The following is a 144,179-nucleotide window of genomic DNA, read 5'->3' as shown; positions in this document are numbered from 1 at the left end:
CTTGGCTGAGTATTAAAATAAAAAGCCTTTGTTCAATACCTCAAGGTTTGACATGCAGAGATGCTTTTCTGCTCATCACAATTGCAAACAGTGGTTATAGGCGTTACCATAGTAACCTTCCTGTCAATCAGAAGGCATCCTGGAGCAGTTTGGACACTCTCCTCCTGACCTCTTTCATCAGAAACAACGCCATTTCTTTTTTGCTCAGTGTTGTCTTTTTGTTTGGTTTGGTTTTGTTTTCCACACTATTCTGTGAAAAACCCTAGGCTGAAGAAGGCTGTAGAATAAAAATCCCAGGAGATCAGCAGTTTCTGGAATACTCAAACCCGCCTGGCGTCAACAACCGTGCAGCAATCCAAGTTACTGAAATAACATTTTGCGCTGTTATGATGTCGGCTGTAAACATTAAAGGTGCAATAAGTCAGTAGTTGTTTCCCCAGATATATATGGGAAATATGTAGAACAACTACAACTAGCGAAAGTTGCTGAGAATACATACGGTCCGAAATGCTTGTTTGTGTTTGGATGCGCCTCCTGTCAATCATTTTCTAGATAATGTACTTCAGATGATTCTGGGGGCGGAGCTTTCTGAAAACAAAGAATTTTTTTTTAAAGGCCAAGCTTGCTAGTATGCCACAATTCTTATGTCGTTGTCCAATGTCATTCATTAGTAAATTAAAATGACTATAATTTGTGTGTGTGTGTGTGTGTGTGTTGGCCTAACTCAGTTCCCAGCACACACACACACACACACACACACACACAGCACCATGGCTTGGATAATTGCTGTATTAATATTAATGGCAGGTGACACACTGCTTCTTGGGACCTGATTATTGTTTAACGGTAAAGCCGAGAATCTTGCCTGAGTATGTGGCAGCCCAGTTCATTCTTATAGATTTTCTCTGTGTGTGTGTCTGTGCCTTAAGACGGACACACGCTGTTTTGACCTACTTCCATGTAATGTACACAGCTCACCAAATCCCACCAGAGCGACTGTCTGATTGATTTTATATTTTTGCGTTTGCAACTGGCCAACAAATTTCCTGAGTAAAAGAGCAAAACAGAAATAGAAAGTGGCCTCCAGCTTCTCCTGGAAAAACATCCACCTCTTGCTCAGTGTAATGATCGTAGAAACAATCCACAATTAATTCTACCCTTGTTGCATTCCTGTGTTTTTACAGGCTTATGGCTTGACGTTATCCGCAGCGCCTCCACTTCGCCGAGGAAGCACACCTCTACCGATCAAGCACCTGTTAAAGCGAGAGGAAGCCGTCTCCGAGGATTATGACTGGATACCCGGGCTCGAAGAGCCTTCCGCTCCGGCCATCAGCGGCTGTAGCGATGCTCAAGACGCACCTCTTCTTCTTAAAGTCCCGGAACAGAAGTACCGTGGGCCACTGCGGATTGTCCTGCTAGGGCAGAACGGAGTGGGCAAATCATCTCTGGCCCTCATTCTCGCTGGTCTGTCTGACAGATCACTTTCAGTAGACTCTGAAACACTAGCAAGCGGTAAAGATCTTTTCCTTGTTTTGCTCCATTGCCTTCACCTCAGTCAATTGAGGGCTGTGTTTAGAAGACAAGTAAACAACATGACAAGAAAATCGTATGATTGTCCTGAATAGCGCTTTTTCAAATTGATCTCTGATTCCAGTTCAAAACCATGGCCTGAAATATCTATCATAGGCCACACCCTTAATCCTGCCAGTTCTCCATTCTGATTGGTCAGGCAGTGTTGTTTTTTTTTTGTTTTGTTTTTTTTACAGAATGAGCGTCCACTTTGCAACAGTCCAGACTGTTGATAGCTGCTTTAATGTGAAAGATAACAAGAAGTAACTAGAGAAAATGTGGGATATTCAAGTTTTACTGTAACAGCATTCCATGTTGTGTTTTATGGATTTTTTTTTTTTTTTAGGTTGTTTTTGTTTCCTTAACTTTGTATTACGGAAGAACGAAAGGGCTTCCGATTGCTCTAAACGATGCGTTCACAACTCCACACGTTTTTTTCAAGCAGTGACCTCAAAGATTGCCTTCTTTTAGGCTGTTCCAGGAGTATAACTGAATTCAGAAGAAAGGATTCTGGAGATACAAATGTCTGTAAAATGCGAACATTCCTACTAACACTCTTTAACGTGTTTCGTTTTTAGCTACAGTATGTTAAAGCAGGTCACATTTTTTCCTCAGCTTTTTAAATATTTTCACTACACTTTAATATGATGTAACAGTTTAGGCATTAGCTTCGTCCCTCTAGTACTAAACAAAAAACAAACATATCTTTGCTCTACAGTTCCCTAAACAGCTGTAGGTCTGAATTCTACATTAAATTAATTCCCATCTCCGAACGACTGCTCTATTCACTTTACGTTATATTCATTTGCGTCAAAGGAATTCTTGAGTCAAAAACCCTAACCCGCAGCTGTCCTGTGTGTTAGCGTACTCTGGCCCTCATCTGACACACACAGGCACTGAGAAAAGCAAAATTAGCAGTGAAAGGGCTCTCAGAGCTTCCAGAAGCCAGTGGCATTCATCTAATCGGCGAGTCTTTTATCTGCCTCAGGCGGTTAACTGATGAGAGATAACCACTGGGTGAGAATTTTTTATTTATTTCATTTTTTTTTTTTTGAAATGGCAGAAGGACTTTTTTTTATCCTTTTAAGTCTTTTTATACTCTTTTTCAATCTGATCAGCCTGAAGGTGTTAAGGAAAATCGCAGGATAAGGTTTTAATACCTTATCGTTTCTATAGTAACCGCTAATTCACTGGGACATGCTGTGATGGAGTGTTTTCTTTTTTTATTGGATGTTTTCTGCCATGTGTAGAAAGTCTTGCTTTTTAAGGAATAGCAGCATAGAATAAATAAATAAAACATATTTAACAGATCTGTCTGCTGCACCTCCCCCAAGCACGGGGCAGCATGAGTCCTACCCCAGTGGGCCTCTGTTATTGGTTGTTGCACTGTATTTCCCATTTTTGACTACTAAGTGGATAAATATCTCTGTGCAGCTTAACCACACGAAAAGGCTGGTGAAGGAACAGCTTCCAACTGCTAGAACCTTTGTATAGAAAAAAACGAACACTCAGATATGAAGCTAGTGATCGTGTTCATTAATATGAAAGTGTGTGATGCATTTACAGCACTCATTCATCTGTTCATCCTTAGCATCTGCCCAGGCTTTTATATTTATATCACACCAACCTGACTCCTCATCGGATCACGGATTTATTTCTACAGTATTAGGTGTAGCCTAATGGTAGCGAGGTCCTTACAACAGGCTAATTACTTACTCCCCTTGCTTTTTCTTCTGCCTTCCAACCTTCCAAGATGAAACGGAGATATAACGACAGGAGGTCACACAGGATCAGTTTCCTCTCCACAGTTCAGCCCCGTCATGTTTTTATTCTCACGTAATCGCTGCGAGAAGAATTGCAGACGTCCACGCAGATGATCAATCTGTTGTTTGTTTTGTAGATGAAGGATATCAGCGAAGGGTGACTGTAGATGATGAGGATAGCTCAATCTTGGTGTATGACAACTGGAAACAGGTGAGTCATACAGTATACACACGTACACAAATAAGTCTACACACACACACAAAGTAATCCTGATCAACGCACTGTTTTCGTGTAATTCACTGACACTGCCTGCATTAACACTGACACTCATTGACACATGTTTATTTAACACCAGTGCTCCAATATTCATGTGGAGCCCAGCGCCAGAAACGGACACTTGCGCTAGATCGAGATAGAACACTCGCAAATGTCTGCGATTCAAAGACTCAAACCAGCACAAGCAGACTGTATTAAATGCTGCTTTGAGCACCGTATTGAAGCGACACAATTCTTTTTTAAACCTGTCATGCGGTTCGTCATAAAACAAGGGACCTGAGCTTACGTTCTACTGCACCCTGAGGAGTTTTTAATGTGCCTTGTTAGAGAGAAACTGTTTACTCTGTTTCCGTGCAGCCCATCCATACACCACCACCCCCTCCCAAAGGCTGCAGCAGGCCCTTTTCTTTTAGAAAAAAAAACGTTTCTTTTTTTCATTTCATTCTCACGTAATTTGTTCCACTTATGTTACACAGAAAGCCGGGAGCCATTACTGCCTTTTTATCTCGGCAAAATCAGGAAGGGTCGGACTCGAGCCAAACACAACTAATTACATCCTGGCAGACTTGTAAAGCAAGCTTTCTGCCTTCAGAATTTCTCCAGAAAGTTTGAGGAGCAATGCGAACATGCCAGGTTAATCAAAATGCCGCTAGACTTCAAGCGCACTTTTATAATCAAGGCTTGTTTTGCCAAACACAAATGCTTGCTTATGTAGCCGATGCGCCGTAACTCTGGTTAGCATGTTTAATCGAACCATTGTAGGTTTTGGGGGCGGGGTTTTGTGTATGTGGATGGAAATATTGTGGATACTCAATATAATATTGAACCGTTCGTTACGGCCTCCACGGTTCAATATGCGTATGTGAACCGCGGTTTTTTTTTTCTTCGTTTTTTCCTTAAAATAATAGTAGCCATGCGTTTTATTACTCTCTGAACTGCCTGTTTGTGTTTGCCTGTACTGTTTGTCTATGTGCTGAGACAGACACGCCTCCCCGCGAGTAGATATCCAATCAGTGAGCGCTAAAGTTAGGGGCGGTAACCATGCTTGCGATGCTGGTGTCAGATTTCACAATCTAACCCTGGGGAGTGGTGAAGTGAGACAAATACGAGGAAGCAACTCCGTCTCTCAGATCTGTGGTGTGGGGACATTTGTTGTTGACTATGATGCAGATTAAACAAAAATGCTAAACAAAAAAAATGACTGTGTTTAAGCAGTGTTCCACATTAGTTACCTACTGACATGGAAATACTTCCAACATGACCACACATCTGCAGCTCCATCACCCAGAGATATCACTGTGTGGAAGCAGGATGGCAGAGCAGGTAACACAGGCATCTAAAAAGCTACAGTCCCCTATCTGATTCCTTCCAGCATTCAGACACAACTGGTTCAGAGAGACACAAAAATAATTATAATATAATAATTGCTAAAGATTCGCAGTCGTTTTCTGTGATTGGTGATGTGGGCTTTCGGCAACTTATAAAAGTGTTCGCACCGTGTTACACACTGCCGACACGGCCTTTTTTCCCGATCTCTATGAAAAGACGCTAATAACAGAGAGTTGGACCTCGGGGGTAACAGAAAGTTATCTCACCCTTACTGTTCATTACATACTGGATTGGGAAAAAAGAGCGCTGTACTCCAAACCCGTCCTCTGTAATAAAGTCATTCAAGTGCTAATCTGACTATTTTCAGTACATTATGAATGTGTACATTTTTGCATTTAAGTAAAATAAAGAGAATTGCAACTAAAAGCATTTTTTTTCTTCCTAACATACTTACTGTTCCTGTCACCAAAGCAAAGAGTAATGGGAAAAAAAAACTTTAATTTGCCAAGCCAACCGAACCGAACCGAAAACCGTGGTTAAAGACCGCGGTACGTATTGAACCGTGGGTTAACTGTATTGTTGCATCCCTAGTGGGCGGACCAAATGAGTAAAAAAAAAAAAGATTCAGATATTATTTAGCTATCAGAGATTGAGATTTAAAAAGTATTCATTTTAAGCACTGATTTGTCTTTTATGTTGTAGCAAATGAATGAATTCTTTCTGACCAACCAGAGTTGAGAATTCAGCAGCGCCGTGTTATAAGTGTAAATAAAGCTTCAGTTATAATATAGTGGATCAGGAAAGGATGAGTTACAACAACACCTGATCAGGCTTATTCCCTTCGGGGTAAAAAATCAGATTGCCTAGGGGTCAGAAAAGGCTTTGTGTGTGTGGCCTCTAGAGGAGATGAGGCCACGTTTTAAACAGATTACCCAGGAACTGATGGATGAGGCCATAAATAATTGCTGTCTTAGCAAAGCATTAAGGAATAACCCCATTACCTGAACCTGTGTGTTTATGCTGAAATCACCACATTGCCACATTTGACAAATTAGCCAGCCATTATTCATTGATAATTTGCCAAGAATTAACAAAATCTCGCCACTTACATTTTGGCAGCGGTTGCCGAAAGAGATTAGATTTAAGTCAGAAGTTTGGCCAAGTATGTGTAAACTTAGTTCTTCAATATTCCTGCCAATGAATTTGTGTCTTTTATTACAGTCCCAGTAGTTCAGAAGCTTACAACCAGGTTTGTTTTTGGTAGCATGTTGTAGGTAGCCTTCCACAAGCATCTCCAAAAAATTGGCTGGAATTTTGGCTCATTCTTCCAGACAGAGCTGATGTAACTAGGCCAAATTTGTAGGTCTCCTTTTTTCAGTTCTGCCCAGTGATGGCCTCTAGAAAACCTTGACTTTGTTGTTCTTAAGCCATTTTGCCACAGCTTTGCTTGGGGGATGTATGTTTGGGGTCATTGTGCCTTTGGGAGAGTGGTTCATTTCCTGACTGATGCTTTGAGATGTTGCTTAAATACATCCACCTTATTTTCCTTCTTTTTGATTGTGAATGCCTCATCAGTCCGCAAAACTTCTCCACAACATACCAGCGCCATGCTTCAGGGTTGGGATATTAGTTTGGAAGCTTCAGACTTTTACTTCCAAATGTAACAGCCACTGGACAAACAGTTAAATTTTTGTTTCTTCAGACCAAAGGAAGTAAGATCTTTGTCCCAATCTGAACATGCAAAATGTACCTTGCTTTATTTTTTTATAACCATCCATCTTCACAAGGCCTTTTGCTGTTGTTCTAGGATCCGCACATTTCGTCTCTAGACTGAATCCGCCTTGTTCCTGGTGTTAATACTCACATGCTATCATTTATACAGATGGTCGTGGTACCTTTCAGGTGCTTGAACATTGCCTCCAAGGATAGACCTATAGAGGTTCACATTTTTCCTGAGGTCTTGGCTGATTTCCTTCGGTATTCCCATGATCTCAAGCAACAAGGCACTCAGTGTGATTGTAGGTCTTAAAATACATATACAGGTAAACTTCCAGTTGACTCCAATTAGCAAATTAGCCAGAAGCCAGAATTATCAGAAGCGAATTGGCTAAGGTTTCTTAAAGGCTTGAGAGAATTTTTGAAGCTGTTTAAAGGCACAGTGAACAATGGAACAGTGATGACTTACGACTTCAACTATAATTCAGATGGTTTGATATTAAACAAAATCTGCTGCTCCTCCCAAGAGTGTGGGGTAGCGTGATTCCTACCCCAATAGGCCTTTTTTAGCACTTGTTGTAGTTCCCATTTTTCTCCATTAAGGACAATAAAAGCTATATGGAGATAAATGAGGATGCTGAGCACAACGGCAAGTGATTGTACATCTAGATAGTTGAGCAAATCAATGAAAAATAAGCTTTTATCTATTAAATAGTAGCCTTTTTTATATTTTTGATCTTCAAAGAAGTAATTAGTAGTTTAGTTAAAATACAGACAAGAAAAAAACTAAATTTTTGATAGCCTTGAAACCGTATAATTGGTAAGGAGTTGCTGCAATTTTTTTTAAATGATGCTTACATTGCTGATTAAGTACAAATTGCTTAGTTATTTCGATTTCAATCAAGAATTTAAAAAAATATTTTGTTCATTTCATATTAATGACTTTTTATGTTGATAAACATTTATCCAAGATACATCCATAAATTGGGACAAATTACTTTGAAGTTCCATAAATCCATAAATTGGGACAAATTACTTTGAAGTTCCATAAATCCATAAACCGGGACAAATTACTTTGCATTACTAGAAGACCCAAAATCCGCCAGGAACATTTTAGTTCAGGTTTTTTAGAGAAAGAGCTAGTAAGATTGAATGACTCCAGGTTTTTGGATTTACTCCAGGGCTGGGGGTGAGCAATGACTGGATCTGCTCTCTGTGTCTCATCATTCTCTTCTCATCCACCCCTTCCCTATCCACCCCTCCATCCATCTAACAGCATGCCAATGCCTTTCCACCCACTCGAGGGGAGCATTTGCCAATAAAGTGTAATGAACAGTAAATTCAAGGGAAAAGAAAATGGACACACTTACATTTCTTATCATTTAGATAAAATATTCAGAAGTCAATGACTTTCTGAATCATGTCACTAGATTCATCTTGCATTGATGCTTCAGCAGGGCTCGGATATCACTATAATAAACATTTAAAAATGACGGATCAAATTGTACATACTCTGTTAGACACCCTCATCTAGAGCAACTTATATTTTTAGCTCATTTTATATAATTGAGGGTTAAGGGCCAAGGACCAAGAACTGGTATTTTGGTGGACCTGGGATTTGAACTCAACATTCTGATCAGTTGTTTCAACACCTTAACCACTAAACTACCACATCAATTGCTTTACTTGAATCAAAAGCTATGTATAATATATTTTGCTGTAACGTTTGCACATTCTTCTAGACAAAACTGTTGGAACTAAGGGTTGTAGGCTTTTTCAATTCAGCTGGCAATTTTTTTTTTTTTTTTAGAATTCAGGTCAGGCTTTGTGATGGCCACTCCACTTTCACTTTGTTACCTTTTAAGCCATTTTATTACACTCTTGAAAGTAAGATTAGGATCATTGGCCTGCTGGAGTTCTTCATAGTTCATAGTAAATCTTGAGCATTATGTCCAAAGTGCTAAATTTCTGTCCTGCAAAAGCTAGATCCTTGTTCTGGTAATCCACTTAGAGTCTTTCTTGCATGACAGCCTTTCAGGCCATGGCTGTGTGCAATGGTGGATGTACATGTTTGGTACCTGATGCTTCTCCTTTTGTTCCTTTGTGCTGGGGTTCATTTGAATTTTTCAGACCAAAGCTCATTAATTTCTGGGAGTTAATTTGTGCCTCCTTCCTAAATTATCCATGTGGTATAAGAGTTTGTAGAGATATTTCTAGTGTATTCAAAAAACACAACAACAACAACAAAAAAAACAGTAGCCATAAGTACTTCTAAAAATAGAGGTAGACGTAGCATATTTCATGGGGTTTGGCAAAATGGAAATGTCTTTCAATTCAGGAAATCTGTAGTATGATGTATGGTTAAAAATGTCAATGTTTCACCGTATGAAGGGCCCACACATTTATTCCAGCACTTATTCTAATAGTTTGGTATCCAATCAGTTGACTATGTCAAAGAATTACTGTGCAGTTTCTGACAGGCTGAACTGTACATACATTATGCAAATCCCGATAGCCTGAAGCCGCATAAATTAGTGTGCACCCAGTACCTAGCAATTCCTGTCATCAGTTGCATGAATTTAATTTTGTTTCCAGAGGCTTGCGATGCTAACTGATTGGAAGGCTCTAAACTGTAGGACGTTTTGTTGTTGTTGTTGTTGTTGCTGTTCTGTCCAATCAGGCTAATAATCTAAATTTCTAGTAAGAGAATATTATGTATTGCCTCCTTTACTGAAAGGTTTGGATAACATACAGCTACCCAGTCCACTATAAACATCTGAGCCTGTGCAGGAAAACATTTTCAAATCAACCCAAATAGTCACAGTATGCTTCATACATGAGCACTCATACATATGCAGATATATACTCTGCACTCTACTCTCTCACCCAGACTCTCATGCATACTCAGCATGATTGTGCCTCTACACATTGCCTGGAGTAGACTGCTTCAGGTCTCCTGGAGGCTTGAAATGCACTTGACAGCAGGTAGAAAGAAGTCATCCAGTTTCCAAAAATAGACCTTGCCTGTCCTTACACATGTTCGAGAGCGTCCTGTTAATGCTGTCAGCCAGTGGTACTGGTTTGCATTTTTGTATGCTTTAGATTGGTGTACGAATTTGAAACATGTCTGACCTGTGGTAGGGCTACACTCTATCCTTGTCCACTCTATAATTCAGTGGCAGCCTGGATAATGAAATTTAAGTCTGACGCTGCACGGAGTCAAACGATAAACATGACACCTTAGCCAAGAATGCCGTTAAAATTGCAGTAGTTTGTTAACTGTGTTACGGTTTACAGTTTTCAGCTTGGTAACCCAGTCTAAAAATATCACAGTCTCACTGTCTTAATTAACCATACACACAACACCCCACATAAGGCCATTAGTTACATAATTCCAAGTCAATTAGGGTATCTACTTTATTTCCATAAGGAGTCATTTCAACATATTAGCTAAGAAACAGATCAATTTCAGTGTTTATTTACTATATCAGATCATCACCGGGTATTTGGAACATTGACTTTTAATTGATTAACTCAAATCAAAAGCTTGGGGTAAACTTCCACAAATGGCTAACAATATTTTTGCAGAATCTTTGCTAGTTTTTCCTGACAGAACTTCGTAACTCATGGTTGTGGACCTCCTTGTCCTAATTTGTCTTTGGGATTCAGGTCAGGGTTTGTGACAGCCAATTCAACACTTTCACTTTGTTGCCTTTAAGCCTTTTTGTTACACCTTTGAACCATTGTTCTGCTATAAGAAGCCATGCTTCATAGTCAGAATGGTGTCCTTTGAATTAAATCCTCACCCATCTTACTCCACACATAGTGCTATTCATTATGGCCAGAGAGTTTAATCTTTGTCCACATTTTTATGCTGGCCTTGGAGTAGGGGCTTCTTTCCTGCACAGCAGCCTTTCAAGCCACACCAGTCTGAGAATCTCTTCATCTTGGATGTACATATTTAGTACCTGATACCTCAAACTCCTTCACCAGGTCCTTTGCTGTTGTCTTGGGGTTCAATTGAAACTTTTCAGATCAAAGCTTATTTATGTCCAGGAGTTAGTTTGTGCCTCCTTATTGATTGATCCATGTGGTTAAGATGCTTGTACAGTGGAACCTCTGCATTCAAATGCCCCCCGTTATGAATTTTCACCTTAAGAATTGAAATTTAGCAAGCAATTTGCATCGGCATACAAAGCATTTTCGGCACACGAACGGACCGAACCGAATGTCGGCTAAGTTTCACGTATGTCCTTTTTTGCGTCAGCGAAAAGCCAAGCGGAGCCAACTGAAGTAAGTTTACGGATTTTTTTTAAGTCATCAAAAGCTGTTTCGAAAGAGTCAACCCACGATACCAGTTCTGCTTTTGGCGTGCGTTCAAAAGCTATGTAATTTTTCACGTTTTTTTGTAGACAGATTGGTGGCGTAGGTGGTTTGTTCTATTTTTAGCCCAAGCTTGGTGGCACGACTTCCTGTGAGGACCCTTGACATGGAATACTTGGTTTGGGTCAGTTCTTTGTAAGCAGCCATACATTTTATATACGCCTTGTACTGGTAATATTGGTCATATTTTTGGGTGGCTGGAATGGATTATCTGCATTTAGTTTATCTCTTCAAGTCCACATTCATTGTGCAACTTCTGGAGGTCGACATTTTGGTGAACATCTGGACTTGGTTGCTTGGATATTCCAATGGTGTGAATGGCATTCCACTTCCAGTTAACTCCTTCTGATGACAGTTGACCAATCAGAAGCTTTGACATCAATTTCTGGAATCTTCACGAATGTTTCAAGAGAGACACTGGAATACTGATCAACTCATAGCCAACTGGTAGCCAATAATTTTCTGGCTTTTTGTTGAGGTTGCAAATGCGATGTGATATCGAAGATAAAAACAAAAAAAAAGCCATTCCTTGATTTGGGAATGTGCGGATTTGTTTTCATCTGTATAAATGCCTATAACTAGCTACTAGGTGGTCCAGCAGCATGATTCCTCACCATGGCTTGGGTTCAATTATTGGGCAGGGAACCGACCTAGCCACTGGTCCCAAGCCTGGATAAAATGGGTGGGTTGCTTCAGGAAGGGCATCCAACATAAAACCTGTGCCACATCACAACATGCGGATCACATGATCCGCTCTGGCAACGCTGAACAGTGAGCAGCCGAAGAACTACAACACCATTGTCTACTCTTCCTTCTGGCAAAACTAGACTACGGAAGAATTTTCAAAAGTAGTGGAAATTAGTGGCCAGAAAAATTGTGACATCATTGAAATGAAAATGCAAATAGATTATTACTCGAGGTCTTAACGAGCCACATTAAAATAACAATAGCAAAACAGCAGTTTACTTCACAAATGGAGCCTGCCAAAATTCAAACGAAAAGATTTGCCAAAATTCAATTGGATTTCCCTTTGCATATCCTATGGGAGTATAGTACACACTGTGTTTGAAACTGGTTTCAAAGCCAGCACCTTATGGGTGAGAACAGTTGCTTTAGCATTTAAGGTAGATGGTTTGAGGAGCATTTAGATTGCTGCAGATGCCTCAGACCTACACTTTTTACAATTCTGAATTCATTCCAGACAAAAAGATGACTTTGTAGTAATAGGACAGGTGTGTGAGACAATTTATGCATCTACAAATAGAAAACATTTAAAAAATAGTCTGGAAAACGTTTGCATACCAGACGTAATTGTACACAGAAAGTGATACGCAGGTTGTTTTTCATTCAGGAATGTTTCGATTTCAGCAGATGCCACAACTCCCCGCTTTGTTTACAATTCTGAACTTGTTCCAGACCAAACGATGACTGCGCAGTAAGAGGACAGGTGTATGTGTGTGTGTGTGTGTGTGTGTGTGTGTGTGCACAGCTTTAAAAATCATTCACACCAGGTTGCTGACATTGCATAGCATTTAAGCAGCAGCGTGAGGAAACGCCAAGGCTTTAGATCATTTAATTAAACAGTTTGCATTGAAATGAATGGAGAGATGGGGCGGGATGGAACAGCAACAGAGCGGAACATGACGGAGTAGATCTGTGTTGGAGCGAATATTTACAGATGAGACCAATTAGCGAGACAGAGTGCTAATGTGATTCTTGTTAATGTATTCATATAACCGTGGTAAACACTGAGCTCCTCCAGACTGCTTAGCATTTGTTAATTGTATGAGACTCTTGTATAAGTCGTTACATTGCTTATGTATTTGACAGTTACCAATCCAAAGCGTCCCATGGCGGCACATCCTGAACTATTTTATTCCTCTTTCCTCTTACAGCTTTATCCCCTGACTGCTACAAAGCACTGAAACTGGAGACTCCTTCAATAAATCTTAATGTTTCCTCACAGAAATCTTTTCCATTTCAACTCTTTTTTTTTTCTTCCTCCAAGCTCAAGCACTTTAATATAAACCTCTACAGTCAAAAATAAATCCTTACCAATCAGAATGAAGCTTTCAGCCTGGGTACGATATAAATGCTTGTGAAAAGATATTTCTCTTCCTTTCCCTGAGTTTCCATATTAGCTATTAGAAGCAATATGTTGGTACATTAGGTTTGATGTCCAGGCAAAAAAATCAATCGAGTTAGCGTTTCGTTCCATAATGTGATAATGGTGCTGTAATTCGCTGCTTGTACTTTCTTGATACACACACACATTATAGTGTGGTTAGCATTTTCACCGGCTTCTCCTTATATGTGTTATTTGCTGTTTGGTGCTTTCAAGTTGACTGGAAATAGTTTTACAGCTAATTTTGTGCTTAGGTGCCAATATACATTCTTACCAGCAACCATGGGCTTAGTTGTTCTCAAAAACATTTTAAAATATTTGAAAGCGTAAGCTTTTAGTCATTGTCAATCTTTTAGTCTGTGAGAGAGATTGGGATTTGTTCTCTGAAATAATCATTTTGGGGAAATAATTGGATAAAAAAAAATGTAAAAGCAGGGACCGAAGCTACCAAAATTAAGTCATAGTCTGTTGGTATCTCATTTGCCTCTTGAACAATTGAGACCTTTCTTGCACCCACTGTGTCATAATGTAGTGTTAATAGTTAGAAGGCTATTACCGATATATTTCATACCATAAACAACTAGCTAGCTACTGTATTTCTCACACTTGGCTGGCTAGCTAGAGCTTTTTAAGTTGTAGTTGCTAAAAAACACAACTCCAGTAAACTATTAGCTAGCAGAAGGACATTGTTAGTTTCAGTACTCTGTGTCTGTTGTTAAAGATGAATATTGTAAACATCTGTGAGTTTGTATCCATCAAAAATTTGGTGATGGGGAAATTCCTGGTTAATACACCCCCTGCTTAAAGCATACCATAGTTGAATTCCTGATTCAGATTGTTGATACTCGGGCAGTAGCTCCAGCTACATGGAGTTTATATTATGTCAATTTCTGTAGTGGCAACTTACACACATGTATGCAGACTTGTATGCATGATGCAATGCTTCCTGTGAGGCAAAGTGGGAAGGAATTTGTACATACTATGCAAGTCTGAGGATTAGACATCATGATGCCAACCGCATAGTGGGAGACGACAATTACTGGAAATCTGCGTGTACGCTCCTGTTTACTGCTCAACGATTATGAAATGAGAGTGGGTTGCAGCGTTTCTAACGATTTAACACCCGGTCAGGGCGTGAAAATGGAGGTGCTCTTAAAACGTAAGTGGAGAGCAAGAATCCGTGGCTGTAAAGCTGTCTTCTGTTTCTTCTGTCATTTGGCAAGAAGGTAAGTGTTGTGTATCTGCAGAGGTGTGTGTCTGTGTTTCATATTCATGTTCAAGGACTTGGATCGGGTGTTTTGTGGGTGAGTGTGTGTGTGTGCGTTCGAGTTTGACCAGTACAAGTAAAAGTGTGTGTTAAAGATCACTTTTTTGACATGAGGGTTTTTTTTGTCCAACCCATAAGAAATTCTCATAAGACAAAACAAACAAAAAAATCAATAAAAAAGACTCTATACAGGCTCAGCAAGATGCTGTCAGTGGCCTTTCTAAAAAAAAGGCGATACACTAAAAAAAACACCAGTTCTTTCTTTCTTTCTGCAAAGTGCATAGGACAGATATATTTATATTAGCTAGTTAATCCCACTCTGGTGCAGCCACTCACTTGTTACCTGCTTGTTCTCCAAGACTCCTGCCTCATCTCACATCCAGTACTTGACCACAGCCCCTGCTGCCCCAGAGTGCTGTTGTATAAAGGCAAGTGCACTTGTTTGGTGAACTCTAAGGGTGTTTTCAGACTTGGCGATCTGTGCTTTGTTCCAAAACAGGGGACTTGTAGTGTTGGTGCATTTCATTTTCTCTTTGGGTGTGTTCACTTGCATGTAAACTGTCTTCTTATTGGCCAGAGGGTGTCTGTTTGTGTTCTGGTCATAGTCGGATACTCAGCAGTTATTTTAGCGCAGATCCAAGCCTAATTGCGGCCTTCGTATGTGAACCACAAGAGAAAATGCATCAAGGTCCGAATCATACACTCCGAACAAGTTCCTGAAAGCCTGGTTTTATTCCCATCACTTGCTCAATGTTCCAGGGATAGGCTCCTGATCCAGGGATAGGCTCCTGATTGAGAGGGAATTGACAACATTGTTTCAGTTCACCTATTTCAGTGAAAAGCCATTCTATGTCATATTAAAATGGTTGATTTGTTGGTCTGTTGGGTCAGGTTGCTTTCTCACCAGTTTGTTTGTAGTCAGACCCAGACTGCCTCATTCAGGTGATTAAGGACAGTTTATTTTGGCACAGATCTACGCGTGATTTGATTTGCAGTGTTTGTATATGTCTAAACAAACCATGAGAGAAAATGAACCAGTGTCCGAAAAAGCAATCCAAACAAGTCCCTGTAAGCCTGGATTTATTCCTACCTCTTGCTCAGTGTTCCAGGAATAGACTCCTGATCCAGGAATAGGCTCCTGATCCAGGGCTAGGCTCCTCATTGAGCAGGGATCGACAACAGGGTTTCAGTTGACCTAATTCAGAGAAAAGCCATTTACAAATAAAAATCCGAAAAGTGTAACATGAAATTTGTATTCATCCCCCTTTACACTGATGCCCCTAACTAAAACCTGGTAGAACCAATTTCCTTCAGAAGTTACCTAATTAGTAAATAGAGTCATTACTGAACAAACAGCAACATGAAGCCCAAGGAACACACCAGACAGGTCAGGGATAAAGTTGTGGAGAAGTTTAAAGCAGGGTTAGGTTATAAAAAAATATCCCAAGCTCACATCTCACAGAGCACTGTTCAACCATCATCTGACAATGGAAAGAGTATGGCACAACTGCAAACCTACCAAGACATGGCTGTCCACCTAAACTGACAGGCTGGGCAAGGAGAGCATTAATCAGAGAAGCAGCCAAGAGGCCCATGATAACTCAGAAGCTGCAGAAATCCACAGCTCAGGTGGGAGAATCTGTCAACAGGACTATTAGTCCTGTTGACAGATCTATTAGTCGTGCACTCCACAAATCTGGCCTTTATGGAAGAGTTGCAAGAAGAAAGCCATTGTTGAAGAAAAGCCATAATAAGTCCCGTTTGCAGTTTGCGATAAGCCATATGGGGGACACAGCAAACATGTGGAAGAAGGTGCTCTGGTCAGATGAGACAAAAAAACTTTTTGGCCTAAATGGAAAATGCAGTGTGTGGTGGAAAACTAACACTGCACATCACCCTGAACACACAATCCCCACCGTGAGACATGGTGGTGGTAGCATCATGTTGTGGGGATGCTTTTCTACAATAGGGACAGGGAAGCTGGTCAGAGTTGATGGGAAGATGGATGAAGCCAAATACAGGGCAATCTTAGAAGAAAACCTGTTAGTCTGCAAAAGACTGGGGCAAAGGTTCACCTTCCAGCAGGAAAACAACCCTAAACATACAGCCAGCGCTACAGTAAAATGGTTTAAATCAAAGCATATTCATGTGTGAATGGCCCAGTTAAAATCAAGACCTAAATCCAATTGAGAATATGTAGCAAGAATTGAAAATTGTTGTTCACAGACACTGTATATCCAATCTGTCTGAGCTTGAGCTATTTTGCAAATAAGAATGGGCAAAAATTTCACTCTCTAGATGTGCAAAGCTGGTAGAGACATACCCTAAAAGATTTGCAGCTGTAATTGCAGCAAAAGGGTGGTTCTAAAGTATTGACTCAGGGGAGCTGAATACAAATGCATGCCACAATTTTCAGATATTTATTTGTAAAACTTTTAGAAATTTTCATTTATCGTTTTCCTTGCACTTAACAATTATGTGCCACTTTGGGTTCACGTAAAATCCCAATAAAAGTTATGTTTGTGGTTGTAACGTGACAAAATGTGGAAAAGTTCAAGGGGTGTGAATACTGTATGTAATACTGTACTGTGATATGTCTGTATGAACCACAGGAGAAAATGCACCAGGGCCCGAAACAAACACTTTAAACAAATCCCTGTAAGCCTCTTGCACAGTGTTCTAGATATAGGTTCCTGATTCCTCACAACCATTGCTCTGAATTCACTGATGGCAATTTGGAAGTTCATTACTGCAATATAGATCATGCAGGATTGGTAAACACATTCCATCTCCAGCAAGCTTCAGGACTTTCACAACACAGTTTACCACAGAAAGTATGTGTATCAGACACACCCCCTTGTGAGTCAAGATTCAAGATTCAAGAAGCTTTTATTGTCATTTCAACCACATATAGCTGGCGCAGTACATAGTGAAATGAAACAACGTTTCTCCAGGACCTGGTGCTACATAAACATACAACTACAAGTTCAATACAAAAACAACAAACAACACCACAGAGCTAGGACAGAAGTTTGTCTTAGCCACGTAAAGTGCACAGTGTGCAGCTAGATGCAAACAGAGCATAGACAAGACAGTGCAAAAAAGACAATAAATACAATAAAGACAACACACAAGAACACAGGACACTTAGCGCTGAAAAGAAATAAAAGAACGTGTACTGGAATGTAAGTGAAATAAAATAGATAAAGTGAAATGATGTAAAAAAAATGTATTGTGCAAAAATATTGTGCAAAAATACACAGCAGCGGTTGAGGTAGTGCAAATAGAAATAAACATAAATATAACTATAGCAGCGGATGACAGGTAGAGGTAGTGCAGTAAGTAATGAACAGTATAAATTATGTGTGTGTGTCCACACAGTCAAGAGAGAGTGTGTGTATCTGTGTGTGAGAGAGACAGAGAGTTAATATACAGTTCAGTCCTGAGTGAGAGTGTGTGTGTGTGTGTGAGAGTGTAGAACAGTTCAGTCCCGGGTGTTGAGGAGCCTAATGGCTTGAGGAAAGAAACTGTTACACAGTCTGGTTGTGAGGCACGAATGCTCCGGTACCTCTTTCCAGATGGCAGGAGGGTGAAGAGTGTGTGTGAGGGGTGTGTGGGGTCATCCACAATGCTGTTAGCTTTGCGGATGCAGCGTGCGGTGTAAATGTCTGTGATAGAGGGGAGAGAGACTCCGATGATCTTCTCAGCTGTCCTCACTATCCGCTGAAGGGTCTTGCAATCCGAGACTGTGCAGTTCCCAAACCAGGCAGTGATGCAGCTGCTCAGGACGCTCTCGATGGTCCCTCTGTAGAACACAGTCAGGATGGGGGAAGGGAGATGGGCTTTACTCAGCCTCCTCAGGAAGTAGAGGCGCTGCTGGGCTTTCTTGGTGATGGAGCTGGTGTTGAGTGACCAGGTGAAGTTCTCCGCCAGATGGACACCAAGGAATTTGATGCTCTTGACGATCTCCACAGAGGAGCCATCGATGGACAGCGGAGAATGGTCACTCTGTGCTCTCCTGAAGTCAACAACCATCTCTTTGGTCTTGTCGATGTTCAGGGAGAGGTTGTTGGCTCTGCACCAGGCTGTTAGATGTTGCACCTCCTCTCTGTATGCTGACTCATCATTCTTGCTGATGAGACCCACCACGGTCGTGTCATCAGCGAACTTGACGATGTGGTTGGAGCTGTGCATTGCTGCACAGTCGTGAGTCAGCAGAGTGAACAGCAGTGGACTGAGCACACAGCCCTGAGGTGCTCCAGTGCTCAGTGTGGTGGTGCTGGAGATACTGCTCCCGATCCGGACTGACTGAGGTCTCCCAGTCAGGAAATCCAGGATCCAGTTGCAGAGAGAGGTGTTCAGGCCCAGGAGACTCAGCTTCTTAATCAGCTGCTGAGGGATGATTGTGTTGAATGCTGAACTGAAGTCTATGAACAGCATTCGAACGTAGGAGTCTTTGCAGTCCAGGTGTGTAAGGGCCAGATGCAGGGTTGTTGTGATGGCGTCTTCCGTGGAACGGTTAGGACGATACGCAAACTGCAAGGGGTCCAGCAAGGGTGGTAGCTGTGATTTGATGTGCCTCATGACGAGCCTCTCGAAGCATTTCATCACGATTGGTGTGAGTGCAACGGGACGGTAGTCACTGAGGCAGGAAACCGTGGACTTCTTTGGCACAGGGACGATGGTCGTTGTCTTGAGGCACGTAGGGATGATGGAGCTGCTCAGCGAGATGTTGAAGATGTCAGTGAAGACATCTGCTAGCTGCTCTGCACACTCCCTGAGAACTCTGCCAGGAATGTTGTCTGGTCCAGCGGACTTCCCTGGGTTAACTCTGCATAGAGTTCTCTTCACGTCAGCCGTGGTGAGACAGAGCACTGGGTCATTAGGAGGAGGGATGGTCTTCCTCGCTGTTGTGTTGTTCTGTGCCTCAAACCGAGCGTAGAAGTCGTTCAGCGCATCTGGAAGGGAGGCATCACTGTCACAGGAAGGTGAAGTTGTCCTGTAGTTGTCACCCGGCAGGAAATGCGTGTGTACCACAGTAAAATAACACAAAACAAAAGAAAAAAAATGATTCTCCCTTTTCCAAATCCTGATTTTTTTATTTGGCATAGTTTCTGGGCCATCATTTACATCGTCATTGGAAGAGCAAATTGTGCCGAGACCTGGCAACCCTGCACGCCAGCGCACATTAGCCCTCTTGGCCGTAGAGCATTCATTAAACCCGTAGTCTATCACGTACGTAATCAGTGTTCCGCGTGCGTAATTGCTTTAAAAGGTTTCAGACGTACAAGATTAACATGAACTTAGTGTCACAAATAATTGATTTTTCAGCTTTTATTCACGGCGTCTAATGCACTCTCTTTACACAAGGCAAGGCTGGAGAAAGGTCCTCGGATGTGGCCGTTTGAGGGAAGAGTAATGCGTTCGCTTGATGCGATTGGATGGCAATTACAGAACCAGTACATCCTTAATTTCTTAACTTTTAAACTGATTATAAGTGCATGTCCTATTGGATATACAGAATCCACTGTTTCTTAGTGGAAAAAATCGTATAAATTTAAGTGCTATTGTGAGTCTGGTTTCTGTCAAGGTTTCTTCCTCAGGGAGATTTTCCTGGCCGCAGTCTCTCTTTGGCTTGCTCGTTAGCGATCCTAAATCGACGTCCAGATTTATATAAAGCTGCCTTGTGTCAGTCTCGAATACAAAAAACAAATGAATCAGTTATACATAAATTAGCTTAAATGTTTTCCGTTTTTGCATTATTTTGATTGGTGTGTATAAGAAAGCAGGACACAGGGGTTGATTTTCCAAAGCTGACTGTATTTATGACTTTTAAAGCTATGACTGTGTGTGTGTGTGTGTGTGTGTGTAAATGAGTACACGAGCAGGCGGACACTGACAGATGGCGAGAGCAGCCATAAACAGCGCACAGCCCTTAGCGGTTGCACAAATGTGTGGTGTGTCAATCCATCTCTTGATGAAAAGACCTTTTTACTTTTGTCAGGATTTCCCCGGAGAAGGCCCGTCTTTCCTCACACCATCGACCTCCTGTTTGCCTTCGCGTGCTACAAAAACTTACTGTCCATCTCTGAGAAAAAAAGGAAGAACCGTCCATATCCATCCTCGTTTAGGTGTAGTGGCAGGTGGCTTTACTGTGGTGTTTTTTTTCCCCCTCAGATTTATAATTCCAGCTCCCCCCTCCCCCACCCTAGAATGGATCCGGGGCTGTAAATCGTCTCCTCAAGGACATGATGCGAGAGGATGCGAATTTCTCAGGCGCCAGAGGATTTTTGGACTTCACCTGAGACAAAATAGGGCAGACTAAATGAGACAGCGGCCTTGCCTGTCGCTCTTTTCTCCATCTCTCTCTCTCTATGTTGTGTCGTCTGTCTGTCTCTAGGATTACTGAGAGAGAGAGAGAGAGAGAGAGGGAAGAAAAATAAACGTGCAGTCTGTATTTCTATCTGACACTTTAAAGAAAGGACCGAGGGATCTGAGATGATGCCAGGATGATGGCAGAACACACCTGAGCTCAGCATCTATCTGCTGGGACACTGGAAAGAGCGTGTAGCAGCGAATTTCTGCAGAGTTTAATCCACTTTTTTTCCCAGAGCATTACATAAATCTGGTGGACTGAAAATCACAATACACTGGCTTTGCTTTTGTTCCTGCAATGATGCAGTCTGTATCTCTGTTTGGATTTAAACCAGAAGTGGGCGTGGCTGAAACCCAGAAAATTAGTTGTTTAGCAGCTCCAAGTATTAGTATACATCAGACTTCCACGCGATAGGATTTCAATCCGTAACGCAACAATCCTGTGGTATATTTGGTGACGCCGCAGAATCATCAATGACCTCATGATACTGGAAACCATTTCGACGATGCACGATAAACTGGTTTGGTGACAAACTGCAAGCTAAACAGCGGTGTTGCATTTTATTCCACGAAACTTATTCCAACAAAACTTTTAACATTTTAAACAAATCTGTGCTGAAAATGTTGCTATCAGATTTGATTTGATTTTAGTTTAGTTTAGTTTATTGGTCTGTGCCATAAAACATGTGATCAATAAAGATAAACAATTTACATAAAAGAAAGGAAGAAAAAATATATACAGAAAAGAAAAACTAAACATATTTATTATTCTAGTAAAAATGATTCTAAAAACAGAACTAACTCTATAGATGGGAAATGGATGGATTTTCTATCAGTGTAAAGAAACAAATGATTTTTTTGGCTGTGAGGCTGATATAAAATGAATCAGGACTCTGTTGTCTTTCAGTGGGAGACATGTGTTTTTCCCTGTTAGATAACTTTACACAGAATTTTAGTAGTTGAAGATAACTAGCTATTTTAGCTGCTTTTTAAATTAACAAGCACTTGGGCCATCTCAGAGAGCAGAAATGAGTTTGATATCAACATTTACATTGAAAATACAAACATTTCTGGGGAACAAAATAACCATTTTGGGATTTCTATGAATATTTTACCCCTAGTAGGCTAGGGAAAAACAGAAATACTTCTAAAACAATACAAATTCTTAAAGTGAGTGTCTACTTTCATATGAGCTTTTTATTAACCACCACTGGAGTAAGACATGACAAAGACATTCAGTGCTGAACATGGACACAACAAAAACAGACTCAAACAGAATTTTTGTTGGCCTCTGGGGAAAAGTTCTTTTTGCTTAAGCTTTGCCTAAATATGTCTTAAAACCTTGTTAGCTAAGTGCATTGTCCTTGCACACAGAACGTCACACTTTAATGCAGTCAGAAAGCTGCGTGCCGCATCAGAAGAGACATTAATCAAATCGGGTCAGTTCAGCAAAACGTCTCCTGCCGAACAAAATCTTTAACTCTGACTGAAATATCTTCACGAGCCATTTTTAACAAAGAGGTCACGCATATCAAGATCATGACATTTTGTTTCATTTTGCTCTATTTGCAAAGTCCAGCTCTCTGGCAGACCCATAAACTAACCAATCGCAGCCAAGAGTAGGCGGGTCTTTGGTTTATCCGTGTTAATTGTTGTCATCTAGGGTTTTTGTTTGGAGGTGCTCTTTAAAATTAGTTTTAAAACCACTGACTGGTCGTTTCACTTCACTTCCAGTGGAAAATTTTCCATTTACACTTCTGGACTAACTCTAGGCTATGTGTGTGTTTGTGTGATTTGATTGACAGGAGCTCTCCTTGCTACAGTGTGAGGTGTGCATCCTGGTGTTCTCGTTGACGGACCGCCGTAGCTTCCACCGTGTGTCTCAGCTGCGCTTGTTGCTGAGGGAGAGCCACCCCAACACTCCCATCATCCTCGTGGGCAACAAGAGTGACCTAGTGCGCTCCCGGGAGATCAGCACAGAGGGTAAAAGACCAAGGGGCCGTTTTAATTATTGAGCAGCTCCGGCGAGGCACCTAGTTAATTAGTAATAATAGCATAGACCACAGAGCTGTTCATGAGGTGACCTTATTAGCAATAGTAGCTTTTTACGAGTGTTGTATTTGATCATTTTTATTATAAAACATTCTGGTTTCTATAGTAACGACTCCTTGCAAGCTAGAAGATCCAAAATGGTTTATATCTATTAAAAAAAAAAAGAAAGAACATTTAAGGAAGGAGTCTCAAGTGTACTTGGTGGTTAGTACCTCTGGGGTTAGAGGATTGATGCATGGAGTTTGTATGCATTGGCACCCTGTCCAGGGTGTCCCCCGGGTCCACTGGGAAAGCCTCCAGGTTTTTTGAGACACTGTGTAGGATACACAGCGGTACAGAAAACAGATGGAAGGAAGGAGTCTCCAGTGTCAGAGTTCTGTAACAGTTTCCTCCTCACAATCCAAAAAATGTGTTACTATTGTCAAATTTGTTCACTATATCTACAGATATACTATCAAATCTGAATAGCTTGACTACTCTTTGTTTCATAACAAAAATTGGACACAGGGGATGATGGGTGAAGTTAATGTGGGAAGAAAAATCCACTTCATAGTTAACACCTAAGCTTTAGTGGTGCCCAGGAAATCTTTCATCCCTTTTCATTCTTTATTTCATTCATTTCAGACTTTCTGCAGTGAAGTGGGATTTAACCCGCTCTTCATCTCCACGTTGAGAGAACAATGCAGCGGTGATTGATTTTTTTTATTTATTTATTTATTTATTTATTTTTTAATTGTCCATCTATCTCATCTCCTCATCTGTACTCTCAGATTTCCAAAGCTTTCATGTTAATCTCGTCACCATTATCATGTTTGTCATCTCGTGGTTCTCTACCTAAGCTGAGTAAATTATCTCCCATATAAATAAAGCTATATATAGTTATAATTTTTTTTTTTGTGCCGTTAAACAGTATTAGAACCTCGCTAGCAACGGGGCCTCTTTTATCAGTCTTTCTGTTTTGTAAAATTATTGTATATTATATAATAAAAATGATAATCAGGAGCTAAATCTTCTCTCTGCTCAGGCATTTTAGGTCCAGCTTTTTTTTTTTTGTCCCAAGTAAATGATTCCGTTTTATTTGTGTTTATTTACAGCTTTGCGGTGGCTCTAACACTATGGGTTATTTGTTGTCCCTGACCCTAGTGAATTAGCATGAGGAGTGTTTTTGGTAGGAACTCCAAACCTCTTCTACTCCAAAGACTCCGAAGCTAGTGAAAGCTTTAAACGTAATAAAATGAATGATTTAAACTCCACAATATATTCCAGATGTAAAAATGCAGCAATCCATGCGAATTTATGTGAGCTGAAGTGGATGAAGTCGAGGCACGAGAAGGTTACGAACATTTTTTTACGATTTGAATTTACGGTATTTTTTTAGGGATACAAAATTTCTTGTGCAAACAACCGTACAAACACCGACGCATAAATCCCTATATATCCGTCTTGATAAACAGTATGTGACATCACAGGAATAACAAAAATGCAGCACCACTTAAGAAATTAGCATCAAGCACCAACGGTTAGGTTTCCAGGGGATTTGACGATTTTGTGTCCATAGAAATGAAAGTCAAGCAAGATGCAACATTCAGTGGATTAAAATTAAATTTTCACACATTTGTTGTGACGTGATCACAACACACATTCAGTCCTGTTGGATTCACGTGTGTAGAACAGCTCTCATAGATTATAATGACATGTGTCTTCACTCCGGTGCTTCCAAAAAAAGAAAAAGAAACTCTGCAAGTTGCATCACAACTGCAAATTCAAGCATTTTTTGGCTTCATAAATCCCTCCCGAAAAAACCTCCTACAGAGACTGCTTTAAATAGTTCTGGACCAGTGCTTAAACACACTACAAACATCCCTCTGGAGTGTTCAGAAAGCCTCATCTGGCCTACTAATAATGTGATTTCTGCAGCATGCCACATTATCTAAAAGTTAGCTTTGACTTTCCAGTCCAGCGAGTTTGTGTGCATTTGCGAGAGAGTCCTGAGGGAGCAGTGAACAGTTTTATGTTAAAAACACACCTGATGCCAGGCAGGAAGGCCTCGATAATTGGCTGAATGAGGTACACACATCCACTGGGACATACAGCAGGACCCGTCGTCCTATTTTAACTCCGTGTACTCGGGTTACCTCGTCCAGCTCAAGGTCTTCTGAAGACACCGATGTTTTGGAGATGAATAGATTTGCGTCCTGTACGTGGGTGTGTTTGGAAGATGAAAGCAAAAGCTGCAGTCTATTAAATATTCAAATAGATATAACAAAAAAAACCATTGAGATCGTCAGTTAAATCGGTTCAATCATTACTTTGACCGCTTCCCGGAAAAATGGTACTTCTGGTACGTCTCATCTATGCACAAAAATCTTTAATTCTAATAACTTCAGTTTTGTTTTTTTTTACTCTTACCATCAGTTTACCATCATTCTTGTGGTAAACCGTCTGGTAAAGTCTTCTCTTTATCACTGACTTTGACACAGATGCATAGTACACCTCCTTGCTGGACAGTCCGGAGCATCTGCTTGATCTGGACAACTGTCTCTGTCAAACTCTGCTGATTCGGGCCGAGACGTGCCGTGTGATGTTATCACTATGGCATTCAGCCATAGTGTCACTAGTAGGAGTTTTTAAGAAGATGAAGCAAATTTCATTCAAGTAATCTAGTCAGTCTATTTAATATACTCAATATAGCTGGATGCTTGTGGGGGTGGGACCTGCATCTAGAAAGTGTAGCATTGGACAAACACAATACTAGTACGGGAAAGTGTCATCTCCATGTGCTATTACAGGGCCGAGTACCAAAAGCTGTGAAGAACTGACATTTCTTTACTGATACAGCGAGAGAGAGAGAGAGAGACACAAATGAGTTAGATATTGGTGGGAGGGACAGGCAGTATTTTCATATCGCTGTGCTCATCACATTCTCTCCTCGCTAATACTATAACACGGATATTTTTAGAATGCCTCTTCAGCTCCCGGACTCTTTCATTTTGCTCTTCTCTTTTGTCAAACTTTGACCGCGTATCTTGCTCCAGACTGTGATACACAGTCATAAATGAGAAAACCGCACACACACAAAAGATTCATTCCCTCTCTGATATGTTGGAGGAAGATACCGTTTAGCAATATGAGCTCATCTTTGCTCACTGTGTCACATGGTGGCTTCATTTCAGCTATATCAACCCATCCCTCCCTATAAATCTCCACTTTTCCACTCCAGTTGGTTTATGGAAATATGAGCAGCAGTGTTAACAGAGGCGATATTTTAAATGATCCCAGTCTGTCTGTTTTTATTGTCCGCTTGTGTCAAGCTTCTCTTCCCTCAGCTGTTTTCTTTCATGTGTTACTTTTACAACTGTCTATATGCCTGAAATAGATAAATAACTTAAAACTCAAACTCAAATTTTGTAGAAAACAGCTTTTTTCCTGTCCCAAACGACTATAACTACACTCCTTAGTACAGTCATCCGTTGTATCTTTATCGTTGTATGCTTGTTACTTTCCATCCGTTTTACTTCACAAAAACACGTCCATTTTAGTTCACTTGCTCACTCAATCCTGACACGTGAATTACACAGGAAGTTGCATAATCCGAATTTACCACAGATCATGGGAAGATGTGAAGTAACTTTCAGTGTTTTATTTCGTTTTCCTTTATATTGTGATACTGACTCACAATATGTCTCATTGAAAGATATTTCAAATATTAGATGTAGTTTATTTAAGTAAATCATTTTATCATCCTGAAGTCCAAATGCCACTGGAGCAAGATGCCAGAGTACCTCCAGGGTTGTGGGTTTGATTCCTGCTTCCATGCTGGAGTTTTCATAGTGCTTTATGGATTTCCTCCCCCAGTCCACACACATTTGAGGCTGATCGGCGTCTCTAAATTGTCTGTAGTCTAATTGTGCCCTGCAATCGGTTGGCACCCCATCCATGGTGTCCCCTGCCTCGTGCCCTGAGACCGCTGGGATAAACTTCAGGCTCTCAGAGACCCTGTGTAGGATAAGCAGTGCAGAAAATGGATGGATGGAAGTCTAAAAGCCTCGTACAAGAAGGTTAAAAACATTTTATGTATTTTATAACACTAAAGCCTGTTATTCATATAAAAGAAAAACCTCAAACAAATTGAGTAACACAAATCAAGTTGTAAGTTCTACCACTTTCTTTGGAGCAGATCATGCTGTTATATTAAAATAACACACACAGGGGGATGGTGTGATGTGGCATGACGCGTGAGCAGAGTGCCACTTCTCCCCCTAAATGCTTTGTTTTAATATAACAGCATGTCTGGAGTGTGTTATTCTGTAATCCCACAACGATTTACCAACAATTGCAATGTTACATGTGAAGAATGGCTTCATTCATTTGTAATAAATTTACAAAACATCACACATTCGAATGTCTCTAGTCTGAGAGCTCCTCTGTCCTGAAAATTTTCCTATACTGGGAAACTATATCAATGCAGCAAAGCTTTTAACAAAAAAAAAAAAAAAACTCCTGCCAAAAAGAATTATTCTCTGTTTGTGCTGATACACTCTCTTCTGACCAATCAGATTCAGGAATTCAACCATACTGTGGTATAAGGTATAGCATCAACATGAACCTGAACAGGACGAAGCAAATACTGAAAAATAACTAAACTTTCCCCTTCCTCAAGTCAGATCAGTGCAGCTATTTTTCTACAAAATGAGTGTTTAGAGCCTTGGAGCTACTACTACTAGAGTTTTAAACAAGGTTCTGCTTTAATAGAGCTCTGTGCAGCCTCAAATTAAGCTGTCAAATAAATGTTTGGATGATCCAATTCCATCTAACTGTCCTCAGATTAAACCGCAACAACCGTGCAGCCATTTTATTTCAACAGCCTTCATTTCTTCCTGGAACTTCTGACCAAACTGCAGCTTTGTAATTTGAACTTTGACCTGTTCCAGGAGCTCTACTGATCTATTTGGTTGCTTATTCCAGTTTTTTTTTTTATGGTGCGTGTCTCAAAAGTTACAAAACCGCTTGCTTGTGATTGACTGCATATTAGGTTATGATAGTTTGACTTGATGGTCTCCTAGCAGGCATCATAAAGTCTTCTCGGTCGAAATACTGACAGCATGTTCATATTTACAGTTTCATCTCCTGCAGAAATTGATGCTCCCGGAGTTCACTTTGAATTGCAGCCTATTTAGATAAGCGTGTATTGACTTGCAATTGATTCTCATATCACCTAAAGTGGTGGACATGCTGATTTATAGTTGTGGCTTGGAAACAGCAGGTAATGCCTCATCCAGTTTTTTTTTAAAGCAGGTTGAAAATCATGAATAATTTCCCCTGCAGAAAGATTCATGGTTCTTCTTATTCTTACACTTTTACAGACGTGGATTTCCACTCTAAAGAAAGATGGCTTCCATTTTATGTCTGGTTTCTTGTCAAGATGGCATCTCGGGGAGTTTGTCCTCAGCACTGTCACCTCTGGCTTGCTCATTAGAGATCTAAATCTACATCCGGATTTCTAAGCTGCTTTGTGACAATGTGCAATTATTAAAAGCGCTATACAAATAAAATTGAAATGAAAATTGTGGCCTGTCTGCTGAGGTCTAGGACTAGGGATGGAAAAAAGGATAAAGCCTTAAGCAAAGGATGTGTCAAACTTAATATTCGTCAAATCTTTCTGTTTTGCTCCATCTCTATCTCTCTGCCTATTCAAACCAAATGCATACTTTAATATACAAAAAATATATAAAAATATCTATGAAATGGGAAATCTAATTATTTTATCAGATTTTTTCCAAAGCAGATTGGCCTTTAAGTTAAGTTAAGGAGAAAACTAAATTCTGGACATTTCCTGCTTCTTGTTGTCCATGCATGACCGTTACTTTGTTAGAAGCCCACAACAATACTGGATAGAACCTTCTTTTTCTGTCCTTCTTGACATGGAGTCCACAAGGCTTTGGAAACATGCCTTTGTGATTCTGGTCCACGTTGGTACGAGTGCTTCCCATATGCCTCACTGTCCGAATATTGACCACAGGGATGTACAATCTTATCTGCAAAGGACCAGTGTGGGTGCAGGGTTTCATTCCAATCAAGCTTGGGGCCACACCTTGATCCACCTGTTCAATCATTCATGGAATCTTGGCTTTCATTAGACTCAGCCATGGCTTCTACTTGGTTGAAATGAAAACCTGCACCCACACCAGCCCTTTCCGGATAAGTCTGGCCACCCAAGATCTACCACACTGAGTATCCAGCATCTAGCATTTCCACCATTTCAGGCTTCCACTGCATCCCAAAGGTGATCTAATGGATTCTGGCCTGGTGACTGGAATTCTTTTCTTTCGCATATCCCAGCTGAGGTAGTTGGGGTCAGAACTCAGGGGCAGCTATGATACAGTGCCTTCTAGAGGGTTAAAGGTCTGTCTTTTCTGCCAACAGTGGCAGCACTGGGGCTTGAGCCCTGACCTTCCAATCAACAACCCAGAGCCTTAACCACTTGAGCCACCACTGCCCTCATACCTGGGGGAATCTTTACCCTACTTGCCTGTTGTTTCAGAAATGAAATTTTCTAATCTGTAAACCTGTCCCTGCTGTAGCCTCGGATTTTTGTCCTTTGCCTTAGGTTCAATGTGTTATGCATTCTGACATGCTGTTGTCTTCTGTTCACCATGATTGTTAAGAATGTTTATTTGAGCTACCATTGTCTTCCTTTCTGCTTAAACCTGGCTTGAGTCAGTCCGATATCTAACCTTTGTCATCAACAAAGCATTTCCGACCACAGGACCAGGTGTTTTGTGCACTCTCTGGGTAAATATCAATGACTTTTATCTGTGAAAATCCCAGTCGATTGGCCGTTCTGAAATACCCAAACCAGCCCATTTGGCGGTCCGTCACTTTAACTAAAGCTCTAGGTCAGTATCTGCATTGAGCTGCTGCCACGTGATTTGCTGTTTGGACACTTGCTTGGATTTGCAGATGTACAAGCCCTAAGTGATCAGTGGGTATATTTTGAATAGCATATTGTTGTTCACTTGAAAAGAATGCTACAAAAAAGACCAAAAAAAAGAAGTAGTCGCTCAAAAATAAAAGTCTGATAGGAAATAAAGTATTATGATATTTCCATTTTTATCTATAAAAGATTTATAAAGATTTCTTGTTTTCTTGTGCTCCTTCTCAGAGGCCCACTCAAACGCCATGATGTTCGACTGCGTGTACCTGGAGCTCTCTGTCTCTCTGGATCATGGCACTAACGAGCTCTTGGAGACAGCAGTGAGGGCTGCCCGGGGCCACAGCCTGGGGCCTGGATGGACCGATGGATCACCTGGAGGCGGGCGTCGTCAAAGCCTTACCAGCAGGGCCAAGCGCTTCCTGTCAGGCCTGGTGCCACGCTCGCACCACGGCCGCGAGCGCATCCGTGAGCAAGAGCGACACAGAGGCAACCGAATGTTTCGACAGAAATCTCGCTCCTGTCATGACCTCAGTGCCCTGATGTAAAGGGGACAGATTAGGAACCGCAGATAGAAAAAGTAAACAATCAATTTGTCAGGTTAAATCCAGGAAAAGCTGTAGTAATATCATCGTATATACACTGTATCATACATGTGGCAGTCTGGGAAAACCCTTTGTGGCTGAATTCTGGAAAAACAAGAAAAAAGGTTTGTTTTGCCAATAATATACTTTGAAAGCTTTACCTTAGCAGCTGTCATCATCAAAACAGTAAAGAGCGCACTGTACAGATGACATTGGACAAAGTTTTGTCTTTTTTTTTTTAATTACCTAATAAAAAGGCTTTAATGACACCGTGATTTTATTTTAACAACAGATCCGACACGATCTGTGCGATTTTTTTTTTTTTTACCTCAGGTGATGCAGATGATTCTAATAACAAAGTGAGAACATAGTCCTTGTAATTTTTAAAAATATATCCGCAATCTTGTTTTTCCATCTGTAGATCCAGGCTATAAATTTAGGATTACATATGCGTGCCGTCTTTCAGTGGAATTCGAATGAAAGCTTTACATGTTCTCGATCTTCTCTCTTTTTCATTTAGGGAGGCTTTCAAACGCAATACCTTTCTGACTTGTGCAAATAAAACCGTTCTGGAAAGTTTACGGTTTTCCCATGCTGCCACACAGATATAGATAGTTAAGTAAGGGAAGTTATCTAAAAACTTTGTTAATTTTGTTGTTTCATGTATCAATTCTCAAGAGGAAGAAGGGGGGAAAAAAACAGAAGACTCCTTATCACACACTTACACAGTTGTAGTGTAGCTCCTTGATAAGCTTTATGCTGAAATTAAATAAGGCAGTATTATAATTAGTGCATGGACATGTAGACCTTTTCATATTATAGTAGCTGATTTCCCCCACAAAAAAGACCAAATATCAGTCTTAAAAATGACTTTTTCTGCCCTTAAGAATGTAGGGCATCTTAGATAAACACATTTCAATCTTTTTGACTATGTATATATATATATATATATCAGGACATCTATAAAATTTAGAACTGTAGGAATTACGAGCCCTTTAAATATTTAGGATATGCTCCTCTTTGAATTTTATTCTTAAACGCACATTTCGCTCATACCATACATGGACATTGTGTTATTTCGTTTTTCTTTTTTTTTTTTTATGGGCAGGTTAATAGATAGCTGAATGATAAGAGCAATATGATTTGCCACATGAGGCTTTCACAATAATTTCACTTCAGTCATTTTCGTTTGGCACCTTGAATTTAGCCACTAACTTATTTGCACTAAAAGAAAATAGCACAGGCAGACAGACAAATCTCTGTGAGAAACACTTTTTTTACTCTCTCTCTCTCTCTCTCTCTCTCTCTCTTTCTATTTCTCTCTCTCAAACACACACACATACACACACACTCACTTTACCTCCTAGACTGCAACAAAACATATGCCTGAACGAATGCTTGCACTTAAACCACATTCCACACAGACATGGATTATAGCCATGCTCCGAGAGTAACAAGCTCATTATAAACAAATTATAAATATCGCTGATCGTCTCTATATACGTCTTTTCTTGCCTACATATACAGTAAGGAAGCAATACGATGGAAGTCTTACGTCTTTATCCACAGTCTTTCCCTGTTTCAATACTGTTTTAACACACCGTTGACAACTTTCGTGGATCATTTGATCAGGCCTGGCCAATTGCCATTCTAAGGATATCAGGAAACAATGGATGACCAATCCTAGTAGCTCACAAGCTGGCTGCTTAAGGGCCATATTTGGGATGTCAGGAAATTTCCTCATATTCAGAGTCACCTGTTGATTTTTTGGGGGACTTTCGCATACAGATTATTAAAATCACTTTCATGTACTTCATGCCTCCAACCTTGGTTGTCCCCTATCTTACAACACAAGCACTTGGATTTAAACCCCTAGAGTATATGCGCATAAACTCAACCCTGAATTCAAGTCCCTTCGAATAAATATCCGTCTTTCCAGAGATGGTGTCGTTGGCTTCATTAATCCCAATTTAATTGTATCCAACATATTAGTTGGTTTCTGGAGCTAGTAATGTATGCGAAATTGAAAACAACAAAATAGCCCAAAGGATAATTAGATAAAGGGAAGTTAATGAGAGTTAACGCAACAAAAACACTGTTGAAATGCAGGGTTGGTTTGTAGACTTTAACACCATTATTCATCAACATAGCACTTTCATTCAATTCACTTCTAATTGAGCGTTCTTTGTAAAAAATAAGACTATGGAGCAGGGTCATCAAATTGGTGGATGGCGGTCTGGATGTAAAGTTTTTCAAGTACATATTGTAGCAGAGATGAGAAGTATATGAATAAAAGTCTCTTCATAGTTCAGCGACTTCAGTGAACCTGGCTCGGCTCTTTTTCCACTCGCGTGTCTTTATGTAAATTATTTTTAATAGCTGAAGGCAGCTGAGCAGACCAGAGACTAGCTAGAGCTCAGAAATTTTGTTCAAATTGCCATAAACTCATTTTTTAGTGGATCATTAAAAGGTAACAGGTTGCCAGTCAGGATATCCAGACCTTTGGAAACCAGGAATTTGACAGAACTGGACCTTTATGAATTCTACCTGGAAGAGAAACAAACAGCAAACCGTTATGTCGTCCTGTTGTTTTATGTCCTTACATTTAAACTCTTCCCTTTTTCTACATGATCGTACTTGAATTGAGCTCGAAGGAGCATTGTTGTGGGGGCTGGCCACACACGCTTATGCAACACCACAAACGTTCTGGAAACGTTGCTCTAAAGTCAACATCGCAGTGTCATTTCATTGTCGGCTCATATATTATTCACTGTCGATGAATGTTGCTCACAGTGTTTTTTGGGGGACTAAAGGGAAAATAAAAATCATTTGTATTCCTTCTCCTTTTTCGGCTGGTGTCTGATTTTGTCTGAAATATATTCTTTATTTATGCACCTCAATGTTTTCCCTGCTACGCTTGCTAGCATTGCCTGTGTTAGAGCAGCATGTATAAAAGCAACTGTTGCACTGTGGGCAAACACTGGACGATGCAGCCCAAAGGGCAGATGGTTGGGACATGAGGTGAGGTAGGAGGAGGAGGATGACGGATGATAGTTGCCTGGTGACTGTTGTCAAGGAGACGGAGTGTGACTCTCCTAAGCTTGACTTAGAATTTCTGACTATGTATGCTTAAACTAGCGGAGTGGAATGGCTGCAAACATCCGAGCCTTTCTGGTCTATATCTTTCTGTAAAGCTGCTTCATGACAATCTTTGTTAAACAAATAAAAATTATCTTATATTCTCAAGCTATAATCTTCCCAAAAATCACCACCCATTTAGACCCCTTCAGGTTAGACCTGCTTTACCAAAGGGATAGTTCTTAAGCAGTACCTGGCTTTCACCAGACAATGCTTGATGAGTTTAATATTTGTCTCATCAGACCAGAAAGTCTTTAGGTTCCTGCCATATGCCTTTTACTTAGGAGTGGCTTCTGTCTATCTGCTCTATCATAAAGGCCTGATTAATGGAGTACTTCTGAGTATTTCTGTTTCCTTCCAGCAAGTTTTGTTCTGAGAACTTTGCTGAGAATCCCTAAGGGTCTGGTTACTCTATTACAATAGCCCTTCTAGCCTGGTTATGGAGTGTGGCTGGACAGGCAGCTCTGGAGTCTTGGTGGTTCAATACATTTTCCATTTACAAACGATTAATGAGAAATCCAATATTAGAAAGAGAGGAGACAACATAAGCCATTCTATTGCTATCTTTGGGAAATCGGCTGCCTATAACAATAACTAACGAATCAGTCTTTCATGAATATCCCAGCAGTGATTCGAGAAATATCGGGTGCTAAAAAGAATAAACACTAAACTGAAGGTAGCATGCAGATGAAAGGAAGATGGGCTGCCTAGAAATTGTAGCTTGTCTATTTGTATGCTGCTCATGATTTAAAGCATCAAAGCAGCTTTTGCTCTGTAAGCAATTTGCATTTATATTATTTGCACTGGGATGATCGCAAACATGTCTGGTGCATTTCTGGCCTTTTCTACTCCCCATTTTCTAAAATGACTCTCTGGGCTAAGCCTGGGATCAATCTACCAATTAGGAATCTCAGAGGGCCACTCTCATTGTCTCCTGTACAGGGAGGCAGGGGAGTGATGAATAGTACTAGCCATTTGTTGCAGGGTTGCTTAAGTTATAAAGCTCTAAAATGAAACGTAATGCATCACCAAGCCATGGCACATTGGGAATTCTTCTGGTTCTCTTGATTGGTCAATCTTTTGATTGGCATTGATTAGTGATCACAAATTTATGGTGTATTTACATCCTCAAAACAGCAAACTGTATGGTTAATGTTATAGATTTAACCAATGAATAAATCAAGGCTAATTGACCTAAGGTAGTGAAATGGTATTTTAATTGATGTTTAAGCTAAATCTTGGATCACATTCAGACTGAACAATTCAGACAAAATTTATTATTTTATTATATAAGGCTATAGACATTGTTACAGCAATTGGGGTGCATAAATATGGTTGCAAAAAAAGTAGACTGTTTTACATAGAAGATAATCAATGTATAAGCCTGTGTCTCTCTTTTTTTTTTTTATCGTCATTTGCACTACAGTGTTCTAAAGGTCACTTGCCTGTAAATCAAAGTCTTAAATGTCACATAGATTGCTAAATATAATTTTCTTAACCTTGCCTTAAGCGACTAAGTAAGTAATGACATCTTAGATGTTTGAAGCGACATTTACCAGAGCTTCTGCTCCATATGGGAAAACTCTGAGTTGAGTGCAATGAAGGGGTATCAGAGACATCCTGGTTGAAAATGAGAACCATACCCCTTTGATGTGGAAATGACATTTATTTTACAAATTCTCATTACCACTTGGGATGAAATATCACTACATACCCAGGGCAAACTGAGAAAATATATTACAGTTTCAGATATTGAAATGGTAAAAAGATTGTTAAGGCAAACATAGACTGTAGCTACTTGACAGGAATAACAGAATCTTAGAAATAGGCATCAGGATTGACAATTAAAAAAAAATCTTACAATGAAACAAAATACAAGATCATACAAAAGACCTTTTGTGAGAGGTTACTTCCCCCATTTGATGGAATTATGAAATAGACTGTTTTGCTATTTTTTTAAACCAAATTTCTTTCATCCAGTGCTAATGATGAGCCTCGTGTGTTTTCCAGCTAGTAACATCCCAACAGTTTCAAAGCTTCCCCCTGACTCTGCGCGGATGTATGGCTTTTCTGCTTCATGCGCGCTGGTGCTAGCAAGCTAGCTGGTGCTTCCTCAGGTACACTGCATTACTGAAAGTCTTTTCACACTCGCAGGCATACCTCGTGGTTCTGCATGCGTCGCTGGAAATTGTTCGAGCTTCTAAAGCCGTTTCCGCACTCCGAGCAACTGTAGGTCCCTGTATGAATCCGTTGGTGAGCTTTAAAGGTATCTTTATGGCTGAAAATTTTGCTGCATTCATCGCAAAGGTTAAATGGGGTCATCTGGCGGGACCACAGAGTGCTGGAACAGTTAAAACCCTGACCACACTTCTTGCATCGGTGCGACACTCGTTTTTGTGCATTTCTTCATGGGTCCGGAGATGGGAAGAAGCAAAAAATCTTACACCACACTCGCGGCAATGGAACAGTCTCTCTTTAAAGTGTGTTCTCTGGTGGACCTTCAAGGTTTTTGTGTTCCGAAAAGTCTTTTCACACTTGGAGCACTTGTAGTTTCTTTTTTCCGAGTGGACTCGTCAATGGACGCTCAGATCTCGGGGAGAAACAAAATACTTCTCACACTGATCACAGCTGTAGGGCTTTTTGCCTTTATGAATGTGTTCATGAATCTTAATATGCTTCCGATGCTTGAATGCTTTTCCACAATGACTGCATTTGTATGGTGTGTCACTTGAGTGGATCACCTGGTGCGACTTGAGGTCGTGGGCTTGCCTTAAGCTACTACCACAGTCTGGGTACTTAAATGGCTGTTCTTCCAGATGAGCTAACCTTCAACCTAAAAGCCTTCCCACAAACTCGGCAACTGTAGGGCTTGTCTCCTGCATGTTTGCACAAATGAACGTCCAGATTTGCCTTCTTAACAAATCTCATATCACACTAATGGCAAGCAAGGGGATTTTCTCCAGTGTGTCTTGCCTTGTGTACCCTTAAGTCTCCTGCTGTATATAAAAACTTCTCACACTGGTCACACTGGTAGTGTTTGATCCCCTTGCGGTTTTAGTATGCCTCTTCTACTGAAACTTGTCCCACTTGTCATATGTAGCTGCTGAAGCGAATTGAGGTCCTGCTTCTTAGTATATTGCTTTCCACAGGTAGAGCAACCATATGGCCGCTGTACAGAATGGGATTTCTGAAGGGTTTTCAGGGCTGATTTGCTTTCAAACATTTTGCCACAATCAGTGCAGAAATTTGCTTTCAGGGCCATTAAAAAGATGATGCATTTGAAGGAGTTTGTTCTTTCAGATCTATTGGGTTCATACTTGTGTTTGGTGTATCACTGGAAGATTTTCTTGTTGTGGATCTTAAACAGGGAGAAAGTATTTTCTTCTCAACTTTTGGGAGCTGTTCATCCTTTAATTTGAAAAGTTGCCAATTGATAAGGGTCCAAGGACATGCTAAGTAATTCTAGAGTCACAGTTAGTCCTTGCTAGATAGAGATATAGCAAAGGTAGTAGATCTAGCCAAGTAGCAAAACACACATTATACATACCTGCATCTTTTGGGCTGCCCCTAAAAATACAGAACATAACTTTAATGTTCGATGACAAGCCCAAACTTCTAGTAATGAGGCCTTAAATACTGATTAAATTTACAATTAAATCAGGGACATCCTAAGCTTTAAACCCACATGTGCCAGTTTCCGGGTTGTTAAAACAGTCTGATATTTTCAGCTCTATTGGTTCATATTTTACCCTCAACTCCTTTACAGTACCATGTTTTTCACAGTGTCACAGAGATTGTTGCCTTTTGAAGTCACATCTTTGGTTGTGTCTGCCAGAATGTGAGCTAAACATGATAGAACAGTATAGCGGTTATAGACAGCCGCTAAAGATTTTCTTCACCATATGCATTCTACTTTCATTCCCATATTACTAGTTATCTTGGCAAGCCCATGGTGGTCCACATGGCAGTCTGCCAATCCAATGATAAAATCCTTATCAATTAAGTCAGGGGTGGTCAAATCAGCAAAGTAGGGACATATATAGCCATAGAAATATATCTCCAATTGATAAATTTGCTTCATAGTTGATATGTTGGTTTAAACATAACATGCCCCAATTGGATAATATATTTCTTGGTCTTTCAAAGGACCTTCATATGGTGGCATGCAATAATTTGTACCATCCACCACTTGCTACACAATACCTAAACAAATCAAGGATGTGGTCAGGCTGTCAAGTGGAACTACTTTTACTAGAAATATTAATTAGCTGGAATGATTGCTTGACAGAATCAAATAAAAAATGAACATGGTAATCAGACTTATATACTGAGTAATGTGAGACACTTCATTGCCAGGCAAGGAGGTTACGGCTAAATAAATGTCACCCTGCTGTGGGGGTTAAAATACTTGCTTATTTTCCATTGTCTGAATCAATGCATGTAATAAGTTAATCATATGTTTGAGATAAAATTTGACCCTCATTTTTTTTTTTTTTTTGAGTTAATTGGACCCCAGGGCAAGAACATTGGAGCTTTGACCTGCCCGCTGGCCTAGCTAATGAATTATTTATTTCCCCAGCCATGTGGAAGGGTGGAGTAACAAGCCGAGAGTCACGGAGAATGTCAGAATGCATTTAGACTAAAAAGGTGTTCTAAAACTAGCATTTGTATTTAAGGAACTCAGTCTTACAAACAGGGCATAACTTAATCTAGATGATTCCTAAAAAAAAACCTTACACAGGAAGTTCTAGAAATCTAAACATATAGTACATAGGTCTTGTTCATCATTCAAGATTATCAAAAGGCTATTCAACATGAACAACCACACACACAATGAACATACACTCAGCATTTTACCTTCTTTTTCCCCGAAATGGAGATTTCCACCGATCGATCCTGACATCTTAGGATTCACATTTTGTAAAGACACCTTACAAAACAATCTCTTTAAAACAAATAGGACATTTCATAGACTGTGTCATCTCCCAGTAACTTTGTACACAGCTTTTACACAACCCGTGGGAACACCTTAAATCCACAGGATTGTTTAAACATCTCAAACAAAATGAACATATGCTGTCCACATGGGGAATTGCCTTCAAACACTGGCCATGTTCCTAAACAATGGAGAAAATAGTGTTTAAAAAAGGGATATGCAATATTTTCCCTGCTGCAAGTGCAAATACGGAGTTAATTAGTAACAGGTTTGACTTACTACCCAGTGATCAGTACAAGTGAATGGAGCTTCTTTATTTGGGACTTTATAGTGATAATGTTGCTTAGGAATGTCAGCACCATCTTCTGGAGAGGATGATACGTGCTACTCTGAAAAACACGAGTTCTCAAACTTCTTCTGTTGCTTTTCTACCCCTTTGATTCCTGAAAGTTTACGTTATTTATTGGTGTATCTTTTACTTTTTTTGGGTTTTGTGCTAATCTCATTAGTCTTTTAATCCCATTAATTAGGGAAGTGGTGGCTTAGATGCTTAAGGCTCTGGGCTGTTGATCAGAAAGGCCAGGGATCAAGCCAAGCTGCTCAAGATACCACTTTTGGGCCCTTGAGAAAGGTCCTTAATCCTGTGCTCTGAGCCGAACTTCCTAACAAGTTGGGATATGTGAAGTAAGTCATTTCACAGGATACAATCTGATGTGGGTTAAGAGTCATGTTTACGAACTACGGTTGTTTAGCAGAGCAAGAAATGGAACTCGCAACCTTTCAATCGGTGCCAAATCCCCTTTACCAACTGAGCCATTGGTTTTGACCTCCGGTATTTGGCAAAACGTTGGTGGATACCTCACCTACCCATCAAACCTGTATGTGTTCTTTCAGATAGATAGATAGATAGACAGACAGATAGGTGTTCAGTGGGGTTAAGTCAAGGTTCTGTGCAGGACACTCAAGTTCTTAATAGAGCTTGCTCCATGCACAGGGGCATTGTCATGCTGGACGTGACTTAGTTCTAATGAAGGGAATTTGTAAAGCTACATAATACAAAAACTTTCTATATATTATGCACAAGTTTGGGAAAGACCCATATATGGACATAGTAAACCTCAAGGCTCTATTTTAGGCCCAATGCTATTTCATAGTAACAATATTTTGCTTATATTGGGTACAAAGTGTAGAAAGCTTGTTATGCATTCACACAGAATTACTAAATTGCAGTACTTTTGAATTCTCAGTTCTCATGAAGGCATTTTCTGTAACACCAGTTTCAGCAACAGTTCCAAGATAAATATCAATCCATTTTGACGTCATCTGATGTCTTGAACGTCATTAAATCATTTCCTTGCCCAGCCTTGCTCCAAATCAAGTTATTTTTGTCTCATCTCTTAAATTTGACAGAGAATACTGTTGAGGAAAAAGATCAGAAGGACTGCTAAATCCAAGTCCCTTTCTCTCTTATAAGAACCTGGAGATTCGCACACTTATGCATCACAACACGTTTGCTGATTGCTGCAATTCCCTGGGAGTTGGACGTTCGTTTCTTTTCTTTTTTTGTAATCTCATCTACAGCCTGTCCAAGACCTCGCTAAACATTATAAAAATAAATAAACCTCCATGCTCTGGTTTCATCAAAGGCTTGTTTGATTTACCTGCAATGCAGAAATAAAAGTTAGTTATCATTTAACTTTAATGAAATGTGCAATTCTGACAGGACTGAAAGTGCTACAGAAATAATAGCTTTTACTGAACATACTTATTTAATGAATGATTATTCAATAGTTTATTGAAATTCCACCATGCAAGCCCTCAGACTACACATTTTATTTGTGCGTGTGTAATATTGTACAAAGGCTTGGTTTATGTTTATAGCGAAAGAAACATGACTCAGAGCTGATGATGTACATTTTCCATATGCACAAATAAGAGATATTTATAGATTACTGTATATACTTATTGAATACTTAAATCAAGTGGATTCACATGGGCAGATATGACTCGAAATGTACAGTTTAATGTAATGGCAAAAAAAACAAACAAAAAAATAGAAGTAGGAGCAAAGAAGATCTTCCATGTAGTACAAAATTCTAACTTGACAATAGATTCCCCATATTCTTTTCACACACAGCATGTCCCCAAAGGATATCTTTCTCAGTCCACATCACCCTTTCATATCTTCCAGGAAACTGTGATGGACAACAGGACGACAAATACAAAAAGGCTTGGTCATTTAAATAAAACGCAACATCTCTGCACGCGATCAATCGTCTAAGAAGTCATCGTCCAGGTTGACGTCTGTAGTGTCAATGTCGTCCAGCTCCAGGTTGTCTAGGTCATCCTCTAGTTCCTCCAGAGTCTACAAACAACGCCAAAAGCAGGATTTTTAGTACTATACAATAATTTCACGCATGTTAATTAACAGTTATAGTTTAACACTTGCACACCTTTTCTCTGAACTTTGTCAGGTCATCCATTTCGTTTTTAGCAGGCTCTGATTTTGGAGGAGCCACACTAGCTACTGGAGCAGCTACAGGAGCAGCTATGACCACTGGTACTGGTTCCACTTCTTCTGTAGCCTTCTCAGGGTCAGCAGTCTGCTGTGAAAACACAAAAAATAGACGGTTTTTTTTTTTAGCTCTCACATCCGGGGTGCAATACTATAACCAGGAGGCATGATTAAGAATCAAATCAAGTAAAAACAGAGTCACTTATAATAGTGCCATAGGGCTCAAACATTATTGCATATATAAAGGTCTCTGAATTATTTGTGCAATTGTCTCAACGTACCTTTGTCTGGGTGGGAAGTACACCTTTGGGTTCATAACCGGTGGCTTCTTCTAGCACATTGCGCTCCTCATTAGGCTAGACAGACAGGGAACCAGAGAGTTAGTGATAAACCAGTGAGAGAACTGTATAAATCTTGCTTTTCCACCAGGTCAAATAACGGGATAGTTATCATAATACTGTTATTTGCACAACACTTCTTTAAACTTTGCGTAAAAAAAACTACACCACAACATGTTGAATGCTCAATTCTGATTGGCCGGAAGAAGTTGACAGAATAACAGCACCTCTGAGAGTAGTGCATATGAAGAGCTAGAAGTTAAAGATGGTGAATCTCTCTCACCGTGACCAGTGGATAGTCGGTGGCGGGTCTGCTCTTGCCCAGGCAGGTCTCTCTGAGGTACTGCTCAGCAACGAAAGCCTCCTTCAGCCCAGGGAACAGGTTCTCGTATTCGGTGGGGTCGGCCAGCGACTCTGCGGCTTTCTGGTTTACTTTTGCCAGGCTCTCTCTCCACAGCTTTACCACTCTGTTAGCATGAAACAATAACCCACACATTCATGTAATCCTTCAAAGCTTCTACATGTGATCACTATTTTTGAATCTTCACTGCCTGATGCCTAAACCTTAACGTGGTAATGATGAGATTGGCCACTAGTGGGCAGCAGTGTGTTGGAAAGTGGAAAAGAATCCTCCAGCCATCCATTCTCATAGTTAAGTTCAAAACCAATACTGTGTAGGGTGTTAAGAAGCAGTGATTGAGTGGAGGTACCTGGACACTTGGCTGGGCAGGTAGGTGCGAGCGAGGAAGGCGGCCTCAGGTAACCGATTGGTCCTAATCAGAAGTTCCAGACACTGGTCCAGCCTTAAGGTAGGAACATTTAACATACATAAAGTATATTAATCACTGTTTTAAATATAGTCTAGTTAAGTCTAGTCCATTCTTGACTTTAACAGTTAAAAAGGTAAGTTAGATATTTGAATGTTTTTATGCACTTACCACCCCCACCCCCCCATTTACACGAAGCTCTGCCCACATGATGTATAATGGCCTGTACAGCATAGTGTCTATAAGATGATTTACTGGAGGACCATCTGAGCACAGTCACTTTTCCGAATGCCAAAGAAATAAAAATGTAGTATAGTAGCGTTAAAGCTACTTAAAACAAAACATCTAGCGTTAAACAAATATCAAGGAAATGAGATCCACATAATAATCCACATTTACGCTGAAATATCTGTGAAATGTTTAGCAATTCTGGTGGTTGGGTAGTGTTTTATTTCTCGAGTTATATGCCAAGATTAGGATGGATTTTACTTTAAATGTAGCTATTCAAGAAAAAAAATGTACTCACTTTCCCTGCAAGAAGTAGGTCATGAAGGCAACGTTGTTCTTGCCGTCGCGTTCAGCACCCTCAGCCAGTTTGCTCACCATAGCGGCGTTGCCAGAGGCTGTAGCCAACAGCAGCAGGCCTCCATAGTCCTGGGCGTGATGAAGGCACTCCTGTGCCAAGCCAAACTGGCACTTACTGATAGCCAGCTCTGCCAGCTGCTTCCACTTTTGCTCAGACTAGAGAGAGAGAGAGAAAAAAAAAATACTACATCTGACTCTGGCCATAAACACGTTTTTCTTAAAAAGTCTACCCTGACCTTAGCTGAAGGTCTTACCTCGGCTTCTACTGCTAGCTGATAGCCAATCTTCAGTTCCCCTAGTTGTAGAGCAAGCTCAAACCTGTGCTCGGGGTCAGTGGACACAGCCAGGGCTTGCTGTTTGAAACCCTAAATAAATATAACATATGATTAAAAACAAGCCCTTTTTAATTAGATGAGGAAAAAAAGTCAGTTCTGACAGGACATATGGGAATTCGCACCTGTTTCTCCAGGAAGTGGGCCACCCTGGTCCTCTGCTCTTTTGGAATGGTGGGAAGCACTTTGTCAGCCATGGAGAAGTCGCGCCGCATGACGGCTGTCTGGTACTCCAACACCGACACCAGCAGCGAATAACTGACAATGTTCAGCTCCTTGTCACCCAGGTACAGACGGTCATCTTTAGGGATGTAGCCCAGCAGGTACATGGTCCTGAGAAGACCAAAGGATTTGGTTATAATACTCAAAGCAAAAATGAGTGTACTAATAACCCCAGTAAATGGCCATATTGACACTAGGGTGGGTCGAGGTCAGAGGTCCTAGCACAGATAATACTTTGGCATTGTGGCTGCTGCTAAGACTTTTAAGAGACGGATGGAATGAAACTTGGGTTAAAACGCACCTATCCAGGTGAGCAATGGTGACGATCTCTCCTCCAACAAAGTAGTTCAGCCGGTTGACAGAGCTGGTGTAGATGAAGCAGTCTCCCACCCACAGACCTGTCTTTACAATCTCCTGTATCTCTCCTTGGACCTACACACACAGAGCAGTTAGCAATTCTGATACACTAGTGTACCCTGACATACAAGCATCAAATGTAAGTTTGGTGTATTCTCCATTAGATATACATGTTAATGCCTATGGATCAAGATGCCACTATAGAACATCAAACACAAACCTCAAAAGCATCCTCAATGCCATCCTCGGTAACCCCTTCGTTGGACTCCTGCGACGCGGCCACTTTGTCTGCCAGGTAGCGCAGGATGAAGAACGACTCCTCCGTGGCGATGCACACCAGCTCTCCAGAGTCTGACCAGAAGATCTGAATACACATGAGAAAAGGAAAGTCATGTCAAGTTTGGACTCGAGTCATCACTGAAGCTGGAATGCGTACACAGAAAATATCTGGTAAGCAAAGCAAAGAACAGCAAGTATTACGTGTTTGGGCTGGATTTCAATGCGCCGTATGAGCTCCGTGTTCTCCCAGTCGTAGAAAGCCAAGCCGTTTACGGACCTGACGCCCAATAGAAAGCCACCGTAGATACCTAACAGGAAGAAGAAGAAAAAAAATCGCAATTAACATGTGCTTACAGTTACACTTCACCTCAGTCCAGTAGTAATCGTTTTTATTGATACAAAGCTGTGAGCTTAAAATCACAGAGCTCTACCACTGCCATGTTCCTTAACCTTACCCTCTGCCCCAAAGTCAGGCTTGAAGGACTTCTTCTCCTTAAAGTTCTTGAAGATTTTCACCACGCTGTTGCTTTCTCTGATTGCATACCTGTGCAAGAGAACAAGATTTTTCACACTTGGCCTACATATGCTTGAGTCACCATTTAGGACTCCATGACAAAATTCTTATGACTTCTTTTAATGCTTAAGCATTAATAATTAGCTTACAGCTATAAATAGTCTATATAAAACGCAGCGACGTTATGATTCGCAGCGGCACTGATGATTAATGACGCACTCTCAAAGCAGCGAGAGTAAACACATCCTGTCGTTAAATGAGACGGGAAAAGTAAAATAAGCTGTTATAATTTCTGTGCTCATCATGTTATACTTCCTGATTCTTGTGTCAGCATTAATCGATGCACAATGGAGGGATGAGAACTTACTCAGAAGAATCATGGGCCCAGACAAACTCCTGAGCGGAGCCGAAGCTCTTGTTCCTCAGAGCCATGGCCGTGTAGATGATGTACTCTCCATCTCCGCAAACCACCACGAACCTGGCAACACAGTGTGGAAATTAAAGCCAGCTGATCATAAACAGATATTAGGTATAGGCAATTTAGCGTTAGTGGGTCTCACAGCACCAAGACACACACAAAAAAAAAACGTAATTTACACTGAAATCGTGAGACTTTATTTACAGCATGATGATGTATAAACTGACCTTCCGTTAGGATTGTGTTGAATAGTCTGGGGGTAAATCTCACAGCTGCCCATGTCTTTGACGGCTAGTGGCAGCCTCTCTCCGTCTTTAATCTCCGTGTCTCCCATGGCCTTCAGGTTTGCCTGCTGTACCTCTGAATGCTTGGCCCAGATGATCTTACCGTTGGTGTCCATGGACATGGCAGGTTCCTCACGACCAAGCTAATGGGAGGAGAAAAAAAGTGGGTAGTAACAGTGCACAGGAAACGTGGAGCAGTAGCTATGTATTGCGAGATATTACACAAACATGGCACCTTCATTGTCTTGTGTATTACCTTAATAATAATGCTTCCCTCGTCGTACCCAAGTGCAACGTTGTTGGAACCACGCAGACCACACACACACCACACCCTCTCCATGCCATAGTTCAGCGTACTCTCCAGGCGATAGGTGCTGGAGTGCCAGATACGTACTGTGCCTAAACATGCGGGAAGAGAAGTGACGTGAATAACGACAAGCAGCTTTAGTTCTCGTCTCTTCTTACAGGTGGTTGTTTTAAACGTGATTATTATTCGTGACTGTACCGTCTTCGGATCCTGTAACGATGATCGGCAGCTCAGGGTGGAAGCTCACGCATGACACGTTCTGGGCATGACCTTCCAGCGTCTGCACGCACGTCTTATTCTGAAGGGGAAAGAAAACGACACAACCGGAAGAGACATAAGCTTGGCTACAGAAATGAGGAAATCAAAATGAATGATGTCCAGAGAAGAGAGAGAGAGAGACAGAGAGAGAGAGAGAGAGAGAGAGAGAGACAGAGAGAGAGCCCACCTGGTAGTCCCAGATCTTCACCAGCCTGTCATCAGCACCTGAAATGAGATACGGCTTATCTCCCCCGCTGTAATAATCAATGCAGTTCACGCCTTTCTCATGGCCCTCCAGAGTAAAGTTGGGGGATGAGGAACCCAGCTGCCACACCTTAAATATTAAAACAAACAAACAAACAAAAAAAAGATTTATTTTTATTCAGAATGTCTTGATACAGCAATGGTTCACAAGGTAGAGGTTGTGACACTTGATTTCATACAAGGGGTCATTCGTTTATTTATTTTACAAATTAATATTAGGAGTTTGTGTGCTAATATTTGTTAAAAATATTAACAAGTGTCACATCCAGGCAAGATATATTTAATAATCCACTATCCTGACATGCTGCACAGGTGTTTTAAAAAAGAAAGAAAGAAAAAATAAAACATATAAAAATGTTTAAAAACAAAAAGAGTTTTGGGGGAAAAAAGAAAATTATTATTATAAAAAATTATTAAAAAATAAATGAAAAAATTCTATAAGTAAATAATACATTTTCATTGTCCATCGACCTCTATAACACAAACTGAAATCTCTGATTTCTGAATTGACTATATTAAATAAAAAAGTAACTAATTAAATTAATTAATTAATAAAAATATACATAAATTAAGCTTTTGTTTTTAGATAACAAACCTATGACCACAATTACAATGACAGTAGAAGGTTTTAAGTGAGGTGTGTTTATCGATTTCACAGGCAGTGACATTTTACAGTTTGACTTGTGGACTGGGATCTTCTGGCTTTGACCGGCTGTCTAGTGGATGCTGCTTTTATAACTTAATATTACACGCTGGACAGATGTAAACCAGGCCACGTTTTACACACCACACCATGGTGTGGATTATTTCCTATCACTTCTCATCAGACAGATAAATCAGTGCAGGGAATTTACTGGTTTGTTTGTTTGTCACATACTGAGATTCTCAACTTTTACAGTGCTTCTCCATTATAAATCTGAAATTCAGAGAAAAAGGAAAAGTACAGATATCAAGGCTCTGGGCTTCATAATGTCTGTTTGGTGTACTTAATGATTACAGGAGCAGAAAATACCTTAATGGTTCTGTCCAGAGATGCACTCGCAAACTGGTTGTTGTCTTTAGGGTTGATGACAATCTGCATGACGTAATGCGTGTGGCCCTCGAACACCTGACTGCATGACCATTTCTTCTCCCAGTCCCACAGCTTAATGAGCATATCATCTAAACACACACACACAAAGTGAATAGTTATATTAAACTCGTACTTGAGACCTGTTGCTATACACATATACACATACATACCACTGCTAGTAAGGATGTAGGGTTGAGTAGGGTGCACGGCGATGCAGCGGATGTAATCTGAATGCGCCTCGAACATGTGCACCCGCTCTAACGTGTTGTAGTTGAAAACACGGATCTGCATGTCGTCCTAGAACACAGAGGCCGGAAAAGATTAACGTGTTTGCCTTGCACAAATAAATATTTGAAGCAATTTGCATTGTAAACATTACTTACTGCTCCGGTGATGACCCAGTTCTTCCTGGCGACAAACTTTGCAGCTCTCACTGGCAGGTCGCACACTTCAAACGTCTTCACCAAGGTCTGGGACGGTAGAAAAGAATAATATTCAATGAGAGAGTGTGTACTGCTCTACTGTGTTGTGAATGCAGCACTGCTGAGCAGCTGAACTCGCTAGGCTTTTTACTCACTTGTGTTTCATGGTTCCAGACGCACACGCTGCCGTTGTAGAGACTGGCCAGCATCCATGGCTCGGTGGGATGGAGATCCACGCTTTTGACGCGGTCCGACCGAGCTGTGAGCTTGCGCTTGATGTCCAGCCTGAGAGGCTAAGGGAAGAGAAAAAAAAAACAGAAAACGTGAAGCAGCAATATGACTGTTGTGAAATCTTTATAAACTGAAATAACGATGAAAATATCTATAATCATGATAACCATATCTGCTGACTCACGTCTCAACGACTATTTAGTACGAATGCACTCCAGATTAAGCCGCAATTTTACCAGCAGTGTATTACATGAGCCGTCCATCATGCAAGAGCTGTTGCTACGGAAACCACAAGCGCACTGACATAAACCTGTGATTTCTCGGCTCTACCTTCAGACCTGCTGCTATAGAAGAACCTGACAGTTCTGTGCCATTTGGTTTTGTTAAACCCCAGTCAGAGGTCAAGCTGGTAAAGCTTCAGCCTGCTTGTAACATGACAAAACATCATGAATTTCAACAGATAGAGACAAACCGAGGGCTGATTACATCCTCTGTAACATAACCCATAATGTGTTCCATGGCCGCTGCACACTCACTATAAAAGGACAACAAGCGTGATTCTTTAACTAATAATAATTGAAAAAGCTTCACGAATTGCTAAAGAGGAATACAACATGAGGTGGACGCACATTTAACGGAATATAGTCAACTTTGAGGCGGTTACTGCAGCCTGACCTACGTCTGGTCACTACATAACGACGCATGTGGAAGTCCATCACTGAGATATCACAGAGGGCGTCTAATATTTAATCAAATTTGCAATTAAAATTCTATAATTAGAACAATAACTTGACTTAGTTAAAATAATTACATATGGGACACATTACAGACATTTTTCATATACCGTTTTGCATATTACGTATCCTAAAAAAGCATATATTTATATGGGTCATTTCCCGAGAATTATCCGTCCTTATTTCTTATTCCGACAAACTGCAGCTACTTTGAAGGTATTAAATTCACAGTTCAGCTCAAATGGACGGTCGCTATTAACGCTTATGATACACTGGCTTGTAACACATAACCACTAGCGAATATAATAAATAAGCGGAGCTTGTAAACAACAACAACCACAACAATTAAGTGACAAAAAGAAACAACGCCATTTTCTGTTGCACCTTCAGCATTAAACATTAAACCCTACACAAAATGCCGAAGCACAAACACGCAAGTATTCTTTATTAAGAATTGTTATATTATCATTATTAGTATTTTCTCACCATATGGTTATTTATGAAGAACAGATACGAGCTTACTAAATGAACGCCTATTAGACAAGCTAGCTAGCTAGCTAGCTAACAAGCTAAACAGATCCAGCAAACCGATCTCAATGACAATTTAAGAATGCGTAATGTCTTAATAATAATTATTATTAATAATAATAATAATAATAAAATAAATAAATAAAAAAAAGAAGAAGCTCTAAGTCAGAGCATTAGTGTTAGCATTAGCACTAATGTTAGCATTCCGTCTATGTGGCGATACGGCCTGCAGTTTAGCACGGAATGAACGCGGGTTAGCCAGCTAGCCGCGCTGCTAACTCCACTACCTATATATGTTTTATTTTCAATTAATGTCACCCCGCTGCACTCACCATGTCTGCTCTTCTTGCGCGTTTTCTCTTATTATGAATGCGACGCCGACTCCGACACTGCAGGTTTCCTCCACACGGCAAATCTGACGTGGAACTTCCTGAAACGTGTTGTCGGAAGTGATGACGTGGCCACGCAAAGCATTGTGGGGGGGGGGGGGCTTGAGCTGTGTCTTAGTTTGTTGTGGAATAAAACAGAAAATAAAAAAGAAAGAAGGGGGATACTTGACAAAAAAAAAAAAAAAACACTCCAACACAAATGATTCCCCGAAAGAATAATGTTATATACCCTGAATGGCCAAAAAGACGTGGACAACCTGCTCATCACATCCAAATGCACTGTATTGATTTGCTTTCTCAAAATTTCACCACAAATCTGGAGGCGCACCATCATACAGAAAGCCTGGGTACCATGAAATACAACACAGCTTCAACTCCAGTGTCCTCCACAGACCCCTTGATTTCACCTCCCCACTCATCACCTTTGGGGATGAACTGGAACCCTGACCCTCATCCAACATCGCTGCCTGATGCTTTTGTGGCTGAATGACCACTAATCCCCACAGCCATACTCTAAAATCTAATAGACAGCCTGCCCCGAAGAGTGCAATGGTTTTGTAATGGGATGTCAATAAAAACAAACAAACACCTACTTAAAGTTACATTAGACCATGTACAGTTATTTGAAAGCTTTTAAAACATTAGTGATCTATGAGCTAAATATTAATCAGTTTATGTACTAAATGGCTTACTACATATTTATTCATAACTGAAAATGAAATGACATCATTCAGGTGAAACTTTATCTATCTATCTATCTATCTATCTATCTATCTATCTATCTATCTATCTATCTATCTATCTATCTATCTATCTATCTATCTATCTATCTATCTATCTATCTATTTGGGGAGGTTCAATTGACTGAATTTTAATTGATTTATCTATTATATGACTACTTACTTATTACTTTCAGATAAAAAAAAGTGTTTATTTATTTTACATTATGTATTTGTTTATTTATTAAATTATTTAAGACTGTTATAGTACATGCCGAATCACCCATTGGAAGATAATAGGATGTTCATTAATGTACTTATTTTTTAATGTCTTCCTGACTTGCTTAGAAAGAAAGTAAAAAATTTTACATTAGTTTGAGTTGTTTTTCTTTGGTTTGTATCACAAATCTCTAAAACGTCAATCTTTTCAATGCAAAAGCCTTGTGTGGCTCCAGGTTTGTTTGGGTGTTTTTTTTATTTTTTTTATTCCAACCAAAACAGGCACTAAACTAAGTCATTACTGAAGGTCCTGACAAAAAGTTTTTGGTTTCTGATAGTTAGCATAAAGGTATTAGATGCAATTTCTGTTTCACATAAAGAATCTGGGGGAAAAAAAAATCTTTTCCATTTATTAAATAAACACCACCAACCTGTGTTAAGGAGAATAAACCTCTTCCAAAATGAAGAAAACAAGTGTTTGCATGTATTAACTTCTAATGAAATAATACTTGGCTGAAATGCAGTTTCATAGTCACTTTTTTAACCACACCACAAAATATGAGAATGACAAAACAAAGCTTTCTGAAGCAATGACTTTCAGTGCAGCTTTATTGAAAAGGAGTAACGTGGCTGCATCAGAACTCCTTCCGTTCCGTCTGCGTGGATTTCCTTCAGGTTTTCTGGTATCCCATCCCGTCTGACGTCGAGTTTTCCTTGGATAAGCTCTGGATCCACCACAAACGTGACCAAGAAAAAGTTCTTAATGAAGGTAAATGAGGGGATTGAAACTTTTCAGCGTCAAATGTATGAAATGCAGCTATTAATCTACAGGACCCTACAGATCTAGTCTTTTGTACCTTCAAAATTGACCACTAGAGGCCACTAAAGAGTTCATGAGTCCACCAAACACAATCCAGATGTCTGGTCACGTTAGTGGGGAACTGTGTCTCAAATTAGCACATAATTCAGCTAATTGCTTTAGTACGGAAATGAGTGGAATGTTAGTTTCTACATTTTTTTTTAAGTAAAAAGCTTTTAAACATTACTTTTTGTGGTAAAGTTACGTAATTTGTTCTGCGACTGGTAAATGAAAATAAAAATATCTGAGGTAAAAAAAAAAAAAGTAATCAATGATTATTCAGTCCTGAAGTATTCCTTATACCACATATTTTTTTTTATCATTAAAATTTGGTACATTTTAATCATCCTGACAGTTTTGTTCGATTCGGTGTTTAAACAAGCATTTTAATCAGTGAAGAGGAATCAATTAGCTTCAGCTAATCTGAGTTGTCAGTGAGGTAAACCCCCCCACCAATCGTAAAATCTAAATAGAGACCCGTGAATATAGTTTACTATACAGTGTCATTGTAAGATTCGGACAAGTGTACGGTAAAATAAACTAAACCGCAGCTACATTTCTTAGTGATTTATTTAAGGCCGTTTAATTGCGGTGTATCATTGAAAAGAGCCATTTTCTTTTTGCGTGCATGCTCGTTAAAAGATGCTGTGAATTTCTTTGCGTCGAATTGTGAATTTGTAACTCGCTTGAACAAGCACACTAAACGGATTTACACACATCACGTGAATTTCAGTGTCAGAAATGCGAATTTCCATGGTCAACTCTATATCTCTTTTGAAAATATATGGATATTTCCCTAAAAGTAGCCCTGCTCAATACAAATAAATGACCATCGTTACACCTAATATTACATATACTTTTATTGTTGTTAGCCTCTTATTCCTGACAAAACAGAGGCTTTATTTTTTTTTTTAGTGACCATAAGGTAGGCACTATTGCTTTCTCCTGAAAACTTGATGGCAGACAACGTCTTCACAATACAGCTCCTGCAAAAATAAGTTCAAAACAGGAAAAGCAACTGATACAGTGGCCATAGAATGGATATAAAAACCAGTTAAAGTACAGAATGTCAAGCATTGCGATAGTAACGGAATTACTCCAGGCTTACCAAGTGCAGTTTATCTCCCTCTATCCAGTGCTTCCATCCACGGTTGGCCTTTTCTCCCTTTTGTGTGCACACCAGTGTGTCGCCCTGCCAGTTGACCAAAGTCTGTTCTCACAGTTAAATGACATTCACAGTACTTTCTTAATAATGATCATTTTGCACAGGGCAAGCTTCGATAACCTTTCAAACTGCATTAGCTTTATTAAAATTTGAGCTGTAAGATAAAAAAGAATGATAATGATGAATAGGTAAGGTAAAGGTGTGAAGTATTGGACTGTATGTCAGTTTAATTTGTATTGAAACAATAGACAAAGAACACAGCACAGTGAAATTCTTTCTTTGTAGATCCCAGCTTTGGAGGTTGGGGTTAGAGGGCAGGATACAGCATCCCTGGAGCATAAGGGGTCTTGTTCAGGGGCCCAACAGAAGCAGCTTGGCAGTGCTGGCAACACCTTAACCACTTGAGCCACCATTGGCCCATACTTGCTGGGTCATTTGTATTGTTCTAATGGTTTTTAATCTAATGACATGATGATGTTTCCAGAGCACTGTGTCTGATTTCATTCTGTGGCTCCTTTACTGCTGCCCTCTGTATAGTAAAATGCAAACGAGTGAGCGAGCAAGCAAGCGAGGTAGCAATTTGGGATGTTATGTGGTCATTTCCAGCACAGCAGCTGCATTTCTGGCACCGGACACAACATATCATTTTTTACACATGTTACAAGGGCAGCATAACCCGCTCAGGGGAAACTGCTATCTCTTCTGTGTCTGCATACATAAGCTCACGGGTGTTGATGACTGGCTAGTAATGCTTTGTTTGACATCACTCACACCTACCCAGAGCTTTGTGGTGATTTAAGCTTATGGTCTCCTGAATGATAAAATTGAACACTTATTTGTTGTGCATCTCCAGAGCTGACACACTTTTTTATAAGTATAGTAAGTGTGTAGTCGACTACTTCATGATTTTCCAATAACAACCCATTTTGAGTTGTTTTATTCCTCTTATGCCACTTTGTTAATAATTTGCATGTTGTATTAAAGAATGATGCATCAATCTGTTTACATTTACAGTTTATATTGGGGACCATCTGAAAACAAGTACTTGTTACCCCTTACATGAAAACAGCTATAAACAGTTTCTAGTAGTATTTTCTAAAGAATATATCAAATGATAAGATTTAAGTAGTGAAGTTGATGATGGAAAATGTCAAGCTTAGAGTGGACATCAGAGCTAACACAGAGGCCTGTCCGTTAAAAAAAAGGGTTACATATTCACACCTACCTTAAGCATTCTGTTGTCAAGTCCCTTAGTATACTCGTCAAACTCCTCCCCGATTGTCAAGCTTATCTCATAGTTCCTGAAGGTGCTGAGTGTCTTTATCGTAAGCTTGTCTGCATCCTGGATAATAACTTTGGTTTGAGACAAGTGGATGGCAATCTTCCGAGTGACCAAATCGATGTCTAAAAAAATAGAAAGAAAAAAGTACATGATGCAACTGGGCCGAGGCGATCTTGCAATCAAGCTGCATGTACAGTATGTACCAGGAAAGAATCATTACGCAAAATCTTACGCTACTCCAAGGGGCTTACTGAGTATTTTCATGTAATCCTCAAAGTTGTCATTTGTCTCCATAACCCACGTCCCACTGAAATCAATAGGCATGTTGCTGTGCGGTGAACTTTGCGCAGAATGAAAGAGAGTATGCTGATCTGGGACTTTATACTGGAGCAAGCAATACGGTCACAGTGCCAAAGATAAGAAAGAAGAGCCATGGGAGAAAAGCCAAAATAAGTCATGCATCCCAGTCCAGCCAATGGAATAAGAATGAGAGAAAAATAGACTATATTAGAATCCTGTAACCTAAGTGGATTTGTGAGCAGCCAAAACAATGTAAACTTTACGTTTAGAAATGGGTAACTGCCATTGGTTCTACCACCACTGTGGGAATGATGTTCCCAGGTGATGAGCAGTCTTGGGTTTCTTTCGTATTTGTACTTATCACAGATCAGAGAACTGTCTTTTCCCATGATTCCTAAGTATCCATCATGCCTTGTGGACCTCTCCAGCTCCTTAAAAGTTATCCTTGGCATCTTGGTTGCTTAGTTGCTTTGGTGTAATTTGCCCAGTGCATTAAAAAAGTCACCCTCATTTTTATTAAACTTTAAATCCAATAAAAAAGACAACATTTAATGATTAATAGTAATAGTAACTAGTGATAATAGTAATTAATAGTAATAACCCTGTTCATGGCATAAAACATAAACATCAGAACATTAAGAAAGTTTGATAACAATGAAAATTTTCACCTGATCCCTGTCATGGATCACTTTTTTTTTTGTTTAAGCTTAAAGGTGCTGCAAACAATTATTAGTTAATCAGCACTTGCAGTGTTAGGCCTAGAAGAACAGTAGGGGTCAGCAGTGTCTAGCTTTTTGTGATGAGCAAATGAATGCCAGTTTACGGTCGTCAGAGAAAAGTAGAAAAAAATCCTAAAGCCTGGAGAGAATGAATCCCTGGTTGTGAAAAAAAGTTCCCATATTACCGCATGATGGCCCCCAACATGAGAGAGTAAATAAAACCTATACATGTGTGCATGATGCCCTATCTTGGAGTGGTGTCCTGTCCAGTCTATGACATGGCTAGTGTTAGTGAGAAGATCACTTTGACGATGCCCAATTGCATTGGCGAACCTACTGTTGGTTATTAACTCGGGCCACCAGAAAGCAATTTCACAGGCCATTTCCAGCCGATCCTATAGAATAAATGTGAACAAAAGCCTGCCCTTTAGCAAGGAGATACCAGCACGCTGTCTGCATCACGAGAACAAAGCAACGTCGGCACAGCGTGACTTTCTAACCAGATGAAAGCAGTGCAACTTCTGGGCAGGTTATCTAAGATCTTTGTCTTAACAGGTTCCGTGTGAATTGAGTTCATAGTCATTTCATGAATGTGCTAACCCCCTAACCCTATGTCATTTCATGAAGCTAATTCTTGTAGCAGTTTAATTTCATGCTATATACTGTGTTGGTCCAAGGTTGTCAAGACCCATCGTTAATTCAATCTTTAGGCGCCGAAGAGGAGTTTAAATCCGGTTCGCTGAACATAATTATAAATTTGCAGGGACACAGTGCTTAAATGATAATTAATCAAAAAGCAATATGTTTCTGTTTTGTTTGATTCAACCTCAGTTATCACCCATCCTCCACATGTCTGCACACAGGAGTATTTATCACCACATGCAAACAATAAACCTGCTTTTATGGAGTAAATATACAGCTATTTTTATTAATTAATTTAATTTAATTTATTCTCTAGCTTGCACTACGCTTTCCGCCATGAATCTGAATGGTCTTTCTTGTGGTTTGTTGTAAAGCCAATTTTGCTGCACATTATCACCACCTTCTGGAGCATCATTTGCCAAATATTTGTTATGTGAAAAAGAGCATTCACTGTCTGAGTGCAGTCACCTGCTAGGTCAAAGGACACGGCATATTCTGTTAGAACATATGCTTGGTCTGGAAAAACAACTTAAGGTCAGATGAGCTTCTAAACTAAAATAATCAAACGGTAGCAGATCTTGTGTGGAATCCATGTATCAGGCTGGACCATGAAACGAAAGATTCATTTATTGGTGAAAGTAAGAAAGCCGAAAAGCTTGAACTGAAGAACAAACTAATATGTCCTCATATTCTGGACGAGGTGATTTTCTTTTATAGCTAGTGGAACTTTCCTGCATGCTTGTTTTCTTGCCAAGTACAAATAGCAGAGCCGACAGTCATTCATCCTCTTACTCAAATATAGCACCATAACCCTTTGTTGTTTTTTTTTTGTTTTTTTACTAATAAGGCTATTGAAAAATCGACGCCATTAAATGTTTGTACTTTGGTGCACACCTTGGGTAACATTATGTGTGTTTGATGTCATTAAGACAGACACGCTTCTTTTAACTTAAGGAAAGATGGTGAGCTCCTTGTTAAAGCCAGGCCCTGGAGTTGGTCAGTGGCTATAATAAATGCCCACACTGTCCGGGCCACTGGTTGACGAGCACTTTCAGAGTTGTTTTCAGAGACAAACTGCAGTAAAATGCTAATCTGCAGCATTGTTGCAGCAGGGTCATTGTCCTGAAAATTGGTGTAGAGACACAAATGGCCTCATTAGGGGTTCCGGCTGACAAAGTTCTCTACTTAAATCCACTGGTTCAAATCAATCAAAACACATTATGTTTGCCCAGGTATGAAGGTGAGTTCAAATCTTGGAAGGCAATATGCCGTATGTACATACATGTGAGTATACACATGATATAAACCCTGAGAAATTCAAACGACAAAATACACAAGGTACATTGCAAAAGGTGTAGAATGAATTGGATGGTCACATGGTATAGGGTGGTACTGTTTTAGAGGTATGTGCAAACCAAATGCTTGTGTACTGGATATTCAAAACTTCATGGCCAGGGGGTTAAAGCTGTTCCATCTGGTAGTGACGGTGTAGTGTTGTCTGCCAGACAGCAGCAGTAAGACAGGACTCTGGCTGGAGTCACATGTGATGCTTCTGTGGTTTCGGGCTGTAGTTGGTTACTTAAGTCAGAAATTAGACATATCAATATTTACTTTTGGAGAAAGGTCTCAATATTCAGGTTTATGCAGCTTAATATTCAGGGATTTTCAATATAAAGAGCTCATTTCGCACACCATTTTATAAAGTACTGTTTACATGCCGAAAGGTATTCTGTGGCTCTGCCTCTTGGTTTCAGAGTGCAGTTTGCTGTCTGCTTTGTTCAGATCATTGTCATTTAGCAGCAACATACATTAAGGAGCTCATAGTGGACTTCAGGAAGGAGAAAGGTGACACACACACACCCATTCATCTCAATGGAGAGGTGGTGGACCGTGTCACTAGCTTCAAATTCCTGGATATCCACATCTCTGAGGATCTCTCCTGGACTACCAACAGCTCCAGTCTGGTCAAGAAGGCTCACCAGCACCTCTTCTTCCTGAGGGCTCTGAGGAAGAACCATCTCTCTTCAGACATCCTGGTGAACTTCTACCGTTGCACCATCGAGAGCATCCTGACCGGCTGTATGTGGTGAAAGGGTGGTGAAAACTGCCCAACGCATCGTAGGAGTTCCACTTCCTAAGATCGAGGACATTTACAGGAAGCGTTGTCTCACCAGAGCACGCAAAATCATAAAGGACTTTTATCACCCTGCCAATAGACGCTTTGCCCTCCTGCCTTCTGGGAGGCGCTACAGGAGCCTCCGGACCAAGACTAGCAGGTTCAGGAACAGCTTTTTCCCCACAGCTGTTTCTTTGCTGAACTCTGCCTCCACCTGATCACACACACATTGACTGAGCACATTATTATCAGTGTATATAACCTTTTTCTGTATATAACCCTTTCTGTGTACAGTTTACATCTACAAATTATTTATCATAGTATACAATATCTTCCTCATTGCACACATCTAAATCATTGCACTCATTGTACATAACTCCTCTGTATACTGTTTACATATTTAATTATTATCATGGTATACAACACCTTCTTTATTGCACCACCTATAATCATTTGCTCATTTGCACTCATTGTATTTACCTCCCACTGTATACTGTTTATATACTGTTATATATGCAAATTATTTAAATATTTTTGTATATTGTCTGTATATGCAAATGATTTATTGTTATATACTTATTATATATGCTAATTATTTGCACTGCGAAAATGCACTTCTGGTTAGATGCTAACTGTATTTCGTTGCCTTGTACCCACATGTGCAGTGACAATAAAGTTGAATCTAATCTAATCTAATCTAATCTAATCTAATCTAATCTAATCTAATCTAATCTAATCTAATCTAATCTAATCTAAGTGTAAGTCACTTAGTGTCATGTAATTTCAGATGTTTGTATCGGAGAAATTTTTTCCCACTTTGTTTATAAGAAATCTGAGTGAATACAGTCATACAAAACTGACCGCTAAAAGAACAGAACCAAGGAAAGGGAATGCACTGCCTGGTTGTGTTTGCTAATTATGTTTTTTCGGTTGCATACAGAGTGTGGATTGCTCCACTGCCTTGCTACATGCCGGGTCGCATTTCAGTTTGGTCTGAAGGATTATTCGGTGCCCTGTGTGATGGAGCTGCTGCCGAAAACCAGCTTTCTACCATCTTTAGAAAGATTCATTTCCTGCTGTTGGCCTCTGGGTTCTGGGTGTTCTGGAACTAGTTTTCAAATGACTCCATCTCTTCCTCTGTAGGCACCATCCAGACAATCTGCAGTACACAGCATGAGACGTAGATTCCTCTCTTGATGCGATAGCTCCCGTTCAAGAAAGGCACTCTATTGCTTGGAGGCTAGAAAAATACCTCCAGCATCCATAATCATATTAAGCTGTTGAATACATATTGAATATTGGAGTGAAACCAATTCACATATATTTTGTAAGATCCTGGATTCATTCAGTTCATTCTTCTTTTTCTTTCTGGGATACAAACGTTTGTGCTCATAACAAAAAGCCCAGTGAGAGCTAGACAGCATTTTAAAGGTAAAGACACAGTCCTTTATTCTAAAGAAATGTCTTTATTGGTCAATGTACAGAAAGTGCTGTAGTGACCACCAGAGAAAATGCATACCTTGAAGCATTTACAAAATCAAAGTAGAACGATTCAAAGATATCTAAAACGACGTAACACGTGGAACAGTGGGGGGTGTGGTTGAAAATCTCACGACCATGATATTACAAGCGTGATAAATGGGAACCACAGTTACATAAAAAACATACATGTAACACAGTGCGGAAATAAATGAAGCAAATGACCTTTTCCTAGCTTAGATCACACAGAGGGAACAACAAGCAATTTCCAGCTACAGAATGACTACATTAACATCCATCTTGATTCTGATCCTAGCACATAGTTAAACAAGCCTCCTCAGCGAATGCATATGTTCTTAATGGATGCACAAAGCCCTCATCTTCACAAGCCATTTTCCCCCTAGAATATTTCCTGGCATTTATATTGCATTGCTTTGAGGGTAAATGACACACAGAAATCACTACTAAACATGACATGGGACTATTTTTTACACAACTGGTATTTTTAACCAGAGGGTAAAGAGCAAACTTACTTTCTTTTCCAGTAAATCTGAATTTAGGATAGAAAATGGGACATGATCATGATTTATCATTCCTACTCTTTTATGTGAAAAAGGATAAAGATGTCAAAGAGACACTACTAACCGGAGAGGCATTTTCTTTTCTTTTTTTTCTTTACCACAAAACAAGGTGACATGGAGGGGATGCATTCTACTCAACAGCTTACTATTTACAGTATACAGGCATATAAAATTGTACTGCCACCCTTTCTATGAGTACAATTTAAAAGAAATTCAACAGAAATGAGAAACAAATATCTCTGTTTTGTTAGAACGCGTGAAGCAAAATCTATATAACGTTCTAAATATTAAATGCAATAAAAAGTATTTTACATTAAAAATAAATTCTTCAGTGTTATTCGTTAGACAAAAAAAAAACTCTGTCACACAAAATCAAGTGCTCTAGTGTTAAGGAAAATAACCATTAATCACATGTTAAGACTTCGTGATGACTTTTTGTGTCCCAAGAAAAATAAGACAATGTTTTTACCAGGTGTTGCCACCTGAAATATTGGATAAGTCCTATTTTTTTCTTGGGTTGATAACATAAGCTCCTTAAGCACAGGGAGCAGGACTCGATTTTAGTGAGGACATGTTGGTGCAGTTCCATTGCTGGCCATTAAACAGACTAAAGGATGAGACAACACATCATGTGTCAGCAAAAAAAATAAATAATAGGGTGGTTCAGTTAGATAATAATCGTAGATTTCCAGGCAGCAATTTCTGATTTTTTATTATTTTTTTTAGTGCGTGTCTCCTGAGAGTGTGCATCGAGGACGGGTGTTAATAGGGTAAAGTGGACTCGTCCCACACTAGTTTGCCCTTCACTCTGCCTCTCTCAGATTTTGTGTGCTCTTCTTCGTCACTATCGTCGGAGTCCGCGCTGGACAGGTTCCTAGCCAGTTCGTCATCATCGTCATCATACTCCCCAGTATATTCGTCGTCTTTCTTCTCAATATCCTCAGCGTTCTGAGCACTGTCAACAGTCTGTTTCACAGAAAACAAAAACAAGATTGTTAATTTCTGGATTAAAAACAAGGCTAACAAGGAATTTGTGTGTTAACACATTCTTATATGCTAAACAATCAGAATTTGTTTCACAGCGTGAAGAACATGTTGTAGAACTACGGCTGTGTAAAAAAAAACAAAAAAAACACACAGTTTAGAAATAGGCCTCATTTAAATTCATGAAGATAACAAGTTCCATGTGTAGCTCTTGGTTCTACTTTCGTACATTCTGGGCTGACAGCTTGGTTTTCTTTGAAACAAGTGGAGTATTCCTGCTTGTTTCCTTGCTGAATACAAATAGCAAAGTTGTCCCCTTCCTGACCATAACTAGATCAGGCGTTAACCCTGGCAATTTGCAGACTTGTCTGGCCACAGTGATGGCTAGCAAATAAAGCTGTCTTAGGCTCAAGCCAGGCATCTTCCGTTTGTACATATGGCACGTTGCAAAAACTGCTTAGTACCTATTCCGGGTCCCAGTGTGAACCCAGTGGAAACCAACAACGTCTCTGACACTCCCACACTCCTGCAGTAAACCATTAAGAGATGCTTTTAGCCAACTCTGCAAAACTCGTCACAGTAAAATAAATTTCACAGCTGGTGCCTAGATGGAGCTGACAGACTCACATGAGTGCATGTGACTCCATGCAATCATGCCAGTGATCTGCTGATATTGCTCCCATGGGCCAGACTTGTAATTTCAGGGTGTATAGTCTGGCCTGTAGAGGGTATGGAGGGTCCATCAGTGAGGTCAGCAACAGATGGATCCATGTCCTGTATGGTCAGAATGAGGCCATCGACAACAATGTCTGCTGGGTATGCTGCAGTTTCATCCATAACGTGGCAGAGGTGGAAAGGCATGCAGTTAGAGATGTAGCCTCTTGCATTTTCGCTCATCCCAGCCAAAAGACTGTCCGTGACCCCCACTGAACTATGGTTTACAAACAGATCGACTCACCATAGGTGACCTATTTGTGAGTTAGCCAATCCCTAGGCAAAGGTGTTCTGTAAAAACTGAGCATTTGCTGTCTTGATTTGCATTTGGCCTAGTAGCTAGACACATCACACCACTCCCCTGGTGACTGATGTAAAACAGCAGCCGGATCTTCTAGATCTTTAGTTACACACTAGTACACACAATGAACATGCTAGTTCATTGCTCACATCATGTCTGTTATGTGTAGCATATGGAAAAGCAGTTGTTTTAAGAAAACTTTACGTTCACAGAGATCCAGCCAGCTGCTCTGGTCCATGTATTATTTCTCCTGCTGTTAGTGGCAACAGCACTTCCATAGTCAGTAGACTCAGGTGTTGCACCTCTGTGGTTCTGTGTTTTCAGTGGTCGATGGTTGAACTGTAAATGATACCCTGTGCATGCTGTGTTCAGTAGCCAGTGATCTGATGTTACCAAGCTGCAGAGGGGAAAACCATCACACCATCGACTGCGTGATTTCAAAAATAACATTATGATCTCCCAGCACTTTCAGTGATTCAGTTCAGTTTGAATTGTATGAGACGTATAAGAATAGACAGTCAGAATAGTAAAAGATTGCAGGCAAGCAGTACAGAAAGGATGTTTGGGAATACAAAGGAGTCAGAAGGTGTTTGTTCAAATGGTATAGTGACTGGTGTCAAGATTTTCAACAACTCACCAAAGTGGACTCTTATCCGATGGTGCATATTAAACAGTAACAGGATTATACTTATGAGCAAGAAACAAAAAATTACAGCACTATATGCCTTGGCTTTGAATCCACAGCCTTCTAATTTCTTGTCAAGGCCAGAAAGAGAAAGAACGAGCATGATTTATAGGCTATTTATCTTGGGTCACAAGGTAATGACTTTGCTATTGGCACTTGGCAAGGAAACCAAAGGAAACAGCCCTGGTAATCTGGAACATAATGAATTAGAATGCATTTCTGACCTATTTCTAAACTATCAGGAATTCTGGTCTTAGAGTTGAAAAGTAAATAGCATGTATCCTTAAGATCTGTAGGAAAAAGTACTCAAGTAGTGCCAACTGTCTGCTTTTACCCCTTCCATAAAATTCACTGGACTGGCTAATGAAGCAATTGTGCAAGTCACCTCCATAGGATTGACAGTAATGGTGAAGGTTGTGTCATCCCAGGCTATTTCTGGCTCCTTCCATTCATCCTCTTTCTCTTTTAGGCCTTCTAGATAGACTGCATGAAAGCGGTAGATGCCCAGCACCATGATGACCACCAGGGCAGTGATACACATCACTATCATTACTGTCGCAGCTGCAGATGTATCTGTGAGAGCACACACACACACACACACCAAAATGACAAATTACATATAAGGTCTAAGATAAAGGGTGACTAAAGGTCATGTCATGAAGGTAAAAAAAAAATATATATATATATATATTTATCCAAAACTCATGAATCAAAATGGTTAATAAGATGTTTTTGTTTTTTTTTAAATCACAGATGATGTGTCTCCTCTGCAGGCTGCTGTAACTTTCTAGTAGTTGTGTTGTGTAAAGAGACTGCAGTCTTACCTTGCCCCTAGAAATGTGTACAAAATACCGTGACTCATCACTTACGTAAAAACAGAAGCATTGTGGAAGCTCTGCTCGTCATTCCTTCTCTCTTTTCCTTACGATTTTTTTTTTTTTCAACCACATTGCCAAGGGCTTTAACGTATTTAGGCTAATACATAGCTTTTATACTAACTTCGGCATAATAGTATACACAAAGAACGTATCATTAACATTAGATAATTAATAACATTTAAGCAACAATTGCCTTTATCAAGTGCTCATAAAGTGCTTCAGAAACGTTACGTATCATAAAATCATGATTATATAAGAATTTATACAAAGCACGTTGGACTGCGTTATAGAAAAATAATACATGATATGAGTTGTGCAAAGTGGTGTGACAAAACTTTTTTTGATTTTATGCAGCTGCCATAACAATAACAATGGGATTCATACAAATGCTAGCAATTGTTACATAGCGGCTCCTAAAGATATTAACATTAGCCGTAGATTTTGTGGATCGTCCATAGGATGATAACAAGAGCATTAATATACGCTTGTTTACGTTACTAAGTTAATTCAAAATTAAAATAATTCAAAGTTAATTCAACAGTACAGTGATAATGATTAATAATGATTTGTTCATTTAAGATAATTAATTAATGGCTTATTGTGGTTATGTCAGGTTGAAAATAATATTTTAAGAGTGCAGAAAAAAAACAAGAACAACCACGGGGCAAAGTCTTATGTGGCTGATGGATAACCAGCAACTATTTACCAATATTAATTAATTAATACATCAACTACTAGTAATAAAAGTCAGTAAGTAAAGAGGAAATGGAAAGTGTTTGTGTTTGCTATCCATACCTGACATGTAGTTCGAGTTGGTGTGGATGACCTGTGGATGATGGATGGGTCTCATGTACTGGGATTGGACAGCCATTTGATTGACATGTTCTACAGACTCTACACTGTGGACTATTCGTATCTGAGGGGTGAAACACAGAACAAAGGAAGACATCATTTAGCTGAAGGCTGTGTGTTGCAAAATGTTTAACAGTGGAATATTTTCAAAGGGGCTCTCTTCCTTTATAAGTTGATGTCTGTTGCTGTTAGCAAAGAAGGCTTCAGTTAAAATGTTCATAGGAAATGACAAGCTCTCTGTTCCGCATGCCAAGATGCAACCTCTGACCTCTAGGTTAAAGTTGTTGCTGGTGTAACGCCCATTGAGCTCTGAGCAGCTGAGCCTGAATCTTCTCTCTGACAGGTTGGCTGGCTGCCAGTTGTGGTACCTCACCTGCCGGATAGCCAGCTCATAATTTGCCATGGAGTCCACACCTGAGACACACACAGGCCATCATTCAGTGACTAGACACATACTGAATTGTCTTCAGCTAGACAGACACAGAAATACAGCAGAGCAGCTCAGATGGTGAGATGGTGTTTATTTTTTAAATAAGGTGTGGTGATGTATGAATATATTGGCACCATGAGCCCAAACATTATCAAATAATTATTTTGTGGTAAATTGATTAATGGGAATGGTTGAAAGTCTTACTCAGGCTAACGGTATATCCATGTTGCATTATCATACATAAATTAACATCATGCATTAACCTCAAGTCAGTTGAAAGCCTAGCAAATGAGGTCAGTTCATCCTGCAATCAATCCTTTATCCGTTAACATCACAGTACATTGGCATTCATTTCTGATGGAAATCAACTTATCGGACACTTTAAATCAGTATAAACAAACTAATTATTTTATCACTGTAATAAGATTAGCCAGGATGCTGTTGGGTTTCTGTATGTTGAGTATCATGTCTAAGAATTAAGCTATTCAGAGCAGGGCTTCGGAGTCAGTGTGGAACTAAACCTAAATGTTTTAAACATCGAAACAATGGTGGGTGGTGGTCCGTGTACATGGGATAATTGCTGGTGTGATGCATACCATAGATAGAGATGCCAGAAGTGGAATTAGTAGCATCTAGGTGTTTTCCAAGTAGAGAGCTATGATGGATCTCAAGACTCTCATGGTCTGGATTCAGCTCCTCCCCAATGACCAAGACATCACAGTAATCAAGGTTGTGAATTACCTCCAGAATTCCAGGTCTGTGACCTACACACACACACACACACACACACACACATAGACATTAAGTCTACACTCTGTGGCCTTTCTGTCATGAATTATTGTAGATCCATATTGTCCGTTATTGACCATATAAGCATATATATATATATATATATATATAGACTATTGACTATATCGATCTCGTGCTGCCCCTCTCTACTCCATATACACAGCATATCAGGCACTACTGAGCCTTTGTGTGGTGCATGAATGCAATTTCAATGATCTACTGCTCCCATAGAAATGAGCACAATGCATTCAGTAGGAAAAAGGTGCACAATTTGGTGAGCCTTGGACAAAACTGTTCTTAAAAGTACACTTGCCCTAGTATGATACAATAGGCACTTATTTTTGAAAACAGCCTCATAGAACATCAGATTTCTTCAGTCATGTTTATATCACACCTCTAGGTAATAACCTTAATTTATTGTTTCTATCACATCCGCACACTCCCCAAAGCTAGCTTGGAAGGGGATATAACAATTTCAGCTTTCCAAGAAGATCAGATAGGTTTGTTCGTTTCAGTGTGTATGTGCGTGAGGAAAGAAACAAAGCTGTGTCAAAAAGTGAATCTGTATACAATAACCAACAGCAGTAATTCTAGCTTACTAATTTAGTTTTGTGATCCATCATGTTATTTATGCAGAAAGCAGAACCCCGGTGTGTAGAGATTTTTTTCAGAAATCATTTCAGAAAATGTGTCTTCCTCTGAAACATGTGAAGCCAGTCAACTGCATTTTTTTTTAAAGTGCTGCTCATGCTGCATCTCAGGACACACTCGGAGGAAAACGCTCCCTTTTCTGGATACATGAGCTTACAGCTGCACATGATTAGTGGTGCTGTGATTGACAGGAGAGAGTGTATGTTGTCCTTCCCAACATGATATGTTTTGCTCCAATTCTGCTCCTCTGGCTCCCAGCTACAGATGGACATTGTGATTTGAGCTTGTGATTTCCCTTGTGATCTCAGGAGACTTCTTAATATATTCAAGGCTCTAGTTCTAAAGGACTGCTTTTGTTAATAATATTTTTTTAGTAAATGCATCCTCATACACACACACACCATAGAAAACATGCACACTGAGTGTAACAAAATATCGAGCCGTGTGTGGGTGAGCCGTGTTACCCAAGCCGAATGTCCCGTCACTCCTGGTGACCGTGCTGATGATGTGAATCTCTTTAAAAAGGGCCACCCCAAGAGGGGCTGGGAGCTCAGCTGCGGGTGTTGTGACATGTGCTGTGCCTGTGATGATGATCTGTGGCTCGCTGGGCACCAGCACCATCACCGCTGTCTTTATGTCTGGGATAGAAATACATGAGTCCTCACCGTAACATCTGCAGCACACAGAGACAAAACAAAGACTTGCTTTTGAGTGCATTGTTAAAACATCTATTGATATAATGCGTGATTCTCATTGGTGAGAAGGTTTTGCCTGAACAAAGCACTCACTGAATTGTAGTGGACACATGTAATGTGCGCAGGCCCGGAGTAGGGAACTGTCTCGAGTTAATGTAGGAGACCTTTGCCATGGCTGTGTTAATGTTCTCCAGATCATCACTCTCCATCACTAGCACTGACTGGGCTGGGTTGAAGTGGAACTGAAAGAGAGAAAGGTGGGATGGGGGGTGTATGTGTGTTTAAAGACCTATTCTTGTGTGAATGCTCTTATGTGTTTGTGTATATATCTGTATACCTTGATTCCTTTCCCCAGGCTTTCCATCGAGTTGATGTCCAGACCCTCCTTGCAGGCCTGTAAACAGGAGATGACCTTCTGTGTCTCTATCTTCCCAGGACGGATAGTGAGTCCCGAGAGACTTCCACGGAAGTACTGTGTGAAGCGCGGAGTCGTCACCTCTCCTCCTGCCAGGTAGTCACACCATTGTCAACAAAAACTCGGCGTACAATAACCGTCTCCACCTGCACTAAAAGCCACTGAATGTGCGAGTGCTGATAAAGGAACAATGTATTCCTTTTTCAATCTGCTGATTCTACCATTCAGAGAATCTGCCCTCTATTCTGGCCCACTGATCATTTCTCTGACGTTTTATTGTTATGTGAGCACAGGAAAACTGCAAGAGAGCACTTGACTTCTCATTTATGACAGAAAACCACAGTCGAATTTATCTGTTATAATACAGTAGCAGTTCTTTCTGTCTAGCCTGGAATTGTGCAGAAAGATGAGGATAAACAAATACCTATTAGTAATTAGATTATAAAGAACTAAATTGCCCACGCATGTCTGTCTGCGAGTGTGGCACATTAACAGAGATAACATGATGAAATGCTTATGAAACAGACAAGTCTTTGCAGTAGTAAACTTAATGGACTGTTTGTGTTAATCTTATTTATTGCTATTTACACCACAGCACTGGTGATTACTCAAAATCTGATTTGGCTAGAAAATGTTGGTTATTTATTTCTAACGTCTCTACCTGGAGTTGCGGCTGTTATTCGAACCGCAGGTTTATCTTATTGTGCTCATTGTAACTATGCAAGACTTGAAGAATGGTCAACACTCAAGCAAATGGAAAACAAGAACAGTTATGTATATTACCAGTGATTATTTTCCTATAGCAGCACACTGCCTTGTGCTTTATTCCTGACTTGTTTTCTTTCACAACTTGGACAATGGAGAGCATTTTCTTGAACAGTGATATGGATCTCAGTTGGCCCAACCCTGAAAATCCAGTAAACAGCTTATGTTCTACTACAAAAGTTGCCATTATATTGACTGCTAAAGCAATCTCACATGCTAACAATCAGAATGTGTTTTTTAATGTGGCTCAATGGAGCATAGACAAGATCTGCTGAGGTGTACTACTGAGTGAACTATTCGATTCCTTTGATTCCTATCTTGAGGATCGCAATAATCACCACCCGAGGCAGAATAGAAAGAAAAACAGAAGAGTGCTGAGAGCCTCATTTCAGAATACTGAAACTAATCTGGCTACTTTTTTTTCCTACTTTTGATGGTTTGTGGCTGCTGGCTCTTAAACGAAAAGAGAAGAAAGAAAGAAAAGAAGAAGCAGTGTGTTTCCAGGGAAAAATGGCATCTCTATTGATATTCCAGCTAAGACTACTAAGACCTTTCATGGCTCTAATAAAAACATTTATAACTCTTACATTCAGTAGGTGTAAATAGTACACCACAGCTTGTGGCTTCAATAAGTGTAGCTTGTTATTTAGAATAGTATGCCATTTGGGACGTAGGTTTTGTTTTGTGACTAGCCAATTAGAGTAAATAATTTATATGAAGCTCTTGTTTTCAATAGATTAAGTTTGGGATCTATACTACCGTTCAAAAGTTTGGGATCATTTGTAAATTTACTGTTTGTTCCAATAAGAACCCATTTTTATCCATTTCAAAACGATGCTTTTTAAAGAAGAAAATATAGGTGTATAAAATTATCAACAATTTGCATCAGTGATGGAATACATGCAATGGGCTTTATAGATATCTTGGACTTAGTGGCATGTTTTCTCTTCTGTGGTTAGAGAAGCTGTGCTTTCTGCTGATCTTAGCAAAAATAAATAATAAAAAAAAAAGAAAGAAATAAAATATTAAATCCACTATAAGCCTGTCTGTCCTCATTGCCATCACCTTGCCAACAGGCACCGACTGTCAACTGTACATCAATCTGCGAAGGATGAATGGGCCAATCGTCTGTTACTAGGTAGGGGTCGTAGGTCACTCCGTCGACGAAAAGGGTCACAGCAGGAAACTCTACGTTGATCACATAGTAGTGCCACTCTTTATCGCAGATCTGTGTGGAGAAAAGAGAAAGAAAACATTTCTTATTTCTAACACTATGGCACATTTGGTGTATTTGACATCCTAGAGAAGAAAATACACAGGATATCTTGGAGCATAAAATAAATTCAGAACACAGATAGTGTGCTGTGACATAATATAGCACATTTTTAATAGAATTGTCATTCATTCTAGTTAAGATTTAATATTATATAATGTTTAAATGTCACGGTTTCCCACATCACATCATGGTTTCCATGGTGACGATCTCCATGTGGTTGGGTCTGTTTTGGATTCTGTTCTTGTTCTGTCTCTTCCCCTGTCCTGTAACTAGTCTGTTACCTGGTTGTGGCCTCCTGTTATGTGTTGGCTACTTTAAACTTGTGCCTTGCCGTCCTCTTGTTAAAATCTCTTGTCATTTCAGATCAATTTGACATTTCAGTTCAGTTTGACTTGACTTGATCAATCAGCTTCATTTCCTTGACTAGCTTCAGCTGTTTAAACACAATCATGCTCCTTTTCCTTTATCTGTTTTGAGGTGATCGAATCTGTTTATTCGTCTCCTGTGCCTGAGACCTTTGGAGCAAACTATAAATTAAACTATGACAGGAATAAAAATCAAAGCTCAAACTACTTGTCGCTCTCTTCATACCCAAACATCATTCAACACCGCTGTTTTGCTATATGACATAGGTGGCCTTGTAGGAATAAAATAAATGTCTAATAATAATTTTTATAATAGTTGACTGTACTGTACGGTGCATTTTTCGGCATGCTTAGTATCTACCTGGTCAGGGTTGCATTGGATTAAACAAGGCTTCTTGGTTGGTTGTATTTTTTGGGAAATACCTCCACGATTAGAAAAAGAAATCCTTCTTTGTACAGATGTAGTGAAAATACTTAATTGGTGTAGTCGGAGAAACTGGCAGAATTCGCACAACCTGCTGACGGTGCTGGGAATTTTGCCTCTTCCCCCAACCCAGTGTTTTCCCGGTGGGCATAGTGATAGGGTTTCATATTTCATTTCCTAATCCAAATACAGATACAGACAGAATAATACACTGACAGTACACAGATTCTGTCATTCTTTTAATACATTTATTATGCTAGGCCAATCTAGACATAGGCACACAACAGAGTCAACATTCACCAATTGAATTCCATGGGCTTAAGGGGATTTAGAGAGGGGGTAAAATGTCCATGAGAAAAACAAAGGGTATGAAATGATCATCCTCGTTTTCACTCTGATAGGTGGAGTTGTTGATTGCTTTCTGAGTGCAGACTGAGCTGATCATTGGAGCATGAGATTGGCTGAGTGTTTCTAAGTGCCTGGAGATTTATGGACCTGTAATAGGCCAGGCTTGAGCTTCTTGAGGGTAAACAATCATTTGAGGCTCCACATGAACCCTACCACTGCTCCATACCCCCCGTATAGCTACAGAATGTACAGAATGTTTAGTCTTAAACACTGTTCAGTAGGAAAGAAAGATAGCTTTTCAAATGATAGGACTTTGTTTTAAATCGAAAAGCTGTTGAATAGTTTCCACCCTTCCGACAGGATGCACAGTGCATGTGTAAAGGAGTTTAGAATTTGCTCTAGAATTGAAAATATTCCAGTAGACAATTTTTTTTTGTAGTTTTGTTACATTTTCTAAATGTCTGAGATACCAGCTATAAAGTTTCCAACCATACACACTACACAAAAATGATGAAAGGAAGACTTGATCTCTAAACACAAAGGACAATGCTCCAATACTTGGATCACTAGCACCCATTATCTGTTTGCACTGTTGGAATTCAGCTGTTCATTTCCAAATGAGCTGCTTATACAAGGCAAGAATCGCCTGGATGATGGAACTCCTGCCAAAGGCTATGCATGGCACACTTTCACACAAACAGCTCTCATCCTACTTGCAGGACTTGCAGAAGTCCAGTTCTAGAGCGCTAAACAGAAGACGCACCACTCATCGTCATTCCTCTCCTCCACAGCAGCGCTGACAGTGAGTAGTGCAAAATCATAGCGACTTCCCTCCCTCCACTGAGCAGTGGCAGATAAATGATTCAGGAATTCCTGATACATTATTGGCAGTGACCTCCATGTCTCTGCCGCAAGCTGGTCCAGGATGTGACCTGATCCCAGGAATACCAAATCAGTGCTCCAGGGTGCTAGGCTTATTTATTTCCATGATGTCAAAACACATTTTTTTGTTGGCCCGTCTGATGCAAACATATTAACTAACAAACTGGTGAGACATTACACCTTTTTATTAACTCTCCACTCACTCAGATATAGACGTGGAATACTCTCATTTTCCTGATTTTATTACATTTGCAGAATTCAGTTACCATTATTTTGACTTGTTTTTTTTTTTTACATACTGAAATTTTTTCTTTTATGCTAGAATTCTGCACTGCATTCATTCAGTCTTCATTAACTGCTTAATCTGGTGAATCTAGAGGCTATCCTTCTGGGTATGAAGTGGGAGAATTTGCCCCAAATGGCATGCAGGGCATTATTCACACACAGAAACATACTCATTCACACCTAGGGACAATTTATCATAGACAGTCAACCTTCTTGTATGTTTTTGGACGGTGGGAGGAAACCGAAGAACCTGAATGAACCCCGGGAGAACATTCACAGAAACTCGGCACAGACAGTAACCTAAAATTAAACCCAAACAATGGTTCTAATTGTTTGCTCAGACAAATCCAGTGGTGTGAATAGTCTGGCATACGCAATTAGTTTCCCTTTACTCTTTAACTTGCACAGTGTAGAACTGTGGTTTCATCTTCCCCTGACCATCACACCCATGTGCATGTGGTTCTTCCCCAGACTTAAAATTTCCCTTTACCAGAGCTCCACTCCTAATCTAGAATGACAGCGGTGCTAGTGAATGTAGGGTAAGATCACTCCTACCACTCTGTTCATGCAGAAAGTAGATGAAATGAGAGCTGGATGATTTTCTGATTTCTTTCCCCATGAAATTCTCTGCACTCACCCAACTCTAGGCATGCAACAGAGAGAGATGTGATTAAATTTGCAAAAGCCTGGGGAGGTGACGGTGGAATAATAGCTCATGTGAGGTCATCAGTATACGAGAAGGAACCATCTCTCAAACCCCTCACATCCGCATTAATGGGACCATGGAGCTTGCTGGCTGTTCATCACATCCATTTTCCTGGAAAAGGCCATTCGTGCACATGAAAGCACTAACACACTCTTCTGCACTTGGCTTAGCTTTCTCTCAGTATGGCTCTGCCAAGCACTTCAGCCAGCCATGACGCAGCCATCATTTCAGTCTCCCTCCTCCAGGAAATGCATTGAATGGTCAGAAGGAGATGTTCTGATTCGGCACACTCTATATTGGCTGGGTTCTTGAATAATTCCATTTGGCTTCTAGTAAAGAACCACAAAAAAACTCAGTTTTTCTGTTTTTTTTTTTCTCTTCGAAAATCTTTAAGCAATTGGTACGACAGAGGATGGGAGTCGAACGCCATGGATGGTTATTTAATATCGCTGCAGGGGTAGAAGAATTTAGGATATACCTTTTCATCATTGCTTTTCTTTTGCCCTGTTTCTAGCACTTATATTATGTTTGCAGGAATTGTTTGCACGAATATAAGGGGAACCCCCCCCCCCAAAATAAATAATGTTGATAACAAAATTATTGCTGTGACAAGTTTGCATACACTGGATTGTGTATGGAAAGTGTGATGGTACTTTCCCAGATGTAACTATCTGACAGTGATAAATAATAGTACTTTCAAAGGGAAAAAGGTATAGGTAAATTAACATTTAAATGTGATAGATGAAGGCAGTCCACTTCTAAGTGTTTCTCAGCATATTTCCATTTGCAAGTTTAGGTTGTCCATAGCATTAGTTTCATGTAATGGCATTGATTGTTGTGTCATTTATTGTCACACCAGCTCATTCACTGACATCCAATCGAAACAATCAAGTGGCAGCAGCACAGTGCATAAGATCTCCCAGGAACTGTTCAAGAGATTCGGTTAATATTAAAAAAAATATATAATAAAATAATATCAGATCATCCAACATGTCCAGTCGTGAAGTGGACGGCCTAGAATAGCATAAGACTACCACCAGTGTCCATTCCTGTCAACCATGGACAGGAACCTGAGGCCACAGTGGGCACATGCTCACCCAAACTGGACAGCTGAGGAAGGGAAAAACACTCTCTACAAGTGTGCTTTGTGTGAAGTAAAAGTCCCTTACTTCAGCTGCTTCAGTACAGCAAATCGAAAATGATAATTCACTGAAAGGTACTTGATATCACTGACCAGTTTCAGGACAGCATCCACAGCAACACCTCTTGATTATTTATTTTTTTTTAAAGCAAAATGTCCAGTCAAATCAACGTGTACCTAATTTGTACTGACAGTGTAAAGGCATTCTCACTTGGGGCATTTACTACAGCATCTTCTAATGCTGAAGGAAATCTTCGGTGCAGCACATGGAATCCTCAGACCCAAAAACGGTCTCTTTAGTGTCATGGTGAAAGATTTGTGTGTATTTTAGATTTATATTTTCCTGTTGAAGGGCAAATCAGTAATCTGAATCAATGACAAATTCCATGGGATTAACTGTTGCTCATAAACAAGCCAGCACTGTGGTGAGCTGGACACTTTGCTCCACCCACACATACATACATTTAAATGCTTTCAGCATCTACATTTTCCTAAGATTTACTTGGGAAAATCTTTGATGTTCAAATGTGGCTTGAGTTGCTCATTATGCACAGCTAAACATTCCTGTAATACCCTCAGTTTTAAGTTACACAGAAACAGCAACACTACAATGCACAAGTCCAAGACCAGTGGTAGATATGTATCGTATTGATGCAGGAAAGCTTGTCACCTTGCAGAATTAGTGTACTGAAGCACATACAGTAGTAAAAAACTATTTGCTCCTTTTTGATTTGCTCCTCTATTTTTGCATATATGCTACACTGAGCTTCGGATCATGGACTGATGACTGCAAAGTCTCCTTTAGGAATTTCTTGTAGAGAGCAGAAATCATAGTTCTATCAATTACGGCAAGTCACCCAGCACTGAAGCAGCAAAGAATTCCCATACACATTTCTACCATGTTTGACTGTTAGTATGATGTTCCTGTTGTGGAATGCTGTTTGTTTTATGCTAAATGTAACAGGTCTTTCGAGAAGTTTTATGTTCAACACATTGGGGGTCATCAAGGAGACAGATGAGATGTCCTTGCAGCTTCCCAAGGATACTATTTATGCCCAGTTTCTTTCTAACGGTGAAATCATAAACGCTGACCTTATCCAATGCAAAGAAGAGCAGTAGTTCCTTAGATGTTTCCTGGACAAGCCATTGATGTGATCTTAGAGATTGGTAGGCTGACCACTGCTGAAAAGATTTAACATTGTTCCACATTTTCTCCTTTGGAGATAATGGTTCACACTGGGGTCTGTGCAATCCCCCATATCTGAATGACTGGTTGCAGTGTGGACAGTACCAAGAGTAAGTGACATGCCAGACACTGCTCCTGACCTTAGAAGTGTAAGCTCTGGTATAAAATGAGACCATTTGACATAGGACTTGTACCTTGACCGCCTCAAACCTCAACTCTTGGGCTAAAAGCTTGGCTTTTTTGTTACCTACAGGCTGCTTTTCTGTCAGTTATTGTATCCAGTTGTATAGTGTGCAAGGCAGAACTGACTTACTGAAGGCAGTGTGGCTCACTGGACAAAAAAAGTGTTAAACTTAATTTCCTTTTGACCTGTAATGAACTGAAGAGATCATGCTGGCATACTGAATGGCTCATGCTGTAAAATACAAAACCCTTTCTGCTTGTATGCAATTTTTCAATGGCAGATAATTAACCCAGAGGAAATTTGCAATTGCTGACACATTTGCAGACTCTTGTGGCTAAGGAAACTGTCACAGTTGTTTAACACGGGAGAAATATGCAGTTTCTGACACAACTGGAAGCTCACATGGCTGGAGAAACAGATGTTTGCCTTGCCTGTGTAATCAGTCATATTTCTATATTGGTTTCTTTTAAAAGCCTGACTCTTGACCCATGAGAACAAAATCCATACACTGTCTAACATTTTTGGGACATGCTGAGTCTTCAAGTTGTGCGAAGTGATTACTGCAGCACATAAGAAGCTCGGTTTACTCTGGAGACATCGAAAACAATGAGAACATATGTCTGAAACAGTGATTCAGAAATTATAGATGTCATGGCAGAAATGTAGTCATAATTCATCTCATACGGGTGTTCCATCTGTTTCCAATCAGCAATTGAGAGTGTGGGTTATTAATTATCAGAAGGTTGAGAGTTCAAGTTGAAATACCACCAAATTGCTGCCACTGGTGAGCTCTTGTTGCAAGGTTCTTAAACCTGACCTGATTCAAGGGTACCATAAATCCTGGACTCCTGAGAAGGGCCACCTCTCCACACCATTACTCATGAACCAATGCAGGGAGACCTGACTGCCCACAATGCAATCCAACACAAAAAGCACAGCCTTTACGAAATTACAAATCCATTATAAATATTTGAATAGCCCCACTGGTGCACAGAAGGCAGTCTTACCTTAGGCAATTAACTGCTTTCCTGTTTTTTTACCTCAGAACTTCATTCCCTAAATTGCCAACGTCCAATCGTTTAAAAAGTTCGGACTCAGTAGCTGGCAGTGACAGCCTGCTGCATTTTGCTTTAGATTTCATTTTTAGCTTCATCCAATGGGCATATTCACTTTAAATCTATACTTATCAAGGACCACCGTACTAGTCAAGGTTTCTGGCCATCCCATTCAACCACTCATAGCTGGAATTGAAATATCTTTTTTAATTTCCACAACCACTTCTCTCTCTCTCTCTCTCTTTCTATACTCTTGGAGGAAGTGTGTATCAGTGTCCTCTCACCTGCTCTAACTTCCAGTGGAACTCGGCTGGCCTGAATGTGTCCGTCTGTGTGAAGTCCCTCCGCAGCAAGAAGACCAGACGACAGTTGTGCACATACAGTGAGTAATGGTGTCTGTTCATCTCTGCCAATATATATATATATATGATGGATGAAAATATTTCATATGAAGGAAAAAAAAACTTGCATAAACAATTGCAGAATCATAATGAGTAAACGTTTACTGCATGTCACAGATAAGCAAGTTTACTAACATCCTGCTATGCTCTGTGCCATGGATTAGAAATACTGAGGCCAAGTTGACCTGAATGTTAGGATAAGATACCGGGATTAAAGATCTAATTGACTTTTAAAAAGGGATTATTATTGGGACAGGATGTCAAGAGCTTTAGGCATCAAGACTACAAAGGGGAATGTGTTTTTACCGCAAAATCCTGATCAGTGTTGGATCAGTGGGAAATTTATCAGTATTAGAATGGAACATACTGAATGCAAAAATACAAAAGTGCACATCCAATGACCATGATGCATGTTCCTTAGGTGACTAAGAACATTAATTGGATAATAGATTAACATTACGATGTAATTCCATGGAGATTCAATTCCACGTCTTGCTTTGGGTTTAAAATATAATTCACCTGTGACAAGCTGATTCCTTACTTCAATGTTGATAAGGTTGATTATCATTGTTCTCATTTATGTATAAAGCAACCCTTTTGTAGGCCAGTGGTAACCAGAGTCTTTTTACTCATACCAGTCTTGTCCGAGTTACATAGCAGCGTCTCCTTCTCGCCTCTCAGTCCAGGACTCGGTCCATGTTTCATCCATGTGGCAATGGTGAATTGTTCAGTGAGGTTCTGAGGCACCACCATTTCCGGAATATTGGCTGCCTGCCGTCCATCGAAGTGGAAGACGAGGTCACTGTCTCGTCCGCTGTCTGTCAGCAGTGACGCCGTCCAATTTGTTGAAGTGCTCGGAGCAGGGAGAAGATCCACACTGCCTGAAGCAGCACCTGCCGAAAAAACAACAGTAAGAATGGCTTTACCCTTATGAGGTGATGAAAAATCACAGCAAACATCAGTTTCGAACTGTGCTTTAGTATAGCAGGAACCAAGCATTCGAACCAGGAGTTCTAAAGAACACTTGATCATTTGAAGGGTTTCCCAGGTCACCACACATATAGTATAACACTTTATTTTACTGTGTTTATCTTAATCAGTAATGGAGGTTTCCAGTAAAGCATAACGTCTTAAGAATCCAATGATCCTTTTCCTGAAATTCCTAAATAAATAATATGTATATTTATATAGCTTTTGAGCACTTTTGCTTTGGCCATTCAAACATTGTACAAGTCTTTAACTCATCCTCCTTTTTTTAATCCTGCCTAAAACTATTAGGGTCTTTATATTACCAGGCTGAAAGGTTCTTAAATGAAAATGACAGAAGTTCAATTCCACTGTTGCATTTCCTGTTGCAGCAAATGAAAAGAAAATCAATTGTCAGGGCAACTTGAGGAAAAGATGTGATTACAGAATTAATAAAATGTATGTGAGAGACTCTTGGAAGAGGTCTGGCACATGACTTGACAATTTGATTGCATACAGTGGAGTACGTAATTAGCAATTTGGGGAAAAATACTAAACACATCATGCATTAATGCTGAAGTTCATGTTAACTAATGTGAATGATCCCTAACGATTTGCATTTCCTGAAAATAGTTTATACCCAAGACTCATCCTGGGATTTTTGAGTCTTGTTTCTCTCAAGGTTTCTTCCTTGTGTCCTTCTTCCAGTTTCTAGGTCTGAATACCATAGTTCTTGGCTTATCTTGTATTTTGCCAAGAACTAACAAACCGATAACAAAGCAACAATTTTTTTGTTGATGCTTCTTGAACTCACCACAGAGCTTCTGCAGTGATTTCTCAGAGTAGGTTTCTCTGTCACAGCCCTTCCCGATGTGGCTAGTTTGCAGTTGTACCGTGACTTGCACCAAGGACATGGGGCCACCACAAGTCTCAAGGTGCATCATGGGAAACAGCTGCTTGCTGCCTGTCCCGGGCTCGTAGTCCACTTGCTTACTCCATCCTGGAGAGAGAAGAGAATACAACGTGGCTTTACTAGCACTCCTAGAACAGCAAGTGCACACCTTTATGGTAATACTGTAGCTTCATATGAACCTAAATACTGCATGGTTGACCTTGAAATTGAACTGGAACTTAGAGTATATGTACTTTGTGTTAGAAGAGCCTCTTTTCAAAAGCTTTGGAAACATATACGATTTTGTATACAGTATATTGAGAAATGCCAAACACCCATAAATTACCAAGCACTTTTATAGCACAGTCATGAAAGCCGAAAATGACCAAGCCCACTGGCTACCACAGACCCAGACCGACTCATCCTTCTTTTCTTTATTCTTTTGTCCTAACTGAACAGTCTTCTTTGTCTTTGTTTACGTATTTGTTTTAGTTTTCAAGACAATAGCAAGAATGTAGAAATAGACGCCTTGTTTTTCTCCAGAGATAGTTCTTTATGAATAACTGAGGCAGCATTCTCACTTCAAATAAAACAAGACAGCAAGGACAGGCTTTACGCTTTAAATAAAAAATGTTGTGTGATGGGTTCAGATCGTTCAGAATAATAGCAAACACTTTTCTATTTTACCAAATCCATAAAAACACTAAGAGAAATAATAATAACTACTCCACATTATGTCTTGGGATGCTTGTTAAAATGGAACCCTGTGGGTCCACACCTTTTCTATGGCTGGAGAAAAGAAGGCCATCCCAGCTTCAACCAGCTAAAATATCAGATAAAATAGCAGATTTTTGTCCAGCAAATGAACTGATGAGCAAAATATAACTGGTTTTAGTTTCTTCTTCATTACATACTGATGACAAAACCAAAAGGTTACTAGATATTTCTTGAGTAGAAGCAAAGTTTTTCAATTCCACACCTAATATTAGTGAAACATTTCCAATATATTGCAGCATGAATAGTTATAGTGCAAATACCTCTATGGTTTCCACTCTTATTATGTAGCAGCTTATAAAATTGATCCAGCACTTTCTATTATTTAACACAGTTTTTTTTTTAATATCATGCTCCAGCATTTAACACACATCAAGACTGAGATAAAAATAAAGGGACATTTGGAATTTTGTATATTTCATCTTCTATGTGTAATGAAATACTAATTTCTGTTAAGAAACATTAGGAGACTGGACAAGAAGAGACACTTTTATAGATGTTAAACCCGAGTAAAATGTTAATCTCTCTGCATGGACAGGGTGGACTGCAGGAGGCAGTGAAGGGATGTAGGATATAGATAGATAGATCAGTGCTGACACATGGGGATTGACCCTGAAGAGAAAGATAGGCCAGCCAATTACAAACCTGCACTACCATGACATCCTGGACTGAGAAATACCCTCTTTTCTTTCTTTCTAGCCTCTTTCTCCTTGCCCTGGGCTCATCACCTCAGTCACCATGTTTCCACCTCAGCTCCTCACATTGAATGACAATGCAGGACACACAATCTACAAGCCAGTGACTGAGTCTAGCTGCTGGTCAGTGCCTGTCAAAATATATTTAAGGATCTATCATGCATAAGGCAAAAGGAGGATAGGCTAGGGTCGATTGAATACAGAGGGGAGATAGACCTTACTAAAATTGATTTGCACTTTCAAACTGAACTTGAGCATTGTGTGAGAAGCATCTAGTTTGCTTTTAGGAGATTTGTAATTAATCTGCTTGAGGGTGACCTTTTGTGTTGTGCCAGGAGGAAGCTGTTGTTTTGCAGGATGATCAAAATCATATTTTTCACCAGGTAATATGAGAACATTCTTTCCAGACTATGCTTTACCTTGATAAACTGACGGGGGGGAAAACAATCTGGTGGCACCTTTTTAATTGCCACCTAGATCAAAATAAACTCAGCTTTCGTTGTAACAAGCATTTGGGAAAGCGACCTGCAACAGCAAGATGTGTGTTTGCTGGTAAATGCACATTCTCTGCACAAGTATTGGTAAAATGATTTAATTGTGTGATATGAATGGGAAACACAGCTTGGTTTACTTTGCTCAGTGCGGAATACATTTGCATTACATTTCAAAACTTCACTGAAAGTAGTTGACTGAGGTGAAATACTGTTTGCCCTGTTATAACCACGTTTTCCAAAGGTTCTTCCTTTTCTTCCATAGCCACTCAACTTACCAATGTATAAACAAACAAAAAAAAAAAAAAACAAGCCAATTTTTTATCTTTATTCAAAAAACCTCTGGTAATACATGCGTAGGTATTTCATAACTGTTAAGCATAACAGTGTCTGAAGTATGTGTATTGCAATCACCTGCACCTATTATCCAAAATAGTGGAAAACCAAATGCACAGTGTTACATAGATATTCCAAATAATTTAATGAATGCCAAAGACTTTTAGAAGACCTTTTTTTAATAAAAAAGAAAATGCAGAACATGTTAATCCTCCTTCTAATTCAGTGACCGAGCTCTACATGCAAGAATGGTGGCTGACATTTGAGAGAATTAGAAAAGCTTCTTAAATTCGCTTTGCTAAACTTTTCGAGACAGTGGGATTATCTGCCGATTTAGCACGGTGCAACAGAGTTGGCTCTGGAAAATAAAAGCACTAGAAGTAATTGTAGAAAACGGTTGAATTTAATACACTTTCGTTGCCCTTGCCCTAAATAAGACATAGTTAACCTAAGTATCCTACAGCATTAGCTTTAAAATATGTTACAGTAAAAGGTATCAGGAATAGTGATAAAAAAAAAAAAAAAAACACATTTTGAGGTAAGACAAGAAGTGACATACCTTGCCAGCCAGGCTTGCACATAGGTTTGACATGGATTTGGACGAGCACACTCTCTTTTGCCCTCTTTTGCCCGCAATCATATGCGCTCACCATGATCTCGTAGTATTGCTGCTTGTCATAACTTAAATGTTCCGTGTTCCGAATATTGCCTTAAGGAATGAGAAACATAAAATGGACGAGGTAAAATTATATCATTCGATTACAAATGCTCTTGACCTCTCTCTTTTGAATTTAGGCCTAAACATTGCTGGCTACGTTTTTAGCTGTGGTGCTATTAACTTCATATAATCACCAGGACCGGTTAAAGGCATGTGGATACTTGTGTGTATGTGTAAGAGACAATATAACAAAGTGACATATGTGTAATAAATATCACTGACAAACAGCCATCGTTTCCTGGAAACATCTCGCTGGGTTGCCACTACCAAGGAACCCCAGGAATTGTGGGATCGCAAAGCATCTTAAGCAAGCAAAGTGTCTATAAGGACAAAAAATTGGACTGTCGTAGTAATAATGAATGCCAATCTGTGCTTAGAGAAAGATGCCTTCCATGTCTTTCCTCTGGGACAGATGAACATGCAGTTTCAGATGCAGTCTGAATAGTACTGTATGGTGCATACTGGGAACATCAAGAAAGGCTCAGCTCCATGGAATAATGCAGTCCCATCAAGCGATCAACCTCAAGCTCAATGCTACTTTTGTTCAAGTAATTGCCAAAAAGACACCCATCTTAATATTTTTCATGGTATAGTAAGGTTTTAAACCAAAGCAGATGGGGAGATCCTAAGCTGGACTCTATTTCAGATAGAGGTATAATGGCCCTATCAGAAAGGCCATAATAAATAATAATAAAGACCCCACAAAGAGGCCATCTTTAGTGCTCTGATTCAGTGTACACATATAATGTATATAGTAACTATCTAGAAGTTCCCAAAGATGAGCAAGTAGTACTCAAAGATTCCCACAGAGCCAAAGAACCAGCTTGTTATGACTACCAAACTCTGTTGGGGCTCACTCCATTTGCTACTAATGCTTGGACTATCCAGCAAGCAAACCCTATTTCCCTCTTATGGGTGTGGCATTTGCAGCTAAGCCATAGGCTGATAATCAAATTCCAAAGGCCAGCATTTCCAGTAAGCCTAGAAGGATTGCCACTACAGCTTCTGTTATCAATCCCATCATCCTCAATAGGATCCAGTGCTGCACACAGTGACCTGGATTAATATGTCTGGCAAGCATAACAATGTCTACCAAACATTGAGGTGACAAGGTGGCGAGAATTCAGGGAATCTAGTTTTTTTTTTTTTTTTTTTAAAAAACACCCATGACAATATATAGAGGGTGAAAGATTGCAATCTGAATCGGAATGCCTGTGTAAAAAGTATGTGGCACATAAAAATAGGCATCATGAGCATGGGAATAAGTTAAGCAATGAGAAGAAGGAAATGCCAGCTCAATGCTTCCACAGACACCATGGAGTTCTGTGCTGTATTCATAAAAAAGTCCAGCTATAGTCAGAACTATAGTCATGGGCCAACATGAAAAAAGTTGCAAGTTGGCTGTATGCAAATGCTGCATCATATGTTCTGATTTTGTTTGAAGGTCTCAGCTTGCGTGTGCATGCACACAAGAAGGTAACACAGGTTTAGCTGAACCGCATAAAGCATATACATCATACTGTGTCTTGTAAGTGCATGTAGTGAGGCTGTGAGATAGTGGTCATCATTACAAAGGGAACGTTTTTTATCTGTATGTTCTCTACTGTCCACCATCTGCTCCATAGCTCAAACTCCATAGCTAATGAGTATAAGCATTACCAGACAGTGGTAGCTGTGTGACTATATTCTAATTCGAAATTCATTTAAATGTTAAATACCATTTATACCAAAGGTTTCAAAATGTGTGATGCACCTTTATGCATTAGCATGTGTAATAGAGGATGAGGAAGGTGAGTGGTTGACCGGACAAGGACTGACTTCCAGCAGCTGAAGTCATTCACAGAGAGATACGCATATCCATACACTACTGAAATGATGTCAAGAATGGAAATTAAAGCTAAATCATTCTTGACATCTTCTTTTGCTTGTTGCATTTATGTATGTGTGTGTAAATGAGTGCAACATATGCCCAAGAAATGAAATAGGCTTTCCTCCTGCCAATCAAACATATTGTTCCTGATTAACTGATCTAACACCTGGAGAGTGAACCACCTTGTTCTTTCATGCGTCTGGGAATGGACCGTTTTGCCTATGTTGCTATTTCACATATGTAAGCTATCGATTCTTATTTGCTCTTCACAGAAACAACACAGAGATAAATTATGGGCTGATGGGAAGCAATAATTTCATGTGTCTTTTTATATCCACTCTCTGTGGATAATACAGTGAAGCAGGAAGTAGAGGTAAGGCAGAGAGCCTAGTCTTTATTGTGCTCATTTATCTTTGTGTGTGTGTATGTGTGAGTGTGAAAAAGACAGAGAGAGAGAGAGAGAGAGAGAGAGAGAGCGAAGCCTCACCATTGCGGTCAATAGCAAAAGGTGTGTTTTGCGTAATGATCTCATAGTTGCAGATCTGGCTGTACTGGGCTGAGCAATCCTGGTCCCAGGCCTCCACTTGCACAATGCTGTCATAAATCTTCCCCTCTGTCACTGTGGCCTGGTACACCGGCTCATGGAAAAAAGGAGAGAACTCGTTCACGTCCTCAACCTGGATGTGGACCACTGCTCTAATGCACAGAATGAAGCATGGATGGAATGATGCAGAGGAGTGCAGAGACATAGAAAATAGAGATAATGTTGCACTGACACCTTTAAATTCAATAAAATAGAAAGGTAGGAAAACCAGCAGGGACAGATATATACTTAACTACTGACACATCAATAATTTATCACTTCTTATAACTGCTGCTTAGTATCTTGGCTCTCAGCATGCTTGCTTGTACAAACACTGATCAATTTTTACTTAACTTCAATTCACTGATGAAAAATAGCACATATATAAGCTGTTAATGCAATGACCCATCCAGATGACATATAACAGTTACGCACTTGTGGCTCTTTTTCCAACTGTCTCCTGAGACATCAGCCCCACAGTCGTAAGCCTGAATGATGAAGGTGAACTCCTTTTGTTGCTCACAATCAATGGGACCAGATGCTTTCAATACTCCCTCCCCTGATGTCTTGTTTAATACCTCTGCCTTGAACGGAGTGTCCTGTCCATGGATCTTAAAAGCACAAATCTCCCCTGAAACAGTAAAAACAACAGGTATAATGAGTCTCACCAAATCTAACTTTAACAAAGAAAGGTTGTTCGTGCTTAAAAATGCAGGGTTCTATGTGGATATAGTTTTACTGTTCTTGCTGGGTGAGCGAGAATAATTGCCTATTCACGAATTTCTTTATTGCGAATGTAGATTCAGAGAGCTGGAATGTTAAATAGGGTGCTGCAAAATTACTAACCTAAATATTTTAGATTCTTGTCTCAGTGGCACATTGTTAACTGGCCTCTTTCAATTTTTGGCCAAGTTGAATTCAATTATAAGAGCTGTACTGAAAGCACAGAGGGATTTATTTGTCCTTGTACACAATTTAATTATGGCAAGTTATTGCCTTGTAATAATGAACTATGGGTGTTTACTTGTCTCTTTCATCTTGCATATGCAGGTGAAGAGATAATAGCACACCTCTCGAGGGAGTTCATTTGGTTTGGTCTATACCATGGAGAAGGCCTGCCTACGTGGCCATGAAATATCTACTGACACCATTGCTAATGCAAAAACATAAGGGTGTTGTCTTGCCTTTAAAACAACCCTGTTTCATTGCAATGCTTCTTTCATCCTTAGCATGTCTTGTCAGGGATAAGAGACAAGGGTGTCTGTCTGCATACACCGATCAGCCATAAAATCAAAACAACCTTCCTAAAATTGTGTAGGTACCCCTTGTGCTGTATGTGGTCTCTGGGACTAAGACCTTAAAAGCAAATCCTGTTGTTAGTCCAGCAAGTTGTGAGGTATGGCCTCCATGGATATTCCTGAACACTGTGGCACATTATCCTGCTAAAAGAGGCCATTGCCATTAGGGAATACCCTTACTATGAAAGGGTGTAATTGTTCAGCAACCATGTTAAGGTAGGTGGTACATGTCAAAGTAACCTCCACTTGAATGCCAGGACCAAAGGTTTCCCAGCAGAACATCCAGATCATCAAACCATGATCACGCTGCCTGGTTTGTGGCTTTGCAGCCCCATATGCAGCAAGAAGTGATGCACCGTATCTTCTCACACCTTTCAATCATTAACTTATTCAGTAATTTGTGTTACAGTAGCTCTTATGTGGGATCGGCCCAGATGGGCTAGAATTTGATCCCCAAGTAAAACCAAGGTACAGGGCCAATCAAAATCACAGTGGTCAACCACAGAAGGCAGATGGCATAAGAATATATGGCAGAATAACAAGACTCAGCAAGGCTTTACAAAAAGAATTTATTCCTTGTTCATCATATAATAATCTCTTCAAGTCACAGGCATTTTTATTGTTGGAATTTTCACACAATACATTATAAGGAAACACTTAAATCACACTTTGGATCTTGATGAACGAAATATTGAAGTTTAAAATCCTTACTTATTTACTTTGTCCAAAATGGTCAAAGGAAACCAAAATCACCAAGCCGTTGAGGGTTGGATTCAAAATCCAACTACAAGCAGTAATGCATAAAGTATGACTCCCTTGATTCTCAGCCCCAAAACGTTTGCTTTTCTTCCATAGACAGCTCTTTGGACTTCATGTTGGTTTATCCTTTTAAAACAACAAAACACCTGGGTAACAGGAAACACTTGAAATAATTTGAATGGAGCCATGTTTTCAACTGTTAAACATATCTAGAGGTAAATATCAGGAAATGAAATCTGGCTTGTTACATATCCATATTTTGACCTCAAAACCAAATGTCTTCAGTTTATAGCAAATACAGTAGAATTGGCCTTGTCATACAAATCATTTCTGCAATTTCTGGGAATGCACCTCCGCTTCACTATAGACCTTCTTCTATTGTGTCTCCTTTTGAATCCTTTTCACACTTGATGGCCCAAGGCTATTCTATACCCATTGGCACTGTAAAATCAGGAGCATTGTCAAGATCGGCCTGTCCTGTCAAAGCCTTTAAACTGTTTTTTTTTCTACAACAGAAACAGTACAAATAAATACAACAGCATGAAACACAATCACAAAATCTCTAGACTGCGCTTAGAAATATTAAACTAACACAATTTACTCTGGTGGCTACACAATGCATTGACATTTAATGAGAAATATTTTGCTGGATTGTGTGCTCACATCATTTGTATCTGCATGATTTCATGCAATGTGCTATCGCCACATGATTGGCTGATGGGCTAATTGCATGAATGAGCATTTTGCTATTACACTTCACTAAACAAAATGAAATGCTGAGTTTGCCCTTACTGCTTGTTTGGCCTAGGGCTGTCTCTTGATTAATAGCATCTGTTATATCTGGCAACAAGTTGTTAAAATAGATATAATCCAGTATCAGTTGGATACATTCTAAGCCTACTGTTACAATTCGGCGTTTGCTGTTACACCTCTCTAAACACAGAATATTAGAATATCTAATAAAGAGTTGATTGCCTTTCGGCTGTCTGCAAAGTGCCTTGAATCGCACCCATTGTTCACAAGTGTGGAGCAGTGAAGTAAGCATACAGAGAAACTGTTATGCATGAGAGCACTTCCACAGTTCTCTGAACTCACACACACTTCCCTTCCCCTCACTCTCTAGCATTTGCTTGCGACTCAAGGAGCAATTCAAGCTACCTAGCATTCATTTTAATGAGCATGTTTGCTGATACTGTTCGGCATGCACTGGTTGGCTGCCCTGGCACTCTCTATTAAAGATACCGTTTAAACACCATAACACCTTAAACATAAATCTTCACACTAGGAGTTCATAGTTGATTAAAGCAGCTCTGAGCAGCAGCCAACATAAGAAGAGCTAAATCAAATGCTTCGTGCTGCCCCTGATTGCACTGAGAAATATATATATATATGGATGAGAGTGAATACATGACTAATAGTCAATCATATTAGCGAGGTCTTTTAACTCTTTCCTTGCTTCCACTCACACACAGTGTACTCAAATGTCATTGGAAAGGCCTAGCTTAAAGGGCACAATGAAAACTAGTCTGGAGGATAAAGGACAGAGGCATGAGGCAAGAAAGGTCAAGGCAATAGGTTAATATATAGTATGTGTACGTAGAATATTTGTTCTTTCATTTACTCAAAGGAAAGAAATCAAGTGGGTGGAAGTCGTGCAGGGAAGTGGGATGGAGAGAAGGAGCAGAATGAAACGTAAGGAAAGGAGGCCGATCAAACGTGTGAAAAGGAATGACAAGGTTTTCGCATGCTTTTTTTCTACAATTTTCTCCCTGATTTGTTCACATGTCAGCTCTCACCCACCATCCAACTCTCCCCATCATATGACAGCTACCATCCAGGGAGGATGAAGGGTGATTCAGGCATGTCCTCAGAGACATTTGAAGAGGAATACAACCTTTTTGAACCGAAGCCCTCTGGAAAAAGTACTATCCACCTTCTATCACGTAGATGAGGTCAGAGTTGCCCCTGATTAGCTAGTGTTGCTGTGATTGACCAAGAGAGAGAGTGACATCCTTCCCACCAAGAGATCATGGGGGCTCTCTTGGCTCCTGGACATGGGTAGCTGTGGTTTTATTTGGGTGTGGGTGCATCACTAAGGAGCCCCTTTTCATGCCTTGCAGCTGACTTGGTCTGAACACCATGTTGCATAGCTATGCATATAACTCTGTACAGATATCATCATACTGCATACTTGGAGAAGAACTGAAGAGCTCATGGCACCGTTTGGTACAGACAACTGTGATAATTTGTGGATTAAATGTAATTCAATGAAAGCATAGCAAATACAGCCCTTTAACCAAACAACTAGCATAGTAGCACCAATTTATGAGTCTCTGAGGTTAGCAGTGTGCACAAAAGGTTCTTCACATTCCACATGTATTATGAAGGTCCAAGTGGGCGGACTGAGGAAGAAGCAAGTGTATGAAAGGCATTGTAAATAATTGACAGAACAGTGGATAAGAGTGTGGGGAGCCATCTGTCAAAGCTCAAAGAAGTGCTTGAAATGTGTAATTATTGGCTCTTTCTGCTGTCAAAACTAATGGGTCAGTGCCTTTTGTCTGCCAAGCTTTTTTGGGGAAAAAAACCTAGCTGTGCAGTACCACCTTCTTACTCTAATGGATAGAGTACTTATATGATTTCCTAACACCATTATTATCTGCAGTAATACTAGTACATTTACTTCTTTCTGGACATGTAAAGGAAAAATTCTATATTTCGTTGGGTCAAAAATATGACCAAGAATGCTATTGTGATAGAGATTTCTACCTATTTATCATAAAGAATCTCATTACACTGTCAGAATGTTTAAAAATATCCTTCTGAATAATGCAGATTAAAAAGTGGTAGCTTACCAGCTAGTTCAAAAACGCAAAGATGGATTCTGTCACCCTAACAGATACTACTGTGCTTGCTTATCGAATTCAGGCAGGATGTTTGAGTTGCTTACTGCAGTGGTAGTTGCATTGGGCCAGCTAGAACTGAGAGGGCTTTGACAGTGGATGATCACTTGCCTTCACCAAGATCCTAAATTCCACAGACAAAGATGTGTCCTCATCTCAGCAAGAAGAGTCCACTGGGAAGCAGTGTCAAGTAGGGGAGAGCTAGTCATTAAGGATGCTGTGGGGGAGCATTGTGGTGTCAAAGAGGTACAGGGGTGTGTGGACCAACCAGCAGGAAGTGACCAGCAGCATGTACTGTTCCACTGACTATCAGATTCTGCCAGCTGTCCCTGAGTAGACATGTTGGATAGATACCAAATGGCTGGAGACCTTGCACCCTAGCCAGATTACTTAAACCTAGACACACTCCCTGCATCCCGGGTGCTGAAAGGACAGCACCATTTCAGTACCCCCATTACTGTGGAAAGCAAGAACGCACTTGGCTGCAGAGGGCAGCCAATCAGAGCAGAGGAAATCATTCATTGTCCAGAAGTAGTAAGGAGAGTAATAAGAGGTACAGTAGACGCTAAGGTGAGCAAGTTGCTCCCCTCATATGCTTCTCTCTTTTGTCCAGAGCCCACAGAGAGTAGTGTAGATGGTGGTTCATGAAGCCACTGCACCCTGCAAAGAATCCTGCAAAGCTCCTGGATTCCTGGCTCACCGCTGCTTAGCCCTGCCTGGAAGTCACCTCCACAGCACCTCCTGCATCTACCATAAACACTTTCACCTCATTTCACCCTGAGCAATGTAAATACTAGTGCACTTTCCACACTCCCCAGGCCTCCTGTTCTATAGCCAAAATCTGTGGTGGAATAGACAAATCACTTATTTTCTGTTACATAGATTTCACAAGGAGGCCGAGGGAAAGAGCTCGAACAGGTTTTGACGGACACAGGCTCCACAATGTCTTTTTGCTCATTTTATGCTCCCTTGAACAAGGTGAATAGGCTGAGGAAGATATGCAAATATGGATCTAATTGGCTTGTCAGGACAACGACCAGCCCATTCATATGCGTGACAGAAAAAAGCAGACTGAATTCAGCTGTTACCCTCCTACATGTAATTAAGTCCTAGCATGTACATAGCACCTCGGTTCAACTGACTATGTGTGAACTGGCCTGTCACTTCCTGTCACCTGCCAGGCATGTATATGCAGTTTCCCCTCCTTCAGCCTCAGAAGCAGTTCCCATGCATAGCTGATGAAGAATGTTTTTTGATTGTCCTGTTTCTCTAGAAACTTTATATATTACCCTACATTTAGACTAGCGAGTGTCAAAGGGATAGGTGACCATTAATTTATGTTCAGAATTATAAAAAAAAAATATGTTCTCAAGCTATAAAGCAACAAATCCAAAGGATCCAATGAAATGCTTCCTCATGCCAGTGCTATGGGAGGTGTGGTCTGAATTTTTTTTTTCTTCTTCAATTCCCCTCTCTTTAACAAGTTTTATCCTGCAATTAGCTTCCATTTACTTACCGATGGACAAAAATGGAAGGAAAACTTGTTACTTCAGTTTCATGTTACCTTGTTATATAAGACATCTTTTTAAATGTGTATAAATATGTTAGGGAAAAAAATTAAAGCTTTGAAGGAAGTAGCAGAGATCATTGGTACCCGAGTGTACTCGACTAGAACAGCTAGCTTGCTTTGCTAATCTGACGGCTAAGCCAGTAAAAATCTTAGCACGGACAGCTGACAACCTCAAAAGTTGTGAACAAGAGACAAACTATGAACAATACTAGCTACTTGACGCAAGAGGGAATGTAGGGTTACACCATTTGCTGGCCATTTTATTAGGGACACCTGTATACCAACTAATTGATGCAAATATACAGTAAGCCAATCATACAGTGTGCCTGTCTGGAATTTTCACACTCATCATGCTTCTCCACTCATTTATCTAGGATTTTCCACTCCAATCTCCAAGCTTTTCCTGTCAGTTAGCTTGAAGGCAGGATGCTTAAGAAATTGAAGGGTGAAGTTTGAGAAAAGAGTTCAACAAGAGATTTAAAGGAAATGTTTCAAGATAAGAATACTTAATGGGCTGCAAATGGAAGTAAGGGATGTTAGACTTAATGATGCATCTGGAGACGCCTTCATTGGGGGAATCTCAGCCAACCTGCTCTGTCTATCTTCATTTAAATCCAGGTCGTCAATGAGAGACATGCCTTTCAAAGTAGTTTTGTCTGTTTTCTGGATTTTATTTTATTTTTTAAAGAAAACTTTTCTTCTATCCTTACACAGATCAGTTATGTGTATATAGATTAAATATAGTAGACATGAAGGTCAGTTGTATAATCAAGGTATTTGAAATGATGCATTGAAGACATTTTATTGCCTTCAGTTGAACTGATGAAAGTACCATCAACCAATGTAAACATAGGGGTGTAACACAATGAAACTATCTACAGTTGTATCTGTGCAGTGCTCAAAATATTTGTTTCTGCATCAGTATTGATTTATGGGGGAAGGAATCATTCTTCAAAAGCAAAAATGCCAACAATGTTTGGTGTCTTAATATATATTTTTAAATAAGAGAAATAACACACTCATTTTTAAACCATCATTTTTAAATCATTTGATTTGCCTCCCTTTTGTGCAACAAAAATATTTAAAAATTCATATTTAACTTATATAATAATAGAAGCGTATCTGATTTTCGATTTGTTTATTCTAAATATGACACATTTCAAACAAAGTCTTAGCTTGATCGTTAAAGGTTCACTGGAGTTTATTTTGGGATTTTGTGCAGAAAGTCTGTAGCGCTATGCCAGAGCCATGTGTCAGTAAGTGAGAATGACAAATAGTCTATAAAGAGAAGGAATATTCAGGATGATCATCTATGTTAAATTAAAGTAATTGTCTCAAGCGATTAGGAAGTTAAATTTCTTATCCATAAGTGTGGGCTCTATTCATGAAGGGGTTAAACAGCAGCTCTCTGTGGTGGGGGAAAAAATGGTAACACTTTTATGCAAAACACACTCGCTGCCACTTTCGGAAACAGAAAAATAGTCCCAGCTCATGTTTTAATTATCACCTCTTCAGTGTCTTTACAAGTTTGTAAAGCTTATAGCTTTCCACATCTGTAAATTCTGAACATCACTGAAAAGTGTGATCCCCCCCCCACCCCCCAAATCCCAGTCCCAGTTGCACAGGTACATGTCCAGATAAGCCTCATCAGGCATGTGTATGGTATGCACACATGTAGGAAAGAAAAAAAACAAGCTACACTAGTACCATTTGGAGTCTTTGCAGAAGTAAAAGACCTACACTGCATTTTGGTAAATCCCAAGTGAATAATTAAGATGACACTGATGTGACTAGTTCCTCAGGCATATGCCTTCACCCTGAGGGAGACTCTTAGACAATGGACATCAATATGGCACATTATTCATTAATTTGATGACATGAAAACATGGGACACACATGCATACACTCAAAAATGTCCCATTCTCCCCCCTCCCCCAATTATTTCTCAAGCTGCCAAACAAAACTGACCCAAACTCTGTTGATGCCAGAAGGAGTTTAAACGCCTGTCTAGAATCTCATGATGCCAACAAACTACTCTCATGTGGCTAGGGGTGGACTGTCAGACATGAAGCCGTATGTGTATTGGAATATGGAACAAATTATTCTCATTAGATAATATTGAGTATGACTACAAGGTCAGAAAAGGGGTGTATGTGGGAGAGGGTGGGATTGGTCAAAAGTGTTTTCAAGGGAAGTTGGCATTGGTCAACAGTGTATTTGGGCATGGGTGGGATTGGTCAAGTGTGTCTACAGAAGTAGATGGAATTGGTGAAGGAGCGGACAGGATTGATCCAATGAGTCTATGGGAGCAGGTAGGATTGGTCAGTAGGATCTGTGAAAGAGGGTGGGTTTGCTCATTAGTTTGTGCTTTAGCATCTGGGATTGGTCAAGTGTATCTGCAGGAGTGGGTGGGATTGTTCAAGAGTGTCTGCCTGGGTCTCCTGAGTGATGCAACAGAAAAAAACTTTCCACCTATCAGTCAGATATCACGAGTTTGATTTGGATCCAGCCAGACTTGGCTGGGAGTCTTAGAGAGGAAAATTGGGTTGGGACTGGGTAGGTGTGTTTGAGTTGGTGGGGTTGGTCAAGATGGTCAGTGGGAGTGCATGGAATTGGTAAAAGTTATTGTGCAAGGTAGTGGAACTGGTCAAGACAGGAAGTGGGTGTGATCGGTCAAAAGTGTGTGCGGCAGTGGGTGGAATTGGTCAAGGGCATTTATGGAAGTGGGCGGAAAAATGCACATAATAAATGGGCAGTTGGCCTATTTAAACATAATATTATCCACTAAATTAATCTTTGTGTTAATACAGTGTCAACAATCTCAAAGTTTACTGTATTACTAAGCAACATATAAAGTTCTGCACCTCAAGCATTTGTGTAGGAGGGTCATAGTAAAATCTTCCACTGGTCATGTTTTATTAAGGTTCAAAATAACATTTTACACGCTAATCATTTCTATCACAGTAAAGCAGCATGCTTTTCACACTATATTGGCGAGAGATATAACACTAAAAGCTTTGGGTAGCCAGAAAGACAGTGAAGAGTCGCTTAACAGTAGCTTTCCAATGATGCATCCACTCTGTCTGAATGAGGATAAACAAATCACTATCTTTTCTAAAATGTTCATGAATTTTCAGACCAGAGTCTAAGCCTAGACTGATTGCACATTTTTGGCATTGGCCCTTTATCCAAAGGAATTGCTATTCATAAATTAATACAATTCCATTTTATCTTAACACACACACACAAACACACACACACACAAACACTGGCTAACAATAAAGAAGATTCTTTCACATGTTTATTTCTCCCCTCATGCATTTATTCATTTATTTTAATTTGAACGTGTGCATTTATTCTCTTATTGGAAGAGAAGAAAGAATGATCAAAAGTTTTGTGTTGTTTTTGTTATCAGGATAAATAGAAATGAACGTCCTTAAGCACAGATACAGCAGGCACACGAACAATTTGTAATTGAAGCAAAATATATTTCATGAAATGCAATGCAAAGTACTGGCATTTTGTTATTTCGCTGAAGTTGAAGACATTGAACGTGACATGCCATATTGAAATGTGAGGTGCCTGTGCCAGTGTTGTCTATATCAGCTATGTGTTCTGTCAACAAGCTTTCCAAGAGAAAAAGAAGGCTCCTAAAATTATGAATCTCATGGATCAAAAGATCATAGACTCCATCAAGTGCACTGTATTCATTTCATAACCTCCATTATTCTTGCTGAGCGGCAGAGCAAAATGGCTGATTATTATCAGGACTAATACCGTGTGAAAAAGAAATGGGTTTGAAGTCGGATTTTCAAGGTTGTCAGAAAGCAGAATAATTCTATCCTTTGATATTTAATAAGCTGTAAAAGCACTGCCACAGTACCTTGTTTGCCACTTTGTTTAAATATAAAATGATCACTAGCGTTAAATTACTCTCCAGCTGGCACATCCAGACATTTACCTGACACCAACGCACAAATATAATTATCGCTTTTTTCCCCCTTCACATGACTTCCACCTGAACCCCTCTTACACTTGTCTAAAATGAATAACCAGACTGTTCTAGGCTTATTTCTTTTTCTACCATTTCCAAGGTCAGTGAGACTATAAACATGCATCACCAGTGTAATCAGCATGTCAGGAATAAAGAATATTCTGAAATAATACTGAGGTCAGAGCATCAATCAAGATATGCTTCAGAAAAGGTGCCACTAAATCTTTATAATCTGAGAACTACATTTCATAAAGACACATGGCTGAGATACAACAGAATGAAAAGATATTTTATTGAAGAAAGCTGGTATTAGTTCAGTCAGTGTGTGTAAACTTGTACCTGCATAGGGGATCGGAGCATCTTTGTCCAAGGCTACTAGTGGAGGGTCCAACAGGACAGTGTCCATGTTCTCGGTGATCACTCCATGGTAGGATGTCTCAATCCATGGTTTGTGTTTGTTCACTGGAAAAGAAAGATAAAAGGTCAGCAGATTTCTTACAACTCATAGTAATTTGCTGCAAACTCTTAATTCTTGTATAGCCCAAAAGGGTTATCTGATATAATTCTTGTTGTCTTTAATGAAAGGAAAGCTAAAGACCAGACGTTTTTTACATTACATTTTTGTGCTTTAAGAACATCTGTTGCAATTGACTTAAAGTAAGAGCACCAGATAATTTAATGATGCCGGACATTGTGTCTACTGGTTCAAGGGCTATTTTATACACCAATCAGGCATAACTTTATGACCACTGGCAGGTGAAGTGAATAAGACTGATGATCTCCTCATCATGGCCCCTGTTAGTGGGTGGGATATATTAGGCAGCAGGTGAACATTTTGTCCTCAAAGTTGATGTTAGAAGCAGGAAAAATGGACAAGCGTAAGGATTTGAGCGAGTTTGACGAAGGACCAAAATGTGATGGCTAGACCACTGGATCAGAGCATCTCCAAAACCGCAGCTCTTGTGGGGTGTTCCCGGTCTGCAGTGGTCAGTATCTATCAAAAGTGGTCCAAGGAAGGAAAGGTGGTGAACCGGTGACAGGGTCATGGGCGGTCGAGGCTCACTGATGCGTGTCGGGAGTGAAGGCTGGCCCGTGTGGTCCGATCCAACAGACGAGCTACAAATTGCTGAAAAAATTAATGCTGGTTCTGATAGAAAGGTGTCAGAATACGCAGTGCTTGATGAGACTGGACTGTTTTGGCAGCAAAAAGGGGACCAACACAATACTAGGCAGGTGGTCATAATGGTCGGTGTAAGCTGCCAAGCAATTCACATCAAGGCATATTTACCCCTAGTGCCCCTAGTACTTACACAGGGTTTACAGATGTTCTGTTTACTGAGGGGCATTAAAGAACACATTCATAACCCCTTGGGGACAAAAACTCCGTACTTTATTAAGGGCAACCCATGAATCGTTGTCAGAGTGTTAGGCTTATCCTAGTGGAGGTTGGAGAATAGATATACAGCAAATAAACTGCTGTTATCTGTAATGTAAGATAGTAAAAACAGGAGAGGGTCAAACAGCTGCTTCGCAATGAAACTGAGGAACAGCTGGGTGTATATATAGGCAAGTTAATCAATAGGATAACACAGAACAGGTGCTCTAAAGAGCAAAAAAACAAAAACAATGACATGACAGGACCAAACAAGAAACCCAAACACAAGCACATGGCTATTGCCAAAGGAACTGTGATGCTACAAGGGAAATATGTAACAAAAGGCCTGTACAGTTCTCGTTTCAAATCCAGAGCCTAGGCAACTATACATGGTACAAATAAATAAGAAACCGAGTTGCTCCGTCTCTCTTTAGGAAAATATTCAGCTCCAACAACCTGCAGTTAATGGGTTTGTTCACAGACTCTCAGCTTTTATGTCACAATAGGGAAGGGGGACTATATACTTCATTTACTGCAAACAACTGTTGCATGTATGCATCTCAATTAAGCTTACTCCACACATTTTGTGTAAATACAAAGCATTTAACTGTAATGTAATTAGACATCACATGAAAGCATGAAAATTCATCTATCCTAAGCATAATCAGCCACCATGGCCTAATAATAGACTTTTAGTAGATTAGTAGAGACTATAGAGACTGAAAGAACCACACAGTATTCGCATGTATAATAGCTGGATTAGTAAACTATTTCTCATCAACTAGAAAGCACACAACAATAATTCAGGTGCATATAATTTGTCTGTGCTTTAAAGAGTGTATACTCCATTATACACCCACTGCCCACTCTCTCTTCCTCTCTTTCTCTGTCAATTTCTCTACCATTCTCGATAATGTCTCAGTTATTACCTGGGAGATAATTACATTATACATTATACGGCGTTAATGCACTCTGATGGAAGCTAATGCAATACAAGGTCTGCTTTTATCCACTCCAGAGCCATACATTCTGCTATGAGACAACAAAATACCACAATAATGGACATATAACGCAGGCTTTTAACCTGACTTTAACATTAGCAATTCGTTGCTTTAATCTTTTTATTTTTTTTAAATTAACTCTGAGATGTTGAAGTCTTTCTTTCATGAGGATTGACATCCTCATATAATTATATCTTAATGGCTGACAATCTGTCATGAAAGTCACAGAAATGGCTGAAGGTTGAGTGTATCCTGGGCATTTGGCTGCAAAAGGCAATCTAGGGTTAGGTTTTATACAAAGATGAATATTCAGATAGTAGTATTGGATACTACTATCCACATAGATGGGAAATGTGAGTGAATAAAAAGTAATTAGCATTATAATCATAACAACTTTTAGTCCTTTATTTTGACCAATAACTAGCAAACTGCCTTTAAACACAACACCCTGCTTTTTCTTGCCTTCAGTCGCCCTCAAAAAAGAAGGAATAGAAAATGTGTTCTGAAAAAGATGGGCATTTTTTCACTACTGTCACATATATTTATAATACAGTGCAACAAAAGCAATTAAAAGACTAATAGAATGATGTAGGATTGATGTAAAATGCTAATAGGAGGCTATTCATCTGATTCGTCCTCTATATGTATTTAATCTCGGCCTCATATGGCATTCCATAGTTGCTTCAGTGTATTTACAAATCTAAACATAAATTTCAGTGTCTGAGATCTGAATATCAGTGTGCACAAAATTGGTATTAAAGCATCACCGCACACTGCACAACTCCAACATATAATTAAGTGAAGAGGCGTGTCACTGCATAATGGCTTGTGAAAAAACTACCTTCCAGAGCAAAACCTGACTCAACTCTTTTTACATGGATTACTCTTACATAATATAGTGCCTTCTCTGAGGCAGAGCAGAAGACTCTCAATTTAGACTTTTTCAAGGTTTTTCAGCCGATCTGCTGCAATGACGCTGATTTTCCGAAAACCTGATGTCACTGCTTGTGAAGAAGGAGCAGGTAAAACACCATGTATCTCCTTAAAAGCCACAGACAGACCCTGTCCTTTTAGCCAAATCATCTGATCTTTTAAACACTTACTCTCACCACAATGGACTGTAATGCTGGTGAATTTGGTACTGAAATGTAATGGTTAACTCTGAACACGTTCTTGTTTCTTGTAAACCGATGGGATTTGTTACACTTGAAGGGCTTATACATAAAAAAGGTGTTTAAAGTCTATTACGGCGCATGTCTTTTATTTTCATTAATGATAGGATTTGTAGAGATTTCAATTAAGCATGGTCGATGAGTCTCAAAGCCGTCTGTGGTTGGAATGCAGAATGCAATGTTTCAGCTATGTTTTTGATGCTTTCAATAATATTCTGTAGGCCAACTATTTACCAATAGGCTTCCCCTATAGAACAGCTTTAGGCAACTTGGCACACAGTTTCCCATTTACACCCTCTGAGATTAGGTTTTAAAAGCAGTTCCCTTTGGAGAAAACTCAATGCTGTGTCATAGTGTTGATGCTATGGAAATGCAGTCCAGGAGAGGTGTGCCACAGTGTCTCCCACAATCCACCATATTTGAGGAGCTGCTTGAGTTTGTGACTTTTATTGTGAAGCTCAATTTAGATTGGCCAAATGAGCAGGAGGTAGTTGTCTGTTCAATGCTACATGACTGCTTCCCGAGCACAACCGAAATCCCCCTTTCTTCCCTGATCTCCACACTGAGTTGTCAAGAACTTTAAAGAATCCTTAACTGCCTTGTGTGCACACCCCTCAAACTATCCAATAGTTGTGGGGCTTTGTGAGCAATGGTATGGGGCAATGCCAAGGGTGGAAGAGATGCTTGAAAAATGAAAAAGATGCTTGGAGGAAGTCTGCCTTGCTGTCCAAGCCAGAGTGACATCTAACTTGGTCAGTAAAGTTTATTTGGCAGTGGGACAGGCTGGTGCATCCCTGCAAAAATGGCAGTTCTGCCGATCTAGCTCAGAGGAAGGCATTAAACCCCCAGGCAAGTAAGTGAACTCTGCCGAACGACAGATTTACCCCCTTGTGCCACTAAGCAAACGGCCTGCAATTTTGGCCATGGAGAGGCATTTGTGGCTCAACTTTAGGGGGATATAGAAGAAGTACCAAGCCTTTCACCTCCTGACCTGTTTGGTGACACAGTTAACTGTCATGAACAAGTTTGAGAAGGCTAAGTGATAGTTGGCTATGTTTACTGAGCTGATCCTTCGGCGCATCCTTGAACCAGTGTGTGTTCCCAGCTAGAGCCTAGCTCCCACAGGGAGGTGCAGAATGCCAGAGTGGCAGCTCACAAGGGACTGGATATTATAAACAAATTTGGAAGTCAAAAAGGGGGGATTGATCTGAGCTCTATGATCTTCTCCAAGGCAGTTAAAAAGGTCAGGGCCTCTCAAAGCGTATGAATTCCCTATTACATTGTGTATCCAATCTCCCTTGATGACATCAAGGGGTGTTTCTGCCAACTTCACCATCTTTGGTGATTTAGGAAACAGGAATGCCCAGCAGTTTCTCCGCCCCATCTTTGATCATCATTTCTCGTTGGGTTGCAGATGCTATTGCTCTTTCCTATAAGCCATGTGGAATGGCTTTGCCCCTAGGAGTCAAGGACCACTCCACTAGGAGTGTAGCATCTTTCGGGCTCTTGCCAGGGGTGCACCCTTGCATGGAGTTTGTGCACACATTAATCAGATGTTTTAGTTTGGACATGGACTCTACTCCAGGATACCAGGTTCTTTGGGGTGGTTCTAGTCCTGTCTGCACTCAGCAACTGTCTATGCCAGTCCTACACAGCCTTGTTGGGCAGGCATTCTTCCCTGGTATGGCAGCATTGGTATTGATGGTCCCAATGCCATGGCACAGCACTGAGTTCACTTGAAAAGGGAATGTCTCAGGTTAATTATGTAGTCTTGTTCCCTGAGAGAAGGTACAAGATTGCTTTTCCACACTTCAGGCATGTTTGAAACATCTTCATTCTGACTATTATGATCTGGGGGTTCCATGATGTAAATACCCTTTTATCGTCTCCCAGACATGCCTCACTCCCGTCACCTGATCTCTTGCCCAGCTGAATTTGTGTGTTTTCTCACATGGTTCAGACATTGGTCTCTTGGAAGCATTTCCATAGTGTCAATGTCATTATGCAGCGTCTTGATCACTCTCTTAGGGAACCAGGTAACATATGTTACCTGAGTCGTTTTAGATCGTTCCCTGAAAGACCTGACAAGGACTTTACTATGTGCTTCTACAACTCTTCCGTTTTGCTTCATTAACCTTTCTTGGATGCAGAAAATCTGTTTTATCTACTTGCACATCTCTATCAATGCCTCTAGAAGTACATGCCAGTTGACAGAGGGTGATTTCATACGCTCACTAGATTGGGGTTAAACAAGGTGGAAAAAACCTCCAAGACACTGATTTAGACATAGCATCCTCCATCCAAGTAAGTCTGGTAATTGAATTACAAAGAGAACTCTGTTGATGGACATGAGCTTTAATGCTGCATGCTCTCTGATCATTTTTAAATATGCTTTAGAGAACCAGCGAAGGTTTATAGTGCTGAAATTGGCTTTATTATGCTCCTTGTAATTGTGTCTATAATAGATGTATTTGTATAGACTCAACCGAGTACAGAACAGTGTCTCTTAAATTATAAGCAAAACGAATATTTCAAGCTGCATTCTTTTTTGACATTTAGTGATAGTGGCTACATTAAAAGTGTATTATATTGCACAGAAACTTTTTGTCTGAAAGTACATATTTAAATATAATGCGGGCAGGAATTTAATCATATCATTGAATTTGCAGCTCAATTTTTGCAGCCCTTTAACTTTAAAATAGTTCACTGACTCACTTATACAGTTATTCCAGGAACCTAATTCAACTAGTCAAATATAAGGCTCATTATTATGAATGAATATAAAATATTCATTCATAATATAAATGAATATAATAATATTTGCTCCTTTTATTCAAACCTTCCACTTACGGGACATACTTACAGGACATATTTTTTATTCAGGACATAAGTCCAAGTTGTCATTGTTAATAAGACTACTTGTTTTTGAGTTATTGAGATTTGGATTAAACCCTATTCAATTCACCTGACCTGTATAAAATAATGGATTTATAAGAAGACTATATAAGGACATATTATAAGATATATGCGGATATATAAGATTATACAAACGTACCATTTCCTTTTTTTAAAATAATCATAGACTATGCTCCATGAACATCCCTTTTGAGCACCACTGAATTATATGATCACATTTATTTATATAGAAACATAAAGTTATGGCATTAGAATCTAATAGCCAATCAGGATCAGCTCAAATCGTTAGAATGCATAAATTGTTATCTGTTCACCCGATGAGTAGTACTCTTCTTTTTCAGCTGTACCATCTGACAAACCACTGCTACTAAGATTTTCACTTTTATATTTAGGCTTCTCATTAACTGCATGCGTCATGATCCCCTTCACATAACACTGTTACCACTAATTGATCTGACATCTCAGTCACTTGACTCGTACCTACCATTGCGCTTGTTGGACTCCCTGGACTGGTGTTAGTGACTGGTTTTTCTTGTGCTTTTTTTTCCACTCCATTTTTGTCTGCATTTTTGCCATTATGGTGTATTTGCACCATACACACCTGCTGCCTGAATTAAAAAAATTTCTTTACTTTATAGAGCAACCATTTTAAAGGTAGTTGTAAAATTGATATCATGTTATTATATCATGACGGTCAACAGAATTGCACAGTTTTTGTTTACCTCAAAGTTAAAGAAACTTCAGCTCTGTCCACAAGGCACAAAGTCCACAATCGAATGGTGTCATATATCCATGAACAGCTTGTTACCTGGTATACTTCATTATATTTGTCATTGTAATATACAATACAGGGGACACTGTGGCTTGCACATTTTTGCATATTGCATGTTCTCCTTGTGCTTCAGGTGTTTCCTCCGGCTACCCAGATTTCCTCCCCCAGGCCAAAGACATGTTGTAGTCTGATTGGCATCTCTAAATCGTCCGAGTGTTCATGCACAGTTGTGCCCTGTGATAAGTTGGCACCTCATCCAGGGTGTCCATTGCCTTGTACACCGGGTCCTCAGGGGTAGACTACCAGTTCCCATGACCATATGTAGGATAAACGGTACAGAAAATGAATAGATGGATGTCAAATTCTTCTCTAAACCTTATTAAATTCCATAGTTTTCAGTGACCCAGAGTAAGGCTCAATTTGAATCTTCTTGACAAAGCCACCAAAATTGTCTATGCAAATCCAGTAGTGAAAACTGGGAATGTTGCTCCGTAGATTGTCTAATTGTTAGCTAAATGCTCAGTCAGCCATATTCCAAGATGTGTTAGTAGTAGTAAAAAGGATATAATAATTGTGAGATACTTCTCAGCATTTCTCTCTTTTCCAAAGAAAGAAAAGGTCAGTCTCAACATTAGCATATTAATGTACTGGGGGGGGGGCTAAAAAAGAAAGCTGTCTGGCTAATGCTGCAACATTACTGTACAATTCTTCATCCACAGCACTGGAGCAATTCTCTATAGGAACATATGCCACCTAAGCCTTCTTTAGTCTGTTCATTACTGTAAAACAATATATGCATGTTAGACTCCTTGACTCTGAGAACAAGAGATTAAAAAGAATTGCATTCTGATTCACTAATGTAATTAAAGAAAAACTAGTGGTTAGATTTGTCTTTGCAATAAACCCTAATAGCGATAAAACGGTCCAGAAATGACAAACAGGAACAGACTAATTAGGCCTATTGATTTAAGATAAGCCAGTACTCACACATTAAACAGAATTGAGTTCAATGTAAGAGGCAGGAAAGTCATTTTCAGATACATTAACCTCAATTCAATGCCATGCTCAACTGACCACAATGTTAAATGTAATGCAGTGGTCATTGTCATTCATTTTTAATGCTTATGTCTGAGCTGATTCAGTACTATCTCCATCAATTGCTAGAAATCAACTCTCTTGACTGATATCACATATGGATATGGGTATACTGGTAGGAGACAGTCACAATCCAAAACTATAAATGCTACGGATATAAAATCAATAAATCACCTTAAACTCAACTGAACATGTACACTAATTGCTTGACTAATTGTTTCTGTTATCCCAGTCTCAGCTGTGTGAATCAATGCCAATATACTGGGAAGCATGCCAGTACATTTTTTCAGCCAGACTTTGACTGTTATTAATCCAGAACATATTGCATTGCATTACATTATGTTGCATTACATTACATTTAGATGATGCTTTTATCTAAAAGGGTTGCTCAAGCACCCAACAGAGGCAGCCTGGTGGTTCTGGGTATCAAACTCATTACTTTCTGATCAGTGCCTTAAACAGTGAGCTAACACAGAACAAATGGTTCAAAAGCATGATCACTACATAAACCGTGCTATAATTAGAAGCATGAAAGACTATAAATTACACTGTTCCGTTGTGCAAACACAGAACTGAATCTTTTCTGTAATAAGTATTTCTCAGCCCTGGCATTTGCCACACTCATCTCGCACTGATGCCCTGGAGGACTCCGAAATGTCAATTGGCTGTAATTAAAAAGCTGACAAATTTAGTAGACAGGCTTGCTGTTGAAGATCGTGGCTCGTGCTGTTTTTCAAATTGTTTATCCATATTGTTTATCCATATTGTTTATCAATTCATTCGCGTCACGTTATGCCTCTATGTTGCCGAGACTTTAATAAAGCCAAGTGTCAATTGATTTGATTTCAAACAATTGTTGCTCTGAAAGAAATGAAATGATGACTTATTTTTATGGAACTAAATGAAAGTGGGGCTGTCAACTGGGTTAAAAAAAAAAAAGGTGTTTTGCCAGACGTTTAATGTGAGGTGTTTGTTTTGCTGCTTATGCCATTTATTTTCTCATTCCCACTTAGCTGTTGGCCAGACAGAGAGAGAGAGAGAGAGAGAGAGAGAGAGAGAATACATAGACAGGCAATTTCATGCAAAGGCCAACAGACACTATGAAATTCAATTCTGGTCCAGTCAGGCCAAAAGTACAATTTGAAAGAGTAAACACAGCTCAGAAATTAAACAAGTGCAATGTTTGGCAAGACGTTGAAATGAATGAGAGACACATGCAGAGCTTTTATATGCTTAGACGTGTTTGGCAGAGGTCATAGTAAAAGTTTGAAGAACCACAACATCAGCTGCTGGGGACAGAGTGATGGTTTTGATGTTTGATGTTCCCCTTTTCTGTAGCCTTCAGGGTCAGCATGACCCAGTCAGATAGTTCTGTTTTGACCTCTCTCATCAAAAAGTCATTTCCATCCACTAATCTGCTACTTACTGGTGTTTTTTTTTTCGCCCTCATGCACTTTACGACATAGATGGTTGTGCATGTAACTCCCTTGGAGAGCTGTAGTATTTTTGACCGGCTCATCTGGCGCCAGCAACTAGGCAGTGATCAAAGTCATAGGACTTTCTCTCGTCTTTTTGTTACCCTTTTTTTTTTTTTTTACTTATTGAAGGTAAACAGAGTGGGTGTATAGTGGCAGAGTGACAGAAAGAGGAGAGTCATTGACATTGCTTTGCTTTTCAGAATAAAGGATTACTGCCAAAGTGCCACATTACCATACAAAATCCCACCATTATATCCACTGCTTCCTTTCAAAGGTACTCAGTTACTTTTTCTTTTTTTTTTCTCCCAAGTAAAATATGTTCTTTTATTTATGACTCTACAGAGCCTACCACTTACGTGACTAGTTTGTTCCAACCGGAAGAACATTTTCACTATGTCTCTATTTAGCTGAAAAATACACATTTTAAGCTGAGATGGTTTATTCCTCGTACTCTTGAGAATGTTACTTCATTTATGACCAATATGTCACAATTTTAAGTAATGAATGTGTACATTGAAGGTTGTTGCATGTCTGTGAGACAAGCTAGTACCTGTTATCACTTTTTTTTTTATAGCAGCTATAAACAGTCATTCCCTCACCAGACAAAAATAAACAAGGAAACAAAACCCCACCGCTTTGCTGTCTTGCTGTCCTGAAGACTTTATAATAGTGGAAAACCTACTGACAAAGCATTCATCCTTCCATAAATTTGAAATAAACATCCACTTCACTATATCAACAATTGTTTTCCTTTGTTAACTCTTTTTACCAGGGGCTTTTGAGGTGCAGCATTGAATTTCTTTGCCATGTCACATTCTATTGTGGTAGTTTGTCTGTTTTTACCTAGCCTGCTAGTGACAATATATTCATAGAAATGTTCCAAAAAAAACAAAAAGTGATATCAAATCCATTCCTGCTGTCTGAAGTGCTTGCTCATAAGCCTGAAGGTGTTATCATCAGCCACTAAAATTCTTTGTAAGGTTATCCAACAGATGCTCCTGTCTAATTTTATATCAACGTTCCAGCCATAAAATAATTCATTTGTTTACACTGATTGAACATTTCTGATAAAAAAAAACCAGCGATAACAACATGACTTTTTCATTAACCTCGCAATATGTGAATCATCGGCCACTCAAGTCTTTTGAATTAGGTGTTGCTATAGAAAACGCTCTAAAATGCTTCAGATTTTTATTTTTTTTTTTATATATACTTCTAAGGAATAATTATGTTCTTCTCAACACCAAGACTGTTTTGATATGTTGAGTGAAAGGTGCGAGTTTCTACCGATATGAAATTCCCAGCAGGAACGTACTTCAGAATAAGTCTATGAATCCCCAGCTGTCGTAAAATGAAATTTATACAGTACACTATTCATTTTACACAAAACAAGACACTGTATGTGCAGCGACGTTTTCACATGAATATCAGCCAAACGTCATAATGGCTGGGATGGAATATGGATCGGGGTTAAGTGTGAGTGCACAAACATACAGCGCGTAGCTTTTGAATCAAACCGGCTGTGGAACGTTCGATTTTAGTTATTATATAGTGCCGTGACGTTACCAACATCCTTCTAGGAAAAAAAATGAGCGAGAGTGAGAAAGTGGAATTTTTTTTTAGCTTGTGGAAGCACTGCGGCATATCACATACCTGACCTCTTATTAGGCAGTACATATGTCATGGGTAGATAAGTCGAAGGGCTGGTTAAGACCCTCCGGCTTATCTACAACTCCTTGATCTTTCCTACTGAATACCTCTGGACTCTAGAGATATGCTTCTGGAGATGAACTATGACAGCTAACGCTCCAGGCATAGAACCTTTAATTACTGTTGTAATGCAATGCCTTTATAGATATATATCTACATTTGCATCGTGTCCATTACGCAAAGTGGGTGGGGCTTGTCTTTCCAGGTATTTTATAAGAACTCTAAAACCACTTCCTAAAAATCTATTGGAACAAACAAAAGAACAAATGTCAGCACTGTCAGTGTGGTTTATGAATTCTGGCAGTTCCTCAGCCTCAGCTTATCAAGTTTCGAGTTTATTGTCATGTGCATACAGAGCGCTTTAAGCATCTATTTACAATGAATTTCCTGTGCTGCAGTTGTACACTTCTACCCAGACATAGTGAAAAATGATAAATAGTGTAGAGCTGTAAACAATGTATGCAGTCATAAAGTGGCATAGTGGGAGATGTTTGATACTATATAGAGCATTTTGTGAAAAAACATTGTCTGCAACCAAAAATTGTCTCATTTTAACCACACTGACTCTGACTAGGTATTCACTAAAGTCAGTGTAAATATATCATGCAGTGCCGTGTGTTAATGAACACAGTCTTTATTTCTTTTGCCAGCTTCATATCTGACCCCATACAATTGTTTAAAATACATTATATGATAATGTATTCATACATTTAATCATAACAGTCATCCTAACAATATGACATTGGTCCTTATTTTCACTTCATTATCTTTACATTACAAAATTGCTCTTGCTTGTTGGGGTTTTTATTAGAAACCGGGAGGATTTAACAAGCCTGGATTGCCAGATTTGTCAGAAAGCCTCCTTGTGGGCTTAAGAAGGCAAAGACGGCAGCAGGTGCAGGTAGAATGGTTCATTTGAAAACTGGCAAATATATCCAAAACACAAAAGCAAGATAGGGTAAGGGAAAGTTTGCGAATCAGAAACCAGGTCAATAAACAGGAAACCAAAACCACGCAGGATTTAAGGATCAGGCAAAAAGACACTGAGTCCTCCTGGGAAGCTCATATTTACGAGTCGAAAATTCGTAATTATGACATCACAAATCACCAAGCAAGATGACGGTGTACCTTCTCTTATTTAGGTACAAAAAATACAGCAACTCTACTACTGGAATATGAAAAACAAACAATATGCATTAGTTTTGCCTCTTCATGTTTTTATGCAAGATATAAGGTTTTTTATTATATCGTATTGTACAATGCTAGCGTATATGGAAATGTAAAAAAAAAAAAAAAAAAATCAGACATACAGATATTGCATCCATTGATTCCACCATGTTTCTTTTTACTGACAGTTGGAAATTCTGAGAAAATCCAGAGTTTCTTTACTCGTAATTACGGCTTTGTGGTGTTCTTTGTTGTATTTGGTCAACTTGTAAATAGGAACTTTTTAGGTACGACCTAAAAAGTTTGCGTCGTCCTCAATGTCATTGAAGGCTGCAATGGATTGTAGTGTGAGACCACTTCCAGCATTGAACTGAAGTGTGATGGGTGAAAAGTACAAAAGTTTTATTTAAAAGGCATTTAGCCAAAGTGTGTGTGTGAGTGTGTGTGTGTGTGTCCACTTCCACTTTTCTAATAAACACTAAATATTGGCTGCATCATAACGATACTGAGCACTGGCCAGGAATTACACTAATTTGGTTTGTTTAATCATAAATCATAGAAGAAGACCGTGACAGCATTCTGATCCGTGTATCCGAAAGAGAGGAAGAAAACAAAAGAAGATTATGCAACTAATAAGAGCTAAAGAAACATTATAGAGGCAGAGAAGTAAGAAAGAAAGAGAAACTTTTGTGACTTCAGTGCATCTGTCCATCAACCCCAAAATCTCCCTTTCTTCACAAGAACTGTGATTAGTTCAAATGTCAAGACAAAATGGCTGTCAGCTCACAGTGGTGCGTTAGTACATGTCTGTCAAGTCTATTGCAAAGAAAATACAAACATCAGAAAAAGGTTTCGTTTTTTGGTACCTGCTGTTAACAAAAATGTTACGGTGGATTATTTATGTGACAGTCACAATCTTTCTGTTTGGTATTTGCAGAAAACACAGCATGATCCTAGTAGGGCACTGCAGACATGAGCAGCTTAAGTGTGTGTATGTGTGTGTGTGTGTGTGTGTGTGTGCACACATGTTGGCTTGATATAATGCATCACTCAACCCTTATATGTAGTTCTGAGGTTATTGACGTTAGATCTTAGCCTCCCATTTGAGTACACTTCAACCTCTCCAACTATGATGGGAAAGAAAGGAAAAGGAAGTGAAGGATCACAATTTCCCCAAAGGGTAAGGTAAACATGACGTAAATAGACTACACACAAGTTCATCCATTCATACTCCAATAACCACATGGTTTCACCGAGACATGGAGCAAGAGAGCATGACAAAAGGCAAATTGCCGTTTTGATGGTTATTTTTAAGGCACCACTCGAGTGATGGTGTGCAGACAGATGGAGATTTAAGAAAGAATCCCAGCAGTCTTAACAGCTCCGGTGCTAAGAGCTGAGCAAGTGTGTGTGTGTGTGTGTGTGTGTGTCAGTGAGATTTCACATGTGATTGAAATTTCCAAGCATGCAACCAGAGATTAGTCATGATGAATCGCCCCCGCTATATCTAGGGGCGTTTTTATATAGAATACTGCAGTAAGCCCAAATTTCAGCCTCCTTCCTCCTTTTTTCGCTCCATGATCTTCTCTTTCTCTTTCCCTGCCTTCATCTTTCCTCTCCTTCATCACCATGAGCATTCTCTTTCTCTCTCTCTCTGTGATAAAAGCATGGGTCCATTAGTGCCTCTCTTCCACTCTCTCTCTCTCTCTCTCTCTCTTTCTCTCTCACACACACACACACACTCCCTCTCTCTCTATCTCTGTGATAAGAGCATGGTCCCATTAGTGCTTCTCTCTATCCTCTCTATCTCTTTCTCGCACGCTATAGGAATTAGAGAGACACACAAAGAGGGAAAAGAGTGTCACTATGGACTTAAATTGAAAGGAGGGTGAGGGAGGGAGATTCAAGTGTGTGATATTTTATTATGTGTTAGCTAGTGTCTTCCAATAAATTCAAATACAACATATAAGGTTTGGTTTATTTGTGTCCAACACTCACAATCGGGCCAAAGTCGATTCCATCAGCCACATCGTTTTGGGAACAAAGGTACCATAAAAGTATACACTAATGGACGTATGGATCGATTAGAACATCTTGCAGCTGTTTTTTTTTTTTAAATGCCTGAGAACCTGGCAGTTCAGGAATGGTTCTGCTTCAGTGGAGTTCAGAAAGCGATGTTAGAATAGCTTATAAATTTAAGAAATGAGAGTCAAACAATCTCTAGTCTCTGATATTCTTGTTCGTTGTGATTTAACCTTGCCAAATCTGTAAATATCATTACACATAATGGCATTCACGTGGTCAGCAGATTAATGTGATGAATCTATTCAGGTCTCTTTCTAAGCTAGTTGACTGGAAATCTTTTTTTGTTACTCCCAGTTGAGCAACAAATAAAGATAATCACCTGAATGTCTGAAGGTCCTGACAGATCTTAGGACTCTTGAAAGTGTCTACATTACTGTACAGTTCCTGTAGCCACTCTATATGTGTCTAAGTATAGACTTACCTACCTGTGGAGCTTCACTGCAAGGTGAAGAGAGCTGTCTGACTTCATGTGTTCTTGATAATTAATGTATCTGACACAACCTAGCTAGTTGATATGTTCTAATTTCACACAGCCACACTGTGTGGTCACCCAGCTAGTTAAGAAGGTGTCCACTGTAACTGTCAAACAACAGGGTGCAATTCCTGTATGGTACATTGGAAGGATATGTGTCTCTATCAAACTAGAGCCTGTCCCCAACTCTATTGCTCCCCATGGTCCAAAAAAGGAGCCAGTTTCTTGAGTAAGTTCTCAAGGCCCTGTCTTCTGATATCTAAAAAACACTGAGACCTCAAATGCAGTGGGCTGACAGCAAAACTCAAACATCTCTGAGGCTCTGTTATCAAGACCAACATAACTGATATAGTTGCTGACCAGTGTGAGGAATGTTTTCATTCATAATCCACCTACAAGCTTATACAGATCACATAAGTCAAAAATGACCTGCTTTTAATAGTACACCAGCCTTTCCATCAAGCATCTGCTCTAAAGGTAGCAATAAACCACATTTTCTTCAGATCTCTCAAAACAAATTTGATATTTCCATCCTGTTTTCCGCCTAAAATTCAAGTTTTTTGCATTAATATTTATGTCTTCTCCTTTCACAGCTTTGTTCCCTATGTACCTAGGTGTAACCAGCATCTACTTCTCGAAGCCTGTGACCCTGCCCTTGTGCCTATATAGTACATAGTTATAAATTCTGTGCGAAAACCTAGGGGAAAACCCGTACAAGCTAAAAAAACATCTGATTAAACCATCTGATACGTCTGCCTCCTGAGCCCAAGTCCTAGCAAAGTTCAATATACTAAAAAATTCAGCTACCTGATTACTCTGACCATATAACCAGTTTTTTCTCCTTTTTTGTCTTCTGCTTCTTACTAAAGCATATGTACGGCATATGAAATCAGCCTCTAATCACCTTAGGACTCTCATAGTAAAAGCTGTTCCCAAAGACCTAGGCATATTCTTATTAGCATATAGTTGCTATTTGCAGATGCATAAACTGAGCTGCTTTTTTTGGTATATAAAATAGCTCTAGAAAATGTGGCTGCAAATAAACTATATAATTAATAAAGATGCTAGGTATCAATTGAAGGTCTAAAACCTATAAGTCAGGCAGTTTTTAGATAGTTATGGGAAATTGGGACGTTTTTGTATCTGTGGCTTCACGCCTGTGTTACCTAATGGTTCTCCATTTTCATTTTACAGCCAGAAGGCAGCATAAGCATTAGGACACCCTGAACAGCTATTCAAGATTTTGGGGCTTTTTTAGAAAAAAGCTCTGCCAGCTGCTGTTGTCTTTATTATTGCAGGTACTAATAAAGGATCTGCTCCTTTGATTGAATCAGGAAAGGAAGATTAAAATAGACCAAAAGTGCTGTGAGGTTAGACCATTCAGTCCTTTAAAGCTCACTGACGGTCAAATAAAAATGATGTGGGGCAAGTTAGCACACACATTTTATTGGAGCAAGTTTAGTGCTAATAAGATGAGGGGTAGGGGGTGATATGATCCAATAAATGAAATGGATTCTGGACTAACTGGAGCTTGTTTGTCAATATCTTGGAACATCAAGACAGCAAGGCATTACAGTTATCCTACCTTAAGAAAACAAATGCATGAGTTAAGCTCTGGTATTAGCTCTTGTGTATTGGAGATACCAGGGTTACTATAAAGCTGCTTTGTGATTAGCTAACAGTGAATTTAATACTACGGAACATTAGATGGAAAGATCCTGCATTTTTTGTCAGTTCAAGGTAAAGTAAAAGAGGATAAATTGTAGAACTGACAATTTTGAAGAACTGTATTTTACAGCAACATAACACCCAGCCCACATCAAGCTCCCCATGTGGACAAACGTATTGAGAAAATTCACTGTTTGTTTAGAGCAAGAAATCAATCCAGGTAAAACAATTGATTTAAATTCCTTCTTTTGTTCATCGTTTTTTCTTTCTCACTGGCATTCAAACCTAATTGATTTGCAAATGTAAATCTCCTTTTTGTGCTGTTTTTTGTTTGTGATCAATGAGACACTTTCTCACTTCTCATACTTTTATCATGTGTTTACACACACTCACATAAAACCTTTGCTAATCCTTTTGGGCCTAACACTAAAGGTGCACCTCAGGCTTATATGTTCGGATTAAGGATTGTATTATAATAGGCCCTGAGTCTTTAACCGGATCAGAGATTGAGTAGAAAGTATAACAGAGCCAGAGCTGGGAGCTGCCATTTATACGAGTTCCACCATCTTCCCCTTCCTTTTCTCCTCCTCCTCTTCCTCCTCCTCCTCCTCTTTCTCTCCATCTGCTTCTTTCTACCTTTCCCCAAGCTCAGCTTTTTTAGCTCTTTTCTCTACCCCTCCCCTTCCATGCTCTTTAGTACAAGATGATCCAGATAGAATGGTCAACAGCTTGTGTAGTGCTTGGGTTGTTGTAATGAAAGGGGGAAAAAAAGAGTAAGAGAATTCTTGTCCTTGAGTTATTGTTGCTGGGCAAATGAATACAAAGTTGGTACAGAGCTGGGACTATGACTGTGAGGACAGCACTCATTCATTTTTCATTTCAACACATACTTATGATGTGCTTTTTTTGTTGTTGCAGAGATTAAGGGATGTGGTGTAGGGTAAGGCTAAAGAGATTCACTGAGATTAAATGAGGTATAGATAAGATTTTGTATGTGTGTTATCAGTCTGATAGCAGAAAGTAAACAACCTTGACCATCTGAACAAGAGCTCAAGCTTACTGATGCACAATCACACCGGTCTGTTTATTTACCCCACTTAGATTTGGTGTCTTGTGGCTTTTGTTGGCATTTACTGCAAAATTGGATGCGCTGGATCAAGTGCTATTTTATGGCTTGCTGAATTTGAAGGGCAGATGCCATATTGCTAAACTGGCAACAATGGCATCGATTAATGTTTGAATTACAAGTACAATTGTCCACGCAGCAGCATTTTAACAATATACTAGACTCCAATTACATGTTTATAGCAATGCTTCTCATGTATATCAGTCTGCATTTTCTATTCACGCTTAAATGTACTTTGAGCCTTCCACCCTATGTGCGCTGGGATAGGCCCCCAGCAGACCCCCATGACCCTAGAAATCCTAGGAATAAGCGGGTATAGACAATGAATGAATGAATGAATGAATGAATGTAATTTGAAAATCTGGCAACCTTTGCAAGTGCATGCAGGTAATTTTAATATTCTGAGCGAAGATTTCAGGCAACTTAAATACCTTTGTAACCTGTCTCTGAGCTTACACTTTAACACCGAAGTACCAACCCTGTCAAAGAACAGACGTGTTGGCAAAGAAAGTGTAATACATTTGAAGACTGCTATAGGGTTGAGTTTACAGATAGAGTAGAAGGTAGACAGTGTGTGCCACACTCAAACAAACTCAAATTGCCACGTCTTCGTACTTTTGTTTTAAGTTTAGTGTCAGCTTATGGCAGGAAAAATGATCTGAGAAGAATCAGTTGAAAGCTGTCCAGGAGAGCTGACACACTGCTAAAATGGAAGAAAGATAAAAAAAAAAGTGTCATCTTTTTTAAGCAAAAAGGTGTGGAGAGGAAGACAAGAGAGGGGAAGTCAGAGACAGGCTATAAAAAAAAGGGCGAAGAGAAAGTGGATGATGAAAATGCGAATTTGGTTTGTTCCCACATTATTGATTCTGTGTTGCTAATGTGGCGTCTCTAAAGTCTTATTGCCATGTGTCCCAGCCATCTGCAGCCCTTCTGCCACCTTTCCGAAGGTGTGACCCTAATTCGAGACCATAAACCATATGATGATCATTCAATTTCACTTGACAGGAGTGAGACTTGTGCCAAAAACACTGTGTGGTCTTCTGGAAGTTAATTTCAGTCTCAAAAAGAGTCCAACTTCTCCTACGTTTATAGAATAATGAAATAAATAAATAGTAACCCTCTATGGTAAGAAATTCAATGATGTGGATTAGCTTCTTTACACTGCACCTTGACTCGGTTACATACGACTGTGAACAAAAAACGGTATCTGTCTGTTGAATGCCATTCAAGGCCAATATTAAACACGTAAATATGACTAAATATTAATTTGTTAAATTATAGTATCATCCTTTGTGCTGAATGGATTACGAGCGATCCGATTCCATGACCTCAATATAGTAGACTGTGGATTTATCTTTTTATAAGTCAGCTCACAATATATATTTTAAAAAGGAGGAATACAGTGTACTGAAGGGAGTTTCTGTATAATGAGGGTGAAGTTTGCAGTTATTTATGTGATAATTACAGCTAAGACTTTTAATGGAGTGATATACAGTGTTCCCAATCACCTGGCTTTTCACTGGATGTTTATTTCAATGCATGCCATCCATATAAACCTATAATATATACACAGATCAATCATAACATTAAAACCCACCTGCTTAATTTTGTGTAGGTCCTCGTTATACCACTGAAACAGCTCTGACCCATCGAAGCATGGAAGCAAGGTGTGCTGTGATATCTGGCACTCAGATATTAGCAGTACATCATTTAAGTTGTGAGGTGGATCGGTCCGATTGAGATCTCGGGACTTTGAAGGCCAAGTCACCAACAAGGTCCTCAAACTTCTACTTGCCATGAAGGAGACACTTTTCAGCAATTTTTTCTACAGTAGCTAGATTGGACCAGTTGAGCTCAACTTGCATATCAATGAGCCTTCATTTCATTGGTTCTTTGGTTCTTCGTCCTTGGACCACTTTTGGTACTAACCAATGCAATTGAGTTCACCCCACAAGACCTACTGTTTTGGAGATGCTCTGATCCAGTCGTCTAGCCATCACAACCGTGAAGGTTGCTCAGGTCCTTGATCTTGCCCATTTTTTTGCTTCCAACTTTGAGAACTGACTGTTCACCTTCTGCCTAATATACTGTATTTCCCACTGAGATAATCAATCTTAATCACTTCACCTGTCATGTCTGAAATATACAATATGTACTGTATGGTGGTCTAGAGGAAATTACAACTTTGTTTCAGATGGTTAATAAATCCAGAGGCATGTATTTTCACTCATGGTTTTATACTGAAAAATTCTTCTTTTCCTACAACAACCAGAATTTTGTTTTTTTTTTACTATGTCAGTGTGGACGGGATATATTGTGCCGTATCTTGTGTAATTTCGATTTTTTATTTTACAGAAGATAAAATGCGGCGTAATCTTTCCAGTCGTGTGCACACGCGGTCCGTAAAAATGACTAACACCCCACAGACACCGTGCAAAACTAATTCGCCATCTTTAAACACAGTCTGGAATACTGGATACAATAAAGCATCGGCACATATGTCAATAATAATCCCAGCAATAATAATCTGACACGAGGAAAGGTTTTTATTTTACTACTCTGCCTGTACAGGGAAATCAAAAGGATTTTTTCTTTTTTTCTTCTTGAATGCTTGAGTTTCTTCCCAAATACAAATACAGCAGGTGGAAAGATTGATGATCTGCTGCGGTGCCACGAAGTAATGTCTCCTATAATGCTGAAATAATTGTGGATATTAAAAAATGGAAGTCAATGCCATCTCAGGAGCAGAATGGATCGAGAGTGGCAGTAATACAATAAAAGGGGCCGCCGCTGATGGAGGAAAAATTTCATTAACAATAATAAAGGATGGTCGTGACTGCATAGCTGAAACGCAGGCAGACAGATCATTCTTCAACGTGGCCTTATAATGTTGCCAAGTTTTGTTTTGTTTTTTTCCTGTGTATGTGTGTGTGTGTGTTAATCACTTGCTAATAGTATAATATCATCTGCAGTCAATGTTCTATTGATTACACTCGCTGCATTTGTATGAATTTGAGAACAGCAACACTTCTTGCATGATAATTGAACTTATTACAGACCATCCAGGGTGTATTTCTGCCGCTCACCTAGTGCTCCCGGGATAGGCTCTGGATCCACCATGAGGGTCATGGTGGATCCAGAGCCTATCCCGGGAGCACTAGGTATCCCAGGTATCCCAGCACTTGGGATACTTCTGCTCCCTGACTGTAGACGTCACACTCACCAGGATTTTAACACATCCTCAATGACAGGAATTTAACTCCAGTTTCATTACGAGGTTTTGTCATACTTAATTGTCTGGCCATGTTTTGCTTCCTGCTGTATTTCCATCGCTCTATCCGTTTTCTGTTGCCGATCGTTTTTTGGCTCATAGGATTTTGGATAACGATTTCACTCTTGGGTTGGTTTAAAGCATCAACATTATTGACTCAGGATTCCTCAGATCTGACTTCAGTGTGTTCTTCACAATGAAGCAATGCCAATGCAACACTCTTGAATCAGATACTGATACAAATTGTGACATATAAAATATTTTTTTAAAGATCTGGTTTTTGTCCATACCTAAAGTTTAGTGCAGATTCAGGGAACAAATTTAAAAATAAATAAATTGTTAAAAATCAATTAGTCTAGGCAAACAAGATACAAATACTGCTAAATATTATTATTTTTTTATTTTCTAATAGTAATTTTTTTAAATATTCTTAATATTTTATGTAGCCTATAAAGTTTTCTATCACATCTAGAACACGGTCTGCCTCATCTTAATTACAATGAAATTGATTGATTTTACACGGCCTGGAATTTTACAGGCAAAAAAAAAATAAAAAATAGAAAAAAAAAAGAAAAGTTGTTGTTGACTGGCTTGTAGAAAGAAGTAACTGAAAAAAAAAAAAATCATTTTGCACCAACAAAAAGCAAGCAAATAACTAAACAACAAGACAAAAGAAGAAGAAAAAAATAAAACAAGATTATCTAGAACACAATGAACTACAGCACTCTGACCTATGATGCTGCTTTTCCTATCTCTCAGGTCAATTTAGCCAGCTCCCATGAATAAATAAATCAATAAATGTTTGAATAAATGAAAGAAATGCTTTCTAAGACCTAAAATGTTACATATTTTAGCACCTTCTGCTAACCCCAGGGTTAAATCAGAGTTGAACTGTGTTTTGGCTGTACTGCTGTTTAACTGGAAAGGGACCAAACCCTTAATTTTTTATTTATTTATTTTTTTTGTCTGAACTTGCCTAAAATGGAAATTGTTGAGAAGTTAAGTAACTAAGAAAACCTTTTCAAAATACTAATTAAAGACGGATATTGTTCTCAGACAGGGGAAAACTTAACAATCGATTACATAACAATAATTTAAACTGTCTGCTTCGGTGAAAAATGTAACTATAATTGATGCCACTTATGTAAACTTGACATTCGCTTTACAGATTTTCAACGGCCACACCACATAGCCAAAGCAATCCCACAACGCATAAAAACTAGGCAAATGGTGTTAGATATTTGAATTACTTCAGTTTTTTTTAATTAAATATCTTTCTTCCTATATTTATGATCACATGTGTTATGACTTCTCTTATCTTCTATACTCATCATACACCAGTATTAACCTTTCCCATTTCCCATTTCCCACTCCTTAAGAGGACCTTAAGGATCACATATCTGTCAATACGTCCAAGAAAAGGAAAGAGAAAGAATTAAACACAGCAAGGATTGATCCGAAAGGAATAAACCCTGCATATATGGTATATATGAACACATCCATGTATGAACATTCACTTTAAAGCTTTATTTATAGTCTTAATTATGAACCTCCATGAAATCTAAATGAAGCTTGTACAACTTGTGATCTCAGCCTTTTATCTTTCCTCAAGCCGAGCCCAAAGGACATTTCTGCTCCATTCAATAAGCACCGGATGCTTCTAATCTAAACAGATTATCATCTACAACATACAGCCTAGCATGTTAAAATGTTCAGCTTTTTTTTTTTTTCATATCAAATAATTAATGCTTAAATCTGATTTAAATGCGTATCTAGTCACTGAAGTAGAGAAACACCGCTCCGAGTGATGAAACTCACCCTGTTATCTGCTGAGCTGGTGGAAATTAATGAACTTTGAAGAAGTAGAGGCTAATCTCCAAACGCAGAGATATAAGTTTGGAATAAAAGTTTTTGATGGCAGGGTTCTCTGAGCTTCTGCTTGTTAGAGAAGATAGATAAAGAAGAAGTAAGATATATGTGTTAGGAAAAAAAAATATATATATATATATATATATAAATAAAAAGAAAGAACACTACAGAAAAACTGTGGATAAAACAAACTCCGCTCTCCGAATTTGCTAAGCTGTTTAGAGGTTTGGAGCAAAATACATACCCACTAATGCTGTAAAAAATCTCTGATAACTTCAGTTCCTTGCATTTATATTCTCTTCTGGAAAATAAACCACTACCTGAATTAGACAAATCCAAAAACAGATGGGAATCTAGATGGGAAAACAGATGGGAATGGAGTCATGTCTTCTTGAATTTTCAAATTTAATTATCAGAAGCTTTATTCCAAATGATCTAGATTGTATAAATTAAAAATTAAATTAAATTAAATTAAATTAAATTAAATTAAATTAAATTAAATTAAATTAAATTAAATTAAATTAAATTAAATTAAATTAAATTAAATTACATTTTAAAAAATTGTGGTTCCACTCATTTACTGGAAAAAGTGTTCAACATTATATCTGATATGCATAGCATCCCAATGGACAATCCAGAGACTTTTTGTTTGGGTAATTTCAACAATTCCAACCTTATACAGAGCCACACGATACAATTTACAGAAACTTTCTTATTGATTTCCAAGAAGTATATTGTACTGGAGTAAAAATCTGACACTGTTGTCAAAAGGCAAAGACTGCATAACACTAAAAAAGCTAAAAGACTGGCTTAGAAACAAAAGCAAAGCAAAATTTGGCAACCCTTTATTGGTTTATATGGAAAATACACCAATAGTCCAGATGGACTTGTCTACGGTTTCACAATGCCCTGAATTCAAATATAGAATAAAAACATGCTGTTTTTAACAAAGAATAGTACATAATTGCTGAAATGGTGAGATATTTATTTAACAGTCAGCACCTCGAACCTGACAGAACAAAGCTGAATGGTGAAGGAAAGACGTTCCAGAACATTCAAATCTATCTATAAACGGATCAAAAATTAAGACGTGACATTATTGTGTAGAAAATGAACTCTGTAAGAAGAATAAATCTCAGCAGTAAAACCCTGTTGTTTTATTCCTGCCATAGATGACAAGGCAAGACATCATAAATAGAAATTTTTCTTAGATTATAGCAAGAAGTGTAAATTTACACAGCTAGCATCACTAGAAAGGCAGCTCTGCCCCTGCTTTGTGGTCATTAAGCAAGATTTAAAAAACACAATAATAATAATAAAACCACAGGGCATGTGTATTCATTTGAAACTGCTTCTTAATTGAAGTATTCTGGATTAATCATACTATGGCTAGGAATTTGAAGCTCAAGCACCATAATTAAGTCTGGCAGTAGTGACTAGGCCTGAATAGCACTGAGTAGGCTTTCTGTGTTTATTGAAAGTGTTCAAGAGAGAGAGAGAGAGAGAGAGAGAGAGAGAGCTATGAGCTTACTTATTCAGAGATCAGACAATGATACAGCTGCTCAGACTGCTCTCTATGGTCAAATATAGTAATGACTAGCGGTAGGATGGTTTCCCTCTTCAATTTCCACAGGAAATGAGGACACTGCTGGGAGCTTTTTTGGCCAGGAAGCTGATGCTAAAGTCCAGGCCAAGTTCCTGTGCCATGTGCACATTAGTGTTCTGCAATCATAATGATGGGAAACCAAGATTCAAGCTGAGACAGGATTGCTTTTTGTGATTTTTAAACGAGTTCAATGATGTGCATCCACTATAGCTTAATTCTTAATAAAGATGAAGCATTTTCAAAAGAGCCATCCCCAACCACCCCCCTGAACGGTGTCGGAAGATGATTTGCATTTTTTGTCACAATCCAGTGTGAAAAGAACATAAGGGACTTCTTCTTTTTCTTTTTCTTTACATATAATTATCAGAAGTAACACATTTAATTGCAAGCAGAAGGTCCGATTGAAAAAAAAAGGGAAAATGGAGGTGGGTTTTTAAACTCAAGCCATAGAAATATCACGATGCATCATAAATAGTTTTTATTACTATGTACTATTGGCCACTTCTTAGAGCATAGGTTTCACCAAACATTAGAATTGGGGACATGATCTCAGTGATCTTTCTGTTCTGCTGATTTCTTGAGATTTTCACCCAAAACAGTATAGAGAGGTTACACAGAATGGGATGGAAGCAATAACTCCATTAAGCAGCAGTTTTTTTGTTTTTTTTTTTGATAGAAATGCTTTAATTATAGAAATCAGAAAAGAATGGCTGGCAGGAACCACTCTTTACAACCTGAAAAGCATCTCAGAATGCACAACTTCCTGGGGGATGGGCTACAAGAGCAGAAGACCGGATCTATTTTTACTTCTGTCAGGCAAAATCAGGAAACTGATACTACATTAGGCACAGGTTGACTAAAACGGGACATTTCTCCAGTATATACATCCTAATAGTATGTTATGAAGCATCATAACAAGATGGATCGAGCATCACAGTCGCCGCCAGACTTGGCATTTAAAAAAAAAAGAAAAAGAGTCATCTACCTCTCAGTCACAATAAAGACAATAAATGCTTATTTGAATGACACCAGGCTGTGGTGAGAGTTCATATTTTTGTAGCCAATATCAAAGAAAAAAAAAGATTATAGCTGCATACTCTTGGGGGATATAGGAACAGTTATTGCTGGCATGCAGTGGAGAAGTGTGCATTGTTTTATGATTTACTGTAATCCAGTTAAAGTCTCTAAAGCAAAGAGAAGCAGTGGCATGCAGTCACGTAGCCAAAGTTTGGATTGTCTCTATGTTGTTTACCTCCATAACTGGGAGATGTTAAATAACCCTGTGCTGACAAAACTCGAACCATATGGTGACATATGTTTCATTTTCTCCATACTGAAAAGCGTTTCTGAGATCTGTAGGTCATGCTTATGCCCAGCTGGAGCCACAGCTACTGGATATAAGTGTCCAGGACACAGATTGATTATATCATAAATCCTGCAAGAGATTTATTTTTTCTTCCAGCCGAAAGTGTTTGCTGTCCTTGGAATAAAAGAGGTTGATGTGTTGGATGCTGAAATTTTGCATTTGTTTGCTGTAAACGTAGTTTGTTAAAAAGATCTTGCTTATAATAAATTGTTTAATGTTGGTAGAATTAGGCTTAGCACCAGTTTAGATTTAATGTTACTGATAAAACAAACAAAAAAAAAACAGATCCGTTAACGTTCACTCAGTGACTTTCATCATTGCATGGTTGTCAGTGGTGATTAAGCTGGCATGGACCCAACCATCTAGGGCAGCAGTGGCTCAACGTTTAAGGAGGCTTTCACGCTGCCGGTTTAGTCTGGAACAGAGCGCTGTTCGCATGAAAAATTGGAAATAAGAAAGCTGTCATGTGGGCCAAGAAGCTCACTGTGGTACAGAACCCGAGGTGGTATGAGTTCGGTGGTGCAATTCGCTTGAATTTGGTCAGGAAGTAAAAGAACCCGCATGTGTGTTTAAGCCATCATTAGAGGAGGTACCAAAAAAACAAGTCCATTTGGTACTCCATGGGCAATAAGATGGACACAAAGGCACCAGGGTTCGACTGAATCCAAGTGAGACCGCCAGTTTTGGACACCAGCAAACTTGCCTAGTGTTGCTGGGTTACTAATTGGAAGGTTCAAGCCCCAGTATTGCCAAACCACCCCTGTTGGTGCACCCTACAGAGAAGTGTTGCCTCAAATGGTTAAGCCTTTGGGTTACTAATTGGAAGGTTAGATGTTTAAGCCTCACCAATGCCAAGCTACTGTTGAGCAAGGTCCTAAATCCTGTCTGCTTCATGTTGTATCATGGCTGACCCCAGCCTCCTAACAAGCAGGGGTATGTGAAGAAAGATTTTCAGTGCTGGAAAGTTGCAACAAATAAAGGCCTTCTGTCTCTTTCCCTTGGTCAAGCTGGTGGTGGCTGTGTAATGATGTGAGGAATTTTTCCTGGTAGTTCTCTTAAAATCACAAAAGTCCATCTCATCATTGGTACACATTTTACAGCCCATTCTATAATTTTTATACCCATCAATGACAAAGCATCGGTTCCAATGAGTGACCTCCTTCCCTGACCTCCTCAGTGACCAGCTCTGAATCCATAAGGATTATTGTTCTGGGTTTTCTTGTCTCAAACAGTCAGCTTCTACCATAAAAAGGGTGCGTAAAGAATTTTTGGATCCTCTGCCCTATCTGTGCAAGAACACTGTGTACACTGTGAGTCATAAATCTTCCTCCGCGCTTTCTAGACAAGCCAACTCAACTGACACCATGGCCGAGCTCCTCTGTCGGCGACACTCGGACAACTAAACAAGAAGTATGAACCTTTGCTGATTATCTTTTCCAGTGTTGGCGTCTTTTCCAGAGTGGAATAAAACAACTATAAGAGTGCTGTTACTGATTGTAAGGAAAGTAATCAGTGCTGATTATTGTGGTGTGATGTTACCCGTAGACCTGCAATTTGAGTTGTAATGGAAAATGAATCAGAACAAACTGAGAGCTGAGAATTCAACCTCGCTGTGGCATGAAATAATTTGATCCTGTGTAGGTTTGTATCAGCTGGGTTTCCTGTAGTTTGCATTTCATAATCTTGATCCATTTTCCTTCGGGGTCTCTACGAGGCCCCGAAGAGGATGAAGGAGAAACGTCAGGACCACAATAAATAAATAAATAAATAAATAAACAGCTAATCAAATCACCTTGCGCAAATACGACATTATGTGCTCTGATAATATAATTGCGGAGAGATGTTATTGTGTCAGCAATGCCTGGCTTGAGGAAGAGTGTGTGTTAGTACTTCACGAGGGTGGAGGAGGAGAAGGAGGAGGTGGAGGAGGAGGAGAAATCCATGTTGGAAAGAAGAGAAAATAATAGCGCAGGGGAAAAAAAAAAAAATACACTCAATTCTGACTTGCTATTTAAAATACTTGTTCCAGGATTTAAGACTGACAGCTCTGTTTTCATCATTAGGTGCTTTTTTTTGTTTTTACCATTTCATGGTTTTTCTTCATCATGTACTTTCTATTCACAGGTTTAAAGTCTGTCTTTCTTGGTAATTTCATGATTTGTAGGGGGTTTTTTTTGGGAAAGGCAATTTCTTTAAAATATCTTTTACTTTTCATACACATTAAGAGCGACCCAAATGGCACCCTGGAATGGCTCCGTCGCTGGAACAAGAAGAGAGCAGAAGATCTAGAGGTGAACTTCCTTACTTAGCGAATGTAGCATTCACCTGGGAGCATCCTGGCGCAGGTGTTCAGCCTGGGATATCAGCTCTAAACATGAGTAATGAGCACTCAGGGGGAGTGTGTGCAGGTAAACACGTCCACACACACACACTCTCTACAGCTTAGCCCTGAAGCCTATCAAATATTATCTTAGAAACAAATGTGGGGAAAAAAGTGTTTTTTTTTTTTCTTTCTTTTTAAAAAAAAAAAAAAAAAACCCACACAATGGAAGAAATTTTTTAAGAAAATCTTAATGACGGTGTTTTGCTCTTGGCACTGATTGGAGGTTACAGCGGCACAGGAAGCTACACCTGTTGTTGCAGACTGGGACTAAAAAAAAAAAAAAGAAAAAAAGAACGACAAGGAGACGCATTGTCCCAATCCAATTATGCAGGTAGAAAGAAGACGACGAGATAATCACACTGCATCCTGATTCTTTGCTCTGCTTGTTTAGATAACCGTGACGATATAAATAAGCACTATAACTGGTCAGAAGGTTTGACTTAGTCTTCAAAAACAGGCCACGATTTCTTTGCTTTGCTTTTTATTTAGAGCCAAGTGGAGAGGGAAGGGAAAAGGAAGTCGCAGAAGTGAAGTGCAACATTTCCTCTGCATGCTTGACTGCTCCACACTTTTGAAAACCCAGGGATGCTTTCAGTAAAAGTCTAGTCATGGTATCACTGCCCTACCTCCAGAACAATCTCCTCTATGCTAACCATCGGCAGTAGCAAGCCCGGTATATTTCCTTACTTAAATATCTGGAAAAAACTACTAGTAAGGTGTTTCCTTGCTGTCTGAGTCTTAATCTTGTGTGTGTGTCTGTTTTTGTGTGCATCCTACAGAGAGTTGCTTACAGTCAGCATAGTGAATTTTTCACCTTGTATTGTGAAACACACTGCAGCATCCTTAAACTCTGATCCACTCAGCACAACACCGAGGCTCAGTATTTACAGTATATACAAATATATGTCACTTTCTTCCCCTATCAAAAAATTCCTACAAGGAATCTCCTGCGGGAAAAGCATAACATACTATATAAAGGGCTTGATTTCCATTAGTAACACAATACCAACATGGCACACTGAAAAGCAAAAGAGATCAAATGTCATATATTATATACTTTGCAGTGAATAAGATGACACCTGCCACCTTGTTATACACTCACTGTCCAATCACAAGCCTCAGACATGTTCAGGGACGTGGATCTAATCAGAGAAAGGAAGAAACTTTCATCAAAATGACCCAGGAGTTAACAATCTCTCCCAGCTATACTGCTGCGATGTCGTATAACATGGACTAAACGTAGTAGGATTATGATTTGCTACTCCTGCCGGTGTTGCTGCTTGCTTAACAAAGCTACAGATCAAACTGGTATTCAACACAAGGGCATTTAAAATAGAGAACTCCTGCAGGGATTTGTGAAACGTTTTAATGGAACCTTTTAGATTCTACAAGAATAGTGTGCTTGCCAAAACCATATATCTGCTCTCTCTCTCTCTCTCTCTCTCTCTCTCTGTCTCTCTTTCTCTCTCTCTCACACACACACACACACACACACACACATTGCCAAAGGTCACAGTGAATAATGCAGACTTCAACCTCCATCCAAAATATCACAACCCAATCCGAACACTTTAGGTCATCCGAACATTTTTAGATCTCTGAATTCACCAAACACACACACACACACACAAAGCAAAAAACCATTTTGCTGTGAACTGACATGTGAAGTGAAGGTCAGAGGAATACATATTGAAATATTGTTGGCCTCAGGATTAGGACATAGCTGACCCAAATATCTAAGCAAAGCAGAAGCTCTATTTCACCACAGAGCTAACTTGCTGTACTGTAGCTACAGATCTATTTTTTTTATTATTTTTTTTTAAAGACAGATTCATCTTATAGTGGAGGGAATCCCATAATTTGACAAGGACACACACATATTCACTGGATTGATTAATCCTCCAGTGCTCCATTGTGTACATTAGGAAAACACTCTACAATATGTTTTACCTGTTTGGGAGAACCAAGTGTCCTCATAATTTACCACCAATGGAAGGTCCTTACAAAAACCTGGACATTTCAACGATTTATAAGCTAGCCCACTAACTAAGAAAAAGGGTTTTTTTGGTCTGGAAACTAGCCCAAAATGTCCTAGCTAGCATAATATAACGGTGTCAGCTAACCGATCGCATTAATAAGGAAAATAAAGGAAAAACAAATATAGAGTATAAAATGATATAATTACATGTGCCCTTGAAAGTCATTGGCCAGAGCTTCAGCTTTAAAAAGTGTTGTTTACATTTACGGCATTTGGCAGACACCCTTATCCAGAGCAACTTACATTTTATACAATTGAGGGTTAAGAGCCTTGCTCAGGGGCCCAGCAGTGGCAGTTTGATGGACCTGGGATTCAACCTCACGACCTTCCAATCAATAGCCCAACACCTTAACTACTAAGTTACTACATCCCATGTTGTTCTGTTTTGAATTGAATTGTTTGTAAGCTATATAATTGGAGTATAGAATATTTGCATATGTTTAACCACAAGATGGCGGCCAGGAGATAAAATAGGACATAGAACGTATTTGCACCAAACTATGGTAAGGTTTTAACACAACAGAATGAATAAAAAGTTTGATTCTTATCGTCTTAGAGGACATACAGAATGTAGGGAAACGTGCAAAGTCAAGAGTCGCTGTTTCCATGCAAGTCACGATGATTGTTAAACCGTCCTGTCCTCCAGGCAACTCCAAATAAAACAGCCAGGGCGCAAAAATCTGCCTGTCACCGGTGTCTGGGTTACTGATATATCCAACTCTGGTATGTATCTGTGTTCATGTGGGTTAATGGAAGTGTAGCTGAGCATGCAGTGTTATTCCTGCATAGACTGGACAGAGCTGACCTGTAGGAGAAGCTGGGCCAGAAATTATACCAAGCTGTCCTACCTTTTTCTTTTTTTACTTTTCGACAACCTCTCTCTCTCTCTCTCTCTCTCTCTCTCTCTCTCTCTCTCTGCCTTCCTGTCTTCACTTCCTGTACTCACTGTGGTTCGATATTGCTGAAGTTAATGGATCAGGATGTTGGATAACTAATAGACAGAGCCTTCTGGTAAGGAGGTAGGAGGTGTTGGGTGGGGCAAAATAATGACAAGCAACACCTACGAGCCGACTAGATCACATTTCAACAACCTTGTGGGAAAATTAGCATTAAAAAGATATGAAAATTCCAGATTGAGCAAATAAAATCAACAAAATACCAACACTCATGTGACTCACTCACCCCCCCCCCTTTAAATCAGGGCATGGAATTGCTCCCATAACAACAACGGTCATGCAGAGGAGAATGCATTTACGAAACACCTTTGTCTCCGAGTCAAAGAACAAAAAGCTTGAATTATGCAGCATCTCAAGATCAGTCAACACGATTTATTCGGCTTTTAACTAATGCTCGGCTTTCAGAGAAGGGTCCGTCGTAAATCTTGCCCTCTTTTACACCCGTGCACTTGTGTCTCGCTGTTCTCTTTCCTATATTGCCCTGCTGTGTGCTTTATGAGCCTCTTCTTTCTATTTCTTTCCCTGTTTATAGATCCAGGGATGCAGTATTCAAAGAATCTCTCCGCTTCTCAGGACACAATCTTTTTCAGGTTCTTGAAAGATAAAATAGCAATAAAACAGACATCAAAAAATAAAGTAAAATAAACTAGAATAAAAATAATTTAAAAAAAAAAACCCCACAGAGACATTATTTTCACATTATTCAAGGAAATTAATTTCACAAATAATCAAATTTAAAATATTGAAGCATATAAATAAATTATTTTAAAATAATTCTAAATGTAACAAAAATGTTTTTTTTTTTTAAACCATGATTAAGGGGCAATTTTAATTTATTAAAAAATAATTCAATGTATAAAACTTTTTTTTTTTTTTTTTTTTTACATTATTTAATGTATTAATTATATATTAATCTAGGGCTTTTTTTTATTTGTATTTTTGAACTACAGCGACATGTTACATATGTAATGTCAGTTTTTTTCCTACTATTGATTGTGATAAGCTTCCATTTTATGCTAGCTGTGTAGGTTTAGGACTAGGAAGATGCTAAAGATTCATCATATGGACACCGTTGATTTAAAATGGACCTAAATCCATTCCTAAACACCAATCTTCTTGCTGTCAAAGAAATTTGTAATTGGGCGACATTTTCATGTTTATGATATGTGCCAGTTGTTTGCTAAATAGACAAAACACCGTGATTTTTGTTTTTCAAAGATTTGTCTGTGTAAACATTTGTATCTTCCACATGACCAAAATAACACCAGTTTTTCACACAGTTTGCTTAATAAATATGCGATTTTCATCACGTACAGGGCAGAAAAAAGAAAAAAAGAAATCATATTAAAAATAAAAGAAATCATATTAAAATTATTTTACGTATAAGTTGCTTTGATGCTAGTTATTCGTTTACTTTGTGGAAGAAAATGCATATAAATGCACTCTAATTATTTATTAATATATTTTGAACTTTTTTTTTTCTCTTCCAAATATGATATGAAGTTTTTATTGAATTACTTAGCTCGCAAATCTATGTTAATGCTCATCTTATTAGCTGGTGTTCTACTGAAGCATCACATTCCCTGGTGATTCTTTGACGTAGGGTGTCCATCATAGCAAACCACTGGCAAGACGTTACGCACAGACGGATATATGAATGCAACACGGAACAATCCTGTCATCAGATGGATGCAATACAGTCCATCGCAGGACACCATGCAAAATCATACACATTCACAGTTTTGTGTTTTGGCTGTTGGCAGGGTTTTGGAAGATGGAGAACGAAAAAAAAAAAAACCCCACATGGACACATGAAGACTGTGTGAAAAATCAATCAGAGAGTAACCCGAGTTCAAGATCGAATCTGGACCCTGGAGCTGTGCATGGCTCTTTTTATATACGACTCAGTTCATTCGTACTAATTTATCACTGAGGCTGTTTTTTGCTCGGACAGAAATGCCCCTAAAGGCAAAAAGTTCAATTAAACTGGGCAAACTTTCTCGGTGGTGAAGGGCATTAGAAACATTAAGGGGGTAAAATAGACAAAAATGCAGTTTGGTTTATCTACACAGCCTCCTTCAAAGCTCATCTGCCTATGAGTGTCACTGCCTCACAATCAAACACAACACTATTTGGAAAATAATCAACAACCTAGAACAAACTTAGCTCAGCTCGGAGTGTTCTCACACCCTTCCCATCAAGCCAGCAAGACAAAATTAAGACGGCAGCTGGACCGGTCACATGTCCAACCACTGTTTAATGAATCCGCGCGCTTTTGCTCTCGTGCCGAGTTTTCCTACCTTTGAAAGCGAGGATGCAGCTCGGGCTAAAAAGCCCCAAAATCAGTAGTGCTATTACAGCCATCTTCATGAAGACGAGAGCCAAAATTCACACTTCTCTTCCATGCTCGGTGTCGCTCTGTGTGTGTGTGTGTGGTGTGTGTGAGTGTGTGTAAAGGCGAGTCCCTCCTTCCTAACAGCGCATGCAGAAACGCACGAGGAGGGATGGAGTCTGAGTGAAGTCCCTGTGCGCGCGGGAGAAAAACACAACCGGTGCTGCCTCCTACGTCACGTGTGTGCTTGTGATTAGACCATTTTTGATCACACTATTATGTAGCGTTGACTACACACTGCTCTGACATTAATTTTAACAAATATTTATCTACTGGTGAATATAATGCATTGTAGCCTATTTAAATGCATACAAGTACACAGCAGTATGCGTTTTCCTTGACTTTGAGCAGTTTGGTTTTCAGTAAATGATTTATTCTGGTCAGGGTCAGAAACATTGTTCTACCCTCCTGAGACACCGCCTATTCGTGTCCTTCGGATCGGACGTGGTGTTTATGCCTTTACTCATTTCAGTCTTCCTATTAATTTGCTGTTGCTCACTAAGGAGAAAATCATGCTTATACCACTGATATCCAATCTGTCACGATGGGAGCTTAAACATTTCCTCTTCCCATCTTCATAAAATGGCTTCCGTTTCATTTAGTTACAAGATGCCTCTTATTAACGAAATCTTTCCACCTACAGAAGTGTTGATCATTCAGTGTTTTTTTTTTTTTCTTTCTGTTTTTCACACCGGTCTGTGTGGCATCTCAGGAGATCAGCAGTTTGAGGAAAATACTCATCTGGTACTAACATCCGTGTCACGATTTTTCCCAAATCAAATGTTTGTTGTGAACATTACCTGAAGCTCTTCAAATGTATCTACATAACATATTTATTTGTTTATTCATTGCTTTCCTCAGCTCCAAAATGATTGGCTGATCAGGCAACTGCACAAATGTGCAAGTGTACAGGTATTCCTAATAAAGTGGACAGACTGACCATATGTTGGATGGTCAGGATGACCACTTACAGTCAGCAACTCGGAATACCACACCTCTGACCAGTGAAGGTTGCTTTCTAAATGCAAAGAACGTTTTGTTTAGATCTTAATCATGTTTTTTTTTAATAGTTACACCTTTTAGGTAGCAGGGGGCAAAGGGGGCAATTAGACTAGTAACACCGCCATTACTTGGAATCCTCATTTACTATATGCAAGATGTACAAATGAAATAGTATTACAATGTAGTACACACAATTTCTATTGACAGACAATAGAGACGAATATGGTATCAAGTAGTAAAAAGGTTTTGTTTTTGATCTTTTGCTATTCTCTGCTTCGATCAGTCTTTTAGATTATTTTGACATTTTGGATGATTACTACACATAACTTTGGGCCAATTTTTGACAGCCTTTTTTGGACGTGTTTCATTTCTTTTCAAAGAAATAACTTGACTTGTAGAATTAACCCTGCAGCATCGGGAAACGTTCTCCTGTATAATCTGTAATGCACAAGCTAAATTGCACAATGTTGCCAACAACATGCTGAAAACCTTGTCTTAGTTCTTTTTGAACACAATGAGCTACAAGGTAAAATTCCACTGTGAGGCTGAAGCAGTTATGCCTATAGAAATTATCCAGCAAATGCTTTTTCTTTTGATATTTTTAGAGAATAAAAAGCTGCAAGGCCAGACAGCTATGAGAAAGAATTTCTTTTTTGCAATCTTTTTGATACCCTGTAAGACATGACCAAATTCAATGGCTGGCCATAGCAATGGACAAATCAAAGCAAGAGAAACAGTCTAATCCAGCTGCAACATATAATCTTAATAATCAGCCATTGGTATGGTAAAAATCCAACATGCTTATTCTTCCGATCCATGGCAGCATGGAAACACTTTCTGGTTGGCTATAAAACAAGGCTAAACGGGAGACACAATGTCTAGCAGCAGTTTTGGGAATATGGTGGATAAACAATAATGCACAGTGTACCCCTTGATCATTTCAAGCCAACCGACAGCAAGACACAATTGGAAGATGCTGGTCAACCTGGACCAGAAGCTCTATTCCTAACTGAGATTGATTCAGTAAGCATGATCGAGCTTACAGTTCTCTAGGAAGAAGAATGCAGAACTTGCTCCAATGCCCAAGCCCATCGTCAAACAGCTAAAGCTCTTTCCAAAATTGGGTGCAGGTTTTCATTCCAATCAAGCAGGAGCCAAATCTGATTCCAGTTGATCTTGGGTTTCCAGAGACTCAGGTGTGGCTTCTGCTTGGCTGGAAGGGACACCTGCACCCTATTTTGGAAAGGGCTTTAGTTGTTTGACGATAGACTTGGCCTCGTACTCCCATCTTGGCCCTGACCCTTTCTGGATAAAATTGGACACTGCTGTCCTGGATAAAAATTAAAGACCCCTCCTGAACCCCAGGTGTCAAACGGAGTGAACCTGGACATCAAATTTCATGGTTCATCAAGTGGTAGCTAAGGGGCAAGACACTGGACTGCTGACTGGAAGGTTGTGGTTTCAAATGCTGGGATCACCAGGCTGCCAATGCTTGGCCCTTGAGAAAGGCCCTTAACTACCCTCAAATGCTCAGCTGTATAAATGAGATAAAATAAATCATTCTGTACTCTGAAACATTGAGGAAGGAGCATTCCCTCTTGTTAACCCTGAAGGCCCCTTGACCATCCCTCCAGAAGCGTTTAGTCTGCAATTCTCAGGTGGACACAAATAGTCCAGGGATTGCAAGAGTTAGTCCTGCATTACAAATTTAATATAAAATCTGGTTGCAAAATCTTTCAGTATGATGTTCCTTTAAGGATAGACCAGTGATTAGCAAGTGCTCTTGTCTTTAATAAAACACTTCATAGTCCACTAAAGTCCTTAAAAATGTTGAGTGACCACTTGTTTAATTTTTTCCTTCTTAATTAATTGCCAATTTTGTTAATAACCAAGCACAAACCAGTCATGTGCTAGCAACTTGATGCATACAGTCAAACAGATACAAATCAAGAGCTTCGGTTAATTTTCATCTCATACATCAGATGGTGACTTTGACCTTGGCACATGGGTTGGTTGGAGTATTTTTTTTAAATGCTGATCTCCTGGGGTTTTAATTCACAAGTCTTCAAAGTTTATGGTGTGAAAGGCCTCCAGTGGACATCCTTAATGGCCGTTCTGCAGAAAATCCTGATTTGTTAAGAGAGGCCAGAGTGAAAGGAAGTAACTCAAATAACCACTCTTTGCATCTATGGGGGACAGAAAAGCATTTCAAAATGAACAAACCTTGAGGCTACAACAGCAGAAATCCACATTAAGTTCCAGTCCTGTCAGCCAATTTGAACAGAAACTAAACGATTCACCAAAACTGGACAGTTGACAATTGAAAAAATACCAGGTGATGTTTTTTCCAATCACAAAAGTATATATGAACTACAGACTGCAAATCTTTACTGTTACTTTACAATACTGTTATACATGTTATAAATGCTATACTGTTCACAATACTAGCTTTCTCTACATATCTTTGTGTGTTTCTTGCTACACCTTATTCTCTCTCTCCTCGCAGTCATTTGTGCTATGTATGCCCTTGAGAGAAATCAGTGTGTGTACAGAGAGGATGGAAGGGGGTTGTTTGCATTATGACTAATAAATAATAAAGCAAGCCAAATTAGACACACATTAGAGTTATTTATTTCCGATCAACAGCATATAGCACTTCTGCTCTGGTGTGTACTTATTTGAGATTGGCTGCTGATGACTCACTTATAATTGTGATGCACACCTGAGACACAAATACATATGCTACTTACAGTCTACACACACAAACCCAATGACATCAACTGTACATGCACTTTTAATATTTGTAATGTTAAAATATTCCAAAAATCCTTTTCCTATATTCATTTTTGATCATATTGCCAGTTATTCAACACGATTTTCAAACTTATTCCTATTCAATGGCCACTTTAACTTCAAAAAACAAAAACAAAGATTCACAACATCCCTGAGATCCAACACATTACTTTTTCAAAAGAATCCAATGATTATTCAAGTCACATTATTATTCTTATTGAAAACCACCGCTCTACAGAATATGCTACTAAAGAAAACAAAATCCTTGAACTTTAAAGTTAGACGTTCAAAGGCATCTGTACTATCCATTCAGAGACAAAGCCAAAATGTAAAAAAAATGTACATATCAGTACATAAACATCTACAAATTGTGGCGCACACATCAGAATTATGCTGCCTTCACATGCTTTCGGAATTACGGTAGTTTCCCACTAGGAAGTTGCACGATGAATGCGATTACTAATTACATATATTACTGGAATTGCTGGGAAGCTTGGGAATTATTTTGATCCCCGAGTTTCTAAGATGGAAAGAGTCCTAAACTTTTCAACATAGGTTGTGTACTAAATGACATGATTTATACATTTGTTTTTAGCTAATTGTTAGCGCTTGCAATTTTGATTATGTTTATTTATGTACACTACGAGTCAAAAGTTTGGACACACCTTCTAATCCCATGGTCTTTCCTGATGTTTATTTCTCTCTACAGTGTAAAACAATGCTGAAGGCGGCCGAAATCCACAATAATCTCGTTCGAACAGTTGATATTGAGATATGTCTGCTACTGATGCTCTGTAAAGCCTTCATAACGCCTCTAATCTGAGGGGCTGTTAATTGGTGATTTCTGAGGCTGGTCACTCTAAATGAACTTCTCCTCTGCAGCAGTGGTCAGTTTTGGTCTTGCTTTACTGGGATGGTCTTCATGTGAGCCAGTTTCATCATGGGGCTTGATGGGTTTTGCAAATGCACTTGACAATACTGTTCTTGCAAGAACTATTCCAGAACACCTGACCTTCGTGTCTTAACATAACAACTGACTGTTTTTTGTTTGTCGTTACATATGGATTACTGAAGTCCATGTGTGTTATTTCATAGTTTTGAAATCTCCAGTATTGTTCTAGAATGTAGAAAATAAATCCCTAAACCAAAAACACTGAATTAAAAGGTGTGTCCAAACGTTTGACTGGTAGTGTACATATATTAAGCAACCATTGTATGCATGTTGTACATTTTTACACCATGAAAATAGCTTGTATTTAACCAAAATTCTAGCGAACTGAGTAATATGTGTTAAAATAAATGAAAGGGAAAACAGAATTACAGCTGTATGTAAGAATTACAGCTGTATGAACCTGTGTAATTACCTCTTCAGAAGTACGAAGCGGGTTCATTCCAATACCATGTGAAAGAAGCATTTTATTTAAAAAAAAAAAAACAATGGCAAGGCATCACAAGGAAACACAGAATAATTTAATTATTTAAGCAACAATAGCAGATCTGAATGATACAAAACTAGAACATAGGAGTTCAGGGCTTGACCTTTACTACTCAATAGCTGTTATGCTTGTGAAATACATTATATTACAATATATTATACTGCAAATGGAGGAAAATATTACATATAAAGGCAGCAGCTGATTTTTTATTTTATAATTTTTTTTTTTTTACCTTACCTGAGAGACTGTATGTAGACTGTACCTACTGGGCTAGAAAGAAATAAGCCACATGATCACTTGCTCATTCCATTTTATGCATTTTTCCAATTTTTTCCTCAAAAATCCAAATCATCCAATGTACGACATGTTACCAGTAAAGACTCTGATATCCATTTATCCCAATCCCCGCTTTAATGATTTAATAAAACGAATTCCTCCAAGTTAATCTTCCCAGATGACCACTACATTGTTTTGTTTCTCATTCCTCCCTCCCCTGACCACATACCTGTCATTGTACTTACCAAATAATATATTTTCAGATGAATAATAGGCTGGAATATTAAGCAGTTAAATTATGCTCATAATAATTCCATGTTATATCAATATCAATAATAATATCAATAATAATTCTTCTAAACCTTTTCCATGAAATTTTAGTAAACAGCCCGTGTGTATGAGCTTTAAAGGATCGGCTCATGCCGGAGCTGATTATTGGGATCGGCATCATTTTCACAAAAGTGCTTTATCGACACGTTTTTGTGTCGGTGCCATTAGTGAGAAAAGCTGTGAACAGATTTTTAGATTAAAAAAACATCACTCACTCCATCAAGCTGCCTCGTTATTCTCTAATGCGCTATCCTATTTATTTATTTATTTATTTAAACTTTTAGCATTTTGCATGCATGCCATGCTCTGTAGACTGTTGTGGGTTGTAAACAGGAAGCCAGTGCTTTTGAATTTGATAATGAAGTGCCATTTGCTAATTCCTCTTCACCCTTTGATGCATACTGCAGGCAATTACACACTTATAAAAACCTACTCTAATTACTGGAACAAGTGTGAACATGTCAAGTAAAAGCTTAAGAGAAAGAGCATATGTATAAGTGGAGGGGACGGACAGAACACATGAGAAATATTTATTGACGTTATTATTATTTTTTTTCATTTGGATGTCTTCCAAGAGAGCCAGTATTCTCATCTTCCATGTCTACTCTAGCCTTCCATTATGTTTACAAATCGTTTCAGTTGTAGAACAGGAGGGAAACGATTAAACTGTTCAGAGTGTGTGGCAACATATGCTTTGTAAGCCACAGTAAATTTTTTATTAAATTGACCTTTTTCCCTGTTCTCTAACCTCGTAGAGCAGGACAGGTTTTAGAAGTGTTGTTCCACCTTGTTGCTCTAATCTCCAGTATTATTAGGTTTAAACATTAAGCTGCACTTACCGTTGTAGCCTTGCAGGCCTAGGTGCCCTAGGTGCCTAGGCCTAGGTGCTGAGGCGCCGTGGGATCCTGCAGAATGCAACAAACAAGTTCCACAGTTGGGAATTTTTTACTTTCAAGTAATTTGGTGGTTAAATGTGCAAATATGAAGCTTGTGGAACAAACAAAAGCCACAGTTTTCCTTCATCCTAAATAACAACTTTGTCATGGTCACCTAACCTAGATTGTTCAGATTTTGGTAAACAGAACTAAAATTAATAAAATATTAACAGTGTTAAAAAGTAACCAAAAAAATGCCTTGAGTACATATCTAGTTGTGTTCCATGGGAAGAAAAACCCAACAAAAAACATCTCCTTTGGAATTAGCCTACCTTTAGGTCAAATTCTTAATGAAGATCCATGGATATGGGTTATGTTTTCTATTCAAACATGGATCAAACCTCAATAAAGCCTCATCAGATTTCAGCATCGGTTCACTGGTTAGCAAGAGACACAACAAAGGGTTCATTTCAGTAAGAAATTCCTCATGTATATGCTCAATTATCCTGATTACATTTCGTGCAGATTGGTCAGACAGGAATGCAATTATCATTCAGGAATCATTCGGGCACTGTAATTGTACATCACAAAAGAATGGTTATATAATTACAGTGAGTGCTGTGATCAAAGTTGTCTGGTGCGATTGTAATCAAAGGTAATGCAATCAGAGAGCTTTTCTTTTTTTTTTCTATCTGGTTGTCAGTAGCATGGAAAGTATGGTTTTAATGTTAAGGGACACATTTTGTCTTCCTTTTATGCCAGATCATATGTATTTGCAAAAATAAACAAAATAAATAAATGGCTCATGCAATGTGGAATCCACCCACCAAAAAAACTGCACAGAAATCCATCAACGTTGTTTCGGTTCATTTGATGTCTCCATTCTCTGTTAGTATTTAACCTTTTGGCCTGGAGAAGGCCTAAACCAGGATGAAGATTTAATCTGATCATGAACATAAAGTTTGAAATTTGCCACAAGGGTAAAGGATGTTTTTCTTCAAGTCAGTTGCTAGATACACTATATTGCCAAAAGTATTCGCTCACCTGCCTTGACTCGCATATGAACTTTAGTGACATCCCATTCCTAATCCATAGGGTTCAATATGACGTCGGTCCACCCTTTGCAGCTATAACAGCTTCAACTCTTCTGGGAAGGCTGTCCACAAGGTTTAGGAGTGTGTTTATGGGAATTTTTGACCATTCTTCCAGAAGCGCATTTGTGAGGTCACACACTGATGTTGGACGAGAAGGTCTGGCTCTCAGTCTCCGCTCTAATTCATCCCAAAGGTGTTCTATCGGGTTGAGGTCAGGACTCTGTGCAGGCCAGTCAAGTTCATCCACACCAGACTCTGTCATCCATGTCTTTATGGACCTTGCTTTGGTCACTGGTGCACAGTCATGTTGGAAGAGGAAGGGGCCAGCTCCAAACTGTTCCCACAAAGTTGGGAGCATGGAATTGTCCAAAATGTCTTGGTATGCTGAAGCATTCAGAGTTCCTTTCACTGGAACTAAGGGGCCAAGCCCAGCTCCTGAAAAACAACCCCACACCATAATCCCCCTCCACCAAACTTTACACTTGGCACAATGCAGTCAGACAAGTACCGCTCTCCTGGCAACCGCCAAACCCAGACTCGTCCATCAGATTGCCAGATGGAGACGCACGATTCGTCACTCCAGAGAACGCGTCTCCACTGCTCTAGAGTCCAGTGGCGGCGTGCTTTACACCACTGCATCCGACGCTTTGCATTGCACTTGGTGATGTATGGCTTGGATGCAGCTGCTCGGCCATGGAAACCCATTCCATGAAGCTCTCTGCGCACTGTTCTTGAGCTCATCTGAAGGCCACATGAAGTTTGGAGGTCTGTAGCGATCGACTCTGCAGAAAGTTGGCGACCTCTTCGCACTACGCGCCTCAGCATCCGCTGACCCCGCTCCGTCAGTTTACGTGGCCTACCACTTCGTGGCTGAGTTGCTGTCGTTCCCAGACACTTCCACGTTCTTATAATACAGCTGACAGTTGACTGTGGAATATTTAGGTGTGCGGAAATTTCACGACTGGATTTGTTGCACAGGTGGCATCCTATCACAGTTCCACGCTGGAATTCACTGAGCTCCTGAGAGCGACCCATTCTTTCACAAATGTTTGTAAAAACAGTCTGCATGCCTAGGTGCTTGATTTTATACACCTGTGTGTTTACTCACAATATCAATAAACAGCTGCTGGTAGCCATGATGGCCACAGCTAATTTCTTAAGTCCTCTATATCCAGAGAACTTTTAACAGTTTGACTGTTTGAAACGGGAATTGGAGAGGAGTAGTCCCACGGGTGAGCATTAGTGTTGCAACCATGCCATCGAGTTGTCATCCGTTCATCTCACTGTGAGGGCTCTAATGCCAGAGTTAGGGACTCACAGTCTCTGTGGAAAACTATAATTATTAATTATCAGCTTGAAAAATGTTGGAAATTAATGTGGTGCGTAGTACTCCCAATAGCACAATGTCAATAAGACATTACAGGTCGTATGTATCGAATTCTTTACTCTTTTTCAGGAAATGCTTTTTATAAATCCAACATTTCCTACCTGCTGGAGACAAAAACACTGTTATTAGAATAAGAAGACTGCCAACTACAAGTTCCTTTTATGAAATTGTTCTTAATTTAATTTAAAAATGAGATCTGTCTGAATGTTTCTACATGCAGTGGTTATGGAGCTATTAGTACTAGTATATACTAATATCTATTTTTATTGGTTATGTGGATATTACAATATTCTTTTCTGATTAATTCAACTCACTTTAAACTTGTTAGATTTTAAACAATAATGATAATTAAAAAGTTTTTTGCAAAAACGTGATTTTTTCGTGTATCAAATTTAGGTTTATTTTTTCCCTTTTTAACCAGATTACCAGTACATCAGATTTATCATTTCACCTTCAACAAACTGTTTGGAGCATGTGCATGGTGTTATATCAGCAGCCTGTTGCAGGACCTCAAAATAGTCTGTGAATTTAACAGATTGCGCATTAAAGTCTGGTTTGGCCTGGTTTTCTACACAAACACACTCTACTTTCTTCTTTTGTAATAACTATTTTGTTTACTATGCATAATTATACAGAAATGAATACTACTAGCACATATATCTGTAGCCAGCACTTCAAAGCATCTGATTTCTTGAAAAAACAACAACAACAACAACAACAACACACTTGGAAAAAAACATCTAAAATACAGAACTTCTCATTGCAAAGAGATAAATTAAATATGGGGTGTTTGGTGAAATGTCTTTGATAAACTCCAAAAAGCCAAAGCACTTTCTCATTTATAACAAGGAAGTGTGAAAAAGGTCTGTTAGCTGGCTTCATGTTCGATAGGGATAAAAAGATATAAATTTGTGTATCAACTTCAGCTAGTTTGTGCTAATGATATTTTGCGGTGTAGTTTTGCACCAGTTAACACCCCCATCCCATCATTAGGACCCGTTAACCTTGCTAGAATTTTGGCTTACATCATTGGGGATTGTGGCACTACAAGTTCTGCCCCTGTTGATGTTAGTCTAGAGAGTCTAAGCCAGGCTCTATCACTCCTTTCACTGGGATAAAATGCGATAAGATGAGCCAAATCAAACAGCCAGTTCACAACATGGATATAGTTATTTTGACCGATCTGAGCTCTCAGTGGTTTATTGAGGACAGCTGATGACAGCTGCTAATTAAATGTAAGCGTTTATCACTGGCTAGTATTTTGAACCTGATAAAAATATCTTAATATCAGGTATAGGTAGTATTAGGTAGCTTATAACAGATTTGTCTTTCAAATGATCATCCCTTCAAGACACTTTCAAGAAAATACCAGGTGTGAACAAGTGTCCTTCTTGGCTGTTCACTTCTGATCAGATCAACTGAGAATCTGAGATGGATTTTAATGCCAAGTCTGAATGCCAGGGCCTTCATGTTTCCCTGAAGAGAACAAGACCATGCCAGAATGTGAAAGCCAAGCAAGACAAACAAGCACAGGAATAAAGGATGAGATTTACTATGTTGGCATTTTCTCAGAAGGGGTAGTGTTACCCCTGCTGCAATATATCTGTAGGAGCTGCATAATTCAGGCTTTTGTTCTGCAAGCAATGGGGTGTAAAATGTGACACTTCTGTTTTATTGTCCTGTTGTTGTTGAGGTAGTTTAAAAAAAACTTAGAATGAACATGTATGTACATTATTTTCCTTAGGGTTGTCCATTTTTTCAAGTGTGCATTGTTATTGCCATCTGTGATTTTTTTTTAAAAAATATTAATTTTATCATCAGTTGTTCGGTATGGATCATTAGATTGGGTGTGATCGTCGACAGTAAGTTGTAAAGAAGCCACATTTGGTGGGAAATATGGATAGAGGGGGTGCTGGATAAAGGAAAGATGTGCATAAGTAAAGATGTGCCGGGTCCTGCCACTAGAGTTATCTCGCCAGATGGCTAGATAGCACCAGATTCTCTCTGGGGTCAGCTCTAGTAATATTGCACACAAACAACATTTGTGCACTCTCTTTAGCATACACAAGCAAACACTGTGCACATACAACATTGGATGGTTTTGTGATAATGTTGTGTTAGCAAGTGTGGATTCAAGTCTTCCCTTGCTGTCACATGAAGTGAGCTTTCCTCACTTCCATTGGACAATCAACTATCTTTTTCATTTTTCTCACACCAATTTCTTTTGAAAAGCATCAGACAGATTCATTCATTTCTACCCACACAGGCCACCACTGTCATTTTGAGACTGGTGACAACTTGCTTCTCGCAGGTCTGCATTTAAAGACTGTTCGAGAATGCAGCTGCATGACTTATTTTCAAGCTTTCCAAATTTCTCCCACAACCACCCCATTGCTACACTCCCTCTAGCACTGCTTGACTGGCCCCACCATCTCTCAGAGTACAAGGAAGGAATGCATCAAGTCTTCTTTCTGTTCTGGCCCCTAGGTGGTGGAATGAACTTCCTCTAAATGTCCTAAGAGCAGATATACTGTCAGTCTCCAAACTAAACTACAACTAAAGACCTACCTGCTTCATGATATACCTAGTGAACCATCTATCCATTTTCATGACTTGTCCTATGCAGGCTTGGTGGGAGCCTGGAGTCTATCCCAGGGGACTCAGGGGACACCTTGGACATGGTGATAACCCATCACAGGACACAACTTCACACACACTCACACACTACGGACAATTTAGCCTCCACGGACAGGTGGAGGAAACTGGAGTACCTGGAAGAAACCTGCGAACACTATGCACACAGGGCAGAGGCAGGAATCAATCCCCATACACTGGAAGTGTGAGGCAAACATGCTAACCATTAAGCGATTTTGCCCCCAAACCAGAATCAGGAGTCACTCTATATAAGGGCAACTTCCCAATGCCATACATGTAAGTGTAGATTTTAATTAAAACTGTTCCGGGGGTCTAATGATAAAAAGCAATGCTGATTGTTTTTCACTGCAGAGATGAAGTGATATTAGGACAATGCACTGAAGGTTTTGATTTTCAGTGTAGTACATTTTCTTTTCTGACCTCTCTCATCAGCAAGGCATTTCTACTTGCTAAACTGCTGCTTATTGACGTATAATATCATTATTTTTCACTTGTCAAAAAATATATTTGCCTTCGCTATATGGTTTCTAGGAAGACCTAATGATCCCTGAAAAAACACAGCAGAAGCCTTCTTTAAACCCTTCGTCATTGAACACCTTTTTAATTGTCGCTTTGGAGTTCACACTGCCTCGCTTCAACTTTGCAAAATATATTGTCTGTTGTTGTGACCGCAGGTTTTTCTTGTAGGCTGTGAAGTTCGAAGCTGGGTTTGACATCTCCTTGTGATCTTCCTCTTGGTCTTTAATCCAGACAAAAGGAAATGACGAAAATGACCTAAGTATGAGCTTCTGGCAAGGGGCATTAGTACAATGCTATGATTCCCTTCAAGCTGCCAGGCATCTGAACCGCTCTTGATAATGTCACTTTTTAAAAGATGCCTGACTTTCATGTGTGTAATGGCTGACTCTCTCTAGTGTAGATTCCTTTAGATGTGCCCACAGACTGGAAAGTCACATTCAGGAGCATCGTATAACAAAGATCAGAAAGTAAAGCCAAAAAACAGTCATAACATAGATAAAAGAGAAACACGGTGAAGCATGATAGGACAAACCAGACGGCAAATCCAAAAGTACATAATCACAAAATATACAAACAGTGAGACTGGCAAGACTTTGCAGTGAGGGAATGCTGTATGTCTGTCTACCTCTCTTTCTCTCTCTATCTCTAACTCTTTTTCTTTTTTACATTTATTCAGATATATATATATATATATATATATATATATATATATATATATATGCAAGTGAACTGTGTCACAGTATTTGGTTATGTATTTATGCATGTGTGTATTTTTGCATGTGCTAATTTATGCGAAATAATTTCACAGTAATAAAAGATTAGAAATGTGCTATTTCCCTTTTTTTCAACCCATCGACAGCCTCAAAATAGAGATAAATGTACGACAAAAGTAATTTGTCAGGATAGAGGTGAAAGAAAAAGTATCACATTTCTTATGCTCCTCAAGTTCTATAAAAGTAAAGCTTTGCAGATGACATGGTTTATGCCAGTGTGTGTGTGTGTGTGTGTGTGTGAGTGTGTGTGGAGGTTTGATGTAGAGTAGGCTTTGTGTAGCTTGCTGAAGGCCACTTGGATGATTAGACGCGGCAGTGGGAAAAAATGAAAGCCTGTCCACATGAAAGCAGCTATTAATTTTCCTGACACATCCCGCAGGCATTATTTCTCCAATGTGTCTGTTAAAATATGTTCTCTTCCATCAGGTTATTAAAAAGGGAAAAGAGAATGAAAGTTAAAAAAGAAGGTGAGGTCTAAGCATTGATCTTCCAAACATAGCCATCATCTGTCATTCACAGGAGTGCAAAATCACTTCACATCCTGCTCTGTATTTTCCACCTTTATTCTTTATAAACAAGCTCACTTCTGGTAATTCTTCCAGCCACTATGTCTTTACGTTCGTTCTCAAGGCCAGCAAGGAGATGCAATAATGTGAAGAGTTGGCGTTTAAGGTCAAGAAGTTATATTCACGACTCTTTCTAAAGAATGATAACCTGCTTAACAAATTTAACTAGCATCACAGTATTAAAATGACTAACATCAGCCTAATTAATTAATTATTTTCCAAGCATTCATAGCTGTAAAAGTTACCTTAATATGTATGTAGGGAAATTGATGTGGATTCAGACTCTTCGTATTCAGACTCGGCTACATTTTGTATTCAGATTAAACAAATTACCTTCAAGGTTGCCAGATATACAGTATTACAAAGTATACACTATTTGTAGAAAAGACTAATGATGCTTTATGATTATGATGTTAGTCATGAAGTCATGTAGAATTTTGCTATAGTTGATACAACTAACAAATATGTATTTATAATTATATTAAAACAAGTAATAAAATATAATCTAATAATAAGTAACAAAAAGCAACTTAAAAGACTAAAACATATAATAATAATAAAGAGAAGAAGGCAAGCATTATTTATTCCCAGTATATTGCTGCATGAAGAGTCACAATACTGTGTGTCCCATTGTTTGTATTTATTGCTCCGTCCAATTTATTGTATTCATTACATCACCTATTGTATATTGCCGTGTTTTGCACTAGACTATGTACGTCGCCTGCGACCTCGCAATAATTTAACATTATTTCTCAGCTTGTAAAATAGCACTTGATCTAGCACATCCTGTTATTTTGGATTTTATTTCTTTATATTGTGCACACATCTTAATGAAGTCACAGGATACCGAACTAAAGTCACTCAATAAGGTGTGTCATGATTTTATAGCTAAACCGACAACAAACTTGATTAATCCGTAGTCTTGACGTGTCCCATTATCAGTGTTCTACGGTAACTAACAGGAGATTTGCACATTTTCTATCTTACCGTTCAATCTAGAGAAAGTAATAAAAATGTTTGTTTTTTTTGTATGACTATGACTCACATTTTAAGCCTTTTCTTTTTGGAGAAAAGCTTTGTGTGTGTGTACGTATGTCTATGGTGTTAAAGAAGGGTTGCGAAAGCCTGTCTATGACTGATGTGTCTGCCTGACATGTCTGAAAGATGTGTCTGTGTGACATGTCTAAAAGATGTGTCTTTCTGGACAGGAGGTCATTAAAGTGCCCAAGCTGCTGACAAAATGATTACATCCAGAATGGGACCTGGCTTTCATTGGAGCTTTAAGCTAGCCACTAAGCATTTTGTGCCCATAGGCACACATACACACACACACACACACACACACACACTGAGAGAGAGAGAGAGAGAGAGAGAGAGAGAACAGTTGGTATACTTCAGTCTCACTTCTTCAGGAGCTCCATTATGACCAGAATCTGCAGCAGTTGCTGCTTTTTTTATTTCTGGAAATTAAACTAGGAATACCACTGCTGAGTTGTTATTTTTTTCCAATTTTGTAGATGACTGCTCAGTTTCAGGGTCAAGAAAAAAAAAAGATATGAATGAAATTGCAGATTCCAGGGAGGAACGTGTCTGGATTTTTCTTTCCACCCCCCCCCCACCCCCCCGCATTCTTCAGATATTCCCTTATTTTATCGTCCTGTTGGAAGTTTGTGGTATAGCCATAAAATGTGTGATATCATATAACTATAAAACTTGAGATATTTTTTTTTGTCTTGGACTTGTTATGATAGCTCATTTGACTTCATGATGCTAATGCAGGGGTATTTACAGCACCGGGGATGAATACTAATGCAATGGCACTACAAATTATGGAGAACAATAAAAAACTTTCAGTATACAGGGGAACCTTCGGCATACAAATTTAATTCGTTCTGGAGGCGAGTTCTTAAGGTGAAAATTTGTATTGCAAAACAAATTTAGATAAGAAATAACGTAAATGCAGATAATCTGTTCCAGCCACCCGAAAATGTTACCAATATGACCGAATGTAAACTGTATGGCTGCTTACAAAGAACTGACCCAAGCCCTCAAGCCCAAGCGTCCTCACAGGAAGTCATGCCACCAAGCTTGGGCTAAAAATAGAACAGACTGCCCACACCACCAATCTGTCAACAACAAAACACGCAAAAATCACGTAGCTTTTGAACACATGCCGAAGGCAACATTGGTATTGTGGGTTGAATTTCGAAAAAAATTGTAAAATTTATAAACTTGCTTGGCTTGGCTTGGCTTTCCACTGATGCAAACAAGTTTTGAACAACTCCCGGATGTTCTGTTTGGTTGTATGCTGAAAATGCTTCGTATGCAGATGCAAATTTCTTGCAAAATTTCAATTCTTAAGACGAAAATTCCGAGGTTCCACTGTATATGGCATGTACTGTACAGTGTCTTGATTATATTCGGTCAGGATTTTGGTCAGAATTACAGCACGTTCCATAGTCATTCAAAGTCATGTTTGATTTGGAGTACTGAACCAATTGGATGCTCAAGCAGCAGAAAAGAGAGCTGAAAATTAGACTTCTTCACAGTGACGTTCTCCAATTGGTATTTGAATGGGATTTTTTTTTCTGTCTGTTTGATTTTCTTTTTTTTTTTCTTTTTAAATGAACCATGCCTTTCAAGGCTATACAAGTAGCACCGGATCGACGTTTTGGAGAAACAGTCAAGAATTCAACAGTGCCATTCTTTGTCTTTTGTTCTCTCTTTTCATCCCATGAATAGACATAATAATGCATTTTACGTGGTCAAGTCTAAGCACAAGCCAGATCCTATTATAGGTGCTGTATTATCTTCTGTAGCTGTAGCTCTTATTATACTTACAGAATAAAAGGAGTTTCAGATTATCTGATTCAATTAATCTTATCAAGAGGTTCTTTCATTCCCTTCGAACAAGCCCACATAGATCCGGGTATATAATTTTTTTTTTTTTTTCAC

At 39.3% G+C, this 144,179-nt stretch overlaps 4 protein-coding genes across 5 annotated transcripts in view; 1 reads left to right on the top strand and 3 right to left on the bottom strand.

Moving 5' to 3' along the window:
* The window catches only part of rem2 (RAS (RAD and GEM)-like GTP binding 2), a 33,740-nt gene extending 529 nt beyond the window's left edge, over window positions 1–33,211 (top strand). Inside the window, exons 2-5 of the mRNA XM_058393748.1 lie at window positions 1,185–1,512; window positions 3,470–3,543; window positions 22,610–22,787; window positions 30,019–33,211. Of these exons, the coding sequence (XP_058249731.1) occupies window positions 1,185–1,512; window positions 3,470–3,543; window positions 22,610–22,787; window positions 30,019–30,335 (897 nt within the window). The 3' untranslated portion in view covers window positions 30,336–33,211. The remainder of the gene's footprint in view (window positions 1–1,184; window positions 1,513–3,469; window positions 3,544–22,609; window positions 22,788–30,018) is intronic.
* A 6,915-nt stretch (window positions 33,212–40,126) lies between these two features.
* copb2 (COPI coat complex subunit beta 2) lies at window positions 40,127–49,331 on the bottom strand. Of its 2 annotated transcripts, none has more exons than XM_058395514.1 (22): window positions 49,205–49,331; window positions 47,535–47,672; window positions 47,341–47,427; window positions 47,128–47,254; window positions 46,898–47,046; window positions 45,809–45,955; window positions 45,562–45,661; window positions 45,313–45,455; window positions 45,000–45,199; window positions 44,722–44,832; window positions 44,296–44,384; window positions 44,042–44,148; window positions 43,782–43,925; window positions 43,506–43,636; window positions 43,108–43,315; window positions 42,905–43,015; window positions 42,592–42,806; window positions 42,009–42,101; window positions 41,582–41,765; window positions 41,242–41,316; window positions 40,899–41,051; window positions 40,127–40,810 (listed from the first exon to the last, which is right to left on the bottom strand). In XM_058395514.1, exons 1-22 carry the CDS (start codon window positions 49,205–49,207, stop codon window positions 40,715–40,717), a joined length of 2,811 nt encoding a protein of 936 aa, XP_058251497.1. In that variant the 5' UTR covers window positions 49,208–49,331; the 3' UTR covers window positions 40,127–40,714. The 2 variants fall into 2 exon arrangements, with proteins under 2 accessions (XP_058251497.1, XP_058251498.1); XM_058395515.1 differs by having other exon boundaries at window positions 40,899–41,048.
* Window positions 49,332–51,900: 2,569 nt separating this feature from the next.
* Window positions 51,901–53,907, bottom strand: LOC131355648 (retinol-binding protein 2-like). The gene is made up of 4 exons (XM_058394058.1): window positions 53,757–53,907; window positions 53,449–53,627; window positions 52,167–52,268; window positions 51,901–52,044 (listed from the first exon to the last, which is right to left on the bottom strand). Exons 1-4 carry the CDS (start codon window positions 53,827–53,829, stop codon window positions 51,991–51,993), a joined length of 408 nt encoding a protein of 135 aa, XP_058250041.1. The 5' UTR covers window positions 53,830–53,907; the 3' UTR covers window positions 51,901–51,990.
* Window positions 53,908–58,728: 4,821 nt separating this feature from the next.
* On the bottom strand, window positions 58,729–127,626 carry clstn2a (calsyntenin 2a). The gene is made up of 17 exons (XM_058396062.1): window positions 127,427–127,626; window positions 93,940–94,062; window positions 83,515–83,710; window positions 82,984–83,192; window positions 80,468–80,617; window positions 77,535–77,720; window positions 76,390–76,647; window positions 75,638–75,759; window positions 68,567–68,729; window positions 66,659–66,825; window positions 66,415–66,563; window positions 66,091–66,299; window positions 64,783–64,950; window positions 64,025–64,170; window positions 63,700–63,820; window positions 62,412–62,599; window positions 58,729–60,308 (listed from the first exon to the last, which is right to left on the bottom strand). The coding sequence occupies exons 1-17, from the start codon at window positions 127,494–127,496 to the stop codon at window positions 60,105–60,107; spliced, it is 2,829 nt and encodes a 942-aa protein (XP_058252045.1). The 5' UTR covers window positions 127,497–127,626; the 3' UTR covers window positions 58,729–60,104.
* Between the last annotated feature and the right edge of the window lie 16,553 nt (window positions 127,627–144,179).

Source organism: Hemibagrus wyckioides, linkage group LG07, assembly GCF_019097595.1.
Source record: "Hemibagrus wyckioides isolate EC202008001 linkage group LG07, SWU_Hwy_1.0, whole genome shotgun sequence".
NCBI classification, from domain to species: domain Eukaryota; kingdom Metazoa; phylum Chordata; class Actinopteri; order Siluriformes; family Bagridae; genus Hemibagrus; species Hemibagrus wyckioides.
Note: the sequence above shows the minus strand (reverse complement) of the source record. Positions and strands in the feature narration are given on the sequence as shown.

Coding starts and splice junctions, on each gene's coding strand:
- copb2 (XM_058395514.1), bottom strand. Junction 44,833..44,999: donor CAACACAATCCTAACGGAAG/GTCAGTTTATAC, acceptor CTGTGTTGCCAG/GTTCGTGGTGGTTTGCGGAG. Junction 43,316..43,505: donor ACCATTGCTCACCTGGATAG/GTGCGTTTTAAC, acceptor TGGTCTTCTCAG/GACCATGTACCTGCTGGGCT.
- LOC131355648 (XM_058394058.1), bottom strand. CDS start 53,829: ATGCCTATTGATTTCAGTGGGACGTGGGTTATGGAGACAAATGACAAC. Junction 53,628..53,756: donor GGATTACATGAAAATACTCA/GTAAGCCCCTTG, acceptor CTATTTTTTTAG/ACATCGATTTGGTCACTCGG. Junction 52,269..53,448: donor TTGACAACAGAATGCTTAAG/GTAGGTGTGAAT, acceptor CTGTGAGAACAG/ACTTTGGTCAACTGGCAGGG.
- clstn2a (XM_058396062.1), bottom strand. CDS start 127,496: ATGAAGATGGCTGTAATAGCACTACTGATTTTGGGGCTTTTTAGCCCG. Junction 66,300..66,414: donor CATGTGTCCACTACAATTCA/GTGAGTGCTTTG, acceptor TGTGTGCTGCAG/ATGTTACGGTGAGGACTCAT. Junction 60,309..62,411: donor TTACTGTCAATCCTATGGAG/GTGACTTGCACA, acceptor TCTGTGAAACAG/ACTGTTGACAGTGCTCAGAA.